This window comes from Salvelinus namaycush, chromosome 1, assembly GCF_016432855.1.
Source record: "Salvelinus namaycush isolate Seneca chromosome 1, SaNama_1.0, whole genome shotgun sequence".
NCBI lineage: Eukaryota > Metazoa > Chordata > Actinopteri > Salmoniformes > Salmonidae > Salvelinus > Salvelinus namaycush.
This window is the reverse complement of record NC_052307.1, coordinates 22,853,124-22,993,394: the sequence shown is the minus strand read 5'-3', so window position 1 is coordinate 22,993,394 and position 140,271 is coordinate 22,853,124. Positions and strand designations below refer to the sequence as shown.

The 140,271-nt window shown below is 43.2% G+C and overlaps 3 protein-coding genes across 3 annotated transcripts in view; all 3 read right to left on the bottom strand.

Moving 5' to 3' along the window:
- Positions 1-26,216: 26,216 nt before the first annotated feature.
- On the bottom strand, positions 26,217-92,605 carry LOC120051044 (hemicentin-1-like). Its single transcript, XM_038997655.1, has 80 exons — positions 92,344-92,605; positions 88,403-88,473; positions 87,900-88,058; positions 87,687-87,809; positions 83,453-83,624; positions 83,209-83,315; positions 82,969-83,089; positions 82,623-82,886; positions 82,379-82,523; positions 81,164-81,285; positions 80,682-80,954; positions 77,672-77,813; positions 77,210-77,337; positions 76,307-76,420; positions 76,038-76,196; positions 75,650-75,844; positions 74,453-74,529; positions 73,893-74,037; positions 73,144-73,256; positions 70,847-71,006; positions 70,563-70,722; positions 68,930-69,057; positions 68,541-68,792; positions 65,141-65,224; positions 63,059-63,250; positions 62,817-62,947; positions 62,474-62,586; positions 60,783-60,881; positions 60,050-60,207; positions 59,584-59,862; positions 59,317-59,459; positions 59,054-59,204; positions 58,698-58,829; positions 58,454-58,567; positions 58,117-58,304; positions 57,832-57,928; positions 57,524-57,685; positions 57,144-57,257; positions 56,838-57,034; positions 56,602-56,683; positions 56,350-56,481; positions 56,063-56,206; positions 54,930-55,089; positions 48,687-48,811; positions 48,390-48,573; positions 48,146-48,243; positions 47,748-48,026; positions 47,411-47,601; positions 47,227-47,308; positions 46,983-47,119; positions 46,738-46,879; positions 46,473-46,617; positions 46,190-46,317; positions 45,845-46,001; positions 44,553-44,674; positions 44,294-44,458; positions 44,077-44,184; positions 43,796-43,930; positions 43,547-43,681; positions 43,120-43,389; positions 42,798-42,988; positions 42,505-42,718; positions 42,230-42,364; positions 41,933-42,123; positions 40,542-40,623; positions 40,151-40,321; positions 39,842-39,994; positions 39,527-39,664; positions 31,336-31,457; positions 30,991-31,231; positions 30,710-30,769; positions 30,347-30,466; positions 29,890-30,024; positions 29,660-29,779; positions 29,400-29,525; positions 29,145-29,273; positions 28,741-29,034; positions 28,375-28,494; positions 28,148-28,274; positions 26,217-27,848 (listed from the first exon to the last, which is right to left on the bottom strand). The coding sequence occupies exons 1-80, from the start codon at positions 92,603-92,605 to the stop codon at positions 27,464-27,466; spliced, it is 12,321 nt and encodes a 4,106-aa protein (XP_038853583.1). The 3' UTR covers positions 26,217-27,463.
- Positions 92,606-101,015: 8,410 nt separating this feature from the next.
- LOC120065375 (neuronal calcium sensor 1-like) lies at positions 101,016-125,193 on the bottom strand. Its single transcript, XM_039016364.1, has 7 exons — positions 125,130-125,193; positions 116,285-116,309; positions 105,771-105,909; positions 102,696-102,774; positions 102,163-102,251; positions 101,794-101,871; positions 101,016-101,114 (listed from the first exon to the last, which is right to left on the bottom strand). Exons 1-7 carry the CDS (start codon positions 125,191-125,193, stop codon positions 101,016-101,018), a joined length of 573 nt encoding a protein of 190 aa, XP_038872292.1.
- A 14,920-nt stretch (positions 125,194-140,113) lies between these two features.
- Positions 140,114-140,271, bottom strand: part of LOC120065165 (carnitine O-acetyltransferase-like) — a 7,943-nt gene continuing 7,785 nt past the window's right edge. The window contains exon 14 of the mRNA XM_039015980.1: positions 140,114-140,271. This exon is cut by the window's right edge and continues 700 nt beyond it. The gene's annotated coding sequence lies outside the window, so the exon portion shown is untranslated.

Genomic DNA, 140,271 nt, shown 5'->3' with positions numbered 1-140,271 from the left:
GACCCTGTAGCCTCAGCTTCCTCATTATATGTAAGCAATAAGGCACGAGGGGGTGTAGTATATGGCCTATATACTATATACCACGGCTAAGGGCTGTACTTACGCACGGCGCAACGAGGAGTGCCTGGATACAGCCCTTAGCCGTGGTATATTGGCAAATACCACAAACCCGACGTACCTTATTGCTATTATAAACTGGTTACCAACGTAATTAGAGCAGTAAAAATACATGTTTTGTCATACCCGTGGTATACGGTCTGATATACCACGGCTGTCAGCCAATCAGCATTCAGGGCTCGAACCACTCAGTTTGTAATGCCATATTAAACATGAGGGAGTCCCTGACTGTCTGTGGGTTATCCACAGAGAGATTCCCACTCACACTTGTCCAGCAACCCTTCGCCGTCTATAAATAACTGGGCTTTTGGATTGACAAACATTTTATGTTTAAAAAACATATGGTTGAGCTAGTTAAGAAGCTGAGAATTAAAGTAGGTTTATTTTATAGATATCACGACACAAGGCAAGACCTAAGGGTGTCAGGTTTCACATTCTTGGATCCTGGGCAGTAGGAAATGGTGAAGTTGAATCTGGTGAATAACAGAGAACACCGGGCCATCCTGGAGTTAAGGTGATTGGCTGTGCGGAGATATTCCAAATTCTTATGGTCAGTCCAAACCAAAAATGGATGTTCTGTTCCTTCCAGCCAGTGCCACCACTCTTCTAGTGCCATCTTGACCGCGTCGTAGTTTCTTTCTGCAGAATTGAGACAATGGGACAGGAAGGCACAGGGATGGAGCTTTTGGTCCACCGCAGGGACAGGATAGCCCCCACTCCAACATCAGAAGCATCGACCTCAACCACAAGCTGACGGGACGGGTCCGGATGGACGAGGATGGGGGCTGTAGTGAACCGATGCTTCAGGTCCACAAATGCTCTGTCAACAGCTGGGGACCATGTGAACAGTACCTTGGGAGAGGTGAGTGCAGAGAGGGGGGCCGTCAGGGTGCTGTAGCCATAAATAAAACGGCGGTAGAAATTGGCAAACCCCAGGAAACATTGTAGCTGCACTTTGGACGTAGGTTGGGGCCAATCCACTACTGCTTTCACCTTTTCAGGGTCCATCTGGACATTTCCTTCAGCAATGACATATCCCAGAAAGGAGATTGTAGAACGGTGGAACTCGCACTTCTCCGCTTTCACAAATAGCTGGTTCTCCAGGAGGCGCTGAAGGACTTGTCGAACATGGAGGACGTGTTCTTGTTCTCTTTCACGTACCCGAACCAGGTGGTAGGCATTCTGAAGGTCCAGCTTGGAAAAGATGGTAGCCCCCTGGAGAGGTTCGAAAGCCGAGGAGAGGGGTGGTAGAGGGTAACGATTCTTGATCGTTATGTCATTAAGACCCCGGTAGTCAATGCACAGACTCAGGGTCTTGTCCTTTTCCACAAAGAAAAACCCTGCGCTGGCAGGGGATGCAGAAGGAAGGATGCTTCCAGCAGCCTTAGAGTCCTCAATATACTCCTCCATGGCCTTGGTCTCCAGGCCTGATAGGGAATATAGCCAAACACCAAATCTTTGAAATGCAAGAGAAAGGCCATAATGTATAGATTTTGGCCACTAGATGGCAGCCGTGTATGTGCAAAGTTTTAGACTGAACCAATGAACCATTGCATTTCTGTTCAAAATGTTGTATCAAGACTGCCCAAATGTGCCTAATTTGTTTATTAATAGAATAATACATTATGGCCTTTCTCTTGCATTTCAAAGATGATTGTACAAAAATATACAAAAGAACGGTTGTTTTTTTCTTTGTATTATCTTTTACCAGATCTATTGTGTTATATTCTCTTTCATTCCTTTCACATTTCCACAAACTTCAAAGTGTTTCCTTTCAAATGGTTCCAAGAATATGCATAACCTTGCTTCAGGGCCGGAGCTACAGGCAGTTAGATTTGGGTTTGTCATTTTGGGCATAAAGGGGCGAGTCCTTAAGAGGTTATTAACAGGCAAGTCAGTTAAGAACAAATTCTTATTTTTCAATGATGACCTACCCCAGCCAAACCCTAATCCGGATGACGCTGAGCCAATTGTGCACCGCCCTAGACTCCCAATCACGGCCAATTGTGATGCAGACTGGAGTCGAACCAAGGTCTGTAGTGACACCTCTAGCACTGAGATGCAGTGTCTTAGACCGCTGCGCCACTCAGGAGCCCAGTACAGTGTGCATGATGGACATTTTTTTTGTGAGACTGGGGGATTGTGTGGTTGCTGTGGTGGGTTGAAACTGCAGACTGCAGTGTGTCAAATCAAATGTATTTGTCACATGCTTCGTAGACAACAGGTGTAGACGAACAGTGAAATGCTTACTTACTGGTACGTTTCCAAAAATTCAAAGTTAAAGATAAGATAAAAAATTTAAATAGTGACACAAGGAATACATGTACAATGAATAACGAATAAAAATAACAAGTAAAATAACATGGCCATACTGTATATAGGGAGTAGAAAATAACATGGCTATATACAGAGAGTACCAGTACCAAGACGATGTGCAGGGGTACGAGGTAGTTGAGGTAGCTATGTACTGTATGTGGTGTTTGGCGTCAATATGTGTGTGTTGGGGTGTCAGTGTAAATATGTGTGAGTGTGTGGGTATAGTCCAGTGTATGTGCATAGAGTCAGTGCAAGAGAGTTAGTGAAAAAAAGGGTCAATGCATATATATTCCTGCTCACAGAGCACTCTGGATAGAAGAGGAACCCTACTGATGTTATTGTTTCCCATGTTCTGCAAACCCCTGCAATACTTTCCAGATTAAAAGACTTCTATCCCCAAAAAAGACTCCAGGACCAGACTCAGTTTGGTGGGTGAAACCAGAGGAACCACAAAGTGGTTTGCTATTTTCCACTGCATATGAGATGATGGACTACTGTACAATTGGTGTGCCTGGATTCAACAATGACAGACTACAACATTATTTCCATACACGTTTCACAAGGCAATTTGAAGAAGTCATTTCTACTTCAGGCTGAATTTCCTGTAATGTGAAGGGATGGTAATTAGATTTATATATTGTTAAGATGATATCACATACTGTATCATCATAGCATACTTGTGGAAAATGTATTGGATAAAGTACATTGAATAATGCAGAATAATTGTATCCATTGTCCATATCATATACTTGAATAAGAATTCAAAACCATTTAGAACTCCATTTAAGAAGTCTATCTCAGGCCACAGTACCCTAGTTGGCTTGAATTCAAGTAAAGAGAAGAGACAGTTACCTAAGAGCAGGAGTACGGTGAGTCTGAATGGTTATGGCTGTGGTTCTGGACTTGACCAACCACTCACTCAACTGCATAGAAGTGCTCAGTGGACCACATCAGAGGGACAGAATAGGATGGAAAATATCCCCACAGCCCTAACACACACACACCCCTATCCCCTCGGCTCCCTGGTCCAACAGGCTCTGCTTGAGCTCAAAGTTTGGCCCCACCTCTGCAGGCTCTTTGTGCTCATTGAGGAGCTCCTCCACAGCTACAGGACACAGGCCCACCATTCCTCCTTCTCCTCCACAGCTACAAGACACAGGCCCACCATTCCTCCTTCTCCTCCAGCTCCTCTTGCTCTTAAGATCAAATAGTGCTGTGTTTAGCTTGGCAGTACTGAAGAGTGAAGCACTTTCTTTTACTCATTCAAAGTTCTTCATTGAGAGTTATAAATGCAACTAAATGGTAATGATGACTCAGGTTGAATGGGTTCTTCTTCCGGTGAGGATATGAACAGATTATATCACCGACAGCACACCCACCCACCCATTCAATCCTTATCAAACACAACAACATTGTGTGAAACTGCCAATGAGATGCTCAACATGAAATGCTGTCAATCTCTAACTGACTCCCTGGAGTTGATGTGTACTGTACACCTTTAAGAGCAAAATAGGGCCTCCCGAGTGGCGCAGCGGTCTCTCGACCTTCGCCTCTCCCGAGTCTGTATGGGAGTTGCAGCGATGGGACAAAACTGTAAATACCAATTGTGGAGAAAAGGAGGTAAAAGTAAAAAAACAAATAAGAGCAACCTGGTCTTAGAGCATTTCGTATTATTCTGTACGTAAATCCAAGACACTCTATTTAGTGTGATATGTTAGGTTTCGTATGGTATGTATTAATTTGTGGATGACCTTCACCCATTTCGTATTATATGTTACGAATTACAATTCGTATTATATGTTATGAATTTGTAAAACGTACAATACATTACGAATTTTCACAATGTGTTATATGTTGCGAATTTGCTAAACGTATGATATGTTACAAATTTGCAAAATGTATGATATGTTAATGCTCTGAGACCACGCTGTTAAGATAGTAAAGTGTTTAATTTCCTCCTAGTGGCAGAATGAGAAATTATTATTTCCTTTCTAACTTCTTCTGACAGATGTTCCTGTAAAGATCACATGTCATTTCTGTAGACTTGACATAAAGACATAAAAATATAGCTGAGAGCTCAAAAGTTGCATTCATCCAGTACCAATGTCTAATGAAACATTTCATTGGTTTTACTCAGCCAACCTGGCAGCTTGTTTCCGTTTGGAACAATAGGGGGCCTGTTGATTTAATTCACAAATAGGTAGACTTCCTAGTATAGGCTGCTACTCTGAAGCCAACCAACAGAGTGGCTGCTTTTCCAGGCAGGATGTTACTGAACCCCTGGAGATGTTTAAAGCTGTAATTACCAAAGCTCCTACTGAAAAGCATTATTGTTCTGCACATGGGCAGTATGCTTCTCTAGTCACACACCTAATCAAAACAAAGCAATGGGATGTAATTGAATCGCTACATGTAGGCTTCTAATTCAACCATATTATAAGTAGCGCTTAAGGAATGTAAACATGTATTTATTGTGGATTAATATGCAAGTCCTGGTGAATATTATTTTGTGCCCATACAGTAACTTAACTCATGATTGCCAATGAATGCTCATCATCGTTCCAGAATTTGTCATCCCCAAAATATTTCCTTCATGAGAATGGTGTGTGCTGTACTTACAGTAGTATTCAGTATTCAGACCCTTTGACTTTTTCCACATTATGTTCATTTACAGCCTTATTCTAAAATGGTTTAAATATATTTTATTTTCTCAGCAATCTACACACAATTCCCCATAATGACAAAGCAAAAACAGTTTTTTTGCAAATGTATTAAAAATAAAAAACAGAAATACTTTATTTACATAAGTATTCAGACCCTTTGCTATGAGACTCGAAATTGAGCTCAGGTGCATCCTGTCTCCATTGATCATCCTTGACATGTCTACAACTTGATTGGAGTCCACCTGTGGTAAATTTAATTGACTGGGCATGATTTGGAAAGGCACACACCTGTCTATATAAGGTCCCACAGTTGACAGTGCATATCAGAGCAAAAACCAAGCCGCGAGGTCGAAGGAATTGTCCGTAGAGCTCCGAAACAGGATTGTGTCGAGGCACAGAGCTGGGGAAGGGTAGCAAAAAATTCTGCAGCATTGAAGGTCCCCAAGAACACAGTGGCCTCCGTCATTCTTAAATAGAAGAAGTTTAGAAATAACAAGACTCTTCCTAGAGCTGGCCGCCCAGCCAAACTGAGCAATCGGGGGATAAGGGCCTTGGTCAGGGAGGTGATCAAGAACCCGATGGTCACTCTGACAGAGCTCTAGAGTTCCTCTGTGGAGATGGGAGAACCTTCCAGAAGGACAACCATCTCTGCAGCACTCCACCAATCAGGCCTTTATGGTAGAGTGGCCAAACGGAAACCACTCTTTAGTAAAAGGCGCATGACAGCCTGCTTGGAGTTTTCCAAAAGGCACGTGAACACTCTCAGACCATGAGAAACAACATTTTCTGGTCTGATGATAACAAGATTGAACTCTTTTGCCTGAATACCAAGCGTCACGTCTGGAGGAAACCTGGCACCATCCCTACGGTGAAGCATGGGGGTGGCAGCCTCCTGCTGTGGGGATGTTTTTCAGAGGCAGGGACTTGGAGACTAGTCAGGATCGAGGCAAAGATGAACGAAGCAAAGTACATAGAGATCCTTGATGAAAACCTGCTCCAGAGTGCTCAGGACCTCAGACTGGGGCAAACAAGTCTCTGAATGTCTTTGAGTAGCCTAACCAGAGCCCGGACTTGAACCCGATCGAACATCTCTGGAGAGATCTGAAAATAGCTGTGCAGCAACTCTCCCCATCCAACCTGACAGAGCTTGAGAGGATCTGCAGAGAGGAATGAGAGACACTTCCCAAATACAGGTGCTCCAAGCTTGTAGCGTCATACCCAAGAAGACTCGAGGCTGTAATCACTGCCAAAGGTGCTTCAACAAAGTACTGAGTAATGGGTCTGAATACTTATATAAATGTGATATGTTTTTTATTGTTAATACATTACCTACATTTCTAAAGACTTGTTTTTGCATATTCATAATGGGGTATTGTGTGTAGTTTGATGAGAAGAAAAAAAACATTTTATACATTTTATAATAAGGCTGCAACGTAAATCAAAATGTGGAAAGAGTCAAGGGGTCTGAATACTTTCCGAATGCACTGCATGTCTCATACTACTATCTTCACCACTTGAAAGTAGAAGGAAAAGCACAGTTACCTAATATTTGTTACTCATACCTTCCATGCGGTGGCAGCCAATGTTTAGCTTCCACCGATGTGTCAGCTCTTTCCACTGGCTTTCTCTTGGGAGTGTCCTTAAAACCCCTCTATCTAAAGAGGAAGAACTCTGCAGACAGAAACACCCTGGGAATGTACTCTCACTTTCAATCAGTGGCATCAATCGTTTATTTATATGTCTGCTTGTGTGCCTATTATCCATCACTTATTACATAATCATTCATGTTCAATCAGGGCTTTGCTACTGTTTTATAAGAGAACCCAGTGTGAAGTGGTCCTCACAGTACATGTACTGTAACTTTGAACCACTTAAGCCAGAGTCTGCAGTGCAGAGTAAAGGACAGTGGAGCGCCTGCGGTTGCATCGCACAGACTCTCTCTCACACCCTCATAGACAGTCCTTGAGGGTGGAGACGAGAACACGGATGGAAAAGCCATCTCCACAGAGGCAGTCACTGTGGCGTTTACTACCCTCTGGTCCTGTTGCCTCATATGAGGTCATGACAGTGGAATGCTCCTGTGAGTGGTGTTAAAAGTCAAGGCAAAGTAATTGACCTGTTTGTTTGGAGTTTTGAACATATTACTATTGTTTCCTTTGCCGAGGTAGAGGCTTACCTTGAAAGAAACAGTCAGGTAAATGAAAGGTTTTGTCACGTTTACTCCCGCTCCCCCTCTCCGGCGCTCGACGTTGCCAGTTGTCTCATCATTACTCGCACCTGCCACCATCGTTACGCGCACCTGCGCCTCATGACACTCACCTGGACTCCATCACCTTCCTGATTACCTCCCCTATTTATGTCACCTCCTTAGTTCCATTCCCCAGTTAGTATTGACTCTCTATCTGTTTCATGTCTGTATGCGGTTCATGTTTCTTGTTTTGTACTATGTTCTATTTATTATTACATTTGCACACCCTGTACTTGCTTCCCGACTCCCAACGTACACATGGCAGGTTTTCACATTGCCTATAGCCAATAAGTTACTCACTCTATCTTTACTGGATTTGTCCCCTTCTCACTCTCTCCCACACACATTTAGAAATAGAAATATTCTTGGGACTGGCATCTTGTGACAAGCAGTTCTTGTAACTCCTGCCTAGAATAAAGTCCTAAAATACTTTCGTGTAAATATTATTGGAACATGTCTGCAATGACAGGACACCACTTTTCATGCTAACAAGTTGTAGTCATTGCAGGTGAACAGTTAATCTATTGTTCATTTAGAAGACTGCTGTGGATTTATGAGCCAATGACTTTCAAAACTGCAATTATTCCATTCCACTCAGTGAGCAAAAGATCAAGACCCTTTAAAGTGATTAACACCTGTCTGATCTCTGCTGTGGGGGAGGGAGCTCTAATTACCGACTATTGAGGGTTTCAACAAAGTGCCATTTACCCTGAAGAGCTCAACTGGTTGTTTGTGAAATCATCCGTCTATTCTTGACTCAACCTTGCAATGATCCCTTGAATGGTTTCAAGGATCAGGCTTGATCCATTGAGAATGTACACCACAAGTCCTCTCTCTCATTCCCAAGAGTTATTCTTGTGACTCTGTATCTGACTGACCTTGGTATATTTACATACATGGTTATGGCTCTGTCTTCTTAAAATGCCTGTGCTCCACACACCCTGCAAGAGAGAGTACTACTGCACAGTGCAAACATCCCAGTGCAATATGATCAAATTTCTCTAAACACCTTTATTAAACACTGTAGTCCACCACAGGTCATAACAACGTATTATACATTCCATATTGTTGTTAGACTATAGCCTGCCTACAGTATACTGTAAGTCCAAAATGGCTACAGCGAGGTTGCAGAGCATTTGTTTGCTACATTTTACAACCATCCACAGCAGTATTTCATGCAACAGTAAGGAGAGGTTTGCAGGACCAATTTGTGTTGTAAAAGTAAAAACGAGAGAGGCTAAATATAAGTGTGCATTACATTTCAAGCTGCATGAACCTTGGAGTCTGTAAATGTCCATGGCTGCAATGGTCAATGGTTTCAGGCAGGCCATGCCAGTGAGAGCACACTCCAGGCTTACTCCTCAGTCTGTTCCAGGGCACATGCAGTGATGGATGGTTGTCAGGCCCCCACCACCAGCCCTCTCCCTGGGGTCATGTTGCTGGAGGCACTGCCCCTCTGGAGCCCAGCCACCAGCACTCTCATTTCCAAGAAGCTCAGCTCTTATCCCATACATCCAAAACACTCTTAAAGTCTCAAGTCTCTCAAATGGAGCCAAGTACGGGAGAAAATGATAGAGGATTGCTAATTATTACTGAATGACTGCTCTGCCAAGACAAGCAGTCCTTTACTGTGTTATGCTGGCTTTTAGTTTTCTCTAAGTTGTTGGTACATATAAGACATTGGCCTACTTTTAGTTGTGGTAAAGACTTCAATTTATTGGATTCCTTTTTTATGTGCCATTCTACATTGAAACAATACTTAAGTAATAAAACCCAACTCTTTCTATTTTGAAACTAAGTATATTTTATTGAGCCTGACCACACCACTATAAGTATATACTGTATTTTTACAATCTCAATGATGATATTGATCAAAGATGCTTTTCACAAACTTTAGCTACATGTGTGTATCCACTTAAATCAAGCTAGAGATCTGCATCGAGGGAAATCTGGTCAAGTGTCCACTTTCTTATTTAAAACGTGTGAAACAGCAGCGAAACAGATTGTGTACGCTGTAGGTGTTAAACACTTGCTTGCTGTTGTTGACTCTCTACACATGGTGCAGGTAGGCTGTCATGAGTGAGCAGTAGGTCATTCAAGGTCACCAGGCTACCCACTGCATTATCCCTATGATGAATGTGAGGGTCAAGACCTCTAACCAAGGTTGCGAGTTTGAATCTCATCATGGACAACTTTAGAATTTTAGCTAATTAGCAACATTTCAACTACTTGCTACTTTTTTGCTACTTTGCAACTACTTAGCATGTTAGCTAACCCTAACCTTTACCCTTTTAGCTAACCCTAACCTTAATCGTTTTAGCTAACACGTCCCCTAACCCTAACCCTAAACTTAACCTAACTCCTAAACTTAACCCTAATCTTAAACCTAACCCCTAGCCTAGCTAACATTAGCCAGCTAGCTAATGTTAGTCACCTATTCGTAACATATCATACGTTTTACAAATTGGTAACATATAATATCAATTGTAATTCGTAACATATCATACGAAATGGGTTATGGACATCTACAAATTAATACATACCATACGAAGCGTTACATACTGTATCATACTAAATGGAATGTGACGGATTTACGCACAGAATAATACGAAATGCTCTGAGACCAAGTTGATACCACGTGTGGTACGTGTGCATAAGAACAGCAATATAGCTGTGTATATTGGCCATCCACACATCCTTGGGCCTTATTGCTTAAATATAACCTATCTAGATATGCACAATGTCATTGAGTCCTTGGCTATTTGGGTCCAGTAGTCTGGCAGAGCATAGAGGAACAGCTGTCCAAAACATGAACGTTTGGTGAAAAAGTTAATTTACAAGTGTCTGGTTACAGGCGTTGCCAGCATGGCATCTGGTTCAGCAGCAATAGGAAGGAAGAGTGGCTGGGCACTCCTGCTGTTTCTGAGCCTGAAACAACCAAATTCAGTGGGGTTTCTACCTTGATCATCACATTTCTGCTACATATTATGCATATGTTGTGGTGGAATCCACCTGCCAATTTTTTTGCATAAAAATGCCCACTGGTTAACTGTCTCTCACAACTGGCACCCTTAGGGTTATCATACGGAGGCCCAGAGTGATCAACGAGACACCACAACATGGTCCTATTTTCACATTATGTGACCTGTGTCATGTCTCCAGTGATATTTTAACGTAAACCAAGGTGTTCTCGTTGCTGGTAGACTTCGCCTTGGCGTGAGAAAGCAGACACTGTTCCAGCAGTGAACAGCATGGGGCTTGCCTGAGCATAATCACCGTTGCAGGATTGACAATTACCTGCCCAACAGTGCTGTAAATCTCAGCCTACTGATTACTGGACAACTGTGGGACTGGAGAATGGAAACTTAACTCATGCTAACGGGGCAGAAGGCTGCAGAATAACCCTAAGGGAGTGGTAAAGTTCCACTGATTATCATTACATGCAGGCTGTGTGGCAGTGTGTTGAGGATGTAAGTATGCCGCTTATGCAATATTTTTGCCACACATTACATAAAGAATTTATGAAACAATGTTAATGCTGCTGGGTTTGTAGATAGGTTTTGACAATCACTGGAAAAAATGACTAATTCTATCTTCTTTGTTCTGTTTCTTTCATATCTGTGTAATTGTTTTTCTACTTTTTCATATTTCTCGCTGAGAAGAAAACAGGAATTGCGCACTTCTTTTGAATGGTAATGTATGTTGAGTTAGATCTTTGTGTAAAACTCTCAGGTGCTTTGTCTATTTGTAAGAGGGCATATTATTTCTCCATCACTTGATTTATTTTTCTGAATTTTGTGAAAGCAAAGTCATGGATGGGAAATTGATGAGCAACAACATCTGACCTGGCATGGTTACTATCTTTATCAAATGTCTGTGCTATTCTGCCAGACATGAACTAGAATCAGATCCAAAACATTAGCGGAGCATGGTTTAAATGAAATAAAACTGGATAAATATGGTCTAATTCCTTGTGGTATTTTCACCTGCTTCTACCATGTATGAACATTTTGGGGATTTGTAGTGAGCCTGTTTTCCCCCAAACTGCAGTCCCTGAGTATAATGTTAGGAAGCATTGCTGGCTGGATGGGGGGGGGGGGGGGGGGGGGGCAGGTTGGATGGAGCTCATGTGGTTAGAAGTCAACATCTAGCTAATACCCCTGCTCTTAGACTAGTCTGAATCTGAAGAGGACACTTTCACCCAGGTCTTTTTTTACAAAAGAAAGAGAACAGATCCCTGAGTGTGATCCAACCTCACACATTTTTAAATTGACATTTCTGAAAATGTTGACTCAGACCCTACTCAATAGCCTTGTTTATACCTGCCGCTTACAAGAAGCCTTGTGATCTGATTGTGATCAGATCTTTCTGACCACCTCTGGAGGTAGTCAGTCAGGCACGCATTGTGTCTGGATGTCTTACAAGTGTAGAAGGATCTGGACAGTGAAACTATTTAAATCATTATACCACCCTCTAAAATCATTGACAGGTGGCAACATTGACATAGGCCATCAATATGTGTGTTAAAATAAATAAATATAATTTGGAAAGAATAGCAATGAAATAATGAGCATAAAGGGTGGGACCAGGACATCAGAGGGGTATCCTACAAAGCTGGTTCTATGGCAAAGAATCCTTCAGAACTAACCTACTCCGGGGCAGGCTAACTCACAGCTAACTCCACTTACCCTGAATGAAATGACTAAGGCACGAGTTAAGGACCAGTGAAATCAGATTCCTCTCTCTTGCAAAGATTGTATCAGGATAAGGTAAAACTCAGATGCAGACCGTGTCGAAGTAACAAAGTTTATTACAGCAACAGAGGCAAAGGTACAGGACAGCAGGCAGGCAGGCTCAGGGTCAGTGTAACGGCTTTCTTCTGTGGACGAAGGAGAGTACCAAAGCGCAGCGTGGTTAGTGTTCATCATGTTTAATAAAGACAATAAACGTGAACACTACAAAATACAAAACAACAAATGTGAAAAACCGAAACAGTTCTGTCTGGTGCAGACACACGAAGACAGAAGACAACCACCCACAAAACCCAACACAAAACAGGCTACCTAAATATGGTTCCCAATCAGAGACAATGACTAACACCTGCCTCCCCCCCCCCCCAAGGTGCGGACTCCGGCCGCAAAACCTGAACCTATAGGGGAGGGTCTGGGTGGGCATCCGTCCGCGGTGGCGGCTCTGGCGCAGGACGTGGACCCCACTCCACCATAGTCTTTGTCCGCTTTAGTGTCCTCCTAGGAACGGCGCCCCTCGCCGCCGACCTAGGATTGGCAACCCTACTAAATGGCCCCATTGGACTGAGGGGCAACTCCGGACTGAGGGGCAACTCCGGACCGAGGGGCAACTCCGGACCGAGGGGCAACTCCGGACCGAGGGGCAACTCCGGACCGAGGGGCAACTCCGGACTGAAGGGCAGCTCCGGACCGAAAGGCAGCTCCGGACTGAAGGGCAGCTCCGGACTGAGGGGCTGCTCCGGACTGAAGGGCAACTGGCGAGCGGCTCTGGCAGATCCTGACTGGCGGGCGGCTCTGGCGGCTCCTGACTGGCGGGCGGCTCTGGCGGCTCCTGACTGGCGGGCGGCTCTGGCGGCTCCTGACTGGCGGGCGGCTCTGGCGGCTACTGACTGGCGGGCGGCTCTGGCGGCTCCTGACTGGCGGGCGGCTCTGGCGGCTCCTGACTGGCGGGCGGCTCTGGCGGCTCCTGACTGGCGGGCGGCTCTGGCGGCTCCTGACTGGCGGGCGGCTCTGGCGGCTCCTGACTGGCGGGCGGCTCTGGCGGCTCCTGACTGGCGGACGGCTCTGGCGGCTCCTGACTGACGGACGGCTCTAGCGGCTCCTGACTGACGAGCGGCTCAGATGGCGCTGGACAGACGGGCGGCTCAGATGGCGCTGGGCAGACGGGCAGCTCAGATGGCGCTGGGCAGACGGGCAGCTCAGATGGCGCTGGGCAGACGGCCAGCTCAGATGGCGCTGGGCAGACGGGCAGCTCAGATGGCGCTGGGCAGACAGGCAGCTCAGACGGCGCTGGGCAGACGGCCAGTAAATAGTTATATTGTGCCAAAAAGTTGAATCATTAATTTCCAATACTTCTATCATCTGTCTGTACCAGCAGTGGGGCAAACTCACCAATTTCTTTTTCAGATGCATGCCAGCAAAGCCACTACACAACCCACACTAAACAATACATTAATTACACTATAACAGTGACAAACAGTGCCCACAAACTGTTAGGGGCTACATGAAGCTGTCCCAACAGCAGTCCCAACACCTTACCACTGCTACACCTGGCTTTCAGCGGAGCCTTGTCTGGCAGCGAAACAGTTCATTCAGCCTCATTTACTGCCTTTAAAAAAACATAGCTGATATGGCTGACTTGCTTAAACAAATGTTGTTTCTACTGACAATTGAGATGTACAAACTCTGGCATAAGGGAACGACGAGCGGATACGAGGTAATCTGTTTTTTTGATTAAGACATTAACGAGCGAGCTAGGACGGACGTAGTCAATAGAACTATTTGTTCAGCACTTTTAAAATGTACAGTGACAGAATTCAGAACATGGTCCGTTCTTACAGTATTCTCGTGGTACACCAAGTCAGAACTGTAGGATAAATAAAGCAGCACAAGCAGACAATGAAAGCTCTTCCAATATTTGATTATGCCATTTCTCTAAAACATGTTATAGGCTACATGTGCACCAACAGTAAGCTACATTATGAGGGGAAAATAGACCAAATGATTAGGGTGAGGCACATGGGCTACTAACAGCTTACTACACAACACACACTTACATGCTGACCACGCCACGAGCATTGCAAAATAAATTTAAACATACATGTTATTCAATTACTGCACCCACACTGCTCGCTCACACCAACAATCATCTGCGTTGCCAAGCGTTAAAATAGAAGTCAGTTCTATTTGTGACACTGAACGCGGTGCAAGTCCTGCCTCTCCCATCTCCTCATTGGTTTATAGAAGCAGATACCCACATGTCATCTCCTCATTGGTTATACCCACGTGGGTGATTGAAAGATGAACTGAGTTCAGTCGGTCGTTGTGGTTACTATGAAAGTTAGATGACAATCGTCATAGAAATTCCAAAGAAGAAATAGCCTGGAAGGAGGAGAGACGACTAGAAACGAATCGGTTGACCATTTTATGTGTGGATTAATTGTCGGAGTAGAGGACCTTGTGCATTTCAGGTAAAATAACAACTCAACGTTTATATCCCAGGACGAATTAGCTAACAACAGCAAGATAGCTAAATAGGACAAATTAGCTAGCAACTGCAAGCTAGCTAGCTAAATTGCCATAAATGTTTAATGTTTTTCGACCTGTCCCCAAATTAATATAATTGGTTCAGAGATTGTTTTGATATTTCAACCTGCGTGTCGTGATCGCTTTGGTGTATGGGGACAAAATCAATTTGCGCACGATGGCACGCGGCTGGTTTGGGTACGGTGTTAGTATTACTTTCTTAGCTACAGTATACATATCTCCCTGGCATATTACATAATTTATGCAGCAGCATAAAATACATTTTTGGGCTCACCTTGTTGTGCTGTGCTCACTTGAACAGGAAGGTGGAGCGGCAGTCTTGCGTGGGCAAATTTTGTCATCAAACTTTGTCATCAATGTCTGGCATTCTCTGGATTATTTTTTTTTTCAAGACAACTGAGAACTCAGATAAAAACTAAAACAATTGCAAGTCAAATCATGATGACATCAGTGATATTCAGGTCGGAGCTCTAGAAAGAGGCCAGAGTTCCCGACTTGCAATTCTGAGTTGGATGACCATTTTCCCAGTCAGAGCTAGTTTTTTTCAGAGTTCCAAGTTGTCTTGAACTCACTGAAGTCTGAGATTTCCCAGTTCCAAGTTCCCAGTTGTTTTGAGCACAGCATAAATCATGCTGGATTGACAGCATAAATCATGCTGGATTGACAGCATGGCCAATGTTGAATGTTTATCCTTTTAAGCTTGGAAAAGAGACCTTTAAACACAGACTTGGACCACACATCCACTCCACTGAATAGTATTGCTTTGCAATGTTTACAGTTAGCCACTGATTCCTTCCAAACCACTCATTGTTGAATTTGCAATTTCCAACTTGTTGTGTATTGTTTAGAGACAGAGACAGCAGGAGCGGTAGAGATACTCTTAATGATCGGCTATGAAAAGCCAACTGACATTTACTCCTGGGGTGCTGACTTGCTGCACCCTCGACAACTACTGTGATTATTATTATTTGACCATGCTGGTCATTTATGAACATTTGAACATCTTGGCCATTTTCTGTTATAATCTCCACCCGGCACAGCCAGAAGAGGACTAGCCACCCCTCATAGCCTGGTTCCTCTCTAGGTTTCTTCCTAGGTTTTGGCCTTTCTAGGGAATTTTTCCTAGCCACCGTGCTTCTACACCTGCATTGCTTGCTGTTTGGGGGTTTAGGCTGGGTTTCTGTACAGCACTTTGAGATATCAGCTGATGTAAGAAGGGCTATATAAATACATTTGATTTGATTTGATTTGTTTATGTCCAATGGCTGATGAGCACCGACTGGTTTAATCTATAATTTCTCTTCATTATTTATCTTCCTACGACAAGGGTTGAAAAGGATTTGCCAGTAGTTGGTCAACTTGATTCATGATGATGACTGCTATCAGTGCAATCAAAGCTACTGTAGATATGTGATTTGACATAATTTTATCTGTGGCCAATGACCTTGAGCCTTCTTGGATGGGCACTTGTAATGTAACTCTATGGCAGCACCCAAGGGGCTTGAATTTTCGAGCTCTATACCCTTAGATTGCCAGAACACTGAGCCAATCACGGCGCAACTAGAGAACATTACCAAGCCCTGCGCTCCATATTTTCTGCAGGCTGCCCCATCACAGAAAGCACTGAGCTAGGCTGGAACACCAGCATTTTGGAGCTGCCTTATTCAAGGGGGAAAAAAGAGACCAAGTTTGTATGCGGCTTTATAACTCAATTATATATTTATTTTTACATTGTTTGCAAACTGATAGGTGATATATTACTGCCAAAATAACATGCAAAACAAGCCCAAAAAATGAAGGGTTTTCACTGACCAGCAGTTGTTGCTCAGCATCCCGGAAGTCTTGTCGCTGCAGACAGGTAAAGGGTGAGAGGGATGGTAGGGTGGAAAGTGATGCTCTCTTAAACAGATGGGGATGGAATGGGATGGGGGCAACTTGGATATGTGTGGGTACGAGTGGGTTTGGAGTTAATGGGAACATGGTGGGTGGTTTTTAAGTCAAGTTGTGGGCCCCCTCTCAACAGTGGAATATGATGTCATCGGCTACATATTCTATAAGCAGACATATGAAGTTTTAATACAGGCCAATGGAAATAGATCCTGACCTGAAACTAATTTATAATGTACATACTCCCATGTGTTGGAAGGGAACATTGTCTCGCGCTGTCAAGGAAACTGCAATGATTTACCAGTACCACACAGGGGGCATGTTTGAGACTTAATTGAGGGGGCATGACTGAGACTTCCAATGAAATATTGTCTGTTGCAGCTCAACTTTTTACCCAAAGTTTGTTTGATATAATATTATGAACAGTAATGAAGGAGAAGACTATATGCTTTGTTACATAGTAGTTTCAATTAAATGTATTACACAATTATTTGTATTTATTTTAGTCATTTAGCAGACGCTCTTATCCAGAGCAACTTAAAGAAACGATTAGGGTTATGTGCCTTGCTCAAGGGCACATCTACAGATGTTTCATCTAGTTGGCTTAGGCATTTGAACCAGCAACCTTTCAGTTACTGGTCCAATGCTCTTAACCGCTAGGCTACCATTGCAACCATTTGTACGTGCATCACTGGATTTAATGGCTGCACATTGAATGGTGTGATGGCGTTTAAGGTTCTCTCAACAACCCAGTTAGGAAGATTGTTTGTAGCTGCCATAGTGACCAGTATACAATACCATCTCATCCTTTATGCCTAATTGGTGGGCCAGTGGAAATGGAAGGACTAAGAATAAGAATATGTTAATCAACACATTCACTAATGTCTTAGTAACTGGGCTGTGGGAAATTATTGTAATTTAGAAACATTTGGCTTCATACATTTGGCTTCTCGGTTGAGCATAACATTGACTAAACACTTACTAACAAATCTTATTAATGGTTCTAAAAACATGTTTCCAACAGCTTTGTATTTATTCACCCTCTTATATAGTCTGAGAGCATGTTTAACTTTAAGCAGTAGGACAGGAGTCATGGAGCAGGAATGCACTTGGACTGATTAATTGAATACTGAAGAACATTGGAAATTACTCAAGATTTACACAGGCACGCCATTGACATTTCTGTCAAGACTCATGGCAGGCAAACAACATTGCATTACCTAGGTTTGTCAATCAGATGCAACACCACCAGAAAGTATGCTGTATTAGTGGTCATCTCAAAGTTTTGAGAAGTGCAGCGTCACATACAGTAAGTATTATCAATGTGTACAGTAACAGTATTGTTGTCTATTTAAAAGGATTGCTCATTCTGTGGCTAAAGTGCCTACCCTCGGCTGAAGTCCTCTACCACACCATGTCATGATGGTTGAGAGTATTACTTAAACTGCCCAGACTGATGAGTTATTATGATGGTCTGAACCAGATGACATTACTCATGCTGCTATTTTTGAGGATTCCAATGACAGAATGTACATGATTTTGTTATTTCATTTCTGATCTGTGATAAGATGTGTGTTGAGTCTATAATGGTTGTTAGACTTTTTGTGCCATGAGTTAACAGTGGCATAATTGGGGGGAGTATTGTTTTTGCTTTGTCTTTATGGGGTATTGTGTGTAGATTGATGAGGGAAAATAACTATTTAAGCAATTTTAGAATAAGGCTGTAATGTAACAAAATGTGGAAGAAGTCAAGGGATCTGAATACTTTCCGAATGCAATGTATTTTTAATATTAGGATATTATTTCCTACCGGTATATGGGATACAGTAGACTAGACCTAGTAGCCTCACTTTGCTCCCAAACCTCTATTTTGCTGGAAGGCTTAAAGTTGTAATGCCGATGGTTGCGGTCAGAGTTCCATAGCTTCCACACAGTAATTGGGTAAAATGTTGTGCTCATTAGAGTGGAGCCCATAGCGTGGCCATGTGTCCTGACATCCTGACTGTTAAAAGCAGTAAGGGAGACGAGGTTAGAAGCCATCCTCAGCAGGAACAAACCAATGCTGCTTCACTTCCACAAATACTCTACTTTTTATAGCACTGTGGAAAAAGACCCCAAGACTGCCGTGATTGCATGTGTTAGTAGACATTTGTAAACGTAAAAACTTTATAAGAGGCTCACATTTATTTTATTCAACCCAAATGAGGTGTAGTCATGCTGCTTTTCCCCAACAATAATGTTCATTTCCCTTTTGATGCAACTTTTACTTGATTTGTGTGATTGCTATTGTCCTAATTATCCTCATCCACCCATTTCCAATGGTTCAGACTGCATATTGACTTGGTACTAGGTACACATATTCTACTTGGTAACTAACTACACATGTTTTATAGGTTTTATAAATGTCTTTGCTTCTAGACAAAGTGGAAGAAGTAAGGCCCTAATGTGGTAGATATACTGTACAACAGTGCTTGGAGATGTTGGGCCAATCAGTTTGACACAGTGGCTGATATATTGTTTAATCACACCATAATTTATTGCATTGGATGAATAGCAATGCTTGAAAAAGGTTTGATTTACTGTACATTGTCTTCTAAAACACAAGAGGGCACTCTTTCTCCAAGTATCAACACGGTTCCCATAGAATAGCCTCACTTGCCATGTTAACAAGACTGCCCACTGTGCAAAAACTGGTTGAATCAACTAGTGTTGTCACGATACCGAAATGTTACTAATGATAAGATACAAGGCCAAGTATCAATACCGAGTTGTGTCATGATACCAAGGGGGAAAGATTCAGTTGTGGGTAGTATGGCACTAGGAAAGTTGATAGGCTATGTGACAAAACATATAATTCATCTGTAGGCTGGGTCTTCCAAATGCAAATGGGTCTTCCAAATGGACAATGACCCCAAGCATGCTTCCAAAGTTGTGGCAAAATGGCTTAAGGACAACAAAGTCAAGGTATTGGAGTGGCCATCACAAAGCCCTGACCTCAGTCCTATAAAAAATGTGGATGCATCCCTCTAGCGACAAATCTAGTGACTTTTTCTGGTGTTATTGGAGACTTTTGGAGACTCTGACATGAAAGCACGTATCGTTCTTACTCTTCTCAACGAGCAGCGGGCTGCTGTGGGCCCCACCCCTGTCCAAAAGCACTCACAGTCCTCGCACAGCAGTCCCTCTCAGCTGCAGTCAGAGCAGGAGATGTTCACCACTTCGAATCCAGACTGCAAATGAATCGCGCATGCGGGAAGCCGCCGCTGGCAGATCCCGCCCTGGCTTACATTCAGGGCGGGATGTAAATGTAAAATGTTCTTTGTCTAAAATAAATCACTGCACAAAAATAAATCATTGCATTTGACTCACACAGCCTCAGTCACTTACTCACCTTGTCCACTGTGTGTGTGCCTCTCTGTGACATAAGCTAAACATCTAGCTGGCTAGATCATCATGTCTCAGTCTAAAACTGTACACTAAAAAATACAGAAAGGAGTGGGAATCAAACCCTGAATTCAAAGGCTGGTTGAAGCCATTTATTGGAGATGATACACGGGCATACTGCCTGTATTGTAAGGCTGATTTCTACGCCAAACTTAGTGACACATGACAACTCAAAAACATACTCAAAAGGCAAAGCCTTATAACAGTTCCACCCAAAACAAGCTGCCATTTATGGTTAAAAAAATTGACTCTACAAAAAAGCCTGAGGCCACCATGGCATTAGCTATCGCTGAACACTGTTCCATGCTGGCATGTGATCACATTGGAGAAGCATGTAGAGCTAGCTGCTTTCTCAGACTCCACTGCTGCTACCCACTTCTAAATGCACAGCACAAAGTGCACAGAAATTATTAATGGTGTTCTAGCACCATACTTTCTGAAAAAGTTGGTCGCCAGCGATGTGGGTGACCAGCGTTTCAGCCTCCTCCTCGATGAGCCCACGGATGTAAGTGTTTCTAAGTACCTGGGATAGTGACACCAAGCAGACAATTGTATCAACATTTCTGGGGCTTTTTGAGTTGGAGGGAGGAGGTGCCAAATCTATAGCCCGTGCTGTTGTGGCTTTTCTCGAGAAGTGTTGTCTTAAAAAAGAGAAACTCCTGGGGATAGGGACTGACAATGTCTCTGTTATGACGGGGATTAACAATGGGGTCCATAAAGTGCTGAAGGAGGAGTATGGCCTCAAATATCTGGTTCTTATTCACTGTGTGTGCCACTCTCTTCAGCTTGCTGTAAGTCATGATTCCAATGACACCATCCCCCGTAGTGTGGAGTACTTGGTACGAGAGACTCATAACTGGTTTTCAGTGTTTCCAAAGTGCAGGGAGGCCTACAAGGCCATATATGAGACCATCAACTGTGGGGAGAAACCTTAGTGATAACCAAGGTGTGTGCCACACGTTGGCTCTCCATTGAACCCGCGGTTTCACGCATTTTGGACCAGTGGGAGGAGCTTAGGCTGCATTTCACAGTCACCAAGTCCAGTGAACACTGCTACATGGCTGAGGTTTTATACTCCATGTACAGTGATCCTCAAAACATATTATATCTGACTTTGCTGGGTGATCGCTGGGTGAGGTACAGTTGGCCATCAAGGCTTTTGAGGGAGATCAAGTAGATCCTCTTAAGCTACTTGACAGCTTGGTTAGCCTGATCAAGTCTGTGAGCAGCAGGGTGCTGAATCCACTGGCAAATATTGATGTATTCAAAGGGCCAATAGATGGATACATTAGTCTCAAACCGTACCTTGGTTACCTTTTTGAGTCAAAGGCAGCTGAGCTCCACCTTGCGCCTGAGGATGAAAACAATGTCCGAAAGCGGTGTGTAGCCTTCACCATCTCCCTCACTAATGAGTTGAGGGTGAGACTGCCGGACAACATCGAAGCATTGCAGTACATGTCAGTTTTCAATGCGGAGGAAACTCTAAAGCACAATAAGAGCCCTGGAGAAATATAAAAAATAGCCAAGCTCCTTGGCTACTCCCCTGCAGAGATAGACAAGATTGTCCAGCAATGGCGTGCCATCCATCTTAGTAAATGGAATGAGACAAAAAACACACTGGGCTTCTGGAGTGAGATTTGGAAGTTCAGGGATGCAGCTGATATCAACCTGTTTCAAGAACTTGCCATGGCTGCTGTGTCTGTGTTGTCCTTGCCACACTCGAATGCTGAAGTTGAGAGAGTATTCAGCCAGATGAGTGTGGTAAAAATCGAATTTGGAAATCGGATGTCCTTGCACACCCTTAACTCCATCCTGTACATTCGATATGGACTGAAGCTGTCTGGTGAGGCTTGCTATGAGCACCAGCTGCCTGATAATGTTTTGCAGCTTTTTTGGCACATCAGCTGCTTACTCATTTAAGTCAGCTCCCTCAGTTGCTGAACCTGCCATAGAGAGCTTTGACCAAAATGACAATGACCCACTCTTTCTGTGAGCCAGCACAGCCTGTGTCTGTGTGGAGGGGGGTCTGGGGGGGAAAAAAACAATTAACCTGAATTAGGGCCAGACTAGTTACCATAATTTTCTCACATTGCCATTGACAGTTTTTTCTATTGTCTCTTTTTGGTCAATTTAGATTGTTAATGTAGATTGTATACAAAAAAATGTAAAACATTTTATGGTTGAAAATGTTCATGTTTTACTGTGACTTGTTGTAGGCTCCTAAGTGGACCATAAGGTTAAAAACCAAACCAAATTAAGAAAACTAAACTAAAAAACAGCAAGCAAAGCATCGTAACGTGCAATTACCTCTGCAAGCTCCTTGTAGTTGCCCTTGTTGGTGGAACTTTCCCTCTCGTTGTGTCCTCTATTGATGCAGCTTTTTCCCAGAAGCTTGAATCTGATGTGGGCATTTACATGCTCCAAGCTTTTGGTTTGCCGTTTAGCTGAACGATCGATGTTCTTCAGGTCACTGTACCCACCTTCCGACCAAGGCTCAGACTTTCCAAAAAGCAGGCAAGGCCAGCAATACAGGCGGCTTGATGAAAGGCTCCCTGTTAACCAGCTATAATTTTGATACCAGTTGGTATTGAACGCCCTCACCTTTTCATCCTTCTTCATGAAACTGATCTCAGGCTGATGTAGACCCTCGCTTTTAATTCACACCTTTTCATCCTTCTTCATGAAACTGATCTCAGGCTGATGTCGACCCTCGCTTTTAATTCACACCTTTTCATCCTTCTTCACGAAACTGATCTCAGGCTGAGGTCAACCCTCGCTTTTAATTTCCAACCTTCTCATCCTTCTTCACGAAACTGATCTCAGGCTGAGGTCAACCCTCGCTTTTAATTCGCATCTTTTCATCCTTCTTCATGAAACTGATCTCAGGCAGAGGTCGACCCTCGCTTTTCCGTGTAGCAGATATAGGATATGGTAGAAAGAGCATGTGGCCTTTTCTGAAGCCTACAGGCTGGATATAAAATGGATGACAATGTAATGAGATGGGCATTTTTTACGTAATCCAGGTCTCCTCGATCAAATAGCCTAACCTAAATGTCTCTCAATCAAATAAAAAAATTACCTGTCATGTTAACAAACAACATATCCTAAAAACAGGACAGGTAAACAGGACAGGACAGTAAAATGGACAATATGGAATTACATCCCATTGTCATGATCAATGGTTTCACGTTTGTATCCGTGAATTTCTGACAAGCTGATCATTGCGAAAAAATAAAATACTTCTGCAATTCCCCCTGTGTAAACACACTGCAAATAGGCTCACAATAACTCTTGATAAAGTTGGGTAGCTGATATTTTATTTTATTTTATTTCTTTATTTAACATTTATTTAACGAGGCACGTCAGTTGAGAACAAATACTTATATTCAGGGTTGAGTAGTTTACTTTCTAAATGTAAACCGTTACAGTTACTAGTTACCTGTAAACGTAAACTTTGGATTACCCAAATTTAGTAACGTAATCTGATTACATTTCGGTACTTTTAGATTACTTTCCCCTTAAGAGGCATTAGAAGAAAACAAAAATGTGTTACCAATTGAATGACATCTATTGCAGGATAAATCAATGTTAAGGTTTACATAGCTGGCCATATATGGATGTTCAATGTTAGGCTTCTTCTAACCCATCGCTTTCTACTACATATAATAGTACGATTAAATTATATCTTTACATGAAAAACCAAAGTATCAGAACTCCAGTCATTTCAATAAATGTTATACCTCTTAATCTTCAAGAATACGATTTGGAAATATGGAAGTATAGATTAGCCAAACTGTTTTACCTGAGCATAACCTCAAAGCAAAGGACTTATTAGCCAGCCGTACTCTGTTGTTTATGATTTTGTTGTCATGGAGGGCTGATTGGGCTCATTGATTTGAGTTAAAAATAATTGCTGCGCTCATGGAATGGCATGTTTTGAGCACTACTGAAAAGTGCTATTTACATGTGAATTATGAATGCCATATGCTGCATTTGCTATAGGCCTACTGTTTAAATTTTTGTTTTAACCATGCTATGAGGCTATACAGTGTTTGTTTACATTTACAATGTTTACAAACATTGGGAGAAAAACAAGCTTATATTTTGGGTTCTCGTGGAATGTGACAACTGAACTAAACTCATGAAGCATTTATAAGTTATATTCTTCAAGAATCAAGTCCAAAAATGGATGTAGCAACTACAGATTGCCCCTTTAAGTCTATCAAAAGTGTGCAAGTTTGAGCATGTGTCCATTAGGCCTATGGATTTTTTTTTTTATCAGCATGAATTAGATTGAGCAATAAAATCCCCACTTTTATTCCATAGGCTTGGATCCGCACTATGCAGCTGTTGCAAGAGCGCATTTTTCACTGGCTGTCCACTGGTTTAAAAAACAATGATTGATAGGCTGTTTTCTTTATATTTTGGTTGGGTCAGGGTGTGACTAGGGTGGATACGCTAGTTTTTGTATTGTCTAGGGTTTTTGTATTGTCTAGGGGTTTTGTATGTCTAGGTATTTGTATGTCTAGGTATTTGTATGTTTATGGTGGCCTGATATGGTTCCCAATCAGAGGCAGCTGTTTATCGTTGTCTCTGATTGGGGATCATATTTAGGTAGCCATTTCCCTTTGGTGTTTGTGGGTTCTTGTCTATGTGTAGTTGCCTGTCAGCACTCATTTGTATAGCGTCACTTGTTATTTTGGTTAGTTTGTTCAGTGTTCATTCTTATTATAAAGAAGAATGTACGCATACCACGCTGCGCCTTGGTCCGATTCGTATGACGAACGTGACAATACAAAAACTAGCGTATCCCCCTAGTCACACCCTGACCTAACCAAAATATAAAGAAAACAGAGATATCTCAGATCAGGGCGTGACATAGGCAGCTTAAACTTCTTGAATTCAACCATTATTGGGTGCAAATACACATTTATATTTGTGAACAACAACCACAATCCGTAAGGCATAAATATCTAAATGACAGAGCAGCAGTCTGATTCACATCAATGCGCTATGTAGATATCAATACGTGATATCCGTATCTGCGTAAGTTTCACAGCTACTGCCATCCTTACCTCCAAGCGTTTATTCAAATTGGATAATCTTTGGATCCCGACAGCAGTCGCACCATTAGCTTGGACTGTAGCCTACAAAAGCATATTCCTGCTTTTTTCCCGCGATCCGTCAAACACATTCTGTGTGTCATCATAGTGGTCTCTGACTTGTGCTCAGACTCGCTCAGGTGGAACAAATTTAAAAGTGCGCCTTTTTCAATTCTGATTTGAATGTCATTGAGAAAACAGAGAAGTGTCAAAGATTTTTTTTTGCAAACATCCTTTCTGAATTTAAAAGTAATCCTCAAAGTAATCTAGTTTTTCAAAAGTATCAGTAATCTGATTACAATGTTTTCGCTGGTAACATAACGATTACAGTTACAGTTTTTTGTGACCCCTTACATGTAATGGATTACATGTAATCCGTTACTCCCCAACCCTGCTGATATTCAGAGTTTAAATGGCCAAGTTGATTAGTCACAGGAATTAGGACTAATAAAGCCAATGCAACGGCCTGTTTTACAAACGGTGGTACTACAACATGGATCGGCATTCAAAATTCCATTGCGGGCCGACATGTTAGCTCGTGCTTACTGGGGTGTAGCCTGCCATCTTTTGGACATCTTTTTTTGGTGTTTTACAAACGGTAGGCTTACCATAGATGGGCATTCAAAATATGTAATTTCAGGCAGCACTGTAGCCCTCAGTAAGCACGGACTAACTGCGATGCCGTTTGGAAGGCTTTTTTTGGGGTAGAATGGTCGGCCTTGATTTCCACATCCACTGACATTGGTTTTTGGTCCGGTCTGGACCAAATCTGAACCAATCATAGATGTCTATGTTTGGTTCAGATTTTGTCCGGTCATAACATAGCTGTTAATAAATCACTTATTTCCAACTTTCATTCAGAACCGAAAATTAACCTTATTTCGATGTATGGAAAAGACGTATTTTTCAACATCTGGAAAAGATTCCTTTTCAACGTCCTGGAAAATATATGTTTTAAACATATGGAAAATACCTTTTCACCTTTCATTCAGAACCTACATTTGAACCAAACTTCAACCTCTGGAATATACATGGAGGGGGTGGCATTTTTTGGTATCGTCACGGGCAGCAGAACAGCAAAGACCAGCCTTGGAGGTAGTGCTGCAGGTAACTGAAACAGTCCAAATATAATTGTGTCATAAATGGCAAAGTTTAATTTCATTTTCTCATTGGTTGACTTACAGTTAAAACACATTTAACGTGCATTACTACCAATGACCAAAGCGGACAGTAATACACATTTTCCAAAATAGACATTTTTGGATGAATTTGATGGTTTTACAGGTGTATACAGTGACACTGAAATGTTGGTTAATTCATCACACAGCTAATAGAAGGGAGGGTGCAGTCGAAATTCTAAAGAAATGTACACTGCACTATTGCAGCCATGATTTTGCTGAGTTTGTTCAGCATGTTTAATTCACAAGTATATTGTGCATATTTTCTATTAATATTCGTCTGCTTCCTCTTTCCCTGTTTCACAAACACCCACTGGATGTGGTTCTTCACATTTTGGGGTGTGTGTGTGCATACTACTCACTGAGTATGCTTTTGGTTTAACAATAAATAGTTGTTGCTCAGCACGATGTCTTTGTTGCTTCCCTCCCTCTATGGTTTTTAACCATGGAATTTTGAAACGCATTTAGAAAGATGAATGGCTAAATCAGAATACTACAGCCTACAGACTAAACGTGATTAAGCAGAAAGGGACATTTTCTCTGATGTCCATGTTGTGGCCCTGCTAGTGGAGGCCAACTCCATTCAGCACAGAGTCCAATGAGAGCAATCAAACTCAAATGGTCTTCTACTTCCTGCTTAAGATGGTTTAGTCCAGGCCGGGGGAGGAAATGCTTTCTCATCCGTTTGTTCTTGTAACACAAACGCCATATGACTCACTGCTTCGATGAAGCTAAGGCCATAAACGTAAACACACTCAAGTACAGTACATTCAGAATAGCACCTTATAGCTGATTCATGTGACAACAATGACTTAAAAGAATAGGAAAACACGAGATAAAATAATGTTGACAAACCTGTAGCATTTTCACAATATAAATAGCTGCACGCCATTCTAATGCTATAGGACCATCTTTGGCATGTTCATTGTGATAAATCCAACAAAACAGAACAGATTTTGACTAAACCATGTCCTCACAGTTTAAGATCCATTTCAATACAGTTTACATTGTACCACAGATAAGGGTCCAAATATCAGTGAAATCCTTAGTGATAATACTGTTTGCCTTGTCTCATGATTAGTGCGTCCTTGGCTTGGCTTGGTTGGCATGCTCGTTCTCCCAGGCCGGGGGCCTGATTCTACAGAGATTGAGGAAGGGGACAGGGGCATTTTAGGGGAAAACAGTCAGTTCCACCCTCCAGCTGAGGGGGGGCTCAGTAGGGGTATCTAGAGATGGAGATGTAGATGATGAAGATGCTCTGGTATGTGATGCGGCCCTGTGTGGAGAGGGTGGTGGCCTGCACCCTCAAACGCACCAGGCCTGGCATCTGCAGGGGCCGTAGGGTGAAGATGATGCCCCTTCCTGCCTCATCCCTGATGCCAAATATCTGGCCCCCTGCCCCCGGATCCCCCTCACTACCCTGCTCCAGGATGGTGAAGGATGTTCTCTCCTGCAACACCCCCACCTCAGAGAAGGCCGACAGGCGCACCACATTGTGATTGGCTAGGATGCCGAGGGGGAGGGTCAGCAGCTTGTACTGGAGTAGCAGAGGGGAACCTCCAGAAGCACAGTCCCAAGAGCAGGGTCTGTAGCACGTCCTGCCATGGAGAAAGAAGAGTCAACTGTTACACTTCCAGAGGTACTGATACTGTTGTCAGCTGGCTCTAAAGTTCAGTGACACATACAATACATACCTACTGTACACAACAACCAATTCATGGTTTTGTGGCATCAATGGTCAGTGACTTATTACATACATAGCTAACTACACAAAAAATGACTATGGTTGTGTGATAAGTAACTACGGTAACTACAATATTACAAAAATACCCAGGAAACAGTCTGTCTAACTAGCCACACATTGCAACACACAGTGGTGTTGATTGAGGCCCCTTACCCTGGGCTCCCTCCTTTCTGATAGGATGCAGGGCAGGGCGTGTCCAGACACTGATGTCCTCCACGAGTGTTGAAGCACATCTGGTTGTGTCCACACTGGATGCCTTGTACTGCACACTCATCAATGTCTGCAAGCATCAGAAAGGAAACTCAGTACCTGGGTATGTTCTTGACAATGCAAACCCAGTTGTGATGGGTGGTTATGTGAATTGTATGTTTTCTCCATACCTTTACAGCTCCTGCCGTTGGGTAAGAGCTGGTAGCCTGTAGGACAGAGGCACTGGAAACTGCCTATTGTGTTTCGGCACTCATGTTGGCACGGCTTCCTCAGCAAGCACTCATCCACATCTGTACAGAGATCAATGGCATGATGAGGTAAGCACCAGTGGTACCAGATTAAAGTCCCTTGCTTGTGGCCTTTGCTTACAGACGTTCAAGGAAAATGAGAAACTTCTTCTCCATCTTGTCCACAAACACAGATGCCAATTAGATGACAGAACCAAAGTGCCCTTGGTGGTTTGGGTTATTTAATAACATCTTTATATTGGGAAATACTTCCAAAGGGACTTCTACTTTAGGGGGAGCAACACTCACCGACACATGTGCCATCTCGGTTGGTGTAGCCTATGGGGCAGCTCTGTCTGGTGATGCGGGATACCCCATGATGCCGTGAGAGGATGGGCCTACCGAGCGATGACACCAGCTGTGGGCGCAGTCTTTCCCTGATGCGGGTACCGTTGGAGAAGGCCTGTCCTCTCTCTAGGCCAGCACAGGAGCGCCCATCCCCCAGTAACACAGTGCCTGGTGGGCAGAGGCACCGGAAGCTGCCTGGCACGTTACGGCACTGGTGGGCACATGGACTCGGCGTCTGTAGGCACTCATCAACGTCTGAAAGGCAAAACAAGACTCAGACACTACACTTAGAACAACATTTTATTAAACAGTAGCATATTGTTTTGTGTAGTAAAACATGACTATGCCAAAATGAAGCGTCTTACCCAGGCATGGACGGCCCACCCCCTGGGACTGATAACCTCTAGGGCAGACACAGCCGTACCCCCCAATGGTGTTCTGACAGATCTGGCTGTAGCGGCACATGTGGCTCCCATCCTGGCACTCGTCCACATCTGTGACACAAAACGTTGGTAAACACAGGGCTTAATGTGAGGGGCATCATTCTCATGGCACAAAGCTGTACCTGCATGCAACAACAGTCAGAGTAACAGACGCATTAATTATGAATGGCATCATACCCACACAGGCCCCATTCTCTCCCATTCTCATGCCAGCTGGGCAGCTGTCGAAACACTGGTAGCCTCCCTCTGTGTTGCGGCACTGCTGGTGAGCTGGGCACACATTCCTGCTGCACTCGTTGATGTCTGTTTATAAACAAGCATAAAGGGTTTGAGATTCCATAAGTTAACTGCTTCCATAACTTACAGTTTACTGCTTCCTGGTGTGAAACATTTGATTCTGTTGAAAATATCATCAGTGAGCCGCAGGTACCACTGACCTAGACAGCGGTGCCCAGAGAGCTGGTAGCCAGGGTTGCAGACACAGCGGAAGGAGCCCAGGGTGTTCAGACACTGCTGCTGACACGGAGAGAGAGACGACTCCTGGCACTCATCCACATCTGAAACACACACCACAGCTCTAACTCTGTTACTAATATGCCTTATACAGTTGATGAGCGGCTGAAAGAAAATCCAAAACAAACTTTTCATTTGTTGTGAATAGACTTGCCTTCACAGCTGGTTCCCATGGCGCTGGGCTTGAACCCTGGGCCACATTTAGCCTGGCAGCGGTACGTGCCGACCGTGTTCACACACTGCTGGTTGTAGTGGCACATGTGGGAACCCTGGGCACATTCATCAATATCTGCAGAGAGGTACCACAAATGTGAAGTGAAACATAAGAACACTGTCTACAATAACAGTGTTTATACATTCACAGCGATACCATCAGTTCAGATAATCTCAGAACCAGATAGTGTGCACTAGCTATCTGACTATTTAAATGAATGTAAATATTTATATTTTTCTATCTGTCACAATAGATTGCCTTCTAAAGCTTACAAATCAACATGATACCAGAGCCATATACAGACAGATCACCTAATGTAATGACATATCTAAATAGGAGACATAAAATGGTGTGATAAAGTGTGCAGCATTCATTGAGAATGTTTCCTGTGGCTGACCTTGGCATGTGTTGGTCTTTGGAGAGATGGTGAAGCCGGAGGGACAGGCACAGGAAAAGCCACCCATCACATTGTTGCAGGAATGAGAGCAGGGCGATTCTGCAGCACATTCATCCTCATCTAACGATTCAACAGTTACAGTTTATTAAGATTTTCTGCATGAGTTCATTGTATTGTAATACTTTGTAATTGTATTGTTGTAATACATTATTATTACACTGCAATACAAAATATGATTGGTCAATCCAAAAAGGGTATTTGGAATATTTTCATTTCAACAATTTTCTACGGTATACATTGTTTGTTTTTTTTAGCTTATTTTTTATTTTAAATCACAGAAGGCAAAAGTATACAAAAACATACCAGCACAGTAAGAGGCTGTATCCAGGACAAAACCTTTCGGGCATGTTTCTCCATCACCATCTAAAAATACAGAGCACCACCTTAAGTCTATGAACCGATTAAATTGAAACTTACATTTAAACAACTACAATGACAAAAATGCAACATGTTTGCTACAGTACATCAGTTTAAAGTCAAGTGTTAGTCTGTCTTGTGTTAGTCTGTCTTGTGTTAGTCTGTCTTGTGTTAGTCTGTCTTGTGTTAGTCTGTCTTGTGTTAGTCTGTCTTGTGTTTGCACTGACCTGGTAGGAGTAATGAGGCTGTCATCTGGAAGTCCAAACTGAGAGTGAATATGCTGTAGATGGCACTCATCTGGGACACCTTAAGCAGCTGCAACAGGGGCCCCTGGCGCTCCTCTCGGCCCTCGTAGATGATGGAGTGGTTACAGCGCAGCACCATGGGACCGCCTGCTCTCTGATGGGCCTGGGACGACCACGAGTACAGCTGCCCTGGTCCCATCTGCACGTATGACTCATCAAACTCCTCCAGGACACAAAGCAATCATCATATTAGAGATAGAGTGTCATGGTTAGTCACGGTCAGGGACTTGAGCTGGCTTTAGAATGAGAGTGTTAGTCATTACACACCTGCAGATTGAGATGGGAGGTTGATAATGTTGGAGGGACAAAGCCATTGATAACGATGTCCATGAGGAGAACCCCCTCTGAGTCCAGACCTCTGGCTACATGTGTTACCCGAAGGCTCTCTCCTGGTTACACACACACACAAACAGAACATTCAGATACAGCATGGATTAATACAAATACAAAAAAACTTGTTTTGAACACATAACTATGTCATGTGTCATAACAGCTGACATAACATGGCCATAACTGTCATGACCCATATATTTACATCTGTTGTGATATATATTGCATTATTTTATGGCTGGTTATGACACTTACATTAGTGTCAAAACCCAAATTTATTCAAATTAGAATTTTCCCTGCCAAGAAGTTAACTTTCGTTTGAAAATCTCTCTTAAATCCTTTGTTTTGATGTAATGAATGCTTTACAGTCATGTTGTTTTCATCATATTTTAAATAAGTTGCAGAAAATACACTTTATGACACAGTCATGAAGCATTATAACATCCTGTGTCACTTTACTTGGACTAAGAAAGTACACTTTGACACTGTCATGAAGCATTATGACCATCATAATCATATATGCCAGATGGGCATGTACGTGATAGGCCTTTATATCAGTCATCAGTCAAAAAGAGGGTGTCTGGTCCTGCTCCTGAAATCTGTTCCTGCATTCATCTCAGTCATCAGCAACAGAGCATTGGGGTAAGCTGCATGTCTGACATCGATGTGTACACAATTACAATAATTTAGCAGGTAAAAAAAAGATTTATATATACGTTTTGACACTTATGTAGGTGTCATAACCATCAAATAATGCAATTGTCAGGTTATGACAAGTTATGTCAGCTGTTATGACATGGTTATGACCGTGTCATAATGTATTATGACGCTGGGTGTCAAGTAAAGCGTTTCCTAGTATACCATATAGCTTATGTTTTATTCAATTCCTTTTTGCAATACAACCCAATGAGAAGGAAAGTAAAAAACAACATAAGGTTGCAAAGAATGATATTTGTGATGAACTGGACAGTATTAAAGTGATACTGAATATATGGTGTTTGGCTCCGTCCAACAGCACTTCATGCTTTTGGTTCAGCCTTTTCCACAGCGCTAAATGTTTCATTTACGTATGAAAGCATAGAAAACAAATGTCAGCACACAAACCATACACATCCCAATGACAAAAATACTTGACAACAATACAACCAAATTGAGCGTATGGGAAACGCGTGAGGGTGAATGACGAGACAACATTTTACCTTATAAACTTCTTTGGATCCAAACATGTCATACTCTGATCAAAAATAAAATAAATACTAAATACTTAAAATTCTTTCCCATACATGAAAGTCTGCCTTGGGAAATAAAGAGGATTCTTATAGGTTTCAAAGGATGGCGTAAACCATTGCTTTACTAAGGCTTGTTTAACTGGGGCTACATGGAAAATATTTTAGCTGTTGTGAAGACGGTGTACTCTTATGCACATCGAATTTCCTCAGATCATTTCTGTGGAATACCAGACAGAGGCATACAGCATCACTTTTCACATAGGAATGGGAATGACTAATGCTGGAACACAATGTGACTTCGTTGTAGTAAATTAAGCACAGACCAAATACATGCAAATATTGAAACATTGCTGTTTCCAGTCAATTTTATCTGTGGGAAACAGCTACTCTCTGTGTGCATTTCTCTTTGAAAAATCATCCTCCACATCTACTACATTTGACCTGTAACTAGTATACACTCAGGCTCTTATAAGACACCCACTGTGAATTTGTCATCCTGTCTGCTTTTCACCTTGCTCTGACTTCCCGCTCCTGATTATTAGTCTATACTTCTACCCACTTGATAAACTTTAAGTGTGCCTTGTCCTACAAAATGGTCCACCCACACAGACAGTGTGGTGAAGAAGGCGCAACAGCACCTCTTCAACCTCAGGAGGCTGAAGAAAATTTGGCTTGGCTCCTAAAACCTTCAAACTTTTACAGATGCACAATTGAGAGCATCCTGTCGGGCTGTATCGCCACCTGGTACGGCAACTGCACCGCCCACAACCGCAGGGCTCTTCAGAGGGTGGTGCGGTCTGCACAACGGATCACGGGGGGCTAACTACCTGCCCTCCATAACACCTACAGCACCTGATGTCACAGGAAGGCCAAAAAGATCAAGGACAACAACCACCCAAGCCACTGCCTGTTCACCCTGCTACCATCCAGAAGGCGAGGTCAGTACAGGTGCATCAAAGCTGGGACCGAGACTGAAAAACAGCTTCTATCTCAATGCCATCAGACCGTTAAACAGTCATCTGCCTACATACAGACTTGAAATCATTGGCCACTTTAAAACATGGAACACTAGTCACTTTAATAATATTTACATATCTTGCATTACTCATCTCATGTATATACTGTATTCTATATTATCTATTGCATCTTAGCCTATGCCGCTCTGTCATTGCCAATCCATATAAAATCTTATTCCATTCCTTTACTTAGATGTGTGTGTATTAGATATTTGTTGTGGAATTGTTAGATATTACTTGTTAGATATTGCTGCACTGTCGGAACTAGAAGCACAAACATTTTGCTACACTCGTAAAACCATCTGCTAAACATGTGTACGTGACCAATTACATTTGTTTTGGAAATTTTTTACAAGCTTATCACCTTTTTGTACCATGAAAACCATTTATTCTTACAACTAATTCATGACTTTCGGATTACTCAGTGAGATGTATCTTCTGTACTGTCTGCCAATTGACCTGCTAGCTCGGATATGTCTATTACTAGGACACGTCTGTCTAACTGAACAGGTAAGGACAGCCTTGTAATGGCATCAGGATAATTAAGGTACAATGAATGTAATACCTGTGAATTGCAATATGATGAGCTATTTGCAGCATTTACACAATGATTTAGCACTTTGTTTAGGCCACTATAGTCTGCTCTGCAAGCTCCACATTCTAGTCCAGTAAATAAATTATACAAATAATACTTTTCATGATATGGAAGGAGCTCCACCCAGATAATACATGACATATTTTACAGTAAGCAATTTGTTAAAAAAGTAAATTATACTGTACAGGTTCAGCTTGAATACTTTTTCCCGTTGCTGTGTAACTCCAGCGATCAATTCTATTGATCGGATTAACGAGATTAATAAAGCACTTGCTATATACAATTTCATTTGTCTAAACTCACACAATCTATTCCATTGTACCACCAGAATGTCAAATAAGCAGGAAGAAGCAAAATCCCAGATGCCAGTGAGTCTTGTAGTCACAAAAAAAGACAGTAACTGTCACTACAATTTCACAGATCACAGAGAGATATGTACTGTATAAACTGAAATGAGAGCAATTCACAACATTGTTCAGTGGAAGCTGCTGTAATGGAGTAAATGGAATGGCATCAAACACATGGAAACCATCCCCTTTGTGTCCAGAGCCTGGAGCCCTTCTCTCCTTCCTCCAGCCTCCTGTGCTGTATGACCCAGGCCTCCTCCAGCACATGTTCCTTCTCCTCCTCTGTGACACCGTAGAGGATGTTGAAGTGAGTCCTGTTCTGCATCTGGATGTCAGCGAAGCTCCCACCACAGTCGTCATCTGGGACAAGGTCATGTTGGCGCCGTTGTCCAGAACGCGTCCCACTCCGGTGTGGCCGACCACTCCTAGGTCCCCCTCCAGCAGGTCAGGCTTGATGAAGTAGTGAGTATCCAGAACGCCCACCATGAAGTGCAGGCCTGACAGGTAGACTGCGTGGTTTAGGACTGCTGCCACACGCAGGCTGTCCTCGCTAGCAACCCCAATGATTTCGGAGATGACGACATCATCTCTGATGGCAAACTTGACGCCCTTACTAAAGATGGAGGAGACGCCCCCAGCTGACCACTCACCTTACTCATAGGCAGCCGGTCCAGAGTGATTAAGTTCTTCAGGTGTTTCTGCAACTCACACTGAATACCCAACAGAATCTTACTAGGGTCCCAGTCTTGTGTCTTGGTTTGAGTTCTAATCATTGCATAGGTTTGCTCCATACTCTCCACCTCTGGCTTGGGATAACCAGGGACAACATTGTGGAGCTGAAACCCAAACAGTTGCAACCAACTGCTAATATCTGTAGTGAACTTGGAGACATCCTGTAACTCTCCAACAGCGTAGCGGTTGTTGAAGGAGTAGAGGTTGAAAGAATTGGGGCTGATGCTGAGCTCCATCCACAGGTTATGGTTGGGAGTGGTCCACCTCCCAGCCACCACATCATAGTCCCTCTTCCCCAGGTGCACCAGATTGGTTAGCGGGTCATAGAGACCGCCCTGGAACCCGATGATCAGCTAAAAGGAGAGTTTGAGTCTTGGTAAATGTCTCTGTAAGTGGTGTAGAGCATCTCCTTGACAATGTGTCCTTGGCTACTGAAGATGGCCAGTGGTGTGCCAGAGTTATCACAGGCTACGTAGTATTCCTCCCCGCTGCTTAGCTCTATGGCGATGAGGTGGTGTCCCTGCAGGTCATAGTAGAGGGAAGTGATCTCAGAGCTGGAGTGGTTGAACATGTCGGTCACCCTGGTAGGTTTGGTCAGGCCAGCATAGAAGAACTGCAGCTGTGAGCCGTCACGGGTCCTACCTAGGCCGTTATAGCGGTAGTGAACACTCCTCTCCGACACTGTCAGTTGGAGCTGTAATCAAACATGACATTGCCCCGCAGGCGAAGAAAGCCATCTTCATCCGTACTGAATTTCTCAGTCTTGTTATGCGGTCTTGTAAGTTGTAGTGCAACGGCATTAGTCTGGCACTGTTGCCATGAATCAGTCAATTAATGCTGAGGTCGTAACTATAAGCTGACTATCAGCATCATACTTGTATGAGTAGCGTGTGATGTTATCCACACCGGTCCTGATCAGCGGAGGCTGGTGGGATGAGCTATTGGAGGACGAGCTTATTGTAGTGGCTGAAATGGAATAAATGGAACAGAGTCAAACATGGTTTCCATATGTTTGATACCGTTCCATTTAAACCATTACAATGAGCCCATCCTCCTATAGCTCCTCCCCCAAGCCTCCACTGATCCTGATGTCACGGATAATGATGCGACCCATTTTATCATACTGCACTAGACTTCAGGATCTCATACTGGACCTCCATCACTTGTCCGTTGGCATTAGATATCTTACTGTGCTTCATGATGTGTGATCACTGAGGTAATAGTTCATGAAACTGAATTTCCCAAACTGTTCAATCCTTCCAGGCACGTCAACATAATGGTTAAGGTCAATGGGAAGAGAAGTTTCATTGATCATGGCCTGCATGCTAGTGACACGGTAGTTATTATTGCTGTAGTCAAATCTGCTAATCACCAGACCCTCCACACTAAACCTATAGATCTGTCTCCCAACCAGAGGACCTGGCCGTCTGTAGAGGATGGTGCACATGAAGCCCTGGTTCATGAGGTTGTGGTCTTCACCCCCCTCCCCCTGGAGATCCTTACGACTTTTTCCACATTTTGCTAGGTTACAGCCTGAATTTAAAATGGATTCAATAGAGATTTTTGGGGGTCACTGGCCTACACACAATACCCCATAAGTTCAAAGTGAAATAATGTTTTTTTTTTTTTTAGTTTACAAGCTGAATGTCTTGAGTCAATAACTATTCAACCCCTTTGTTATGGCAAAGCTTAATAAGTTCAGAAGTACAACTTTGCTTAACAAGTCACATAATAAGTTGCATGGAATCACTGTGTGTAATAATAGTGTTTAACATTATTTTTGAATGATTACCTCATCTCTGTACCCCACACATACAGATAATTTTAAGGTCCCTCAGTTGAGCAGTGCATTTCAAACACAGATTCAACCACAAAGACCAGGGTTTTCCAATGCCTCTCAAAGAAGGGCACCTATTGATAGATGGGTAAAAAAAAGAGACATTGAATATTTCTTTCCACATTAGGAAGTTATTCATTACACTTTGGATGGTGTATCAATACACCCAGTCACTGCTGTAAAGATAGTTTAATGGCTGTGATAGGAGAAAACTGAGGATGGATCACCAACACTGTAGTTACTCCATAATACTAACCTAATTGACAGAGTGAAAAGAAGGAAGCATGTACAGAATAAAAATATTCCAAAACATGCATCCTGTTTGCAACATGACAGTAAAGTAATACTGCAAAAAATGTGGCAAAGCAATTCACTTTTTATCCTTCACACAAAGTGTTATGTTTGAGGCAAATCCAATACGACACATTACTAATTACCACTCTCCATATGTTCAAGCATAGTGGTGGCTGCATCATGTTATGGATATGCTTGTAATAGTAAAGGACTGGGGAGTTTTTCAGGATAAAAAAATAAATGAAACGGAGCTAAGCACAGTTACAATCCTAGAGGATAACCTGGTTCTGTCTGCTTTCCACCAGACACTGGGAAATTAATTCACCTTTCAGCAGGACATTAGCCTAAAACACAAGGTCAAATCTTCACTGGAGTTGCTTACCATGAAGACAGTGAAAGTTCCTGAGTGGCCGAGTTACAGTTTTGACTTAAATCTACTTGAAAATCTATGGCAAGACTTGAAAATGGTTGTCCAGCAATGATCAACAACCAATTTGACTGAGCTTGAAGAATTTTTAAAAGAATAATGGGCAAATGTTGCACAATCCAGCTCTTAGAGACTTACCACTGTAATCGCAGCCAAAGATGCTTCTACAAAGTATTGACTCGGGGGTGTGAATACTTATGGAAATGAGATATTTCTGTATTTCATTTTCAATAACTTTGCAAGCATTTCTAAAAACATGTTGTCACTTTGTCATTATGGGGTATTGTGTGTAGATTGGTGAGAGAAAAAAGTAATTTAATCAATTATGAATTCAGGCTGTACTTAATTTGTGGACAATAAAGGACTAGGAATCTGATTTCTTAAGTGAGCAAAAATTAACTGCAGTCATGGAGCAATATGCCCTCTGCTGGTTCTCTTACAACGTACATACGTAGGATCTTAATTTGACCACTTTATAATGTCAGGAAAATAATCCTGCAGCAAGAGGAAATGTGAATTATTGTGATGATTATAGTTAAATGGACATTTGTGTAGGGGTTGATAAAAAAAATTGTTAGGGCAAATTAAGTCTGACAAGTTTCTAAGCCCTGTCTAAGATGTGGGGGGTTCTAATAAGCTATATGGAATTGTTTTAAGATGGTCTTACCAGGGATCATTTTATTATTTTATTTGGTATTTTAAGACACCTTGGAGTATCAAAAAAATATTTAAAATATAATTTGATGAAACATAATTTTTGGCCTTACTGCTATTTGGCCATAGAAATGCATTGAATAACAGATTCACTACATGAAACAGAGATATAAGAAAGATCAGGAAACATTTGATATTTCTTTCTTACATATATTTAACCCCTTATTTTTGGCACTAAACAGTCTCCATATATACTACCATACATTTTTTCAACTGCTACTGAGGTCTTGTGGGGCCTGTGGGCAACCTAGAGCAAAACAACAGATATGTACGTGTTTGTGAGAGTCTCACCTTTCCACAGAGGGGTTAGTGTGTAGCCCAAACTGTTCGGACGCTACAGACAGAAGTTGGTAGATCGGCTGTACCGACTTCAGACGAGTCCCAAGACGCTTGTGGGAGTCGTAGAGCAAAACTAGGAACCCCATCATGTTCGTGAGAGTCTCAACTTTCCATAGAGGGGCCAAACCGACGCTACAGGCAATTTTGTGAGAAGACCGATCTTCGGGATGTCTCATGGGCTGACAGACACCGCTCTAGCTCTGTCACCACAGATGCTGAAGTGCGACATAGGCAGACGCAGTGGATTGAGACGCATCCAATATCTCTAGCTTAAACTGACTGATTTTTATGGGGATTTTTTATTATTATGCTAATTCAATATCCAGGGGGGCACGGACATCGACCTTAGGGGGGATAAAGTGGAAATTATAAACTTGAGAAGCCTGTTTAAACCTTGCAATACACTACAAGTTTGTATTTCCTGCTGTTAAGAACATTTCTTGCAACAGGGTGATCCAATTAAGATCCTACACCTTTACAGATTTAAAGGGAAAATTCAGTTCAGTAGAGACAAACACTGTTGTAGGACTACATTTAAAGTAGAGTAAAACAATTCAGGTTATTTTGCAGGATGTAACTGTATCTGTTCTTAACTGACCTGTGTCAAACTCCAGTTGGGACTCCTGTCTGAACAGGCCCTGGGTCAGTGAGTAGCCGTTCCTGGCTGCTCCAGTCTGCAGCACTGTGGTCCAGTAGATGGGAGCAAACACAGACACGAGCGCCCGCAGCAATGGACCTGCAAAACATCAGCAGTAAGACCACAGCTTATATGGAAATATCTCTAAGAAGAGTATGATAGGTCAGGGTACAGACATGCTCAATGACAGTGACTGACTCAACGTCTTCACAACTTGATTAAGTTACTGACTTGATTGGTATTTCTAACAGAATCCTCTCCCACTCCCATACTCACCCACACTAGGGGGGATGTTGTCCAGGTGGGCCTGCAGGGTGCTGGTTCCATCGTCTAGGTTCTCTGTGATGTTAACCTCCAGGAACGACACCCCAAACTCCCTATCATTCACCATCCCTATCAGGCTGCCCCTGGCCTTACGAGGGGCCTCCCCTTCAGTCACCAAACATAGAGAAAGATGGAGGGGGGAGTGGCGAGAGAGAGAGAGGGGAATATAGTACTAAACTTTTTATTTACATAATATAATTCCATTGTTAAATTCAGCTGCATCTGTTTGGAGTGACAGGAGATCAGTTCAATCAGCCGTACCTGGACAGAGTCCAGTCTGACATCTTCTGGAGTCCATACTGGGACCGTCACATGATCGCCCCCCATTGACTGGCTCTGGATTGTTGCATAACCTGATTCGCTCCTGAACCCCTCGTCCACAGGTGGTGCTGCATGGGCCCCACTCCTCCCAATTAGAGTAACCTCCCTTAACTGTGGCGAGAGATAGAGAGAAAGAGAGAGAGAGAGAGCGAATACATTTAGAGAATGAAATAAACAATCCATTGCTTTTCTTGACCAGAGTTGAGCGCGACAGAAGGTTTAATTTTCTTGTGTGACCTTGTGTGTAATTTTAAGAATACTCCTATTTCATATTTTCACAACAGTATTTGGATGTTGGTGTGACTGTGTTCATGGTCCACACATCACTTACTCTGTACTTTGAGAGAGACGGTTCTCTCAGCGACTCCAGCCTCACTCTCAGCCACACACTGGTACTCTCCTGCATCTCCTCTCTGACACCGATGGCGACAGATAGACATGTTATGGCATAAACACATTTAACACAAGCACATTATTATTGTTCCTCTGAAATATGAGGATTGATATGCTGGTGGGGACCCTCATCATTTCACTCTTCCAAATAACATCATAGAATGTAGTGACATTACCCCAGTGGTTCAGCTAAATGTGAGTGTGTAGTGTGTGTGTGAAGATTGTGAGTGTGTAGGCTTCTACTAGAAGCTGTACTTGTCATATTCATATACTAACAATAACCTGCATTAATTGGGCAATTATTAACCATGACATTTATAAATCAAGCTGATGATGTCTTAAAACATCTTTGTTTAATCCTCTGTATCAACTTTGTGTATGTCTAAGATAATATAAAATAGGTGATCTTGACTTCCAAACTGATCATCATAACCTGTCAGCATTATATCCTTCCGCGAAGTATCAATCTGGTATTACGACCAAGGGATGAGTCTTTTAGGTCCTGCCCTGTTTCAAAGTTTCTAAAAGGGTGTGTTAGCTTACTGACTGGTCAGAAATACGTTTCCATATGCTGAAGTATGGTGTACTGTTGAATGCTGCTGAATAAGGTCTTGCCGTCCCAAGAAGTCCCGTTTGAGTTTCTTTGAGTGCGTCAGTCAACTTTACAATAAACATTGTGTTCCACAGAATGTTTTCATTTTTTTTCTGTTGAAAAAGGCTAATGCATATTTCAGATTTTTTATGGAACTTACATCCCTCATTGACGCATTTAAAAGCTGACATTTTCTAAAAAGGAAAGTTTAAGGTTTTTCCATTAGCTCGTTTGCAATAACTCAGTATGACAACAGAGTATCACAGAGCTCTCTGTGAGAAGAACTATTTGTCTTTGAGAAAGTGTCAGCTGCAGGGTGTACTATTCCAGCATCAACTATAGAGGTAACAAAGTTAATAACGTTACAGCCGGCAGAACAGGGAGAGAGTCTGGGAACATCCATATCTGAGCTCCCTCCTTCCCTCTCTAGCTAATACTGTTAGCCTCTGACTGAACTCACGCCAATCTGATTACGGCCAGACTCGGACACTGCAGTTACTGTAGGTCACACAATGTTCCATGACCCAGGATTGCAGATGGAGTGCAGATTGACTGCAGTCAGTGGTCCATCCTCTCACTCTTAAGCTGACTTCAAAATTGTCCATCATTTCTTGTGTAAGCCTACTCTCTTTTTGTTTGTACAGACATTTTTTAACTCAAGATATGAACTCTCAAATTCAAAGAACACTGGATAAAAATATTTCTGAGGGAGACAGATGGGACACGTGATGTGTTACCGTGATGCTGTAGATGGCCAGGGAGCCATTATGGAGGGGTTGCAGGCGAAGGGAGCGGAGAAGGGGTCTGCCGTCACGGAGCCAGCGGAGGACAGGACTGGGGTTTCCCTGGACAGGACAGTCCAGCATGGCTGTGCCACCCTGGGCCACAGTCTGAGAGATATGGGCCTCTCCCTTCAAAACTGGAGGTTCTAAGGAGACGTGACACATCCCTTACATACAGTGTACCCCTATCAACAAATAGAACAATACAAATACAAACAGTCTAAACTCTGGTCATGTCTTCAAAGTGCTCACCTCTAATGCGGACAAATGAGAGTGCTCTAATGGTGCCCACACTGTTCTCTGCTAGGCACACATAGGTTCCCGCATCACTCATGGTCACATTCTCTATGACCAAGGAGCTTCTGCCTGCCTCATCCACACTGGAACCTGAGATAGATAGAGTTAGAGAGAGAGAGATAGATATAGATCTAGAGAGAGAGACTATTGCAGCAATCAAGATCATTATTACTATATACCTATGACTACATAATATCAATCATAACAGAATATTGGAGCCCGTGGAGTACCTGGATAGGGGCTGTTGTTAGCGGTCCAGGAGATGACAGGGGTAGGGGTGCCCTGGCCATGGCAAGACAAGCTGAGACTTTGGCCTTTGTTCAGGGTCACGTCACCAGGTAACTCCTTGAAGGCGGGCCTCATGTTGACGGACAGGCGGGTGTCCTGTCTCACTGTGCCTGCTGTGTTGGTGGCCACACAGGTGAACACACCACCATCACCTGGCTACAAGGACCAAAAAGTTGATCAGAATCTTCACCTAAATCACCTTGATTATACACTGTAAAGTAGAAATGTCTCTGACCTCTGCCCTCTCAATGATCAGCTCTCCTGATCGCAGAACAGTAAATTTGCCAGGCAGGTTGGGCACGGTGTTATCGTCCTTCTCCCATGACACCCGGGGCTCTGGCGAACCCTGAGCTGCACACGGCAACAAGGCCTGGAAGCCCTGGACAACAGACAGCTCTGGCTGACCACCAGGAATCATAGGCGGGACTAGAAGAGAGAGAAAGACTCAGTTTATTACTGGCAAATCAGTTACGTCATTCTATGAGACACTGTTAATCCTAATGTCAGGTTAAATTACGGTTAAATCTGTCTCATGCCCTCAGTTCCTATCCACTTACTCATTATGACAAGCCTCATGTCATGGCTGGCCCTGCCAACGAGGTTTTTTGCAGAGCAGGTGTACAGGCCAGCATCACTACGTTGTGAGGCCGCGATCCTCAGGGTGCCGTTGGCAAAGAGCTGTATGTGTGCCCCCTTTGTGACGGGCCTGCGTTCCCTGTGCCAGGACACCTCTGGCTGGGGTTGTCCATCTGCCACACACTCCATGCTCACTGGCTGGCCCAGCACGGCCGTGTACTCCACACGAGGAACACTCAGTACTGGGGGAACTGGAGCAACACCATCACACATAGTTGAACCTTTGACTATTGAGATATGCATTATTTAAATTTCTCTGGGGCCCACAAGCATTCAACTAATTATCAACAAGTGCCTCCATACTTTTCTGACAAAATGTCTATGCTCTGTAGAGGTGTAGTGTGTTACCTTGCAGCACGAGCCGTGTCCTTCCCATTGCTGTGCCAGCTTCATTCTGTGCCAGGCACTGGTAAGTGCCCGCATCACCCAGTGTGACCCGAGAGAACTTCAGAGCTCCATTTGAGAGGAGAGCCAGTCTGTGACCTGTAGACCCATAGAAAGAAGACATCACTATTCAGAAGCAGCAGAGTATAACTGACAATTGTGTTATATAATGGCTTGATTTCTGATCAAGTGTTTAAAAGAGGACATTCTCACCAGTTAATATGGGAACACCCTCTCGTTGCCAGGTGATGGAGGGTCGAGGGAAACCTTTCACCTCGCAGGGCAGAACTGTCCCATGATGCAACACTACTTGTACTTCCTCTGTCATGGGCCTGATCTCAGGGGGCTCTGAGTGGGAGAGGGCAAATCCATTGACGTGGTTTATCACATACAGACTAACCATTGTTAAATGGTAAATTTAAGACAGAGTGTTACAAAGCAAAAACATGAACCATTACTGTATAACCGTAACAACAATCCACCCGAGGACCCACCTTGCACTGTGAGAGTGATGTGTTTGTGGGCCACCCCTGCAGGGTTCCGGGCAGAGCAGGTGTACCTCCCTGCATGACTGGGGGTAGCAGCTGTAATCTCCAGCACCCCTGGATCCAAACAGTACAGTACCACAACAATGAAGACCAAAGTACTAACATGACAGAATCACTGATGGCCATAGCACCATGTTACACTCTGAGCAGCAGTTGGACCTACCTGTGGGCAGGACCCGATAACTCCCCCCTCGGGAACCCAGCTTGGCTCCACTCTTGGTCCAGCTGACACTGGGCTCTGGGCGGCCCTGGGCATGGCATGGCAGCACCACAGGGGCCATTTTGATAGCAATGACTGTTGTGATGTCATCTTCAATGGTGGGGGGGGCTAAAGGGAAAGAGAGAAGAAATCTCAGTCTGTCTTTATCTTAGATGAAATGGCTCTCCACCAATGTTGGATTAGGACCTAAAAGCAACAATACCTTGTAGGATAACCTCAATGACACTGCGCTCCTCTCCAACCTCATTGGCTGCTGTGCATTCAAAGTATCCCTCATCCTGATTGGATGGAGAGGAAATGACCAGAGATCCAGAGGAGAGTAACCTTGAAACAAAACAAAGTCACACACAATAATTCAAAATGAATCTTTTGTATGTATGTCCATTGTTTTATAACTACTCTGGACGGCTCTGACTTAGAATACGTGGACAACTACAAATACCTAGGTGTCTGGTTAGACTGTAAACTCTCCTTCCAGACTCACATTAAGCATCTCCAATCCAAAATTAAATCTAGAATTGGCTTCCTATATCGCAACAAAGCATTTTTCACTCATGCTGCCAAACATACCCTCGTAAAACTGACCATCCTACCGATCCTCAACTTCGGTGATGTCATCTATAAAATAGCCTCCAACACTACTCAACAAACTGGATGCAGTCTATCACAGTGCCATCCGTTTATTCACCAAAGCCCCATACACTACCCACCATTGCGACCTGTACGCTCTCGTTGGTTGGCCCTCGCTTCATACTCGTCGCCAAACCCACTGGCTACAGGTTATCTACAAGTCTCTGCTAGGTAAAGCCCCGCCTTATCTCAGCTCACTGGTCACCATAGCAGTACCCACTCGTAGCACGCGCTCCAGCAGGTATATCTCACTGGTCACCCCCAAAGCCAATTCCTACGTTGGTCGTCTTTCCTTCCAGTTCTCTGCTGCCAATGACTGGAACGAACTGCAAAAATCTCTGAAGCTGGAGACTCATATCTCCCTCACTAGCTTTAAGCGCCAGCTGTCAGAGCAGCTCACAGATCCCTGCATCTGTACATAGCCCATCTGTAAACAGCCCATCTATCTACCTACCTCATCCCCATACTGTATTTATTTATTTATCTTGCTCCTTTGCACCCCAGTATCTCTACTTGTACATTCATCTTCTGCACATCTACCATTCCAGTGTTTAATTGCTATATTGTAATTACTTCGCCACCATGGCCTATTTATTGCCTTAACTCCCTTATCTTACCTCATTTGCACTCACTGTATATATACTTTTTGTTTTCTTTTGTTCTACTGTATTATTGACTATGTTTTGTTTAATACATGTGTAACTCTGTGTTGTTGTATGTGTCGAATTGCTATGCTTTATCTTGGCCAGGTCGCAGTTGCAAATGAGAACTTGTTCTCAACTAGCCTACCTGGTTAAATAAAGGTGAAATAAAAATAAAATAAAAAATAATTCACAGGAAGACAGGCCATTCTGCTTCACGTACCTGTATGTGCCAGGCTGATGGTTGAGGTCTATGGGAGTCCCATTCCTCTTCCAGGTGACTTTAGGTGCAGGTATACCTGTGGCCTCACAGCTCAGCACGGCTCTCACCCCTGTGGTCACCGTCACGTTGAAGGGACCAGGGTTGATCGAGGGACCAACTACAGGGACCCAAATCATAAAAAAATACATATGTATGGCATACAAACCAATCTGACTGTAAGGTGCTGACTGTAATGCAGTGGCTGAAAACCTGAATAAGAGTGTCTGATCCAAAATGTTAATGTAAAAAGGTAAATCTACTGTATTATGGTGTGATTCTGTTTTTCTTTGAGTTGTATTTATTTACCAAACACGCGTAAGTCCATCCCATGGTGATCTGATCCGGCCTGATTGGACACGGTGCAGTAGTAGCGTCCGGCATCACTCAGCTGAACAGCCTTCACACGCAGAGAGCCTTCAGACAGCGTGGTGTACCTGGGACACAGGACACACACAATCAGTCAGCTCCCCTGACAATCTACACATCTACAGTCATACAGAAGATGACACATTCTGCTTTATGTGTAAAGACAGTATCCCAATAACCTCTATCAGCTAAGTCAGTGGAACAAAAAGCAGGAAGCCCTTACTTGTTGTCGTCAGGACCTATAGGGATGCCATCTTTCCTCCACAGGATTGTAAGTGAGGCATCCCCCTCTACTTCACAGGGCAAGACTGCATCCTGACTGATATGTGCAGTGACCACAGAGCTGCTCTCTCTGATGACTGGTGGCACTGGGGGGAAAGAGGCATGAAAATACACATAATTGATTGAGGTTTATAATGCAGATCTATTCCATATCACTGAACGCATGATCTCAATCTTCTTCCTAACTCATCATGTTATCAACTCACTGAGGATCTCCACAGTGAATAAGAGGTTGGTGCTTCCAGCCATGTTGGTGACCACACAGCTGTACTGGCCACTGTCCTGAGGCCTGACGTCCTGGATCTCCAGGTACTGACCCCCGGCCAGCCTCTGGATACGACCCCCCAGCTGGGACCAGGGGAGAAAGAGGGAGACAGAAAAAGAGAGAGTCAATTATGTACTATATTGTGTGATTCCTGCCACCCTCTGTTTCCATGACGTCCAGTCTGACCTGTAATTTCACGTCGTCCTTGTACCACTCTATGTCAGGTGGAGGGTCACTGTCAGCCTGGCACTCCAGAGTCAGGTGTCCTTTGGCTGGGACTGACAACGTTCTGACATCATCAGAACCAAGAAGAGTTGGGGGAACTGGAGCAGGGAAACAAGCGTTGATGATTAGGATCAGGATTTGATTTATGAGTACCTTGCTATCTATTGGCAGGGTTGACAATATAAGGCTAGGAAACATGTATCACCTTGAACACGGACCCAGTGGTTACTTCCATCCTCGCCTGCTGGGCTGCTAGCCAGACAGGTGTATAGACCTGCATCCTCCACCTAACAACAGAGATATCACTGGTATGATCTGGTGTTTACCCATTATACAGCAGTGAGATCTGAATGTCAACTAAATGCTGTGTCATTACGTTTGTGACTTACTTGCACTTTGGTAATCCTGAGGAAGTGTCCGTCCTCCTCTACTATCTCACTATCTCCCTGTAGAGGGCGCCCATCCTTGAGCCAGCTGAGGGTAGGAGAGGGGACGCCCTCTGCAATACACTCCAGCTCCAGAGCAGTGTTCACGGCCACCATCAACTCCTCTGGAGAGCTGATGGAGATCTTTGGAGGCTCTGTACAATAATAGAAAATTACATCATTGTTAAACAACAAATATGAACATGACATCTCATTCCTATTGCTTCAGCGGAGCTTCAACTTTTCATCTGTGCATAGGTGCTGTTTGGGTGAATGGAGAATGTTTGTTCTGCCTGCTCACCCAACACAGTGAGGTTGAAGCTCTTGGTGCTGCTGCCAGCCTGGTTGCTGGCCACACAGCTGTAGAGGCCTCTGTCAGAGAGCCCCACGTCAGGCAGCTGCAGCCGCGTCTCCTGGCCGTCAAGCAGCAGGTTGCGATGCAGGGACAGAGGCTGGCCGTCCTTTAGCCATTTCAAGGAGGGAGGGGGGACACCCTGTGCCTCACAGGTCAGTGTCACCAGGGACCCCCGCACCACTGTGACCGGCTTTACAGGCTCCACACGGTCCACACCTGGAGGAACTGAGACAGAGACAGACAGACAGACAGGCAGGCAGACAGACAGATATCTGTTTACAGGTATAGCACTTACAGCTCAGTGGTGTATTCATCAAAAGGAGGTGGGGAGTATAAGTTAGTACCTTGGACCTGTACATCAAAGTTAAGCTCAGCGAGGCCAGCACGACTGCGTGCCACACACGTATAGACCCCAGAGTCTGACAGCTGCACTGGAGAGATCCTACACACACAGAGGGCATACACATTCACTTTCACCTCACCTGAAACTCAGGCATACTTACTAAAACAATATCCTGTTTATTCCTTCATTAAGGCAGTTTTGTGAGAGAGCCACCAAACTAGACATTGCCATGTATAGAATCTTACCTGAGTACAGTGTCTGCGGAGAGGAGGCTGATACGTGGAGAGAGGAGCAGGGGGCGTCCATTCCTGAGCCAGCTGATCTGAGGTGGAGGGTTACCCGCTGCCTGGCACTCCAGGGTCACCACACTGTCCTGGGTGGTCTGCACCTCTCTGGGGGCACTGGTCTCGCCCGAGATAGAGGGGGGCACTGTGCGGAATTACACAATCATTATTACCAAGAATCCAGATTGTTTCTAGGATGCTCAGTACTAATTTAGTTAGGAAATATTTTCTTTAACAGGTAGATAAAAGACAACTGACCCAGTACAAGGAGGGTGAAGATCTTGCTCTCCTGGCCAGCAGGGCTGACAGCCAGACAGGTGTAAGTCCCAGAGTCCTCAGGCCTCAGCCTTAGCAGGGTTAGAGTGCTCCCATTAGGGGATATGCTGTAACACAGGACACACACACATCAGTGATTACGAAGCAGTGCTGGACATTCAGGTAAATTTGCCAGTGTCACACAGGTCCAGCGCCAACTGAAGTCTACTGGCCCATCCAAGAAAGAAAAAATATATAAACCATTTTATTGTCACATAAACCACATAGGTGCAGTGAAATGTGTTGTTTTACAGGGTTAGCCATAGTAGTACAGAGCCCCTGAAACAAATTAGAATGATTAACCCTGCTCAAGGTCACATTGACAGATTTTTCACTTTGTCGCCTTGGGTATACGGTCTGCAACCTTTCGTTTACTGGCCCAATGTGCTAACCACTAGGATACCTACAGCCATATCAACATCTGACAGGAAAGCAAATGATGTAGCATAATTTCAATAGCAGGTGATTTTTCTCTTTCATTTGCGAGCTAAGCAAGTAGCCTATACAAGGTTTATACAGTCATTGGCAAGTCAAATTCAAGGTCTTTCAATTTGTTTTTTGAGCACTTAATTGTAATTTTCAAGAACCGACATTTTATATTTCACTGTTGTAATAGCCTACAGAAAAAAAGTATGCATTACCACTAAGCATAATGCATTTTTACATTCTAAAATATGTCAGAATAATGTGGGCATTGCCTGACTATATAGACATCATGCTCCCGACACAAACTCACTAATAGAGTTATTGAGGGGTTACTGTATCATGTTTAACTCTTAAGGATCCTTCCTTTTTTTCAATTTTTGTCCAAAATGACATACCCAAATCTAACTGCCTGGAGCTCAGACCCTGAAGCAAGGATATGCATATTCTTGGTACCATTTGAAAGGAAACACTTTGAAGTTTGTGGAAATGTGAAAGGAATGTAGGGGAATATAACATATTAGATCTGGTAAAAGATAATACAAAGAAAAGAAAACGTTTCTTTTTTACCATTTGTAGCATTTTGGCCACTAGATGGCAGCAGTGTATGTGCAACATGTCAGACTGATCCAATGAACCATTGTATTTCTGTCCAAAACTTTGAATCAAGACTGCCCAAATGTGCCTAATTTGTTTATTAATAATTTTTCATGTTCAAAACTGTGCACTCTCCTCAAACAATAGCATGGTATTCTTTCACTGTAATAGCTACTGTAAATTGGACAGTGCAGTTAGATGAACAAGAATTTAAGCTTTCTGCCAATATCAGATATGTCTGTCCTGGGAAATGTTCTTGTTACTTACAACCTCATGCTAATCGCATTAGCCTACGTTATCTCAACCATCCCGCAGGGGACCCACCAATCCTGAAGAAGTTTTAAAAACTAGAAGGCGACCAAAAATCGGTTTCCATTTGAAATGAAACGCTTTGTATGGAAAACAAAGTTCAAGCCAACATTCAATGTTGTCTTAATCATAATAACTTCACAACACCCTTCAATTTAAACAGCGGGAAACAAACGAACGTGGCTACATCTCTCATGAAAACTGATCAGAAATGAAATCACGGAATAATTCTATTGGAGCAGTAGAACCTCTAAAGCGGCTCCCATAACTTCCTTGACTTTTCAAGGACCAAATAGCCTAGAGGAAATATCTGAATTTCAAGGTAGGCTAGTCCATTATGACTGAATTGCACATCGCAAATATTCAACCAAGACTTTGAACTTTGTAAATACCTGGTTTGCATACCTATTCTTGCCTTATCATTTACTGGTAGATATCATAACATCTTACCTACCCCTACAGCTGTCGGTCTTCGGTGAGCTGCTCAATGCAACAACAAGCTGTTTTCCAAGCTGCTTTCTCTCTGCTCGACAGATTATCAATGCTATGTGTGCACCGCGAATGTGATAAGCAGTGGCGAGCGACCCCCTACCCCCAACTGTTTTGAGCCCCACCTGTTTAGCTTTCTTCTTTTGTGTGCCTGTTTTGCATGTGATTTTGGATTAATATGTGTCACATATCAGTTTGCAAACAATGTAAAAAAAATAATAATAATAATAATAATTATTGAGTTAATAAAGCTGCATTCAAACATGGTCTCTTTTTTGCTTCCTTGTGTAAGGCAGCTCCAAGATGCAGTTGTTTCAGCCTAGCTCAGTGCTTTCTGTGGAGGTGGGGCAGCCAGAGGAAGATACAGAGCGTAGAGGTTGGTAATGTTCTCTAGTTGCGCTGTGATTGGCTTAGTGTTCCGTCACTCATGCGGATACTACGTCACTGCAAAATCTACTGGGAGAGCTCGTAAATTCAAGCCCCTTGGGTGCTGACATAGAGTTACATTAGACATGCCCATACAAAAAGGCTCAAGGTCATTGGCCACAGATAAAATAATGTAAAATCACATTATATCTACCGTAGCGTTGATTGGACTGATCATGTCAACATCATACTTTCAAAATCTTAGCTAGCAAGCTGGCAGTCATCATGAATCAAGTCTACAATCTACTGGCAAATCCTTTTCAATCCTTGTCATATGAAGAGAAATTATGAAGAGAAATTACAGATAAAACGTATCGGTGCTCATTGGCCATTGGACATAAACATTACACGACATGTTGGAAATCGCAAATTCAACAATGAGTGGTTTGGAAGGAATCAGTGGCTAACTGCAAGCATTGCAAAGCAATCACTAGCCTGCTATTCAGTGGAGAGGGTGTATGGTCCAAGTCTGGGTTTAAGGGTTTCTTTTCCAAGCTTAAAAGGATAAACATTCAACTTTGGCCATGCTGTCAATCCAGCATGACTTCTGCCGCGTTCAAAACAACTGGAAACTCAGAACTGGGAAATCTCAGACTTCAGTGAGTTCAAGACAACTAGGAACTCAGGGAAAAAAACGAGCTCCGACTGGGAAAATACGTTTTGAACGGTCATCCAACTCGGAATTCCAAGTCAGGAACTCTGGCCTTTTTCTAGAGCTCTGACTTGAAGATCACTGACGTCATGATTCAACCTTGTTTTTTGCCGAGTTCCAAGTTGTCTTGAAAGCACCATAAATCCAGAGAATGCCAGACTTTGATAACAACGTTTGATGACAAAATTTGCCCACGAAGGACCGCTGCGCCACCTCCCTGTTCAAGGAAGCACAGCACAACAAGGTGAGTCCAAAAATATATTGTATGCTGCTGCGTAAATTATGTAATTTGCCAGGGAGATATGTATACTGTAGCTAAGAAAGTAATACTAAGTGTATGTTGTGTCGTAAGCTGTTAGTAGCCCATGTGCCTCACCCTAATAATTTGATCCCTTTCCCCCTCATAACGTAGCCTACTGTTCTGACTTGGTGGTGCACATGTAGCCTATAAACTGTTTTAGAGAAATGGCATCATCGAATATTGTTAGAGCTTTCATTGTCTGCTTATATGCCCCCTTTATTTATCCTATGGTTCTGACTTAGTGTTCAGGGAGAATACTGTAAGAAAGGCCCATTTTCTGAATTATGTCGCTGTACATTTCAAAAGTGCTGAACAAATAGTTACATTTGACTAAGTCCATCCTAGCTCGGTCATTAATATCTTAATCGAAATTACGGATTGCCTCTTATCCGCTCGTCGTCCTCTTATGCCATAGTTTGTACATCTCAATTGTCAGTAGAAACCACATTTGTTTAAGCAAGTCAGCCATATCTTCTACAGTACCAGTCAAACGTTTGAGCACACCTACTCATTCCAGGGTTTATACATCAAAAACGATGAAATTATATTTTTTCAACAGGACAATGACCCATCACACCTCCAGGCTGTGTAAGGGCTATTTGACCAAGAAGTAGAGTGATGGGAGTGCTGCATCAGATGACCTGGCCTCCACAATCACCCAACCTCAACCCAATTGAGATGGTTTGGGATGCGTTGGACCGCAGAGTGAAGAAAAAGCGGTCAACAAGTGCTTATTCTACAATGTAGAAAATAGTCAAAATAAAGAAAACCGTTGAATGAGTAGGTGTGTCCAAACTTTTGACTGGTACTGTATGTTTTTTTTAAAGGCAGTAAATTATACTGAATGAACTGTTTCGCTGATAGCTGATAGCCAAGTGTAGGTGTTGGGACTGCTGTTGGGACAGCTTTAAGTAGTCCCTAACAGTTTGTGGGCACCATTTGTCACTGTTATAGTGCAATTAATGTATTGTTTAGTGTTGTGTTATGTTATGTTGTGTAGGGGCTTGCAGGCATGCATCTAAAATACTTTGTTGGAGCTTGCCCCACCAAGATGTACATGATAAAATCACCACTGGTGATAAATAATTGACATAAGGAGCAGACAGCTAAGGGATTTCATCTGTTTGTTTGTCTTTAGTTATATAGCAGTTATAACAGTATAATCAGTTATATAGCCTAGTTTAAAAATAGCCTTATTACAATATTTCCTTCACTGGCCCAAGCGGGCCACTGATGGGGATGCTCGACTGAGCGTTTCCGAAACCTCCCCAGGCCAGCAGGCAGCCCTGTATGTCGAACCCTGTTAAGAGAATAACACTGATACACATACAGTTGAAGTCGGAAGTTTACATACACTTAGGTTGGAGTCATTAAAACTCGTTTTTCAACTACTCCACAAATCTCTTGCAAACAACTATAGTTTCGGCAAGTCGGTTAGGACATCTACTTTGTGCATGACACAACTCATTTTTCCAACAATTGTTTACAGACAGATTATTTCACTCTATCACAATTCCAGTGGGTCAGAAGTTTACATACTCTAAGTTGACTGTGCCTTTAAACAGCTTGGAAAATTCCAGAAAATGATGTCATGGCTTTAGAAGATTCTGATAGGCTAATTGACATCATTTGAGTCAATTGGAGGTGTACCTGTGGATGTGTTTCAAGGCCTACCTTCACTCAGTGCCTCTTTGCTTGACATCATGGGAAAATCAAAAGAAAAAAGCCAAGACCTCAGGAAAAAAATTGTAGACCTCCACAAGTCTGGTTCATCTTTGGGCGCAATTTCCAAATGCCTGAAGGTACCACGTTCATCTGTACAAAAAATAGTATGCACGTATAAACACCATGGGACCACGCTGCCGTCATACCGCTCAGGAAGGAGACGCATTCTGTCTCCTAGAGATGAACGTCCTTTGGTGTGAAAAGTGCAAATCAATTCCAGAACAACAGCAAAGGACCTTGTGAAGATGCTGGAGGAAACAGGTACAAAGGTATCTATATCCACAGTAACACGAGTCCTATATCGACATAACCTGAAAGGCCGCTCAGCAAGGAAGAAGTCACTGCTCCAAAACTACCATAGAAAAGCCAGACTACGGTTTGCAACTGCACATGGAGACAAAGATCGTATTTTTTGGAGAAATGTCCTCTGGTCTGATGAAACAAAAATAGAACGTTATAGCCACAATGACCATCGTTATGTTTGGAGGAAAAAGGAGGACGCTTGCAAGCCGAAGAACACCATCCCAACCGTGAAGCACTGGGGTGGCAGCATCATGTTGTGAGGGTGCTTTGCTGCAGGAGGTACTGGTGCACTTCACAAAATAGATGGCATCATGAGGAAGTAAAAATATGTGGATCATTTGAATCAACATCTCAAGACATCAGTCAGGAAGTTAAAGCTTGGTCGCAAATGGGTCTTCCAAATTGACAATGACCCCAAGCATACTTCCAAAGTTGTGGCAAATGGCTTAAGGACAACAAAGTCAAGGTATTGGAGTGACCATCACAAAGCCCTGACCTCAATCCCATAGATAATTTGTTGGCAGAACTGAAAAAGTGTGTGCGAGCAAGGAGGCCTACAAACCTGACTCAGTTACACCAGCTCTGTCAGGAGGAATGGGCAAAAATTCACCCAACTTATTGTGGGAAGCTTGTGGAAGGCTACCCGAAACGTTTGACCCAAGCTAAACAATTTAAAGGCAATGCTACCAAATACTAACTGCGTGTATGTAAACTTCTGACCCACTGGGAATGTGATGAAAGAAATAAAAGCTGAAATAAATCATTCTCTCTAGTATTATTCTGACATTTCACATTCTTAAAATAAAGTGGTCATCCTAACTGACCTAAGACAGGGAATTTTTACTAGGATTAAATGTCAGGAATTGTGAAAAACTGAGTTTAAATGTATTTGGCTAAGGTGTATGTAAACTTCCGACTTCAACTGTACTTAGGCTGGCAATTGTAAGTGAGAGGGACTCACTCTATCTCTTGGGTGTCTGAGCCCTCCAGAGTCACTCCATTCTTCAGCCAGCTGAGGTGGGGTGTGGGTGTGCATGTCACTTTGCACTCCAGAGTCAGCTCATCGCCCACTGGGGCACTCAGGTCAGATGGATGGCTAGAGTCCAGGATTGTGGGCGACACTGAAACAAAAGATCAGCACTATGACTCACAACCCTGACATTCCAAAGGTCTTTGATTCTCTTCACAAAATGTGATTCTCTTCGGTGTAATCTAATTTACAATATGTAGGGACAATGGAGGTAAAACATTAAAAAAAACTACACTAAATATATTCTCATGTCACCAAATAAATTATTAAACCACAATGTCTTGCAATATAGCTTTAACAGCACTCTGTAGGGTAGCACCATGGTGTAGCCAGAGGACAGCTAGCTTCCGTCCTCCTCTGGGTACATTGACTTCAATACAAAACATAAGAGGATCATGGTTCTCACCCGCTTCCATAGACTTACACAGTAATTATGACAAGGTTTAATTGGCTTGAAAAGGTTTAATCGCCTGGTCACAGACAGCTGATGTGTTGTGCATTGATGTCTACAAGCGAAGGGAAAAGGTGAGAGGAGGAGAGCGCATAGATGCGAGAAGGAATACAACGAGTTGTTTTGTATCTGGCTATAAAAATGAACTGTTTGCGTGTGATCAGGGGTCTATTCAAACGGAAGCAAACGAAACACGGATAAACATACCTGAATTTGTCCAACAGGAACTCTAGTTTGCAACTGTTGGACTAATGATTACACCCTAGATCAGCTAGATGCAGGCAAGAGTGTGCAAGGCGATATTGAATGTGTTACTGTCTGTCAATGTGTCACTGTTTCCTCAAATCTTTCTTTCAACCTGTGTGCACTTACGTTGTAAACTTTCATTCATTGGCTATGTTATAGCAAACTCATGATGGGTATAGGGAAACTTTGAGTATCATGTAGTAGTCTAAATCTATCGATATTACATTGTACTGGGTGAATGTAATATGAATGACAGTCATCCAATAGAAATAAAGAAATAAAGCCATGCTTATAAAAATGTTAAAATCCTCCTCCCTCATCTTAAACGTCACCGACTGCCACTGTTGTGGGAGAGTCTGTAGCCTACCTTGCACTGTGAGAGCAAAGTCCTTCTGAGTCTGTCCCTCCCTGTTCTTGGCCACACAGGTGTAGGTTCCAGCGTGAGAGAGGGTCAGCGGACCCAGCTCCAGCCTGTTGCCTCGTACCGACCACTGCCACTGCAGACTGCTCTCTGGGAAAGAAATAACCACACAGGTCAGGCTAAACCAGCAGCTGGAGGTCTCATTCATTCAAATGCATTAATACAAGTGTCAAAATGTGATCTTGTCAAAACTGAATTTGTCACAGTTAATTTATAAAACTTCAGCTTCTTACCAATAGGGGTGCCATCCTTCAGCCAGGTTATACTGGGTACTGGGACCCCTGTAGCCTCACACAGCAAGGTGACATGGGAGCCCAGGTTTTGGGTGAGGGACTCATGAAGAGGTCCATCCAGGACAGGGGGTACTAAGGAGGAGAACAGAATAGAAACAATGAGATTTGTATTATACTGTGACATCTGATATGCCAGTATTACCATATGTAAGAAACAGATCTAATGGAGGTTACATGGGAGGCAAGTCTCACCATGAACAGTCAAGCGGAAGGTCCTGTCCACTTGTCCAGCCACATTGGACACCTTGCAGATGTACATTCCACCATCAGCCACCTTTGGACCATGAACCATAGTCAGCATGAAACAGAACAACAGCGTTTCACTTTGATGCTTAAAACAGGGTTCATCTCATGCCCTCAGTTATCAGTGCTAACTCTTTTAAAGCAGTTAAGACAGCACCAACTGAAGGTGATGACAGTGTGTTTACCTGCACTCCCATGATCTCCAGCTGATGCTGCTCCACTTTCAGTCCAGTCCTAGCTGCCAGCTGCAGCCCGTTCCTGTACCATGTGACCTCAGGCGTCGGAATGCCCCGAGCTTCACAACGCAGAGTGACAGATGACCCCACCTGAGGGGTCAGGACCTCTGACTCAGAGTCAAGGCGGGGCTTCAGCGTGGGCAGGACTGTAAACCCATAGGAATAAAATAGACAATATTTAAGTGCTAATTCAGATATTGTAGCAAGTGAAGTATGACACTGATGAGGGCAGCACAGGACTATGACGTTTCTCACCATAGACACTGAGCAGTATGCTCTTCTGGTCCTGGCCTGCTGAGTTGGTGGCAGTGCACACGTACTGTCCTGCATCCTCTAGTCTGGCCCGGGGCAGCTGCAGCATCTGACCTCCTACAGTACAGACAACAATACGTCATTCAGAAGGCATAGTTTATGTTCAGTGAATTAATCAGAATGACAGTACAGTAAACTAGATGGCAGGTATCAAAGGAAGTCAGCAGAGAACAGCAGAAAGACAGTGGACAGTAGGCAAATCACAGATAAAATGCATTTTGAATTGCTATGCGTTTATTGTGTATGGTTGGCCGATTGAGTACACAATGAGTTATGGAGTGTGTTATGGGCTCTGGGCAGTGTGTTGAGGAGCCAGCTCTGACCTGGCAGGATATGGATGCCCGTGCTGAACTGGAGGACCTGTCCATCTCTGGTCCATGTGATCTCTGGAGGAGGGTACGCCTGGACGTCACACAGCATGGACACCATGTGACCCTTTATCACACTCACCTCCTCCTCCCTGCCAGCTACCATCCTTGGGGGAACTGGAGAGAAACAGGAATAGATCAGCTCACACTCAGCTAACACGTAAACACATTCACAGGATGTCTCTGTCCTTCCTGTGTGAATTGAAGAAATCTGCTTGATGTGGCATTTGAAGAGATGTTTGTACTTGTGGGCTCCATCTCACCTTGCACAGTCAGACTGAAGAGTTTTTCCACTGCTCCAACCTTGTTCTCAGCCACACAAAGGTAGCTGGCCATGTCTGACACCTGCACACTGAGGATCTGAAAGACAGAATAATTAATAACATAACATTATAGACCTGCCACCTGAGACAGATGAAACAAGAGAGAGCTGTATATTGAATTAAATCAAATTAGTGACATCAGCGCAGGACGGGGGCCATTCTATTCCAAGGGAAGTCCTTATACTGTACTAAGCAGTGCAGTGCTTTGGTATACAGGATTCTGACCTGTAGTTGTCTCCCGTCCTCACTGATGCTGTGGTTTTGTCCGGAGGGCAGCGGTGTGCCGTCCCTCAGCCAGGAGATGGCTGGTTCTGGGTGACCCGTCACGTCACAGTGGAGAGCCACGGTACTGTTCACCACTGCTCCTATCTCCTCCATGAACTCATCCAACTGGCCCGTTATCACTGGGGGGACTGGGAAAACAGGACGCCAAAAGAGAAAAACATTTGGAAATGGCGCATACGTTTTGCAGGTTTAGGCATTAAGGCTTTTGACTGTACGAGGACCATGATTGAATAATAAGTTGACAGAATGACAGGGAGTAGTAACAAAGCGTGCCTACCTAGAACCTCCAGGTCAAAGTGCATGCGGTCCTCCCCTGCCTCGTTCACCGCCTGACACGTATATTTCCCAGCATCCTCCTGCTGGACCCGTGGAATCTGGAGTACCTGCCCACCTAGAGGACAACAACATAACAGAGCATCTTATTGGATCACAGTGGAGCTGATGCTGCAGTAGTGCCATTCTGGTCGTTGTACCAGTTTGATATCGTAGAACTAGACCTAGAGGGCTGGTCCCCCTCTCACCTGGCAGCAGTACTACTCCGTCAGCGGTGGAGAGCTTGCGTCCCTCTCTGTACCAGCTGAGATGGGGCGGAGGGATGGCGTTACTCTCACAGGACAGGCTGATGGGATGCCCCAGGACCACCTCCCTTCTCTCTGTCATCTCATCATCTCTAACCCCTCCCTCCTCCTCCTCCTCCTCTCCTCCCAGACCCCAGGCTGCTGCACCGTTACTCCCCCGATGGAAGATGGGAGGAACTGGAGAGAGAGAACGAATGTTCAGTTAGTTTCACAAGAGTGCAGTGAGATTAGGTTGCATAGTGTGAATGAACTAATTTTGCCAACGGCAGACAGTTTAAATTCCATACGTGGACACTAACCCTGAATAGTGACGTGGAAGTCTCTCTTGTCCTCTCCTGCAGTGTTGGTGACCATGCAGGTGTATTGTCCCTCATGGGAGAGCATGGCATTGTCTATGTGAAGAAGGCGACCACTCTCACGGATACCAGTGTGGGAGTTCCTAGTCAACAACTAGAAACAGCAAAAATAAATACAAAAATGTTTCAAATAAGCAGAAATAGACATCTATGGCGCTAAATGAACTTATGTGAAATGCAGTAGCTAGACAGAAACACAAACCAACCTGTCCATCTTTGAACCACTGGGTCTTGGGTTCAGGGAAGCCTTTAGCCAGACAGGACAGGGTTAATGAGCCGTTGATCCGGACTTTCTCATCTCGGCTACCGAAACTCAGAGATGTAGAGTCCCCTTCAATCTGCGGTGGAACTGATCAAATCAAACAGGCAGTCAAATACCTCTCCGGTATTTATGTACATTGAATTGTAATGATGTTAGACTACTGTTCATCACATACACCAGAATCAACCCTCTCCTTGTCTGGTTCCCTTACCCAGCACACTGAGTGAGTAGTGTTTAAGAGTGGTGCCTGCTGGGTTTGAGGCTCGGCAGGTGTAGAGACCGGCACTGTCTCCCTGTGCTGCCCCCAACCGCAGCGCCTGCCCACCCCGGGTGTAGGTGAGCTGGGCACTGGACACGATGGGCTGGTTGTCCTTCAGCCAGGTGATACTGGGCATGGGAGAACCTTCTACGTCACAGGGCAGAACCGTGGGGAAACCCAACACCACAGACACCTCTGAGGTCTCACTGGGGCCCATGATGGTGGGGGGAGCTGGAAAAACAGGAGGAGAGAGGAGGAGCGTGAGAAGAGAGAAAGGTGACTTTCTCAAGTTATACTGTAGTATAGAAGGTGAATCTGCTTCAGTGATAAACATTGTGATTATTTCTGAGATGCAGAAGGAAGTTTGTGTTGTTAGTATGAGGTCATTGAGAAGGAAACATGAGAGAGGGAACAGTACCTTGCACAGTGAGTCTGAACTGGCGCATCTGTGTCCCAGCGCTGTTACTGGCCAGACACTGGTACAAGCCCTGGTCCCTCAGTCTGACTGCCTTCACCTTCATCGCCTGGCCCTGCTCATGGAACTCCACATGGGGGTCCCCGTCCTTGGACAGCACCCTGGAGAGGAGGGAGAGGGATCAATACTCCAAAGCCTGACAGTGTATTGACTAGGCTAATCCACACACAAAAAGTGATATCTGACACATGATGTCACAAAATGACCAACTGATGAATTGGTTTACAATTACCATCATAGTCATAAAAACCAAAACATTCCTGTTTTAGGGGTTATTGACTCCTGTTAGAAATGTAAAAACCAGCAACCCCGAAAATGTTTACAAAGCTTTTGCAATACAGTTTGAGTGACTTTGCTACAGCAGGAAAATAATCCTGCAGCAACAGGAAATGTGAATTATTATGTGGATTATAATTAATGGACATTTTTGTTGGGTCTGATACATTTTTCATTTGGACAAATCAAGTCTGAAACTTCAAAGTGGAAATTACAAACTTTAGAATCCTTTTTAAAACTAAAATACACTACAAGTTTGCATTTCCTGCCGTGCAAGAAAATTCTCAGCAACAAAAGAGTAATCAAATTAAGATCCTACATTTGTATATGAGTGTGAATAAACAATGTAATGTGATGGGTAGTAGCTATATGCACAAGAGTCAATGTCAAAAAGACTCACTCTCCATCCCGGCTCCATTCAACTTTGGGGGCTGGGCGCCCACTGACCCGACACTGGAACTCCACCTCCTGTCCTGACACCACTGACAGGTCCTGTACCCTGGACATCCCCGAGATCACTGGTGGGGCTAACTCACACACACACACACACACACACACACACACACACACACACACACACACACACACACACACACACACACACACACACACACACACACACACACACACACACACACACACACACACACACACACACACACACAGAGAGAAGTTAGGTCATGGTAGGATGCAATTCAAAATTAAACCTGGAATTGCTAAAATATACTTAAGAATAAAAAGTAAAAGTATAAATCATTTCAAATTCCTTATATTAAGCAAACCAGACAGCACCATTTTCTTGTATTTAAAATTTGCGGATAGCCAGAGGCACACTCCAACCCTCAGACATCATTTCCAAATGAAGCATGTGTATTTAATGAGTCCGCCAGGCAATGGCGGATTTAGATATAGGCGACACGGGCAGCCGCCCCGGGCAGCATCTTGCAGGGGGCGGCATGGTGACATTTGCACGATCGGTTTGCTATCGCTCATTTGCACGTCACGTCAATGATATCATGTCACCGTGTGGGACTAGGGGTCAATTAACCTTGTCGGAGTATGTGCCCTGATTATAGTTTGTGAGCTAGGCAGGCTACTGCCTGGGAAGGTCTCCCACTCAGAAGTACAAGATGGGGAGGAAGGTGGGGTTAGCTTGACCTCAGGTCTCCCCACTGGAAGCCCGAGGTAGGGGGAGTGGGGGAATCTATCAAATAGCGCACCTCTAACTTTGTACAGTACTAATGCAATTAGTAAAATCAGTCACTATGAAATGCTACCAAATAAACTACAATTCATTCATAATACTGTGAATATATAGTTTCACAGACATATTGTTGCATTTTTTTCTGGTTTGAGCGAAATCGTTAAGAATAATATATAACCCGTCTGCACACCACCAAGGTGAATTGGTTTAGTCTTGACTCTTGGTTGACAGTGTTGGGGGATGGGTAATGTATTGATGCTCGAGTGCCAAATCAACACAAATTTGTTTCCATTTGTCTTTGTTACTTCTTTTTGATATTTAGGAGTCTTAATTTTGTATATATTTTAATTATTATATAGTTTTAAATGTTATGATTATTTATTTGTGTTGTTCCAAATGTCTGAATAAAAATTACAGTTAGTGCAGGATAGTTTCTTTCTTTGTTGGTGGGGGGGGGGCTGAAGGAAGGTTCGCCTAGGGAGCCAAGCTCCAAGCTAGAACCGCCACGTCAGAGGCAGTAGGGATGACCAGCGATGTTCTCTTGATAAGTGCGTTAATTTTGACATTTTACAATGTTCCTGTCCTGCTAAGCATTCAAGATGTAACAAGTACTTTTGGGTATCAGGGAAAATGTATGGAGTAAAAAGTACATTCTTTTCTTTAGGAATGAGTGAAGTAAAAGTTGTCAAAAATATACATTACAGTAAAGTCGAGTACAGATATCCCAAAAAAAACGACTTAAGTAGTACTTAAAAATATTTTTTTACACAACTGACTTTGCTTAAACTTTAAATGTAAAATCAATGGGAGAGGTAGGACACCGACTTGATTTTAAGCACTATGGACGCTCACCTTGTACAACAATGTTGTAGTCCTTTCGGGCTTGCCCAGCTGTGTTACTAGCTATGCAGCTGAACTGGCCACCGTGCTCTGTCTGGACCCGGTAGATTCTCAGAAGTCTCTTCCCATTCTGTAGATACACTCCAGGGGAGTCCACCACCTATACACAGCCAGACATACATTGTACGTGATTGTTACTGTAAGATCAATATTGGACTGTGATAAACTAAATGACCACTTGGTGTCACTGTGTTGCTAGATACAAATAACATGGTTGTCATCGAAGTCATTAGAAGTATGGTCACCTATACAACCTATACCTATACGTTTCAACAACAACAAAAAATGTGTTTTTAAGAAGTGTATTTGAATGCCTGGTAGGTGACTCACATTCTGCCCGTCTTTAGTCCAGGTGATTGTGGGGGAGGGGATACCAATGACATCACAGCCCAGAGTGAGTGGCTGCTTCAGGGTGACTGTCAGGTTCAGGGGCTGTCCATCATCCTGGATCTCAGGGGGAACTGGAGAAGTACGGGAGACAGACATCATCTAGAAGTCCCTTTGTTAAGACATTTTATTGTTATCTGAACTCACATCAGTTTTGAATAAAGATGGAATTGATAAGATCTCACCATGCACTTTCAGGCGGGTCTTCCGCTCAACAGAGCCTGCATCATTGCTGGCTACACATGTGAAGTCCCCACTGTGACTGGCAGATGCTGAACCAATCACAAGAGAGCCGTCCTGTGCCACAGATAGCTCTGATTGGTCAGGGTGTATCTCCAGACCGTTCTTGAACCAGCGTACCTTGGGAGGGGGTGAGCCTGCGGGTGTAAAGATAGCAGAGAGGGTAGTGAGAGGATTCTTTATCGATCATAGCTGACAGAAACAAAAGTTACTTCTGTCTGCGCCCCCACCTACAGGAAGGGCTGAATGGGAAAGTGTCCCAGACTGGAAAAAGCAGGCCCTACATGTATCTGTTGGACAGCAGGACAGATAGAGACTGAGAGCCCTATCGGTGGGCTGGGATACTTCAAGGTTAGAAAGTAGCACATGAACGCCAAACACAATATGTTGGTAGATGCCTGATTTAAAGTGTTAGTGTTGTGATTTACTACCAGAATCATAGCTTGAGGACCCTGGACAGTAAGAATAGTGATTGGGCCAGACGTTCTAAGCCTTGATGTGATGTATAGGCACCTGAAACAGATGTGTTTGGAGCTTTACAATGGGGAAAAGGGCCGGGAGCATTGGCAGAAGTCTGGGATGGAGTTAGAGGTGGAGCACGGGACGGAATGGGGTTAGGAGGGCGCACCTGTACCCGATATAACCCAGTCTGGGGTCTCTCTTACATAAATAGGACAGGACATACATAGCTGTGCGGACATCCAGTCCAGCTTTTTGCATTAAGAGCAAAGGAGGAAGTAAATCCCTGTCCCATCTCTATTTACAGAACATATCCAAACACCAGAGAGAGAAGGCTGTACGGGAAACTAAACACATATTTCATCCCCCGTCCAAAAATACTGAGGGGACAGAGAGAAACCACAGAGAGGAACCAAAGGTAATGTTATCACCCGGTCCCATGCGGAGCACATGTTTACACTTTACAGCACTGACTCAAATGTATAATCTCATTGCTGGGAGGAAATACAGATGTTCTGTTTAGATAAAAATGTTTCTTGTATTTATCTGCTTGAGTTCACTAGCTTCCTTCCATTATCTCTTTCATGTGTTTTTTAAACAAGTACTTCCATTATTATGGGGCATTAAGTGTTCCTATTGGTAAAACATAATAATTTCCTGATGGCAGAATCTCTTTTCATCTTGCCATCCAACATTCACACAGACACATTTCTATGATACAATGGGGAATGAAAAAGCTATTGTCTCCTAGTTTGCTTTGCCAGACACCTAGTGCTGCCTGCCTGGAGCTGTGGCTGCCTGCGAGCGTCGCTGTGAGGGCCCTGTAACAGTACCAGTAACAGTGTGGGCTCTACAGGGAGGGCCAGTGGAGCCAGCCTCCTCAGCGGAGGAGCACCACAGACATCTCTGTCCATTATCTGGCAGCAGCAGCCTGTAATTAGGATTCCTCTCCCAGCAGGCCCCCTCGCAGAGCGGAGAGGAAAGCAGATGTGGCCCGCTGAGGGAACAGGGAGAATGATGTTCCAGCTGTTGGTGTGTCCGCATTAGCTTACTCCTCACCTTCTCAAACATGCCCCGTTACCATGGCACGGCTCCATACAAACAACACCTATTTAAGTGCCCTGTCAAGAAGAAGCTCAATGGGCCCACGCATAAGAAATAATGCACACACACACACCCTTTCTCAGCCATGCTGAGTGCTACCTCCCCCTTTGCCAAGATGCTAAAATAGAGAAAGAGAATGCAAATGAATGAAAGCACAACATTAGGATAGCAGGGTTATTGAAACACACAATTGTTTCCACAGACTAATGAAAGCCTCTGGAAATAGCAGAGCAATGCTTTGAAGGTAGCTAGATAAGTCCACACCTTTGTCCTACATTTCATATGGAGCCAAAACGGTTTCATCCAAACATACCTGGAAAAAGAGTCACTGGATCTTTTCACTTTGGTCAGGCTGTGTAAATTGTGTGTTTTGTCTGACACCAGACTTGCACTGTATGTTTCCCTCTAGCGTGTATCTGTTTCCCGTAAAACGGACATACTCTACATCATAAATCTTATCCTACCTTCAGCAGGGCAGGGAATGGTGACCTTGCTGTTAGACACTTTCTCCATGATGGCATCTCCAGCCTCTGCGAAGGACGGGGCCTCTGTGGAACCGATAAAGGACAGAGCATTATGACAACACAGGGAATGAGATACACTGTATGACCAAAAGTATGTGGACACCTGCTCGTCAAACATCTCATTCCAAAATCATGGGCATTAATATGGAGTTGGTCCCCCCTTTGCTGCTTTAACAGCCTCCACTCTTCTGGGGAGGCTTTCCACTAGATGTTGGAACATTGCTGCAGGGACTTCCATTCAGTCACAAGAGCATCAGTGAGGTTGGGCACTGATGTTGGGCGATTAGCACTGGCTCGCAGTCAGCGTTCCAATTCATCCCAAAGGTGTTCGATGGGCTGAGGTCAGGGCTCTGTGCAGGCCAGTCAAGTTCTTCCACACCAATCTCAACAAACCATTTCTATTTGGACCTCGCTTTGTGCACAGGCGCATTGTCATGCTGGAAAAGGAAAGGGGCTTCCCCAAACTGTTGCCACGAAGTTGGAAGCACAGAATTGTCTAGAATGTCATTGTATGCTGTAGCGTTACGATTTCCCTTCACTGGAACTAAGGGGCCTAGGCTGAACCATGAGAAACAGCTCTAGTGTCACGAATCCCGCCGAAGATGGTGCCTCTTCCTGTTCGGGCGGCGCTCGGCGGTCGTCGTCGCCGGCCTACTAGCTGCCACCGATCCTTTTCTGTTTCATTTAGTGTTGTCTGATTAGTGCACCTGTTTCTTGTTTGGGTTTTGGTTTTGGGCTATTTAAACCCGGTAGGCCCGCCGGCTTTTGTGCGGGCTTGTTTTTCTGTTATTGGTGTGTGTTTATTTTTGTGGATTTTATTTCCCGAACCATTTCGTCCTGTTTGTTTTGGACTGGGTCTTTTAGCGCCCATGTGTGTGGCGTTGACCGACACTCTGTTGTTTGGGAATAAATATATATCCACGTATCAAACTACCCTGCTCTCTGCGCCTGACTCCTCCACCCACTACTTCTAGAAGTCCTGACATCTAGACTATTATTCCTCCTCCAGCAGATTTTACAGTTGCCACTATGCATTGGGGCAGGTAGCGTTCTCCTGGTATCCTCCAAACACAGATTCGTTGTCGGACTGCCAGATGCTGAAGTATGATTCATCACTCCAGAAAACACATTTCCACTGCTCCAGAATCCAATAGCGGCGAGCTTTACACCACTCCAGCCAACGTTTAGCATTGCACATGGTGATCTTAGGCTTGTGTGCGGCTGCTCGTCCATGAAAACCCAAAAGAACAGTTATTGTGCTGACGTTGCTTCCAGAGGCAGTTTGGAGCTCGCGCTTCAGCACTCGGCGGTCCCGTTCTGTGGCCTACCACTTTGCAGATGAGCCCTTGTTGCTCCTAGCCATTTCCACTTCACAATAACAGCACTTACAGTTGACCTGGGCAGCTCTAGCGGGGCAGAAATGTGACGAACTGACTTATTGGAAAGGAAAGTCACTGAGTTCTTCAGTAAGGCCATTCTACTGCCAATGTTTGTCTATGGAGATTGCATGGCTGTGTGCTAGATTTTATACACCTGTCAGCAACGGGTGTGGCTGAAATAGCTGAATCCACTAATTTGAAGGGGTGTCCACATACTTTTGTATGTATAAAAGGGTTTATTTAGCATCATGAGTTATATAAATCCACAAGGGCTACTCTAATCATAAGTGTAAAAGTTAGGTTGAGATTTTTATAAGATATGGTCTTAATTTTTGTTTGAAGGTTCTGGTAGAGCAGCATTAGGGTAAGACAGTGTGAGGGTTAATCCTAGGGGTAGGGTGAAGATGTGCTTTTGGCCTGTGACAATGTGAGTCATGTCTCCTATAACCCATACTCACTCGTTAACCTCCAGCTCTGGCTTCCTCTAATCCTTCCCTCAGCTAAAGCTGATCTCTAAGGTCAAAGAGCACCTCAATCAACCCCCTAACATTAACAGACTGATCCATGCACTGGTCAAATAGAATGGGGTTTATAGGGCTGCTTGCACTCTGACTATGGTGCTGCTTCCAGAGAAAGCACCTCTAAAGACTACTGTCCTTGTCTATTCTGTCTTTCAACTGGGACAGATTTTTCTCTCATGTAGTGCTGAGCGATTAGTGCTTTTTGAGGTGGATTCTGTTTTGGTCCCATTATTTTTTTTAAATATCACGGTTTCACATTTAGATATTTTTTTTTTTTTACATAAAGCAGTATGCATTACGTGGGTTGAATGCTGTAACAACACAGAACAAAACAATGAATAAAAGTCCCATGATGATAGTGACTGCTTACCACTTAGGCCTATTAACCATCATTTGTTCACATTACATGACTTTACTATATTTAAATTATGTATATTACATTTGTTTTATTTGATGACTTTATTATTTAATTCAAAGTAATCATCTCTCTATAGAGCTGCTGCCTATACTATCTGACAAAATCACAATTTGAGTAGTTCTTCAAAGAAAATAAGTCATACCAATTATCAATCACTTAGATCATGTATTTCCAGGTAGAAATACCTTGCGAAGCAACTGCTCTCTATCTCTCTCGATCGTGCATTCTACTGTCTCTTTTATGTAGCAGGCGTAAAAGAGACAGAGGTGACAAGTAGGTGCACAATGGATTATGGTCATTTTAATAATGTTTACATCATGTTTCATGTTTACATACTGCTTTACTCATCTCATATGTATATACTGTATTCTATTCTGCTGTATTTTAGTCAATGTCACTCCGACATTGCTCGTCCTAATATTTATATATTTCTTAATTCCAATATTTTACTTTTAAATGTATGAATTGTTGTGAATTGTTAGATACTACTGCTCTGTTGGAGTTAGGAACACAAGCATTTCGCTACACTCGCAATAACTTCTGCTAAATATGTTTAGGTGACCAATAACATTTGATTTGATTGTAGTTAATTACCACATTTTCTGCGCTAAATTATCTAGAATATTGGCCTGTTGGAAACTACAACTCCCTACTACATCGCACAGTTCGGGCTTTATTTGATTTATCTCTAGAGAAACTGCAATGTGTGCATTGAGCTCACAGAAGGGAAAAAAACGAACAAATGGAATTCAAATAGTTGAACCGGAGTCAGTCAATTAGTTGTTTAAATGTTGGTTAATCGCTCAGCACCACTCATGTAAACCTGGAGGTATCTACTCTACCTAGAATATTACAGTTCTTGCTGTGTGAACTTCTTTTAACATGTAATGGTTTGGCTCAGTTAGTTTTCAGTGCTGATGGTAAGGGGTGTTATCAGCTGACAAAAGGATACATGGGTGTACAGTATTTGGAAAGAGAAAAGCTGCATCACATTGATCAATCAGATCCCTCAAGTTACCCACCTAGCACCTCCAGTTTGACCTCCATGGTGTCCTGTCCAGCAGTGTTCTTGGCCACACAGCTGTAGATGCCCTGGTCAGTGAGGCTGGCCCTGTGGATCTTGAGGGCTGCAGTATCCCTGGCCCAGACAGGACGTCCGTCGTGGAACCAGCTGATTTCAGGGCTGGGTTCCCCCTGAACCACACATGGCAGAACCACTGTCTGGCCTATCAGAGCCTTCAGCAGGGACGGAGCTGCCTGGATCTTGGGCTTAGCTTGGAAACAAACAAACAAGGTTTGTTTCTCATGATATCTATCTGCCTGTTTAGCATTTTGGGTCTTAGATGCACGACAGCATCTTGAACAGTGAAGTGAAACAGGCTGTACAACGTGACTATCCATAAGGAGGTACCTTGTATGTGTAAATTGTAGTTGATAGACACGTTGCCTGCTGGGTTTTTTGCTGAGCAAGTGTAAAGTTTACTATCAACCAGTCGGACATCAGTGATCTTCAGAGAGCCAGAAGGCAGCACGGTGAACCTGGACATGGAAAGAGGTCAGAGGTCAAGCTGGGATAACACTGTCAGGAGTTACACTGCATATGTGCAACCCTGTAGGTGTTTCTGTGTATATATGTGAGTGTGTGTATACATGTGAACGTGCATGCCTGTGTAGTTCTGGCTGTTGTAATACCATTCATATTGCACAATAGTAACTAAACTTCTCAACTGAACTGAAATCCCCAGCAGAATGTCATAACTATTTGCTTTAGTACCTACCCAGCTGCAGAAATTGATTATATGCACAAATATAAACAGTGCTCTGAGATGTATTTGGGATAAGTGTGTCTGCTAAGCAACTCAAATGTAGTTTGCTTAAGTGAAAACGATCTGGAACCACAGACTCCTCTTCAACACTGCACATGTTGCCGTACCACTCTGCTCCCCTACTGCTTCAAACCCAACCAGTAGCATGCATCATTGAAACAGAATGACTGGCTCAGCAGTCAGTGTCTAAGTCACCTTAGCAGAGAGCAGGGAGCCGAGCACACACTGGAGACATGGACCCAAATCACAGTCCCATCCATCTCCCCACATCACTACCCACTGTGGTGTACACTCATCTGTGTACACAGGCTGACTGGGACAAATTGAGCTAGAGGGGTCTGAGTGCAGCTCCCTAGCCACCCTAACTGACACAGTGCGGGCTAGTGCTCCTCTCCTCTCCAGCTGTGCTAGCTCTCTCTGTATACAGCACTGGGACTTGTGGTGGAGGAGGTGGAAGAGAACAGGGTTACGGCAGCAGACACTCAGAACACCCACTGACTGAGTTATTCCAACAATCAGCTCCCCCTGCTCACACCGGCTGGGCCAGGGGATGGGGGGTAAATAGACTGCCGGATGGAGAGAATGCATCTGTCCGCTCCTGTGGCTTGGCTGAGGGCTAAGAGGGTTGTTGGTGGATGTGTGTTATTCTCATCAGACAGCCAGGGCTGGTAGAGAGTCAACATGCTCTTTTATGGCAAGAGATCCACAGGGGAGCCAAATGTCAAACAGGCTTTACTTCTGTCTCTTCTTCCGTCAGTGTTCCTCCCTTCTTCCTGTCAGCACACCCCTCCTCTCCTCCCTCTCTCCTTCCTGGCTCCACATGAATCATCCTCATTCTACCACAACCATAGCTTTCAACACTGTTGCTCAGTTCCTCCAGGGACAGGTCATGGCCAGTAAGTCTCTAATCTGTGCCCTACAGACAGACACCACCAGACAGTGAAGTCTGTACCGAGCGACCACAGACCCAGGCATGAGAGAGTCATGTGTGGAACCAGATGTTATTCCTCAGAGAAGTTGTTATTACTCAACCGTTAATGGCTGCTTTGTATAGCAGCCGGCTTCAATCAACATCCCTTGTAAAAGGAGTTGGTTAGTTAAGTCAGGGGTAAGGTAATCGCCTTGGTATGGTGAGAAACTTGCCCTTTATTGCCTATTTAACATTTTCACTGCTATACTCTTATGTGACCAGTACTGGGAGATGGGACTTCCTCTTACCAGGCAGTGACTGGAGGGATGGGCTGGCCGTTCCTGCTCCATGTGACCAGGGGAGAGGGACTGCCCTGGACCTCACAGGGGAGGATGACCTCAGAGCCCACTTCGGCAGCCATCTTAACTGTGTTCTCCTGACTGCTCACACCTACGATCTTAGGCTTGGCTGGGGGAAAAGTAAACATTATATATTTTACACAGTACCTCTATCAATGAAACACTTTGAAGAGAGGCCATTGACATTGCAGGCACTGGACAGCCTTTGCAGTAAGTACATTTGCAGCGCTTACTGTTGACACTAAGCTGGATCTCACGGCTGGCGTAGCCCACTGCACTGGTGGCTGTGCAGATGTATATGCCTGCATCCTCTGCAGTGGGGTTGAGGATGTGGAGGTAACCATCATTGTCTGACTGGGCAGAGGACATGTCCCTGGGCAGGGGCTCCCTTCCCTGGGGGCAGAGCAGGCAGAATGAGGCCCGGGCCCAGATACACACTCAACTGCACTGGGACACATACAGTGGGGAGGACAAGTATTTGATACACTGCCGATTTTGCAGGTTTTCCTACTTACAAAGCATGTAGAGGTCTGTAATTTTTTATCATAGGTACATTTCAACTGTGAGAGATGAATCTAAAACAAAAATCCAGAAAATCACATTGTATGATTTTTAAGTTATTAATTTGCATTTTATTGCATGACATAAGTATTTGATACATCAGAAAAGCAGAACTTAATATTTGGTACAGAAACCTTTGTTTGCAATTACAGAGATCATACGTTTCCTGTAGTTCTTTACCAGGTTTGCACACACTGCAGCAGGGATTTTGGCCCACTCCTCCATACAGACCTTCTCCAGATCCTTCAGGTTTCGGGGCTGTCGCTGGGCAATACGGACTTTCAGCTCCCTCCAAAGATTTTCTATTGGGTTCAGGTATGGAGACTGGCTAGGCCACTCCAGGACCTTGAGATGCTTCTTACGGAGCCACTCCTTAGTTGCCCTGGCTGTGTGTTTCGGGTCGTTGTCATGCTGTCATACATGGCCCCATCCATCCTCCCCTCAATACGGTGCAGTCGTCCTGTCCCCTTTGCAGAAAAGCATCCCCAAAGAATGATGTTTCCACCTCCATGCTTCACGGTTGGGATGGTGTTCTTGGGGTTGTACTCATCCTTCTTCTTCCTCCAAACACGGCGAGTGGAGTTTAGACCAAAAAGCTATTTTTGTCTCATCAGACCACATGACCTTCTCCCATTCCTCCTCTGGATCATCCAGATGGTCATTGGCAAACTTCAGACGGGCCTGGACATGCGCTGGCTTGAGCAGGGGGACCTTGCGTGCGCTGCAGGATTTGAATCCATGACGGCGTAGTGTGTTACTAATGGTTTTCTTTGAGACTGTGGTCCCAGCTCTCTTCAGGTCATTGACCAGGTCCTGCCGTGTAGTTCTGGGCTGATCTCTCACCTTCCTCATGATCATTGATGCCCCACGAGGTGAGATCTTGTATGGAGCCCCAGACCGAGGGTGATTGACCGTCATCTTGAACTTCTTCCATTTTCTAATAATTGCGCCAACAGTTGTTGCCTTCTCACCAAGCTGCTTGCCTATTGTCCTGTAGCCCATCCCAGCCTTGTGCAGGTCTACAATTTTATCCCTGATGTCCTTACACAGCTCTCTGGTCTTGGCCATTGTGGAGAGGTTGGAGTCTGTTTGATTGAGTGTGTGGACATGTGTCTTTTATACAGGTAACGAGTTCAAACAGGTGCAGTTAATACAGGTAATGAGTGGAGAACAGGAGGGCTTCTTAAAGAAAAACGAACAGGTCTGTGAGAGCCGGAATTCTTACTGGTTGGTAGGTGATCAAATACTTATGTCATGCAATAAAATGCAAATGAATTACTTAAAAATCATACAATGTGATTTTCTGGATTTTTGTTTTAGATTCCGTCTCTCACAGTTGAAGTGTACCTATGATAAAAATTACAGACCTCTACATGCTTTGTAAGCAGGAAAACCTGCAAAATCGGCAGTGTATCATAATACTTGTTCTCCCCACTGTATCTAGGCCAAAGGTTCAAAACCCAACTTCACTTCTGATGCCTGCTATAATTACAGAGCCGAGCCCCCTTCCCAAATTAAACTAAATAGATGCTCTCTCTCTCTCTCTCTCTCTCTCTCTCTCTCTCTCTCTCTCTCTCTCTCTCTCTCTCTCTCTCACTCACACACACACTTCCCTTTTGAACACAATATGGCTTTTGCAGACTACCTTTCATCTGACAAGAATATACATTTAGTTCACTCTAGTGCACTAATCTGAGAATGTATGGAACAAGGCTATGAAAAAACGTTCCTTAACACAGGCAGCCGTATAATATATAAACAAGTGTTACGTTAGTTTAAAGGTTATTAACATGATGTTAGTTGCCATTCATTTTAAAACAGATGGGCTGTGATTATAATCCCCTCTAGATTCCCTTGTGCTAAATTACATGATTTGTCACGGGCCATTTGTCATATGTGTTTCGAGAGATGGAGCCAAAACCATCATTAGAGAAAAAATTGCTTCCAAGCAGAAAGCATAACATCCTACCTTGGACCAGACAATAGTTGGCTTGGGAACTCCACTGGACTCACATGACAGGGTGATGGCCACACCCTCATTGGCTATGTAGTGGTATGGACCAGCGCTGATCTCTGGGGGCACTGGAAAAGTAGGTCACAAGTACAGCTGTCGACTGAGCATGGACAACCATGGAGGCAGAATTATCCCTGGATTTAGCTCACAGCATCAGCCTTCAAGGCATTTCTTCATTACAACTTGTTGATGAACCCTAATCTGTGTGTGTGTTTGTCATTATTGTCTATGGACAAAGTGACTGTTCATCAATGTATGCAGTCTTAACTATAACACTGCAGGGTACTCAAGTTACTCAGAGGTTGTTCTCCCATACTAATAGTCAGCATGTTCTTAAGATCATTAAATGACCCCATGACTATAACAGGTTGGCATTTATTGGGATGACTCATGTACTGGAGGCAGCTCTGCAGAGTGGTCACTAGCTGGCACAGCCACAAAGTCATGAATTCTGATTTTAAACCTAACCCTAACCCTAACCCTAACCTTAACCACACTGCTAACCCTAATGCCTAACCCTAACCTTAAATTAAGACCAAAAATCAACTTATTGTTTTCATGCATTTCTACGATGCAGCCAATTTTGACTTTGCAGCTAGCTCATCTAGTTCCTCCGTTCCCCTCAATAAACGTCAACCTGCATGACACTAGAGGATCTGCTATAGCCCTGTATTGACCATACTGTAAATCGTTTCTCCTCTCACCATGGACTTCCAGGCTGACAGATATGTTGACCGACCCCGCTATGTTCACCGCAGTGCAAACATACGTCCCAGCATCCTCTGGGAGTGCCCTCTCTATGTACAGGCTGCCATCACTCCTCAGGAATGTCCTGCCACTCAGCCGCAGCTAGGGAACAGCAATGGATTCAATTAGACAAAGGTAAACACACATTGCAAGAGGTAGTAAGATTGTAAGATTATTTGGGACAGGTCATCCTCACTTCATTTCCATTGTGGGTCCAGTGTCTCTCTGGCAGGGGTATTCCATCCAATAGCATGCAGGGAATGCTCAGAGACTGACCAATCCCAGTGGTGATGACTGGTGCACCATGTGCCAAAAAAGGGGGCTCTGTTGGACAAAGCGGGGGGATATCGTTACATGAGCAGACAGAGAGATACAAAGCAGCAGTAGAAAAAATAATGAACGATCAAACTGAAACTATTATGGGGAGAGGAAGCAATGGATACTAGTGTTATCTATCAGCAGAGAAAGGTAAGACTGAACACAAACACTAGTTCATACCCAGTCCACTGACACTGACTCTGGCCTCAGTCCTGATGGTTCCAAACTGGTTCTTGGCCTCACAGACATACACGCCTTCATCATCCAACCAGACACCTGTGGACCAATGTATAGCGGGGGGAGAATACTGTTATCATAACCAAAGATATATACAGATTGCACTCTATAGGATGGAAATATATCTACATGCAAACCTCAGTATGAGAAAGGTAACATGTGGAAGTACTGTATTTAGAGTTGACAAGGCAATACGAACAAGATTTCATTTTCATCAACTTTGTTTCAACCGTTTACTGGCATTATCTTGGTTTAATTATAATGTCATTAGGGTTAATTGAAAACTGATGAATACAATTAGGTGCAAAGTAGTACAGCTGCCTATACAACATGTCTTACACAGTATATTCTACTTAGAACACATGACGACAGATGGAAACATGATTAAATTGCCAGTGTCTACATGGCTGATGTCAACCCATGTGAAGAGTAAACAGTGAGAGTGATGTGGTTCATGCATGTACAATATTTAGCCTACATGCAGAATCTGACACATTAATTCATAGGACACTGGACTCTCTTACTATAAACAACGGCAGGTAAAGACAGAAGCATCTGCTGCCGTTTAAGCAAATCAGGTCAGTATGCAAACACAGACGGGGCGAGTGATGGAAGTCCACTTCTCCATGCAAATACTACTGTTTCTCCCTCGCCAATAAAAAATAACCCAGCCTATAAATATTGAGGATCTATGCTGTGGATATATCAATCTCTCTCTCTCTCTCTCTCTCCCCCTCCCTCCCTCCCTCCCTCACTGGCCAAGGCTAAAGTCATGGTCCAAAAGATATTATATCCACATCATACAGTTAAACTCGACTCAACCCTGATTTAACATGGAAATCTCTGTCAGATCTCTAAGGCCCTCAAAGTGCCTCAGTTTGCTTCACTGCAGGAGAAAGGGGAGACGCTCTATTTATTCAGCAGTGCCAGCTGTATCCTGTTACGCTCACTCTCTTAAGAAAACGTTTACTGAATCTGATCTGAGGGGCTCCACCTCTTCAATATTTATGAACCCAAAGAATGTCAGCCGTGCCAGTCACACACTTGGCGCCAATGGAGGTTCTGGTCTCTTTGGTGCCTGCTGCTTTGGTATGGAATGCAATAGTGGGATAGTGAAATATTGTAAAGAACAATAGTGGGAAAGGGACATAAGACTCACTCTGGATCAGGAGATGCCCTTTATCTAGTTGCACCTGGCTACCGCTGCTGTCTACGTTAGTGAGAATCGGTCTCCCATCATCTCGACGCCAGGTAACCTTGGGCAATGGGAAACCATGGGCGACACAGGGTAGGGTGACATTCTCCCCCACATCTGCCATCATGTCAACGGGGGTTTCTGAGAACAGAGGGGCCGCTGTGGGAGAAAGAGTGGGGAGATCAGCGTGAAGTTCTCTATACACAAATAGTGTATAAAAAGGACATATAACTACTCTACTTAAAATACATAAACAGTCTGTATTACACCTACTTGGTTTATATAAAGGGTGAAATGCCTTGCCATTATTACTGGTTATCTGAAAGTAGCATTAATTCAGTAAGGCCCTCACCTCCAACCTCCAGAATAACGGTAGCAGAGGAGGTTCCAGCCGGGTTTCTGGCCACACAGCTGTACTCCCCGGCATCCTTCTCCTGCACCCCTCGGATCTGCAGCGTCCCACGATGCACGTCCTGCTCAGCAAAAGGAACTGAGCCTACTTGTAGATCACCTGAGAAAAAACAAGAAAATTACACTCAGACACAGTGACTTATTAATGAATGCAAATATCAACCTAACAGGTATCACATCACAACGAATCACTCAGTGATCAGTATTTACCTTTGGACCATTTTACCAGAGGAGGGGGGACACCTGTTGCTTGGCATGCCAGAGTGGCATCACCTCCAACGGCTACCATCACAACCTGTTTCACCACCCAGATACTGGGTTCCTCTGTAGGGAGGGGAACCAAGATAGAGCTTAAATAATAAACATGACCAAAACATGTTTATTATCTGCCAATTCGGCAAGACAAGTTCACAATGCTATACATGATCAGAATAGCAAAGTAATGTGAAATTAATTTTGTAAATTGACTGGGCAGCGGCCCAGGCAGGAGGTAAAAATAGAAGTATCGCTGTCTGACATTTCACACGCCTTGTACGTCAGTGGAGACGTGACAGAGACAGATGCTTCAGTCGTCAAGAGAGAGAGACAGCTGAAAGGATAAGACGATGCATCCAGCCAGAGACCGGCATGATGGTGTCTTGACAGACCAGTGTTGTTCAAAATGACACTCCCAGACAAAAGTGAGTATAATACAAGCACACTCCAGGGAGAAGCTGCCATGGTCCATCAGTGGTGTGCCCTCTGTCAAGCACTCACTGACAGCAAGGCTAAAAATACATCCTGATGACTGTCAACCCTGCCCACACAGGGAAGTTTCAACCCACTGAGCAAGACAGGAGGAAATATGCCACTGTCAATCTGAGCTCGACTCACAGCTAGACAACATAGCCCAAACACTATGGATCAGAGAGAAATTCATTCAAACAGCACTCAACAAAGTTTTCTAACACATAAACCATACAATAGTGACCCTACTCTGAAAATGTATGCCTGAGGAAACAGTGGAAGATAATCTTGAGTTGAACTAGTCTAGAGAGAACCTGTCATAGCCTTTATAGAGCTGTCTCACTTAACCTATGGTAGGACTAGGGCTGTAACGACATCTCTACCTACCTGCATAATTGAGAGACACAGTCTGTTTAGCAGTTCCAGCCTTATTGGTTGCAAGGCATGTGTAGTTCCCAGCATCCTCAGGGAGGGCATCTCTGATTGTTAGGCTACCATGTTTGGATATAGCCATCCTGTATCATGTAAGACAGACATCAGTCATGGGAATTAATGTTTGTTGATTTAGATGATTACAAATGCAGATGTCTCAGTGAAATTCATCACTAGCTGTCCAAGGAAATGTTTGTATTGCTTAAGGCATTTCTCTTTTGAAAATGTATTTATTGGCAGCCATATGTAAATGTACAAAAAATCTGGAATAATATAGTTTTGTGGTTAGATGTAACTATAAAATTAAGCAAACAAGATGTGACATTTGTATATTCATAGTAGGCATTTAAAATAGAATCAAACAAGTCTCTGCAGCTGCTGTCGTGTAGGTGTTGAGTGGGCTGAGAGTTCCTTTACCTTGGCTGATTAGTGAGGAAGATGTTTCCATGACTCCAGAAGAGCTGTGGAGTGGGGGAGCCGGACGCTGTGCAGATGAAGTGGACCTCAGACCCCCTGGAGAAGGCTTGGCTCTGGGGGCTGACTACCACAGAAGGGGCCTCTACAGAGACAGAGAGAGAGGATCCATTGTAAAGGGCTGATGACTCAAGTCCCAGTCATGGCTTAATGATAAGTCATTTATTACAGGCAGCGGTGATCATGGCTAAACTGTGGTGAACCTCTGCTAGTCTGGGGGCAGATCAGGATTAACAGGGAGGGCCTGACGTCATGATCACAGCGGATCACAGTCAGAGACGTTTCAAATTTGTTTCATCGTTTTCAAATGCATTTTCAAGCGTCTGATGCCATGCCCATGATAGAACCTGCAATTTTCAACTTGCATCAATTGGGCTGATTTGAAACATGTTCTGACTGGGAGCATTTCTGGAGAAGTGGATAAGTCCTTCTACTAAGGCAGTAATGGAAAGCAGATGCCAGAGGCCTGGAGGAGGTATGGAGGAGGCCCTGGTGTGTTTAGTGTTTACAGTTTTTTCCAACTGCTTACAAACAAAATCTTTTCATGTCACACAATTTTTGAAACCTCTCACTCAAAGTGCAAAACTACACACCAAATATCCAAAACCATAAGCTATTTCTCAGCCTTTGACTCAGTTGTCAATTGCATAAAAACTTTTTTCAAGACACTACACACAATTCTCTACCTAAAACACAAAAATCTAACAGGAAGTGACTTGCTTTCCTTTTCCAAACACAACCAATCAAAATGCTACACTTATTCACCAGGTCACACACACACTCCTCACATGTGCAAACACTAATAGCTTAACTGATCACTAACCGATCACTGCTTTACTGTAGTATAGGCCTATAAATAGGTCAAATTATCTGTTTTGAACAATGGATGCCAACAATGGACAGAGAGCAAGAGGAGTAGGAGGGAGAGGAAGAGGAAGAAGAGGACGAGGGCAAAGAAGAGAAGGAAGGAGAGCCATCTCTGATGAGATTAGGGCAACACTTGTTGATCATGTGATCAACCACGGTTTGACCATGAGAGAGGCTGGACTGAGAGTCCAGCCCAACTTCCGTCGATTTACAGTGGCGTCCATAATTCGAACCTTCAGAAATGAGAACAGGTATGCAACTATCTAATGACTATTTTAGCATTACAGTAATGTACTGTAAAATACGTATGATTGCATAAACATTTGTAAACATTTGTAACTCTAAGCCATCCATTTACTGCACTGCATTGAATGAATGAGGTTGGTTATCATGCTGTACTACATTTTTTTGTACATTGTTTACAGTTCCTATGCTGAACACATACTGTGTTTGAATTCTGTACAGAGTGGAAAGGCAAAGACATCATGGAGGACGAGGACGCTTGTTTACAGATGTACAAGAGACTGCAATTGTAAATATGGTTTTGGCCAACAATGCAATTAGGAATCGAGAGATAAGAGAGCATATCTTGAATAATGACACCATATTTAACAACATCAATGCTGTAAGCCTGTCGACCATACAACGCATCCTCCAACGGCACCGAGTGACGATGAAACAACTTTACAAGGTGCCATTTGAGAGAAACTCTGACAGTCAAGAATATGCGACATGACTTTGTAGAGGTACTGTGGGGCAAAAAAGTATTTAGTCAGCCACCAATTGTGCAAGTTCTCCCACTTAAAAAGATGAGAGAGGCCTGTAATTTTCATCATAGGTACACTTCAACTATGACAGACAAAATGAGAAAAAAAATCCAGAAAATCACATTGTCGGATTCACCATGAATTTATTTATGTGGATGAGGTTGGCTTCAACCTCACCAAAACCAGGCGCCGTGGAAGAAATGTAATAGGACAGAGGGCAATTACCAATGTCGCTGGACAGCGTGGGGGTAATATAACTATGTGTGCTGCCATCACTCAAAACGGGGTCCTCCATCACAATGCCACCCTGGGTCCGTACAACACCGGCCATATGCTCACTTTTCTGGATGCAATTTACACAGTGCTTGTCCCTGATCCAGATCAGGAGCCTGCTAGATGGGACAATGTTAGTTTTCACCGGGCTGTTCTGGTCCAAAACTGGTTTGCCACCCATCCACAATTTGTAGTTTTGTACCTACCCCCATATTCACCTTTTCTAAATCCCATAGAGGAATTCTTCTCAGCCTGGCGCTGGAAAGTGTATGATCGCCAACCCTATGCCCGCATGCTGCTTCTCCAGGCAATGGAGGACGCATGTGGGGACATAGAGGTTGCCTCTGTCCAAGGTTGGATACGCCATGCTAGGAGATACTTCCCTCGATGTTTGGCAAGAGAAAACGTATCTTGTGATGTGGACGAAGTATTGTGGCCAGACCCAGGCCGGAGAAGAGATGAAGCGTAGCTTAGCACTGGTGACTGCCCCCCCCCTACCAATTCCTGGACTGCCCCCCCGGGACCCCCCACACACACAATTGTGTTATTTACTGTATTCTAAAGAATATACTTTTGGTTTGCATATGTTTATGGTTTTGTTGTATGCTACTGTATACAACAGTAATTTTTGGCCTAATAAATATTTTCTGTTTCTACATTGCATTGGTGTTTACAGTGTACTTGTTACCCCTCTCAGCAGATTACTTTCACTGTAGAACATTGTATTGAAATGTAGATATAAGCCTATGAAAGACCAAAGAGCTTTAGATTTAGAACAACAGTGTTTACATGGTATATCCAAAAATGTACTATTATGAAAGCAGTGTTTGCCATTTGATGCAAATGCTTCAGTCTGACATGTGTTTATGGCATTTTGAATGCAGTGTTACATTTTGAAGGAGATGTGAGGCATTTTGCATTTTGTGTGTGCAGTTTTGGGAATTGTGTGTAGAGTTTTGAAAAAAGGAGACAGTTTTGAAAATGTGTGTAAGCAGTTGGAAAACACTGTAAGCAGATAACAGTTGGGGTGCGGTGAGCTACAGTACCTGGGACAAGCAGCCACACTGTGACTCGGCTGTCTCCATGGGCGTTGGTGGCCACACACTGGTACTGGCCGGCGTCCTGGGGCCGCAACCCACTGATCTCCAGGAAGGAGTTGGGCAAGACCCTTACCCTCCCGGAGCGGGTCAGGATAGTGAGGCCAGCCCGCTGCCAGGTCAGGTTGTGGCGCATGGAGCCCTCCACCTGGCAGGCCAGCACAGCCACGGCCCCCACAGTAGAGCTCACATTCACTGGGGCCTTCAGCACCGGAGGAGGCTCTGTCTCATGGGAAACACAGTCAACACAGTGAGACAAACAACACACTATCAGCAGGGACTAAACAGTACAGACATAGTTTACTGTCAATGTTAACATTTGGAATTACATGTTTTATATCAGTGGACTTTATATCAGCAATATATAAGAAGTATTTTGGAATGCTATTCATATATTTGAAGTGGTGTATGTGTGTGTTCTTCTGACATACCTCTCACAGTCAGCTGTGTGAGGGCTCGTCCCAGTCCCGCGCTGCTCTGAGCGATGCACTCGTACAGACCCTCATCCTCACCTGAGGCATGCGGAATTTCCCATGATGCTTTGCCAGAGAACCTGAGACATATGAACAGTTAGCTGGCAGGTGAATGATGATGGGAACAGGATACTGTCTTACAGCACTGACAAATTAGCCTCTCTGGCACAGAGACACAGTGAATTCCTCTCGCCAGAGGTCGGCATTATTTAATGTACACTACCGTTCAAAAGTTTGGGGTCACTTATAAATGTCCTTGTTTTTAAAAGAAAAGCACATTTTTTGTCCATTAAAATAACATAAAATTGATCAGAAATACATTGTAGACATTGTTAATGCTGTAAATGACTATTGTAGATGGAAATGGCTTATTTGTTATGGAATATCTACATAGGTGTACAGAGGCCCATTATCAGCAACCATCACTCCTGTGTTCCAATGGCACGTTGTGTTAGCTAATCCAAGTTAATAATTTTAACTTTTATCATTAGAAAACCCTTTTCCAATTATGTTAGCACAGCTGGAAACTGTTGTTCCGATTAAAGAAGCAATAAAACTGGCCTTCTTTAGACTAGTTGAGTATCTGGAGCATCAGTATTTGAAGGTTTCGATTACAGGCTCAAAATGGCCAGAAAAAAAGACCTTTCTTCTGAAACTCGTCAGTATATTCTTGTTCTGAGAAGTGAAGGCTATTCCATGCGAGAAATTGCAGATCTCGTACAACGCTGTGTACTACTCCCTTCACAGAACAGCTCAAACTGGCTCTAACCAGAATATAAAGAGTGGGAGGCCCGGGTGCACAACTGAGCAAGAGACAAGTACATTGGAGTGTCTAGTTTGAGAAACAGACGCCTCACAAGTCCTCAACTGGCAGCTTCATTAAATATTACCCGCAAAACACCAGTCTCAACGTCAACAGTGAAGAGGCGACTCCGGGGTGCCATACTTCTAGGCAGAGTTCCTCTGTCCAGTGTCTGTGTTCTTTTGGCCATCTTAATCTTTTCTTTTTATTGGCCAGTCTGAGATAAGGCTTTTTCTTTGCAACTCTGCCTAGAAGGCAAGCATCCCGGAGTCGCCTCTTCACTGTTGACGTTCAGACTGGTGTTTTGCGGGTAATATTTAATGAAGCTGCCAAGTCTAGTGTCTTAGTGTGTTCAACGAACAGATACTCACTGGAACAACTTATCCTCTCCAAGAGACACTCCACTCCGGGTGAACCTCAGCCTATAGGGAACATCGCTCTCTACCGAACAGCCAATCATAGCGGGCTGCATATAAAAGCTGTTCACCACAAGGGGCATGCTCACAGCTGGGGGATCTGTTTCAAGACAAAAAGGAGAGGAGGGAAGAGGTCACACACCGGACTAGGGCTGTCTGTGAGACAGTAGGGTGGAGACTGAGGAGAAGGGTCTCTTACCTGGGATGATGTTTGTGTATGAGACACTGGACAACCTCTGGAAGCGGTAACCTTCCTCATCCTTCCCTGTCACCTTGAGGAAGAAACTTTGGGAAGGAGTGCGAAATTCTGGGACACTCCAGAGTCCTCGGCTGCCCCTGTCAGAGGGCAGAGGCACAGGGAGGGTGCGTAGGGAGCGTCCTGAACCTGACACTAACTCCATGAGACTCAGCTGACCTGGTGGCTTCAGTCCTGTACACTTCAGTAACACATGGGCTGGAACTCCTATGAAAGGGGAGGAAAGCCAAATGTTATTCAATGCAATCACATATACATACAAAGATGTAAAATGACATGTACACATTACCTTTGATGGGTCTCTCCCTGGTATAGTTGAACTCAGACACTGGTATACTGGAGAACCCAGCCCGGAAGTCCAGATTGCTGACCCCTGTAACTCTCAGAGTGTGGCGGCCACCACAGCCCACCTGGACATAGAAAGGGGACATTCAGTTGTTGTTTTGTACATCAGAGGTGACTAAATCAGTTATCTCATTCTCAATACAGGATGATCACAACCATGTCAGGAGGCTCTACGGTACAGTACCTTCAGAGTCCAGGCTCCAGGTCGGGGGAACTTCAGGTTGACAACACGGGCTGAGTTTGGGATATTCAGTAGCTCTGTGAGGCCCTGCTCCACTCCAACAATGCGACCTAAGCAATTGAAACACATAACAATGTAATTTCAAAATGTGAAATAGCATTTGATGTTCAGCTAAATGGATATATAGTATTATTCTCAAGTAGTGGCAATCTTTTCAGTGAGAATACATAATGAAAGCATAATGTACCAAGGGGATCCCTGAGCTCGATCTGAGGGGCTGGCCCACTAAGTGACACAGTGAACTCCTTCAGGCTGGGGTCAAAGGGCACCTCCCACTGGTTCTCCTGAGCACTGTCATGGTTGGAGGAGAGCAGGTGGACCTTCAGGCCCTGTACTGTCTCTTCCACCCACTTCAAGACCTGGCAGGAAAGAAGACATCATCTCAGCAAGACAGCAGCACACCTCACACCCCACACAGCTAGAGGACAAACTAGACAGTGGTGGTCTGGAACCTGTCACACTAGACTAGGCTATATAACATTCTGGCAAAGACCTCTACTGGAAACCAAATCAGAGCGAAAGGACAGGAAGGATGTGCATGTGACCTCATGACCCATCTCTGATTCTGAAACTGTCTGCTTCAACACTGCAAGCTGGTCTATGTCTTTGGACCATTCTTCCATCGCCAAAGTATGTCTCAAAGGGATCTTCCATAAACAAAAGGAAAGTGAAACAGCTCAACTGTCAAAAAGATAACATACAGTTTTCTGCACTCTTAAGCATGAATTCCCCAGAGGAGTTGGAAGGCAACACAGTGGAAGGCAACACACTGTCCTTCTGCAAACTACCTTTAATGAATCATGGGATTGGTTCTCCTGTCCTGGCTTTACAAGAGTCTAGGAGAGATCTATTCCAGATTATAAACAGGTCCAACTGTGCAGGATAAATGAAGACTATCAATGAATCAACTGTTTTACTCTTTGTTATCTGAAAAAATGGGTGGGCTTTAAATAGCAGATGTGGCCTGAGAGGACTGATCTGGTCTGGAGTTGATGGGATTGTGGCGGCTTCACTGAAATGAGGCTCATTATCTTGTTATCAGAGAAAATATGACCCAATGCCTGGCTTCTGCTGAGACTGAAAAAAACCCTGGGTGGCTTGATTGCATTCAATTCCAGTAGTAAACATCACTGAGTATACTTTTCCCCCATGACTATTACTGTAGAATATTTGACCGGTAGAATTTTTATCTTTGAGTTTTCAACCCTGTAGGTGAAATCATGCTGGTGGTTATGAATCAGAAGAAAAACAACCTGTGTCCTTTCTCCTTTACAGGAAAAGAAGAGCATAACCTGTTGTGTAACTGTGTCTTATTCATTTCACTGGCTGGACCATCCTTTTTCCATCTTTCAAGTGCTTTACAAGCAACTGTGGTCTTGTATTTGTTTTGACCCCATAATCGTGAGGGCAGACATTATGGTTGCATTGTGTCTATAATAAAACAAACTGAAAACAATGCTTTAGTGGCCCCTCTGAAAAAAGGCGCTTATTCAACACATCTTCATATATTTAGGAATAATGGAGATTGGAGTGAGCAAAGCCTTTGATAATTTAATTAGCAGGCCTCCCCTCTCTGTGTACCGGCCCACTGGCTCCTCTCAGCAGCTGATTCCTCTCAGAGTTTACAACTGGAAACAGCTGTAAGGTCTGCCACATGTGCAGCCGTCCCCAAGGGAGCAGGAAACTGCTGTAGAGTGAGCTACATCTTCCACAAACCGGTGTCTATTTCATCTCCAGCACCCAGGGAGGACACAGAGTAGACATTCATCTCCCCACAGCCTTAGACAAAGGGACATGGAGACTCCGAGACATTCATCTCCCCACAGCCTTAGACAAAGGGACATAGACTGTCTGGTCTGACCAAGGTGTGTCTCAAGGAACATGGTGTGTTCTGATGGTGCTGCTACAGCCGCTCCCTGCCTGAGCCATGGGGAATCCAGAGAATCTACGGGTCTTTGAAACCTCATCCGCTGGGTCTCAGCTGAACAGGCACATGCCGGTGTGTCAGGAAGAAGCATGAACTGTTCTTTTCTTCCTCCAGCTTGGTGGTTGTCTACAGGGATTCCTCTTCCTCATGCCCCTTTGAACCCCTCCAGTAGACCGCCTGACTGATGGTTTCTCTCATTGTGGTTGGGGAACCTACAGACTACAGCCCTCCTTGCAGACAGGGGTCACCAAGCTCAAGCTCTGAGGTTAAGACGCTACCACCATTGCGGTGAGAGAAGAGACAGGGTGCCAGGAACCAGGCTATTAGGCCAGATCAGTCCCAGATGATCCCCGTTCTCCTATTGGACGGGAATGTCAAAACACCTGCCTTGCCTTTCCCCCAGACAACAGACAAGAGTCTACCACATCTGTCTTCCTGTCTCTGGTCTAGACCACAGAGAATGGCTTTGCTCACTAACCTCAGGAACACGACAGAGGATACAGGTTAACTGGATTTCATTTATATTTTCACAAACACTCCTGTCGCTTTAACTCACTACTGGGCCCACCTGAAATCATTAGGCCAATGTTTCCAGTGGTTATTTTATGGAAGGAAGTCCAGCTATTTCAGAGAGGAGTGCATGTGGATCACAGGAGGTTGGTGGCACCTTAATTGGGGAGGATGGGCTCGTGGTAATGGCGGGAGTGGAATAGGTGGAATGGTATGAAATACATCAAACACATCGGAACCATGTGTTTGATGCCATTCCATTAGCTCCGTTCCAGCCATTATTATGAGCCGTCCTCCCCTCAGCAGTCTCCACAGGTGTGGATTTGAAACACAGAGACACGAACATGCATTGGCCAGGATACTGCCAAGGTGATCATAAACAGTCTACAGTAGATTATAGATGGGAGGGCAATAACTCATGAGCTCATGGCCTGTCCTGTCTCTTTATCACCCTTATTGAGTCTAAGCTGAGGCAACAGAACAGACATCCACAATATGCATGGATTCGTGCATGGATGAAACCTCCCAGAGCCCAGAACGATTTCTCTTGGCCAGGTTCTCAGTCCTCTTACATCCTTCACACACTGAGAACTGAGGATAGCCTCTGTGATCATTAGGACCAGAATCAACGCATTAGTGTTCTTTTTCTACCCGAGCTCGGGATTGTTTGGCTATTTGCTCCAGTGATAACAACAAGTTAAGTCTTAAGAGTTGAAGGAGTGTCACACACAAGGTTTCACAATGAGCTGTTGTGTGTGGACTTGGAGCCAGCTCCAGTGGGCAGCTGTGTTGGAAAGGGAAGCCATGACAGATCATATCCTGGGATTAGACAGTAAAATAAGCAGTCTGCTTTCTCTCCACCTCTCCCCCTGAGACCACAAAACACTATGTATATTTGATTTGGCAACAGTTTATTAAACTCATATTAAGCGGGAAGATGTTAGTTAGATGTGAGGTATTCATGCGGTTTCTAAGGATTAAAGGATTTACATTCATTTAGTAATAACATGCCACCTAGAAGTTACAATCCCACTGGTTGTAAATGCAACTGAAATACGGTAGTAGTTCTCCATGTGGCTCCATACTAAATGAGCAGAGAGAATAGCATGACATTTTAAAGGTATAATGGGTCACATTAAAACATAAAGGCACTCCTGCCCCTATCCACACTCGGGCCCAGGTTGAGAGGACTGGTTTCTGTTGGGGGGGTGAATGTGGTGCCTCAGCTCCTCACTATTAACCACTATAACGTAGCACAGCACTGTCCTGCAATGTGGACATGACATTCAGACACTCTTCAATGAACTGTGGAGGCTACGAAGTGTTCATAGAACCATATCCCACACACATACACACATGCACCATACATACTTGCATACATAAAGACCGGCATGAGTTGAAAGAAAGCAGACACACATAAAAACACACATTGAGAACTGGGTTCAGGGGTTCAGTGGGCCACCTCCCCCAGTGAACAGTCATACTTGGCTCCAGTGTAGAGCTGCCCTCTCCTCAGCCCAGCCATCTCATGTGATGATATTCAGGATACCAGTGTCTCTCCCAAAGGAAACCGGCTTCTTTTATGTTTGGTTGGGAGTTATTGAGCCCCGTTGAATTTGGCTTCCAAGATTTGGGGTTCAGTTACATGATAAGATAAAGGAATCACTCACCCCTACTATGTAGTTCCTGGTGAGTTTAATATTAACTTTGAAAATATTTGATGTGTGTCTATGAAATATACAATGATTACATGTTGGGGTGATATGGGATTCATATCGCTAGTCTTTCAACTGCTTTTACATATCAAATATTCTCCATAAACCATTTGTTCACTTGAACCCACGTGCATTTTTTTTAACCCATGTCCTGAAGAGACAATAAACCTTTGCTTCTTACAGAAAAATCACACTATGGTTGACCATTTACTCAGCACACCCTCGTCAGTATGCTTGAAAATAATATCCATTTGTTTGATGACTCTCACCTCATTGACTTGCTGCTTGTTCAGGTGAAAGATCTGTCCAGAGCTGGTGGCAGCGATCTCCTCATAGGCTCTGTACCCAGGCTGAGAGCGGTCTCCACAGTCCCCAGTCAAGACAAACACAACCTGGGTGCACACAGAGGACAGCAATGGAAGGTTATTATTACTGAACTTATACTGAGATTATTGTAATCATACATTGCAATCAATCATTACCTGTGACTGTCGGAGCTGCACCAGTTGCAGCACGTCCCTTTTCAGGTGGTAGTCCTTGGCCCTGGCATCAGTGAACACGTAGATAAAGGAGCTTGGTAGAGACACCTCCAGGGCCTTCTTTATGGCTCCTATACTCATCTCTGGACAGTCTCCACCTCCCTGAGAGAAGACAACACACAGACCATTGATCCAACGCCATCACTGAGGGCCTCAATAGGAACAAGCAATACATCACTATGCATAGACCTGTGCTATGCTGTGTAGCCTAACCATAATCTTATTGAGGTTAGAAAACTATACTATACTGTATTGACTATAGAGACTACAGGCTTTATATTCTAAGTAGTCTGCATTTCTATTGTACAGATCCTGCATAGCCTACCTCTTTCCTGGTCTACAGATTGATATCAAGCATGTACAGCCTATCCTATGGAGTCTGGCAGATGTTCTGGCAGAGGTGGTATAGCTCTAATGTTGTAACATGCTTTGGTTCTGGTACACACCTGGACAAACAGCTCCTGCAGATCCTGCTGGAACTTCTTTGGGTCAGTGGTGATGGACACAGGGCCAATGTCTAGGAGAACACATCATGTGGACGCTATTAACATTATACATGACGAATGGCTGGATAATCAAAGGACAATCAATAAAAGACAAAAATTAAAGATAATAAGATAGGTCAGTTGCACTGGATAATTATAGGCTTCTGGATGATAGTCCATGGTTAAATGATAGTCCATGGTTAAATGATAGTCCATGGTTAAATGGTAGTCCATGCTGCTCCCTCAAATTGTTTTTATTGTAATACCCTAATTCATTAGTGGTGGACAATTAAGTATCACATTCATGCTAGATTATATAATAATATAGCATGTCTGTGGGGTTATTGTGCCATCTCTGGGTCAAAAAGCCCATGATGATTGAGTAATCATTAGTTGTATTTAGTGCTGAAGTTAAAGCACCAGTGTAGTCAAATGGCAAACCACCCTGCATCCCACTGCTGGCTTGCCACTGAAGCTAAGCAGGGTTGGTCCTGGATGGGAGACCAGATGCTGCTAAAAGTAGTTTTGGAGGGACAGTTGGAGAGCCAGAAGGAGGCACTATTTCCTCTTGTCAAAATGTTTTAAAGATTCCAATGCCCCAGGGAAGTGATTGGAGACATTGCCCTGTGTAGGGTGTTAATCCCGGTGTCCTGGCTAAATGATTGTGGACTACAGCAAAAGGAGGACTGAGCACGCCCCCATTCTCATGGGGCTGTAGAGAGAAGGTTGAGAGCTTCAAGTTCCTTGGTGTCCACATCAACAACAAACTATCATGGTCCAAACACACCAAGACAGTCGTGAAGAGGGCATGACAAAGCCTATTCCACCTAAGATGATTGAAAAGATTTGGCATGGGTCCTCAGATCCTCAAAAAGTTATACAGCTGCACCATCGAGAGCATCCTGACTGGTTGCATCACTGCCTGGTATGGCAACTGCCCGGCCTCTGACCGCAAGGCACTACAGAGGGTAGTGCGTACGGCCCTATACATCACTGGGGCCAAGCTTCCTGCCATCCAGGACCTCTACACCAGGCGGTGTCAGAGGAAGGCCCTAAACATTGTCAAAGACTCCAGCCACGCTAGTCATAGACTGTTCTCTCTGCTACCGGACGGCAAGCAGTACCGGAGTGCCAAGTCTAGGTCCAAAATACTTCTTAACAGCTTCTACCCCCAAGCCATAAGACTCCTGAACAGCTAATCAAATGGCTACCCAGACTATTTGCATTGCCCCCCCCCCCCCCCCCTCTCTCTCTCTTTTACGCTGCTGCTACTCTCTGTTTATTATCTATGCATAGTCACTTTAACTCTACCTACATGTACATATTACCTTGACTAACCAGTGCCCCCGCACATTGACTCTGTACCGGTACCCCCTGTATATAGCCTCGCTATTGTTATTTTACTGCTGCTCTTTAATTATTTGTTACTTTTATTTTAAATGTTTTACTATTTTTTACTTAACACTTATTTTTCTTGAAACTGCATTGTTGGTTAAGGGCTTGTAATTAAGCATTTCACTGTAAGGTGTTGGTTTTGAAATTCCCAATCTGGCCCTCAAACCATCATGGCCACCTAATCATCCCAAGCTTTCAATTGGCCCATTCCTCTCCCCTGTAACTATTCCCCAGGTGGTTGCTGTAGATGAGCATGTGTTCTCAGTCAACTTACCTGGAAAAATAAGGGATAAATGAAAGTCAAAAACGTGAGGTTGAAATAATACTTTTTTTACCATTTTAATTGAAAACAATCACAGTAATGATTTGATATTGGGATAAAAACGCCTGCATTGGACCTTTAACAGAGGGTGACCTGGTCAGTGTACCCCAGCATGACAAATAACAGCCTGCTAAGATCTGACACTTATTTGGACTCCTTGAAGGGATGATTGATGTAGCAGTAAACATTAACCGACAAACAGAGAATATATTGTTTGTGATAGAGAATAGGTTAGCATATAGAACAGTATTTCACTCTAGTGTGAGGGATGGGCCTGGTTGGTTGGGGTGGGGCCAACGTGTGTGTGTGTTTTTGTGTGTGTGTTTGTGTGTGTACGTGTGGCGTGTGTGCTTCAAGCTTTGCCATCAAATTGCAAGCCTTGCTTACTAAATATAACTATTACAATAGACATTGATAATTTGTGGACATGTCAGACTGTCAGTCTGCCTGGTGATTATTTCTTGATCGCTCTCTCTCGCTCTCCCACTGTATTTTTCTTGTCAGACTTTTAAAATCTTTGTCCCCACTTCACTCATAAAAGCCCATAAAACATGGATACTGTCACGCCTCTTTGTCAATCACCCAGTTTCTTTGCAATCTCAGGAGGTTAACAAGGTCCCCAAAGACAGAATGTGTGGCGTTAGTGTAGCTAGCCGAGCACAACATCCCCCTCCCAACTTCCAGCTCTTAGACCCAGGCTTGGTTACTGGGGCTGGTAGGCTTTCCGGAGGGGTGGATGGGGGGTGATTGGGGTAATTACACACAAGCAGGCAGCATATGCTTCTCATCAGGGCTCAAACACCCTCCCCCAAAAGGGCACTCTCTATTTTCAAACTCCAGCTTTCCCATAGAGGGAGAGTGGAAGAGGGACGCTTGGGGAAGAAGCTTACCTGTTGCCATCCCCTTTAGCCCAGTTATCCTGTTCCTCTGTGTGAGTCATGTTAAGCACACTAACTGTAGCCTAACTCAAATGTAGCTGGGTTGTTCCACCAAGTCGTGCCTTTTGAGATGTGTAACTTTGAGATTTTTGTTGTTGTTGATTTCACCCCATTTTAACATTCTGTCATAAGGAGCACATGATCAACTTAATACAACACCTGCTTTACCATTTCAAGAGGTTAAATAAAGTGCCAAATAAAGTGACAGGGTTGACGATTTTATCTTTAATCAGCCATAAATCCCCTTGTGACAGGGGAAATGGAAGCTTGTTGTGTGCAACAGGGAGGGGCAATTGAATGCATGCTTCACAACAAAAAACACATTGTTAAAATACTTCTAGGTTGTCTATCTATGGGTAACAGGGTTGAAGTGTTACAGTATGCTCGACTCACTCGGTTTTCCACCACAAAACACCAGAAAATGGGCAAAAAGAGTAGAGCCAGCTCGCTTGCTTTTATATTATGATTTGACTATTAGATAGATGTTCAATGTTTCTTTTGAAAAATAGATTTTAAAAGGAATAGTTTCAACATATTAAAACAAGAGTTCAGTTCACATAACAGGGTTGACCTTAAAATTAGGGACAGGTTGTTTTTTGTTAAATTTAATCACTACTCACATTTAATAAATAATAATCTCCAGAAATGACTTCGTCAAAGCAACAAAATAACTAGGACTTTACAATGATGGCGAAAACTTGGTTAATTTCGTTAAAATCTTCCTGGAATTTTGGCACATTGGCAAGTCTTTATTCATATACAAATCTGATTTATTGAATTATCCATGTGGTCTATATTAAAGGGCACTTAATTGAATACAACAGGCTTTTAAAACGTTATTCACCATTGGTGCAATTAAAATATCAAAGGGATGCAAAAGGTACTCATTTCGTGGAAAGACCCAATTAGTGTCTTATTTTTCGAATTTGTTTATCTTGAAACAGAGCCATAAACATCTGTAATTTGTAGTTTGCTTCCAGTTAAAAACCTCAGATTAGCCAATGGATAATAATTTGCATAATATAAATCAGACAAAGCTATACTGTATAGGCTACAGTTGATTTGGCTAGTAAATATTAAGATAAATCATGTAGTGAGTGAAATGCAGGAGACTGAAATCAATTGTTCATGTCAATTGTTTAATGTAAATAATGTAGGCCTATTGTCATTTTTTTTTAAATGCTAAATCTCTTACTCTTTTAATAAATAATTAGAGTTCTGCAACTTTTCATCTTTTATTTTTTTACCTGGGTCATGAAACGGGACGAGGACAAAGTTTTTGATGGGTCTGGTCCTCCGGTTGAGGGTCTTTTCCAGGATCCGAGAAGCGCCCTCTATCACCTGTTTGAGGTCGTCGTACATTGAGCCGGTAACGTCGAACACAAAGGCCAGGGTTGAAGCGCTGTCACTGTCCAAGGAATCAAAGTCCTCCTGGACCCCCTCAACTCGCAGGTCAGCCAGTACTTTGGACCCGCAAATAAAGAGCGCCAAGACAAGGCACTTCAACATAATACCGGTCATTATCAATTCACTGCATCTGTATTTGTTTTCAGAAATGTAACAAACCAGTTAAAACACAAAACTTTTGGCGAATAAAAAAAATCACCTAGGCCTATAGAAATACAATTATTGCCAAAAACAACTCAAATCCAAAAATCATTGGAAATGTTGCCTCAATTGAAATGCACGCCGATCTAGAGTAGATGATGTAGCACGTTATTTCCTCCGAGTTACATCCATGTACAAACGTTTGGAGGGACTGGAACGAGCTGCTCCCCTGGAGAAATGGAACGCTGAGCGCTCAGAACGGGGGCGGAGATGGGTGTTAAACGGGTCCTGAGTAGGAACAAGCAGATTTTTTTGTGTGTGTAACTTGACCCGGCTATGACTTCCAGCCCCAACCCTATATCCCACATTCTCCTGGCTGGGTACACTTTATCTAACAGCATTGGATCTGGCCAACCTAGTCTGGTGCAAAGCAATTGTGCACAACTTTTACAGTGGAGAATATTTGTGGTCATGACTCAAGAGCATTGTCCAAATGGCTTGGGTTTTATTAATAGCAGCGTTTATATTCAGCTGGCATCTAATTTTGTACATGCTACTCTCTGGTAGTAGCCTGTCATAACAGTATACTATCCCTCTGGTGCATGAATGGAATCAGTGGCCTGACAAGATACAGAGAAATACTGTACCAGATGTGTTTTCAGAGGAAAGGTTTAGGAAGCCACACGTCCCTTTCTCTTCAGATTACACATACTGACAAGAGCGGATACTTTGATTGCATCACATCTTGAAGCATTCGCTCTCAGTGATCTATTTTCTGTATTTTTTTTCCTTCGATTTATTTGAGCCCAAATAAATATGTAACTGTCACGCCATGCAAGCCGTGAGACCGAGGTAGCATATCCGTACATTTGGCGAGGAGATAAGGCAACCTACACGAGGAAGGAAAGGGGATGTCTAGATTGTGGACAATTCAGAGACCCAAAAAATAACCATTGGTGTCTGACAGGAAATAACAGGAAATCGACAGAGATTTAGAGTCACACTTCTGTGACTAAAGGAATTATAATTTCAGTCTCCTATTCCACATTTATTCGTACCCTAGAAAAGCATATAAAAGAGAAACAAGACCTTTTATATGATGCTGCTGCAACGCCAGAAAACAAGAAATTAAAGCTGTTTGCTACAATGATAGACATTTTCTCTTTCTGAACCAACCAGGTCATAATTCAGACAAACAGCACATTCGTAAAGTATTCAGACCCCTTTACTTTTTCCACATTGTGTTATGTTACAGCCTTATTCTAAAATGCTTTTTCCCTCCTCATCAATCTACACACAATAACCCATAATGTCAAAGCAAAAAAACTTTTTTTGAAATTTTAGCAAATTAATTACAAATATATAATGGAAATATCACATATACAAAAGTATTCAGACCCTTTACTCAGGACTTTGTTGAAGCACCTTTGGCAGCGATTACAACCTTGAGTCTTCTTGGGTACACCTGTATTTGGGGAGTTTCTCCCATTCTTCTTTGCAGATCCTCTCAAGTTCTGACAGGTTGGATGGGGAGCGCCGCTGCTCAGCTATTTTCAGGTCTCTCCAGATATGTTTGATCGGGTTCAAGTCTGGGCTCTGGCTGGGCCACTCAAGGACAATCAGAGACTTTTCCCGAGGCCACTTCTGCGGTGTCTTGGCTGTGTGCTTAGGGTCAATGTCCTGTTGAAAGGTGAACCTTCGACCCAGTCTGCGATTCTGAGCGCTCTGTGGCAGGTTTTCATCAAGGATCTCTCTGTACTTTGCTCCATTCATATTTCCCTCGACCCAGTCCCTGCCGCTGAAAAATATCTCCCAGCATGATGCTACCACCCCCATGCTCCATTCATATTTCTTTCGATCCTGACTAATCACCCAGTCCCTGCCGCTGAAAAACATCCTCCAGCATGATGCTACCACCACCATGCTTCATCGTAGGGATGGTGCCAGGTTTCCTCCAGACGTGAAACTTGGAATTCAGGCCAGAGTTCAATCTTCGTTTCAGCAGACCAGATTATCTTGTTTCTCATGGTCTGAGAGTTCTTTAGGTGCCTTTTGACAATCTCCAAGCTGGCTGTCATGTGCCTTTTACTGTGGAGTGGCATCCACTCTACCATAAAGGCCTGATTGGTGGGGAGTGCTGTAGAGATGGTTGTCCTTCTGGAAGGTTCTTCCATCTCCACAGAGGAACTCTGGAGCTCTGTCAGAGTGGCCATCGGGTTCTTGCTCACCTCCCTGACCAAGGCCCTTCTTCCCCGATTGCTTAGTTTGGCCGGGCGGCCAGCTCTAGGAAGAATCTTGGTGGTTCCAAACTTGTTCCATTTAAGAATGATAGAGGCCACTGTGTTCTTGGGGACCTTCAATGATACAGACCTTTTTTGGTACCGTTCCCCAGATCTGTGTGTAACAGTTTAACTTTAGTCCGTCCCCTCGCCCCGATCCGGGCGCGAACCAGGGACCCTCTGCACACATCAACAACTGACACCCACGAAGCATCGTTACCCATCGCTCCACAAAAGCCGCGGCCCTTGCAGAGCAAGGGGAACCACTACTTCAAGGTCTCAAAGCGAGTGACGTAACCGATTGAAACGCTATTAGCGCGCACCACCGCTAACTAGCTAGCCATTTCACATCCGTTACACTCACCCCCCTTTCGACCTCCTCCTTTTCCGCAGCAACCAGTGATCCGGGTCAACAGCATCAATGTAACAGTTTAACTTTACGGCGTCCCCTCGCCCCGACCCGGGCGCGAATCAGGGACGCTCTGCACACATCAACAACGGTCGCCCACGAAGCATCGTTACCCATCGCTCCACAAAGGCCGCGGCCCTTGCAGAGCAAGGGGAACCACTACTTCAAGGTCTCAACGCGAGTGACGTAACCGATTGAAACGCTATTAGCTTGCACCACCGCTAACTAGCTAGCCATTTCACATCCGTTACATGTGCCTTGACACAATCCTGTCTTGGAGCTCTACAGACAATTCCTTCCAACTCATGGCTTGGTTTTTGCTGACATGCACTGTCATCTGTGGGACCTTATATAGGCAGGTGTGTGCCTTTCCAAATCATGTCCAATCAATTGAATTTACCACAGGTGGACTCCAATCAAGTTGTAGAAACATCTTAAGGATGATCAACGGAAACAGGATGCACCTCAGCTCAATTTCGAGTCTCATAGCAAAAGGCCTGAATACTTATGTCAATAAGGTATCTATCTGTTGTTGTTTTTTAATACATTTGCAAAAGTTTCTGAAAACCTGTTTTCGCTTTGTCATTATGGGGTGTTGTGTGTAGGTTGATGAGGGAAAAAAATGATTGAATACATTTTAGAATAAGGCTGTAATGTAACAACATTTGGAAAACATGAAGAGGTCTGAATACTTTCCGAATGCACTGTATGAACATGGCACACTTTCGTCCTCCTTTTGCACCACGTAGTAACTCCAATTCTAATGGCTCTTAGATCTCCTGCACTCAACCAGATGGATAAGAATGAACAGACAGTGTTGAACTTGCTGAGGACCTGCCTAGCCTGTACCCAGCCACTATAAACCCAATCACTATGACTTTCACCCACACAGTGATGGCACATCAAGAACATCACTACTCTTTATGGACTATTTGAAGTGAGGCAGTCTGCTGTAGGAATACTTAAAGTTAGGGCTAAAGCTTACACTGTGAGCCTATGGTGTTAGACTAGAGTATGGGTTTGAAATGGAAAGCACTCTTTACTCATATCTATGAACTGTCATACAGCACTGTTTAATGAACAAGTTAGTCTTTGTTTCACCAAGTGAGACCACCAGGCTTTGATGGATAAATCCCTGATTAAGGATAACAGGGTATTTTATGTTTAAATTGTACAAAAGCCAGAATCTCCATTGAACAATTACTTCAACCACTTTCTGCCTGAGTTCTGTTCCTGTATCCCATTTTGAATAAAGGGTATTTGAGGGAACCGAGCCACGATTTAGGAAACAAATTCAATCACACAAATGTAAAGGCAGCCACTTTTAAAATGCTTTTTATTCTGTGCTCTGTGTTCTTAAATGTAAATGACAGCACAGGGGGAAATTATCTTTCTCACTTGAGTAAGGCTAAATCAATGAAGCTGACAAATACCTAATGTTCAGACTGAAATAACCAAGACTGGAGGGGAAAAAGCATCATCACATGCTGGGATCTGTGATTTCTGTTGAACACACAGGACAGACACAAAGACGACAGACTCAAACACACAGCCCGCAAACAGCTTTACAACGAGAATGTATGCCTGTTTGTTCTCAATAGCCGAAGCCTTGTGTATACACAGGGTGGAGTAAGATGCGCTCAAAGGAAATAATGAGCCTCAATTGGGATATGTCAACTGTGAAGAATTACACTGTGTTGCTTGGTCTTGCCATTCAAGAAGTGGCTTTAAACATTACAGTGCCTTGATGGTAGCGCTGATGGGAAAGGGAACACACATCTAACACAATAGGAGGCACATACCACAAACATAATAAATGAATCCTTACAAAAGCCCCTCCCTGCCCACTTTCCCCTCAAATAAAAATATAAAAGAAATCTCCTCAGAAGGAAGCAGTTTGTTTTTGAAGGAGGATAAAAAAAAGGTATTCCATTTTTTTTTTAAACTCTTAAGCTTCATTTCATGTGAATAAACAGCACTCCAACAAATGCAGCAAGGCAACAAATATTAAATGTTACACACCTATTAACACTGAGTGTACAAAACAACAGGAACAGCCGCTCTTTCCATGACATAGACTGACCAGGTGAATTCAGGTGAAAGCTATGACCCCTTATTGATGTCACTTGTTAAATCCACTTCAATCAGTGTAGATGAAGGGGGGGAGACAGGTTAAAGAAGGATTTTAAAGCCTTGAGACAATTGAGACATCAATTTTAAGTGCCTTTGAACAGGGTATGGTAGTAGGTGCCAGACACACCGGTTTGAGTGTGTCAAGAACTGCAACACTGCTGGATTTCTCACACTCAACAGAACTGAGGCTGTTCTGAGGGCAAAAGGGGGTGCAACTCAATATTAGGAAAGTGTTCCTAATGTTTTGTACACTCAGTGTATACTATATCATATTCACATGGGTTTATAAACAAGTTGATCTCTCTCCACACTCTCAAATCAGTGCCTGTTGATGTCTCCCGCTGTAGTCTTTCAGGTAGCCATGTGACAGCTCTCCACATGTCAGTAACACCACTATGGCTCTGTTGAGCGCCGTTCACAGTTCACACACACCTCAAGGGGTATCCTCCAGTGTAGACCACAGGGAATAACAACCTTTACACTCTCTCTAAAGCTGGTCTTCAGTGCTGTCCATCCCTTGTTTGAGTTCTTGAATGAAGTCCACAGACATATACCATCAACAAATTCCTTCCTCGCATGTTACGTTCAGTGTCTCTTACCCTCTTGCCCTTGTTTTATTTTACATGTTGTAATATCAGAGGGCTCAGAGTTGTTTTCAATGCTTAGTGGAGATGAATATGTGCAATTGAGGACAGTATTACACAAGTCCGTGCCCGCCTCCTCACCCTCCCACGTCTCCTTCTGGATGGTGCATGGAGGGATGTTGATGTTTGTAGATGCTTCTTCTCATAGCAGGTGTGATGGCACTGTGTTAGATTCACTTGGGAATCTGTAATAATAATCACCATTGAGTTCAATGTGGCAATGAAATCAGACATGGAAACAAACAGTGCAAGATCCTATTGACAATAAGGGACCCTGAACTCTATAAGAAGTAAATGCAAGGCTACTTTAAACCCAAGCGGCCCCATGTATCTGTCTATATTGAGCTCAAAAACTCTGTCACATGTTGAGCAGAACATCAGCTACAATTGGCAATAATGGTCAGTTGAATACATTAGACAGAGGGAGGAGACCAGCTAACTGCCCTCTCTCCTCTCTGAGCACTGCATGGATGTTTGATCAGCAGCAATCAGCAGAGGTTCGTTTATTTAAAAAAAAAAGATAAAAATTCTTATTTACAATGACGGTCTATCCCGGACCAAACCCTAACCCGGATGACGCTGGGCGAATTGTGCGCCGCCCTATGGGACTCCCAATCACAGCTAGTTGTGATACAGCCTGGAATCAAACCAGGGTCTGTAGTGACGCCTCTAGCACTGAGATGCAGTGCCTTAGACCGCTGCGCCACTCAGGAGGCCCAAACGTTGGATAATGCACAAGAACAAATGGTGGTCTGACAATGGCTGCTCTGCATTGTTTTTAGACCATGCGAGTCTCTGACCACTGTACTATAATGTCATCCTCAACAGATCAATTGACAATAAAATTCATAGTTTCTCTAATTATAGCAACAACAAAAAAAATGTGATTGTATGATATGTAGAACCATGTGACATTTCCATCACTGGGATGCTGCATGATTAAGATAAAGAGATGAAGATCACTTTATTGGTCAATTACACACAAGGTCCAACCAAACTGTTACTTCAGCTTTTAACCCAACCCCTCCGAAAGACACATACATGCATATACTGGTTTTTACACATACATACATATACAGGTTTTTACACATACATACATACATATACAGGTTTTTACATATACATACATATACAGGTTTTTACATATACATATACAGCTTTTTACACATACATACATATACAGGTTTTTACAAATACATACATACACAGGTTTTTACACATACATACATACACAGGTTTTTACACATACATACATATACAGGTTTTTACACATACATACAGTTGAAGTCGGAAGTTTACATACACTTAGGTTGGAGTCATAAAACTCATTTTTCAACCACTCCACAAATTTCTTGTTAACAAACTATAGTTCTGGCAAGTCGGTTAGGACATCTACCCTGTGCATGACACAAGTAATTTTTCCAACAATTGTTTACAGACAGATTATTTCACTTCTAATTCACTGTATCACAATTCCAGTGTGTCAGAAGTTAACATACACTAATTTGACTGTGCCTTTAAACAGCTTGGAAAATTCCAGAAAATTATGTCATAGCTTTAGAAGCTTCTGATAGGCTAATTGACATCATTTGAGTCAATTGGAGGTGTACCTGTGGATGTGTTTCAAGGCCTACCTTCAAACTCAGTGCCTCTTTGCTTGACATCATGGGAAAATCTAAAGAAATCAGCCAAGACCTCATCCTTGGGAGCAATTTCAAAACGCCTGAAGTTACCACGTTCATCTGTACAAACAATAGTACGCAAGTATAAACACCATGAGACCACGCAGCCGTCATACCGCTCAGGGAGGAGACGCGTTCTGTCTCCTAGAGATGAACGTACTTTGGTGAGAAAAGTGCAAATCAATCCCAGAACAACAGCAACGGACCTCGTGAAGATGCTGGAGGAAACAAGTACAAAAGTATCTATATCCACAGTAAAACGAGTCCTATATCGACATAACCTGAAAGGCTGCTCAGCAAGGAAGAATCCACTGCTCAAAAACCGCCATAAAAAAAGCCAGACTACGGTTTGCAACTGCCCAAGGGGACAAAGATCATACTTTGGAGAAATGTCTTCTGGTCTGATGAAACAAAAATAGAACTGTTTGGCCATAATGACCATAGTTATGTTTGGAGGAAAAAGGGGGTGGCTTGCAGCCGAAGAACACCATCCCAACCGTGATGCACGGGGGTGGCAGCATCATGTTGTGGGGGTGCTTTGATGCAGGAGGGACTGGTGCACTTCACAAAATAGATGGCAACATATATTGAAGCAACATCTCAAGATATCATTCAGGAAGTTAAAGCTTGGTCGCAAATGGGTCTTCCAAATGGACAATGACCCCAAGCATACTTCCAAATTTGTGGCAAAATGGCTTAAGGAAAACAAAGTCAAGGTATTGGAGTGGCCATAACAAAGCCCTGATCTCAATCCTATATAAAATTTGATGGCAGAACTGAAAAAGCGTGTGCAAGCAAGGAGGCCTTCATCCAACTTATTGTGGGAAGCTTGTGGAAGGCTACCCGAAACGTTTGACCCACGTTAAACAATTTAAAGGCAGTGCTACCAAATACTAACTGAGTGTATGTAAACTTCTGACCCACTGGGAATGTGATGAAAGAAATAAAAGCTGAAATAAATCCTTCTCTCTACTATTATTCGGACATTTCCCAATCTTAAAATAAAGTGGTGATTCTAACTGACCTAAGACAGGGAATTTTTACTAGGATTAAATGTCAGGAATTGTGAAAAAACTGAGTTTAAATGTATTTGGCTAAGGTGTATGTAAACTTCCGACTTCAACTGTACATATGCAGGTTTTTACACATACATACATATACAGGTTTTAATATATACATACATATACAAGTTTTCACTGCTCTACTCACCAAACACTTTTTGCCTTATACCAGCCCATCGTACAGTGACAGTGCCTGCACAATGGAGGGGTCTGCCTTGGAACCCTCCTGAAACTCCTGCAGGGTCAACTTGCCATCAGCATTCTGGAACAGGAATACAGGAGAAAAGAATGCAATGGAACTGCAGCTGTATCGCAGATCAGGCTACTTTTACTCTATCTTACCAGCAGGGGGCAAAAGTGTTTCTCAAACAAATCCCGAGTAAAGTACCAGAGCCTGTTCTACACGGCTTGGCTGATCTAGTTCAGTGCACTTGGATGGTCAGCTCTCTTCCCTCTGCCCATATAAATGACTGAGTGCTGCTGCTGTGCTCTGAAGTCAATCCTATTGGCTGATTCTGGCACCGGGTATTGAACTGACAAACACCCAAGCTGGCTCTATCTCATCTCTCACTAAGCCAAGGACGAGGAGGGCCTGAGTGAGCTGACTGGGTATTAGCACTGGGCTGTGGTGGTGAGGATAAATCTGTGGTGTTTATACACCGCAGGCAGTGTTAGTGACGCTGGGATGGCTATGGCTAAGAGTTAAACTACACTCCCCGCCTCACTGCACTACAGCACAGGGACAACAGTAAGAACAAATCCACATTCAGTCTTTTCTGTTGATTTTGCTCGTCGGTTCATTACAATAGTACTGCCACTTACTTGTACAACAAAGTAAAAATAGCTACCAACATACCAAAGATCAACACGTAGTTACATAATGATATCATAACCCAAGGTGGTGGTTTTGGGTTACTACAGTGTTTTATATAGCGATATACCTTGTCCATCATGGCAAAAATACGGTCCACTCTCTTCTCAGGTGTATTCTCTTCTTCTGGTAACTCTACAGTGTTCCCCTGGAATACAGAGGCAAATATACTGTCAATATACATGTCAATGTATTTTGTGGGGGCGGCAGGTAGCCTAGTGGTTAAAGTGTTGGGCCAGTAACCGAAAGGTTGCTAGATCGAATCCCTGAGCTGACAAGGTTTAAAAAAAGCTGTTGTTCTGCACAAGGCAGTTAACCCACTGTTCCTAGGCTGTCATTGTAAATAAGAATTTGTTCTTAACTAACTTGCCTAGTTAAATGTTAAACACTATGTGCATGCTACCATTTCTCTTTGACATTTTAGCATTGTATAACTTACCACCATCAGATATATGGCATCTACGATGTTTAACATCTCGTCTCGTGTGATATAGCCATCGTTATCAAGATCATACAATTTGAAAGCCCCTGTAAAGACAGCAAAAAAATGGTGAATGCCCAGTACTGACTGTAAATAAAGTTGTTTTGAGATTGTGCAGATGGGGATCGATGAGTGTATGTAGCCTTTATTTTGTACTAATGTATTGTATGCTTGCCAATCAGATTGAAAACGAGTGGCTGTGTGTGGGGGAGGGGAGTAGGATGAGGGTTTTGAAATGGAATGAACCCCTGCATAGTCAGAACCATTTTCCCCAAATATCCAAACCCAGGGCTCACACAGTAGGCAACATAATTTAGCTTAATGCGCTACCATGTCTAACTATCTCTTATTTGTTGTCTTCTGTGAGCCTGTTAAGCTCTTTGTTTTGTTCATGCATAACAATAGGATCACAAAGAACCAGGTCCTGTCACTGAAGTGTCAAAGTGCATCTGGGGGTCACTGCCTAATGTGAAGGGGTCATCTCTCCTTACATCTGAGCTTCTCATCCAGTGTCCCCCGAGAGGTCACCGACAGGGCCTGGATGAACTCAGAGAACTCTATGCGTCCATCCTATTCAATGACAGAGAGAACAAGAGAGAGAGAGAGAGAACGAGGGGTAGGGAAGTCAGACAGGCAGAGAGAGAGAGCGAGAGAAAGAGAGAGGGGGGACAGACATGAAGCAAGAGAAAGAGAGAGTGAGAGGGGGGATAATAGAGAGAGAGGCAGAGAGAGAGAGAGACAATGAATATCTTCTTTCACACTAACACCCCAATACACTTTGTTTGGTCTATTGCTGAAAAATGGGGCAGACTTGTGCTCCGTGTCCGCTGCTATTTCTGCACTGCACCTGGCTCTCCGCCAAGGCTAAAGCATGTTATCGCTGGTCATTAGCGAGATGGATGCATAATGTACGATATTTTGAAAGTTATTACACACTCATAGAACCATTGTATATTAGAGCCAAATAAGTTTCACAGCTTTCACATCGATTATACATCTGAAATGGACATCACAGGTTTCTCCCTCTGTCCTACAGGGTAAAGCATTCTCCAGGCAGTTTTATTTCGCTCCAGCTTTCTTGGATTCCCTCACAGCATCCTGCTACAGCACTCAGAAGAATTTCCAATTACCTTCCAAAAATTGGGGGCAAATCGGTGGCCTGCAGCTTACTGCTGCAAGGGTTCAATTTGTGCAGTACATGGAAATGTCTGCCAATAAGAGATAGTGGTCAAGTATAAAATGGAATCATAAAGCAGCACTAACAAAGACAGACGGGCTGGAAATTCAGCTCTCTTGATGAAGTTCTGAAATCAAAGCTAATTCAGCTGTACCAGACTTGCACTAATCTATTCTTTAATAGTGCATAGTATTTTGCTATTCATGCTCTAAAGCAGCATATCTGTGACAGGAGCTGCTCCTAGTAAAGCCTGAGAATTGACACCTTGGATAGGATAGTAACCCTGAGAAGAAGTTCCCCACTGCTCCTATTCAGAGAGTCTGACCCCACTATTAAGACCAATGTGTTCTCTAACTACAGGGTGCTTAGCACAAATGAAGCCCATAAATAAAGAGCAGAACCAGTGTGTGTGTGATCTCCATGGCACAAAGCCAATTACCCACAGGCTATGGCCGCCAGGGGTCATCGGCCAGCCTGGAAGGGCTGTTCTTAACAAGACATAGTCCATTTCCCTTTCATTTTCAGGCACCTCTAACCTGTGCTTTGTCAACCCGTCTCACCTCTGATTGGCCCCACAGAAGGGACTCCTTTCTGTGCTCGGATTCCACCTCTGATTAGAGACCATTACACTGCACTACCAGTACCATGACTAGACACGACCAGTAACATGACTAGACACTACCAGTAACATGACTAGACACTACCAGTAACATGACTAGACACTACCAGTAACATGACTAGACACTACCAGTACCATGACTAGACACTACCAGTACCATGACCGGGCACTACCAGTACCATGACCAGACACTACCAGTACCATGACTAGACACTACCAGTAACATGACTAGACACTACCAGTACCATGACCAGACAATACCAGTACCATGACCAGACACTACCAGTACCATGACTAGACACTACCAGTACCATGACTAGACACTACCAGTACCATGACTAGACACTACCAGTAACATGACTAGACAATACCAGTACCATGACTAGACAATACCAGTACCATGACCAGACACTACCAGTACCATGACCAGACACTACCAGTAACATGACTAGACACTACCAGTAACATGACTAGACAATACCAGTACCATGACCAGACAATACCAGTACCATGACCAGACACTACCAGTACCATGACCAGACACTACCAGTACCATGACTAGACACTACCAGTAACATGACCAGACACTACCAGTAACATGACTAGACACTACCAGTAACATGACTAGACAATACCAGTACCATGACTAGACACTACCAGTACCATGACCGGGCACTACCAGTACCGTGACTAGACACTACCAGTAACATGACTAGACAATACCAGTACCATGACCAGACAATACCAGTACCATGACCAGACACTACCAGTACCATGACTAGACACTACCAGTACCATGACTAGACACTACCAGTACCATGACTAGACACTACCAGTAACATGACTAGACACTACCAGTAACATGACGAGACACTACCAGTACCATTATCAGACACTAACAGTAACATGACTAGACACTACCAGTACCATGACCAGACACTACCAGTACCATGACTAGACACTACCAGTATCATGACTAGACACTACCAATAACATGATTAGACACTACTAGTACCAGACACTACCAGTATCATGACCAGACACTACCAGTAACATGACTAGACACTACCAGTACCATGACTAGACACTACCAGTAACATGACTAGACACTACCAGTAACATGACTAGACACTACCAGTAACATGACTAGACACTACCAGTACCATGACCAGACACTACCAGTAACATGACTAGACACTACCAGTACCATGACTAGACACTACACGTAACATGACTAGACACGACCAGTAACATGACTAGACACGACCAGTAACATGACTAGACACTACCAGTAACATGACTAGACACTACCAGTAACATGACTAGACACTACCAGTACCATGACTAGACACTACCAGTACCATGACTAGACACTACCAGTACCATGACCAGGCACTACCAGTACCATGACCAGACACTACCAGTACCATGACTAGACACTACCAGTAACATAACCAGACAATACCAGTAACATGACCAGACACTACCAGTACCATGACTAGACACTACCAGTACCATGACTAGACACTACCAGTACCATGACTAGACACTACCAGTACCATGACCAGACACTACCAGTACCATGACCAGACACTACCAGTAACATGACTCGACACTACCAGTACCAACCAGAGACAGCACCCTCAACCTTTTTACTATATGTTACCGTTTGTTTACTAACATTGCAGTGACTTTGAAATTGTAATTAAAATCACAGAAAAAGCACATGTACTTGTGGAGGAACAAATGAAGGAATCAACAATCAAGAACCTTGTTTTCATCAAAGACGTTGAAGACAAAAGAAGCAAACTTGGTGGGGTCACCAAAAGGGAAGAACTGCTTGTAGATGTTCTGAAAGCCCACAGCATCCAGCTGACCACTTGGACAGTCCTTTATAAAGCCTTTGTACCTGTAGGACATGATGATGATGAGAGGGGAAGGTAAAGAGAACACAAGAGAAGGTTAACAGGATAAGGATACAATTAGCCTATTGAATATAATATGAAAATGTGTTCAATGCTTCAGATACAGCTATTCACATGCAATCAACATTTATCTAGTATAAAACAGCATGCTGTATCAAAAGGTTCGACCCAAAGCTATTTGTCTTGGTAGCAGATAAGACAATGTCTCTAAACTGATGAAGAGGCAGAGGGAGTTTAATTCAAATTACTTTCTTGTCTCCTTCTGCTAATGTGCATAAATGATAGATCAATCTGTGAGCTTCTAGCCTCTGCAGATGATACATCCAGAATGACATAACATCACAGTTAAATACAGAACCATGTTTCATATGCAATTTCCCAGTCAATCAAACGTAGACAGTCTCGTTGTACAACTCAATAAAGAAACAGTGTTATCAGTCGAATAACAAGCCTTTAATGGGTCTGTACAGAGGCAGGGAGGGAAAAGGAGAGGGAGAGAATGAATCAGAGATGAGTATGCTAGATGATAAGTGTAGATTTCTCTCTTCATAACTTTCTCTGGTTAAGGCATGGGGGTACTTATCAGTCTGGAGGACAAACATGTGCATCCATATGACGTCTGAACCAATGTTAGACAGTGATGTTCAGAGGTGGACAACTCTTCTGTGAGTTCCCATAACCTCCTATGTCTCTGTGTGATTGACCACAGACACAGACTGGTCCTGATGAGGATCTGCTGTAATGAAGGCCAGACTGAGAGTCATGGACGATGAAGCCCAGGACAGATCCTAGAATTCATTCAGTCCTTCCTTTGGCTCCTTACTCTGAAACGCATACTTTTAATCTGCCCAACAGACAAAACACACTCCTCCATGGCATGGAATAGGACAGAAAGACACAGGGAATATCTGAAGATATGCTGAGAAAAGTTTGAAGAGGAGACCATAAACCTTCCATTTGCATATCCAGATGTGGAGATATGCAGAGAAATGAAAACCCAGCGAAGAACAATGAGGAATCAAGTCTAATTGCCGTTCAGTGTGCAGGCAATACAAAGCACATCATAATCCCAAAATGACCCATTTCAAGTGAGATAGATTTCGTCTGACTCATTTGTGAATTTCCCATTGTCTCCGTAAAAAGGAAATATTTTCAGTAGATTCATTGGGGAACTTACGCAAAAAAACTGTTCATGCAAAAACTCACAGCCCTCTAGATTTAATCAGTTGGTTAGCAGCCATTGACTACTAATTGGACATTAAGCAGGATGATCCCTATCTAACTAAACTAAATGTGATGCAGCTCTTTCTAGTTTGAAGTGGCTCTGGCTAACTCAGTAGTATATGTGGAGTTGTGCATGGACACATATAGTCTAGCCTGGTGTAACGGATGCCCTGCTGCCTGCTTAGCGAGTACCGCTTCCTCCTGATTCGGCATATACCGAGGCTTGAACCCAGTACCTTTGGTTTGCTTCTTACCAGTCAGCACAGCCGAAAAGCTAGCTATTCAGTGACGCAAGTGGGGACACTTCAGGCTCAGGAGTGAGTTTCGCACATCCCCATGTGATAGATTCACCCCCTCAACTTAATCCACAACGACCCCAGCGTTGTTCTGAGTGCAACTGCAGATCCAAATCACAGCACCATGTGTAACAGATGTCACATTGCCAGTTTAGCGAGTACCGCTTCCTCCAGATTCGGTTCATACCGAGGTTCCAACCCATGGGACCTCTGCCTTGCTAGCATACGTGACCGCCGTCCCGGAGTCTTACCAGTCAACGCCACCAAAAAGTTTGTTATTCGGCGGCGCAAGTGGGGACATTTCAGGCTAAGGAGTGAGCTTCACACATCCCCATGTGGTACACTAGGTCCCAGGCCATTCAGGATAATTGTATTTATTCACATAGAGATAGCCAGTGGAATTATGTCCCAATTAGCGAGCCAACATGACTGGCAGCTTTCTACCATCATGGTGGATGGCTATAAACAGTGTTGTGGACTGCTCATAGCCATCCACCATGATATTTAGCTATTTTCCCTTGTTGTTGTCCAGTTGACAGGGATACTTGGCTCTGTCCCTCTGTTATTGATTGTAGGTGAGCACTAAGCATACTAATGACATCTCCCCCTGAATATATTAGCATATAATCAATACAGAGGAGACATTTAATGTACAGCACCGGCATTTATCTAACCCAGCTAATTCTTCCATGTCTGTCGGTGGCTCCTCCACTAATTACACACCATCTGGCATTTCCCCTGTTTAAACTGTCTCTCATCCTTCACACTCAACCATGGTGATTGCGGCTGATCTTCAAGTGGAGAGTCATGCAAAGTTTCCGTAAAATAATGTATGGGAGGGTCACTGAGCTGGCTGCAGTGCCCAGCCAAGGGGTTATTCTGCCCCAGTGCATCCAGGCACCCCCTGAGACTGGTCAGCTCTGTAGCCCCGTGCTGGAGAAGCCCACCAAGAATTGTCTTTATGCTGTTGCTGCGTGTGGATGTGCCCTTGCTCACTGGCCCTATCAGAGAGGGCCAAGTGCATCAGTACACTGACTGGCTGGCACACGAGGCACTGACTCCTCTCCCTAAAGTACAGTCAGGATCAGGTTTTGACACAAAGCCAAGGCCGAAAAAAGAGCGTTAAAGACCTGGCATGTGAGATGGACAGGGAAAGGCAGCATTGGCACGTGATATAGGTTACTGTAAATCATAATTCATTGTTTAGGCTAGATCTAGCCTGGGGTGAGATGTATTCAACTCTTTTCCACCACTCATATACTACAAGAGTAAAAACAGAAGCATTTGCATTGTGTAATAAGGATCCAGTAGGCTCAGCCAGCTACATCATCATTTTGCTTTAAGATTAGTTGGCTGTGTTTTATAGCTTTACATGGCAGAGGACATGACCCAATTCCCTGTGTGCTTGAAATTGTAAAAAAAAAACTGTGAGGGGGAAAGCCATGCATGCAAAGACAAAGAGTACCTATAAATACTCACATCATCAACAATAGCACCAATCCTTGACTCTGTAGGAAAAAGTTGTTCTATTTTCAGAACTCTCCAAGGGGATGTGTGAAAAAATAACTTTAGCCTCAAATGCAGTAGCACTACGCAATCTATTAGTGATGGGGGGGGGGGGGGACGATGCAGTTACATATATCGCAATACTATAGTTGGATGATTTTATATCGATATTTGACCCCAAGTACTGATTGAAAAAATACATCAAATATATATTTTTTGCTACTATAGTAGCGCTAGCTGGCGCTAGTCAGCTGTACCTGCGCCAAAACCCAGGTATTTTTAATCCTATAGCTTGTTCTTCATTTTCTTTTAAATAGTAAGCCAACATGTTTCCCTGACTGATCAAAACTTGTTTTCTCATACTCTCTCTTGTCTCCCTGCAGCAGACATATGGTGAGCAATATGTTTGGAACATCGACTCGCAATACATATAGAATCGTGAGAATCGCAATACATATTGTATCGGCACCCAAGTATCGTGATTAGGGTTGCAAAGTTACCGGTAATTTACCAAAGTTACCTGAATACTTTGCAATTTTTGTAATTAACAGGTCATCTATGGCAATATATATGGTATATATGGTAACTTTGGTCATTTATACTTGAATAACTTGTACATAAATGTATTACTTTTTTTATATCTGTGTACATATTGTCCATGATTTTCTTGTGGATAGACCATATGGTTCAAGAGAAAATACCCAAATGAATGAAAAAATAATCTAATCAACAATGGCATTATTTTTAATTAACTATTGACTTTTTTCACAACTGCCAGCAGTTTGGCGCAAAAACATTTAAAACAAAGACATATTCACATAGTAAAATAAATAAACGTGTGTAAAAAACATAAAATATTGAAACCCTCATATTAAACAATGGCATGAAATAGCATTAAAGACCTGGCATGTGAGATCGATAGGGAAAGGCATCATTGGCACGTGATATAAACTCCGCAAAAAAAGAAACATCCTCTCACTGTCAACTGCGTTTATTTTAAGCAAACTTAACATGTGTAAATATTTGTATGAACATAACAAGATTCAACAAGCTGCATGTAAGCTGCATCTCCTCCTCATGGACTGCACCAGATTTGCCAGTTCTTGCTGTGAGATGTTACCCCACTCTTCACCCTAGCCCTCACCCTCCAATCCAACAGGTCCCAGACGTGCTCAATGGGATTGAGATCCGGGCTCTTCGCTGGCCATGGCAGAACACCGACATTCCTGTCTTGCAGGAAATCATGCACAGAACGAGCAGTATGGCTGGTGGCATTGTCATGCTGAAGGGTCATGTCAGGATGAGCCTGCAGGAAGGGTACCACATGAGGGAGGAGGATGTCTTCCCTGTAACGCACAGCGTTGAGATTGCCTGCAATGACAACAAGCTCAGTCCGATGATGCTGTGATACACCGCCCCAGACCATGACGGACCCTCCACCTCCAGATCGATCCCGCTCCAGAGTACAGGCCTCTGGAACACTTATTCCTTCGACGATAAACTCGAATCCGACCATCACCCCTGGTGTGACAAAACCGCGACTCGTCAGTGAAGAGCACTTTTTGCCAGTCCTGTCTGGTCCAGCAACGGTGGGTTTGTGCCCATAGGCAACGCTGTTGCCGGTGATGTCTGGTGAGGACCTGCCTTACAACAAGCCTACAAGCCCTCAGCCAGCCTCTCTCAGCCTATTGCGGACAGTCTGAACACTGATGGAGGGATTGTGCATTCCTGGTGTAACTCGGGCAGTTGTTGTTGCCGTCCTGGACCTGTCCCGCAGGTGTGATGTTCGGATGTACCGATCCTGTGCAGGTGTTGTTACACATGGTCTGCCACTGCAAGGACGATCAGATGTCAATCCTGTCTCCCTGTAGCGCTGTCTTAGGCGTCTCACAGTATGGACATTGCAATTTATTGCCCTGGCCACATCTGCAGTCCTCATGCCTCCTTGCAGCATGCCTAAGGCACGTTCACACAGATGAGTAGGGACCCTGGGCATCTTTCTTTTGGTGTTTTTCAGAGTCAGTAGAAAGGCCTCTTTAGTGTCCTAAGTTTTCATAACTGTGACCTTAATTGACTACCGTCTGTAAGCTGTAAGTGTCTTAACGACCGTTCCACAGGTGCATGTTCATTAATTGTTTATGGTTCATTGACCAAGCATGGGAAACAGTGTTTAAACCCTTTACAATGAAGATATGTGAAGTTATTTGGATTTTTATTAATTATCTTTAAAAAACAGGGTCCTGAAAATCACAATTTATTGTTTAGGCTAGATCTAGCCTGGGGTAAGATGTATTCAACTCTTTTCCACCACTCATTTACTACAATAATAAAAACAGAAGCATTTGCAGTGTTGAAAAAGGACCCAGTAGGGTGCGTAAATTACCGGTAACTTTGCAACCCTAATCACGATATTTAGGTGCCGATACGATATGTATTGCAATTCTCACGATTCTATATGAATTGCGATTTGATGTTCCAAACATATTGTTCACCATATGTCTGCTGCAGAGAGACAAGAGAGAGCATGAGAAAACAAGTTCTGATCAGTCATGGAAATATGCCACATGCTTCAAGATGGCCACCATTTTTCCTGTACCCAAGAAGGCAAAGATAACTGAATTAAATGACTACCGCCCAATAGCACTCACTTCTGTCATCATGAAGTGCTTTGAGAGACTCTGCAAGGATCATAACATCTCCACCATACCGGCCACCCTAGACCCAATTCAGTTTGCATACCGCCCCAACAGGTCCACAGACGATGCAATCACCATCACACTGCACACTGCCCTATCCCAACTGGACAAGAGGAATACCTATGTAAGAATGCTGTTCATTGACTACAGCTCAGCATTCAACACCATAGTACCCTCCCAGCTCATCATCAAGCTGGAGGCCCTGGGTCTCAACCCCGCCCTGTGCAATTGGGTCCTGGACTTTGACGGGCCGCCCCCAGGTGGTGAAGGTAGGAAACAACATCTCCACTTCGCTGACCCTCAACACTGGGGCCCCACAAGGGTGCGTGCTCAGCCCCCTCCTGTACTCCCTGTTCACCCATGACTGCGTGGCCATGCACGCCTCCAACACAATCATCAAGAGTGCAAACGACACAACAGTAGTGGGCTTGATTACCAACAACGACGAGACAGCCTACATGGAGGAGGTGAGGGCACTCGGAGTGTGGTGTCAGGAAAACAACCTCTCACTGAACGTCAACACAACAAAGGAGATGATCGTGGACTTCAGGAAACAGCAGAGGGAGCACCCCCCTATCCACATCGACAGGACAGCAGTGGAGAAGGTAGAAAGTTTAAAGTTCCTCGGCGTACACATCACAGACAAACTGAAATGGTCCACCCACACAGAGAGTGTGGTGAAGAAGGCGCAACAGCGCCTCTTCAACCTCAGGAGGCTGAAGAAATTTGGCTTGTCACTAGGGCTGGGCGATATGGCCAAAATATTAAATCACGGTATTTAGACTGTATTTTTTGTTTTTGAATAATAAAAGTTCTACATTAGCTTTATGAGTAGTGAGTGATCCTAGGGTGGCAACACATACATTCTAAGTGATTTAAATGAGTCTTTCTCCATTCTGATTGTTTTATACTGTTCAATTCAACTTCAACCAAAACAAATTTCAGCACTTATCATTTCTGCATTTCCTGCACTTAATTGCAGAGGTGGAAAAAGTACCCAATTATCATACTTGAGTAAAAGTAAAGATACATTAATAGAACATTTCTCAAGTAAAAGTGAAAGTTACCCAGTAAAATACTACTTGAGTAAAAGTCTAAAGGTATTTGGTTTTAAATACACTTAAGTATCAAAAGTAAATGTAATTGATCAAATGTACTTAAGTATCAAAAGAAAAAGTATAAATAATTTCAAATTCCTTATAGTAAGCAAACCAGATGGCAACATTTCCTTTTTTATTGACGGATAGCCAGGGGCACACTCCAACACTCAGACATAATTTACAAACAAAGCATTTGTGTTTAGTGAGTCCTCCAGATCAGAGGCAGTAGATGACCAGGGATGTTCTCTTGACAAATGGTGAATTGGACCATTTTCCTGTCCTGCTAAGCATTGAAAATGTACCGAGTACTTTTAGGTGTCAGGGAAAATGTATGGAGTAAAAAGTACAGTCTTTTCTTTAGGAATGTAGTGAAGTAAAAGTTGTCAAAAATAAAACATAGTAACGTATAGACACCAAAAAAACAACTTAAGTAGTACTTGAAAGTATTTTTACACCACTGCTCAATTGAGATAATTTCCACACTGCCACATAGGGCTGCACAACATGGGACAATAATCTAGGATTTATGTAACTATGTGTACTGAGAGTCAGGAAGCAAGTCCAGGGAGTGAGTGTTTTAATAACAGAACATAATACAAAACAAGAAACACTAACAGCACACAGACATGAAACAAAAACAATGACACCTGAGGAAGGAACCAAAGGGAGTGACATATATAGGGCAGGTAATCAAGGAGGTGATGGAGTCCAGGTGAGTGTAATAATGCGCTGATGCGCATAACGATGGTGACAGGTGTGCGCCATAACGAGCAGCCTGGTAACCTAGAGGCCGGAGAGGGAGCACACGTGACAACTTATTTTTAACCAAATGTTGCAATTGCGATTTGACTTGAAAATTAGAGAAAAACTGTTGGAATCATGGAAATAGAATGACTATTCTAATGTTATAGTTAGAATATAAAGTTGGCACTTTGAATACAGTGTTGTTTGAGATGAAAACAAATTAAAATGCCAGGGAGTTGTTATTGTGCCATAGTAGGAACTAAAGTGTTGATATGTGTTTCCTAGGGGACCCTATTAGCTTTGACTACATTGCTTGTTTTCTCTTAGCTACTTCATGTAGCTAACATATTCCTCTTTGATTTAGAAGATACTGTTGCAAAAACAACATGCTGATTTAGGTCTACGCCATCACTACTATTATCAGGCTGTATTAGCTAGCTACGTTTGCTCTTACTCAGTACATTTATTAGCGGCTAACAATTAGCATCTCAAGATTTAGGACCACTTGCTAAGAAAATACAAACAGCTGTTTGCTATTGTAAGAAACACAAACTAATAGTGTCATTATAGAACGCTAGTGGATTTATATTAAGAAGCAAAGTGAAAACAGCATTGTTGCATGTGCTGCATTGACCATGCAGACTGAATGCAAATGTCTCGTGGTTGAGGAACATCAAATGTGCTCCTTGAGTGACGGGGCGTGGCTAGGTCTGTGTGGAAAGTGGCACGGTGAGAAAGAGCAGAGAGATGACTCGAGTAGTGAAGTAAACTATAAAAATTGACATTACACGTGCCGTATTACATTTAACAAACAAAACATTCAAATACCGGTATAGAAGGTAAAGTAAAAACCCAAACCGGTCCCTATATCAATACCGATATATAATAAAATACGGTATACTGCCCAGCCCTACTTGTCACCTAAAACCCTGACAAACTTTTACAGATGCACAATCGAGAGCATCCTGTCGGGCTGTATCACAGCCTGGTACGGCAACTGTACCACTCTCAACCGCAAGGCTCTCCAGAGGGTGGTGCGATCTGTACAACGCATCACCGGGGGCAAACTACCTGCCCTCCATGACACCTACAGCACCCGATGTCACAGGAAGGCCAAAAAGACAATCACGGACAACAACCACCCGAGCCACTGCCTGTTCACACTGCTATCATCCAGAAAGCGAGGTCAGTACAGGTGCATCAAAGCTGGGACCGAGAGACTGAAAAACAGCTTCTATCTCAAGGCCATCAGACTGCTAAACAGCAATCACTAACTCAGAGAGGCTGCTGCCTACATTGAGACCCAATCACTGCCCACTTTAATAAATGGATCACTAGTCACTTTAAACAATGCGACTTTCGGCCATTGCTCATCCATATATTTATATGTACATATTCTCATTCACACCTTTAGATTTCTGTGTATTAGGTAGTAGTTAGAAAATTGTTAGATTACTTTTTAGATATTACTGTCGGAACTAGAAACACAAGCATTTCACTACACTTCGCATTAACATCTGCAAACGATGTGTATGTGACCAATAAAATTTGATTTGATTATTCACTAAATTGATGGTTTATATTTAGGACAATGTTTTACAGCTTCGTCATTATATATATATATGATATGTATATATACAGTACCAGTCAAAAGTTTGGACACACCTACTCACTCATTTTTTACCATTTAGTGAGTAATAGTGAAGACATCAAAACTATGAAATAACACATATGGTATCATACAGTAACCACAAAAGTGTTAAACAAATCAAAATATATTTTATATTTGAGATTCTTCAAAGTAGCCACCCTTTGCCTTGATGACAGCTTTTGTCCGGGTATCTTTGGTAAATTGAAATGCATTCCAGGTGACAACCCCATGAAGCTGGTTGAGAGAATGCCAAAAGTGGGCAAAGCTGTCATCAAGGCAAAGTGTGGCTACTTATTTTATTATTTTATATACTGTATTTTGCATGAGGGCCAGAGATAATTACAGACACCTGTGATAATCCAAAGTACCCAAAAGGGCCACTAGATGTTTTGCGATAAATTACATAAAATCCTTGAAAGTTACTACAATTGTGGTAGTTTACTGGTAAACTTCTAAAGTTTCCAGTAATATACCCTCCCTTTGCAACCCAAATCGTGATAATATTGTAGCGTGAGGTCCCTGGCAATTCCCAGCCCTACAATCTAGCCTACTGAAATACTTTATCCATGGATTTCACTTTGGAAACAATATCCGTGCACCACGGAACTATCAAATTGAGGATTTAATCAAAGGGCTATATAAAGTTAGGCATGCTCTCTGCACTCTGTAGAAAGGCCTTAATAACCAGAGCAGAGTTGGAGCATCAGTCAGACATGAGTAAACAACTCTTGACACAGTCTAGCTGCTGCTCAGGAAGCTCCAGCCCAGCCAGCTCCCAGCCAGCTCACCTCCCAGTCACTGGGCTCAGCCCACAGAGCAGCAGACCTCCATTCCAGAGTCAGACCAGTCAGACTGAGCCTGCAGGCTTCAGCCAGCCTTTAGATGGGACCCATTCAGCAAGGCATATGGCCCCTGGAGTACCTGACATTAACACCAGAACACCTGCCAAATTTAGTAAACAGCACATGGTGCAGGTGAATCTGTCACTCACCCACATTGGCAGGTACAGTTCTGAGAGTCTAATTGAGGACTAGGCCCAATGCAGACTAGAAGAATTTGAGTTTTTGGAAGAAGAGAGGGGTAGAAAAGGGTACAGCAGGAAAGGGAGATTTGGAGGGTCATTGAAAATCATATGTACTTACCACTGTTGCACCTCTTTCTCTGTAACTGTAAGAAAAAAGGAGAGTTTTTAGCAAGAGAGAATAAAGTTATGTACCATGTCTCAGACCATTTAGATGACTTGGGAAAATCCACTGTCAGTTGAAAATCACAGATTCCCATGACTGCATAGGACTGGACTGTAACAAAAATAATCTAATTATGATTGCACTGAGCATTTTGGGGTTTCTTATCAATTTGCACCCACCCTGAGGAATAATGTGTAATTATTTTTGTTGTTTAATGTATAATTGAATTCAGTAATTTGGTGTTTAATGTCTAATTTAATTCAGTACTTCTGTTGTTTAATGTGTAATGGAATTCAGTATTTTTGTTGTTTACAAACTGAATGATTCATCACACCTGAAGCTATGGAATTCACTAATCTGCTACATTGCTCCCAAAGACTTCCACGTTATTATAATTCAAAGGTCAATTTAGCAGATTCATGGACAGAGGGAGAGAGAGAGACAGAGAGAGGTTAGCAGGAGGAAAGTGAGTAGCTTGGGGAGCAAGATGTATTTTCATGCCCACAAACAGCGTTAGTATCAACCACTCCCTCGTGGTTCTCCCTCCAGCCTCCAAAGTAACCAAAGCCATTTTCACCATCTGAACAATGAGGCATACTTTCTAAAATAAGGGCGGAAAAATCTATGGCTGTAGGTAACCTGGTAGACCTGTGAGGGCGTTTTGAACGTACACTGCTCATAGCCTCAGGACAGACATGGGGATTCTCTAAACCGACAGGATGCTTCTTAATAAGGCACCACAAACAACATAATGAACTAGATGTTCATGGGCTAGATTTTGATGTTCCTACTGCCACAGGTCATACTGACACATGGATATGGTGGTGCGGTACTGTTGCCTCGGTAATGACTGTTCTAATGTTGTAGTCCCCATAATCTTAGTTAGATAAAAAAGCTAATATATAGAATCATTCAAGACCTTATCCAGTCTTTGGAGGGAATAATTCATGGATTTGAATAGTCACAACTATCATATTACCTGAACCTTACACAGTGAGGGCTCTATTTTAACAAAACAAACGCAATGGTAAATCTAAGCACTGGCGATAGTGCTATAGGTCGGGGGGTGGGCGAGAAATATTTTTCTATTTTCACAGCCTTCATTATCAGCGCAATAGCTGGCAGTAGAGCGAAATGGTTGGGTTTTGAGGAGAAAAAACTAGGCTTGTATGTGTGAGGCAGGTTCTCAATAAGCAAAATATACACTACATAACCAAAAGTATGCAGACACCTGCTAGTTAAACATCTCATTCCAAAATCATTGGCATTAATATGGAGTTCGTCCCCCCTTTGCTGCTATAACAGCCTCCACTCTTCTGGGAAGGCTTCCCAAAAGATGTTGGAACATTGCTGTGGGGACTTACTTTCATTCAGCCACAACAGCATTAGTGAGGTCGGGCACTGATGTTGGGCGATTAGGCGTTCCAATTCATCTCAAAGCCCGAACCATGAAAAACAGCCCTAGACCATTACTCCTCCTCCACCAAACTTTACAGATGGCAATATGCATTGGGGCAGGTAGAGTTTGGCATCCGCCAAACCCAGATTCTTCCGTTGAACTGCCAGATGGTGAAGAGTGATTCATCACTCCAGAGAACGTGTTTCCACTGCTCCAGAGTCCAATGGCGGTGAGCTTTACACCACTCCAGCCGACGCTTGGCATTGCGCATGGTGATCTTAGGCTTGTGTGAGGCTGCTTGGCAATGGAAACCCATTTCATGAAGCTCCTGATGAACAGTTCTTGTGATGATGTTGCTCCCAGAGGCAGTTTGGAACTTCATTGTGAGTGTTACAATCGAGGACAGACGATTTCTACATGCTACGCGCTTCAGCACTCGGGGGTCCTGTTCTGTTCTGTGAGCTTGTGTGGCCTACCACTTCGCGGCTGAGCCCTTGTTGCTCTTAGACGTTTCCACTTCACAATAACAGCACTTACAGTTGACCGGGGCAGCTCTAGCAGGGCAGACATTTGATGAACTGACTTGATGGACAGGTGGCATCCTATCACGGTGCCACGTTGAAAGTCACTGAGCTCTTCAGTAAGGCCATTCTACTGCCAATGTTTGTCTATGGCGATTGCATGGCTGTGTGCTCGATTTTATACACCTGTCAGCAATGGGAGTGGCTGAAATAGCCAAATCCAATCATTTTAAGGGGTGTCCACTTACTTTTGTCCATGTAGTGTATATAATGTATAAAGACGAAGCTGTAAAACATTGTCCTAAATATAAACCATAAATTTAGTGAATACCATTGTTTAATATGAGGGTTTCAACATTATATTTATTTTACACACGTTTATTTATTTTACTATGTGAATATGTCTTTGTTGTAAAGCGCCAAACTGCTGGCAGTTGTGAAAAAAGTCAATAGAACAGTTGCAGAGTTAACTGAAAATAATGCCATTGTTGGTTAGATGCTGTTTAAATTAATTATGCTATTTTCTCTTGAACCATATGGTCTATCTGCTAGAAACACATGGACAATATGGACACAGATATAAACAATGAAAACTATATATGAATAAAACATTTCTAAGTTATTCATGTATAAATTATACATTTTGTATATATAGTGTAGCCTAGGCCTGACGTTGATACTGAATTATAGGACTGAATAATTGAAATACGTTTGGAGGAGAGCGTCTTTGGTAACCAAATGAGTGGCGCTCTTTGTGAATGGGGATGGATACAAGCCGCATGGAGTATGCACTGCAGGTAAGCCTATGTGAATTGTGAGTACTGCAAAAGCCTCATGAGTAGACGACCATTTAGAAAGCTTTTATGGATCTAAGCTACTTGGTGAATGCAATGCCAGGATAAGAGAGACCCCAGATGCATTGCTGTTGAACCAGCTTTCCTTAAAGTAAGGTAAGGGTAGCTTACTAAGGACTTGTATTTTAATGAAACGAAACGGAAAACAAGCAATTGTTACTGGAAAATAACTGAAATGTTTCCAAATACAAGTGTCACCCGATTTATCTCATTTCGTTCCATGATGTCTCGTTCCATGATGGGCATATAGCCTACAGTACATGTTTTTTTTTTACGCTAATCCAAGATAATAACAGGCGCTGGATAAAATAATGTAAAGCATCCATAGATAAAAAGGGGATGTCCCCTCACTGTTTTGCTCTTGATCTTTTAATAAAGTTCTGTTGATTTTTTCCCAAAGCGGTCTAGAGACAAATCCTTTATCAATAGTTTTGACCACTTGGCGAATGCATTGGACAGGACAAAAAAACAGTCTTCATTGAGAGGAGGTCATATGCTTGGTTTTTAATCAAATTAAATGAAATATGTGGTTTACGGGCACAAAAAGCACATCTCTCTATTTCCATGTGCATATGGGCACTGTGTGACACGGCTGGATAGGCTGCGCTTCTTTTGTCAAAATCCATGTCATAACCAACCACCCACCTTAACGCTAAGACCAACTTTCGGTCTTAAATTTTGGCACTTTGGCGCATGTTTTTAAGGACACAGCCCCTCCAACCTCAGCGCAAGCAAGCTCATATAAGACAGGTAAATTAACAGTCCTGGTGCTAGGGTTTGAAAATAGAATAGTACCGGCTTTAACAGGTCACAATTGCTAAAGAGCCCCGAATGTGCAAAGGTCATGTCCAGGAATACCTGTAACTTTCAAGTATTTAGCCCATGTCAGTGACTGCCTGAATGTGAGTTCCCAGTGGAAAGGGAGAGGGATGATGAATAAACGAGAGTAGGTGTCAGCCTTTCCTCCTTCACGCTCAATCAAATATCCTTTGGGAAAAGAATGCCTCATTTTAAAGGCCAAAATATAAACTCTTTATTTTCCTCTTTCATTAACAGCAACCTAGACAGCGCCATTTCAATGCTAAGCAGTTCAAATAAAAACATTTTATTAGCATCTCACTGAATGTGCAGCAAATGGTAGGCTATTTATACAGTGCCTGGTGCAGTGTTGTTTTCAATGGCTCTTTCCTTGATAACAAGGTACTTTATTTAGGTAGATAAGTGACTTTGACAATGTTACAGACATTCCTGACTGTAATACTATGTTAAAGCCTACATCAGTGAAGCTGGGCTATATCCTAGGCCTGTGTGTGCCAGGCTTTCAGAAATAAGTGTGTATCCAGTGTAAAAGAACAGGAAATGAGTCTCAGCAGAGTCCAGAGATTAAGAAAGCATTTCTTTTGGGAGGAATTTGGAGAGCCTTCAACCAGCATGAGAGAAAATCATCATTAATTCTAACATCCAGACACTGTCTATGAGTCAGAGCTGCGTCATTGTGTCCATTACAGAAAGAATGGCCACATCCTGATAATAGTGAGATACAAGATATACCATAGATTGAAGACTATATATTTAGTACAAGACAAAACCTAGGTCTAGACCTTGTTCAGTGCTCTATATTTTGTAGTAGCTGGTCCGCTCTCAAAAAAGAGATTAAGGGTTAGTATTTAGTATTTATTTAATTAATGTGTATTATATAGTATATTTATATTATAGTATATATCCATTATTGACGTGTGAGTATATTCCAGGAGCGCACACACGAACGCACCTGTCGCTCGTTACCCTAAACAAGTTCACAATATAGAAGCACACCTTCAGAGGAGACGCTGATGACACTGACGAAGGCTTAGGCCGAAATGTTTGTCTATCTACCATGAAATAAATACTAAAAAGAAACCTTGAATCTTTTTTTTGAGTGTGGACCAGCTATGTAATAGAATTTTGTAATTCTATTACATTTTGGTCAACGCACCTGTTCTGAGAGCAGCGGTCACTAGATCTTCCATATTATGTAGTGACAGCTTACAGGAATATTGCAAGCAAGGGAAAAATGTAACTGTTATTATGGTCGCAGCCATAAGCCAGGCTATTAATTCTCTCCAACAGACTGGTTACAATATTGGTGTTATTTAATCACATATGGTGACTGACTGGTGCAGTTAGAATAAGTGCAGTATAGAGACATGTTCATCCCTGCTTCACTTTGCTTCGCTCAGCGATTCACAGGGAATCATCATGTGGCACATTCAGAAATGACAGAGTCGATCTTATGACTGTCAGGCCAGCCAAGCTACCATTAAAATGGCCTCAAAAGTCAATGGCATCAAATAATTGAGGCAATTCACAATGCCTGCGATTCAATCAAGTTTTATTACGTAACTCAGTCAAAGGCAATGGGCAGTAATATAATCAGCCTATAAGGAGGGAGGAAAGCAGTGAGGCCAGGGCTAGCAGCTCAGCTCCCTTTGCCCTGCAGGGCCTGCTCACACACATCCAGCTTGCACTCTGTCAGTATCAACCTCTGAGCTGAGTCTGACGGCTAACAAAAACACCTATTACATCCTCAAGTCATTTGACAGGGCTTGCTCTTTCCACATGATATCAGACCAGTCATTTGGAAAACCATTTAGGCGCGTTCAGTTTTAGGTACAGTAGGCTAAACTGTGGCCCCCTACATTAAAAGATGGGTATACTATGCCTTTAGGCATAACATGTTATATAAAATGCTTGTTACAGTGGCAAATTGCAATAGCTAATAGTGACAGAAGCCAAGCACAGGAAGCCTCTCTGCTTTCTGTCTTGCACAACCAAACCTGTAAGACTGGTATCATTATAGATAGGCCTCCAAACGAGCTTACAACACTCCTTCCGTGGCCTCCAACTGCTTTTAAATGCTAGTAACTAAGTGCATGCGCTTCAACCGATTGCTGCCCGCACCCTCCCGCCCGACTAGCATCACACCTCTGGACGGTTCTGACTTAGAATATGTGGACAACTACAAATACCTAGGTGTCTGGTTAGACTGTAAACTGTCCTTCCAGGCTCACATTAAGCATCGCCAATCCAAAATTAAATCTAGAATCCGCTTCCTATTTCGCAACAAAGCCTCCTTCACTCATGCTGCCAAACATACCCTCGTAAAACTGACTATCCTACCGATCCTTGACTTCAACGATGTCATTTACAAAATAGCCTCCAACACTCTACTCAGCAAACTGGTTGTAGTCTATCACAGTTATCACAGTGCCATCCGTTTTGTCACCAAAGCCCCATATACTACCCACCACTGCGACCTGTATGCTCTCGTTGGCTGGCCCTCACTACATATTCGTCGCCAAACCGACTGGCTCAAGGTCATCTATAAGTCTTTGCTAGGTAAAGCCCCACCTTATCTCAGCTCACTGGTCACCATAGCAACACCCACCCGTAGCACACGCTCCAGCAGGTATATTTCACTGGTCATCCCCAAAGCCAACACTTCCTTTGGCTGCCTTTCCTCCAGTTCTCTGCTGCCAATGACTGGAACAAATTGCAAAAATCTCGGAAGCTGGAGTCTTATATCTCCCTCTCTAACGTTAAGCATCAGCTGTCAGAGCAGCTTACCGATCACTGTACCTTTACACAGCCAATCTGTAAATAGCACACCCAACTACCTCGTCCCCATATTATTACTTACCCTCTTGCTCTTTTGCACCCCAGTATCTCTACTTGCACATCATCATCTGCACATCTATCACTCCAGTGTTAATGCTAAATTGTAATTATTTTCGCCTCTGTGGCCTATTTATTGCCTTACCTCCCTACTCTTCCACATTTGCACACACTGTACATAGATTTTTCTATTGTTTTATTGACTGTATGTTTGTTTATGTGTAACTCTGTGTTGTTGTTTTTGTCCTACTGCTTTGCTTTATCTTGGCCAAGTCGCAGTTGTAAATGAGAACTTGTTCTCAACTGGCCTACCTGGTTAAATAAAGCTGAAATAAAATCAAATAAAAATTACTTTGAAGTATCAAAAGAGAATGTCTCAAATTTGGCATTGGATCAAACTGAGGTTGGCAATAAGAGTAAAAAAGTTGCTTATGAGATTTACTTGACTGGCTGTCAAAGTACCTTGGATGCAAAATAAAAAAAATCTGCAGAACGGCATCCCTAAATTTAGCTAATGCACAGACGGTGCTCCTCCTGGAAGTTGGGTGTGTGCCTTGGACATGATAGGAGTGTAAGCCAGCTTCTTTTAATATTTTAGTATGGCACTGAAAGCAGGCCTACAACATCCTGAGCTCAAAATTGATCACTGAAAACATCTTCCTATGGGAAAGGAAGAAAGTCCCTGCCCATTTTCTGAAAACATCTGAAACCCTACCTCTTCAAAGAGTATCTTAAATAATCCCACAACACCTCCCTCCGCATCAACCCCCCCCCCCCCCAAAAAAAATAAGAATTTTGTGAACCAACATTCGCACTTGATTTCCCCCCCCCCTTCCTAGCTCTGACTTTGCTGATAGCTACTTTATTGAAGAAAAATGTACTTACTATGACTGTGATATGTGGTTGTCCCACCTAGCTATCTTAAGATGACTGCACTAACTGTAAGTCGCTCTGGATAAGAGTGTCTGCGAAATGACTCAAATGTATGTAAATGCTATAAGTCAGAGGAAGGATATTTAAGCTTCTCAACAGGATAGGGAGAAGAGGGACCAGAAAGAGGAGGGAAGGAGACATAATGAGGAGAGAAATGATAAGGGGTCTAAGTTAGACAAGAGCGGGGTAAGGGAGTGGGCATGCTGGGAGAAAAGGCTGGGTGCCCCTCTGAGCAAAGCTAAGCAGATAAGATCCTAATTATACTAGTTAATTCCTTGCTCAAAGAGGGCAATCAGGGGATGTAGAGAGTAAGCGAGGGAGATAGAGAGAGAGAATCAGAAGAGGGAGAAAACAGGAAAGAGAGCTGGCTAAAGGACAGCAGCAAATAGCCCATCCCAGCACGAAGCACAATCTTCCTCACCCCTGCAATTTCCTGTCACAGCAGCCTTCCCTGGTTGTGGTGGGGTGAAGCCCACCGCGTGAAAAACACTGTCATTAGGCAGCCATAGGCTGTCAACTCCCACCCAACACCTGGCATGCTATGCTACAGGCTAGCCATCCATTAGACTAGATACAGTGAGGGCAACACATTTGAACAATCAGTTCAACTCTAGTCTGTTAAGTACTAAAACAACAAAATATGATTGTTTTTATCCACAATGGATGGCTTGGCTTATATGGATTCTGTGATTAGAGAGTTTAGGCCTAAATAACATCATTTTGATTATCTTGTTATTTCTACAAATGCCTCCAGTCTACTTTGCTTACATAGGTTAAGTGATGTATTGCCAACAATGAAAATATTGTTATTTCGCCTGCTACTTAAAGACCTTTTAAAACACTTTGCCTAAATGTGCATACTTATGGAAATGTATGAAGGCTCCAGCAAGCCCATATTTGCTATCTTTGGCAAAACACCAGTGTGATTGCAGATCCAAAGTCTTAACACCCATCAGCATTTTCAAAGATCTCTCCTTCCCAGTGGAGTGTTTCAAAAGACGCTGATTAGAACCACTTCCAGACCTAAACTAATCACAATTTGTGACACCATATGAGTATTTATGCAAAAATATGAAGGCTATATCCACCGTGGAGCTGACATTTAATTTGTGCTGTTGATTCTGAGGATTAAGAGAAACAGAGGCGAAGATGTCTTACACAGGCTACACGCAAACCAGTTCATATGAGGCACACATTTAGTACTATTTCTATTCACTGTTGCTCATCATAAAACGCTTAAAACGATAATGATTATAGATCGTCTTGGGTCACTGCTATTATAGTGCTGTTATGGGTATTAACCTAAATAGGATTAGTTACTGCATGTTACAATGATTTTGTGATCGCCACAAATAAAAACATATTAGCATTTTTTACAATCCATGTCTGATCAGTCCCGTTGAAAAGAGAGAACAGAAAAAGGCTAGAAGGCTACTCACAGTAGGTCTTCCTGGTCAGTTCCTCCACCACCTCCTGCTTGAGCTTGCTGTTTGATTTGCCCATGGTCTGTACCTTTCTCCTTACTGCCTTGGGTTACTCCTCCACGCCTCCTCCTGCTCCACCTTGACACAAACTAACTGAACAACCCTCTCAGTCCAGACCTCGCTGGTCAAACAGATGCAAATATCGGCCAGTAGAGGAAAGCAATACAATTATACCACTGAAACAGTCAACTCTGAAAGAGGATCGAACTCAATCCACCCACATCAGTCTTGTGTTCAGTGCAGTCCACTCTGGATGTGTCAAGACTTCAGCCCTCCAGGGCAGCCACTCCAACCCCAGGGGCTCAGGACTGAATAATGGGAGACTGCTGAGTATCTGAGTCTGAGTGTTCGCCTCTCCTTTCTTTAGAATGTCCAGTGGGCGAGAGTGGCGTTGTGATGCGTTGCTACCTTCGTCCTTGGTTACAGGAGTCACCCAGTGTCTGGGTTTTGTGTACGCTCACTCCCTCACACTCTGCTCACTGTTCCTCTCACCCCTCCTTTTCCTCCTTTCACTCTATCCCACCCTCTTTTCCCACCACTGTCTCTGTGGTTTCGGGTAACTTATAAGAGAATCCTCCCTCTTCACAGCTGAGATAAGGGGGTGGGTAAACTAAAATACTTGGCCTCAAAAGCATTCCCTTTTCAATTACACCCCTGGCTTGAACTCAGATCCCAGTAGGGCATCCTTCGGACACAGCAGCAGAAAAGTCAAAAGGGCTCTGTGACTTAAACTGTCATTTAAAATGCAAAATGCCGAAATGAGAGAGAAAATAGAAATGTCCCAATTCTTTGAATGAACGGCTAAGGCGGTTTTCCCAGTATGTTTCCAGGCTGAGGGATTTACAGAATGACAGTTCACTTTTCTCCTCCATTCTGACTCATAATTTTCCCTACTGCCTGGCCTCACGGCGGCACAGTGTAACCTAATGATTTCAGCCTCTCACAGACGACAGGAGATGGATCATGGAATTTCTCTGTATCAAAGGCCTGAGGTGGCATTCATTGATGCTTAACCCCAGCAGCTGACTGAGCCTCAGGACAGGACACTACGGCACCTTATCTCAGTAAGCATTAGGATCTATGCCTATGTGTTTGTTCCGTTCCTGGCCAGGACTGTCTTCTCCATGCATGTAACTGTGGTGGTGGTAATCATCCTTGTGTTTGCTCAGCACTGTTTTCCCGGGTAACCCAGACACTGTGAAAACAAACAGCAGTTGCAAGGTCAAGGCAGTGCCAGGAGGGCCAGACTACTGTGAACATCAGCTATCCTTAATCCCTGAGATCTCACCCACTCCACACCAATGACAGGAGCACTCATCTGTGTCAGATGTTGAGCACTTGTTCTCCTCAAACACTCACTGTTGCCGAGTTTCCACTGAGGATTTACCCTGTTGTTTTACCCAAAAGACTCAAGACTTTTCTGTTTCCATCTACGTGGACCGGCACCCGCGTCTCACTGTGCCATGGCTCCGGCGGACCTGCCCTGGGGCCAAGCCCAGGTCATGGGGCGGCAGGGTAGCCTAGTGGTTAGAGTGTTGGACTAGTAACTGAAAGGTTGCAGGATCAAATCCCCGAGCTGACAAGGTAAAAATATGTAATTCTGCCCTTGAACAACGCAGTTAATTCACTGTTCCTAGGCCGTCGTTGAAAATAAGAATTTGTTGTTAAACTGACTTGCCTAGTAAAATAAAAATGTGTACTTTTAAGCCAGCATTTACATAATAGAAAACTGTGAACTTTAACACCTTCTCACAAAGCAACTGTTTTGAATGATGCAGAGGTTGTTGATTCTGCTCACCCCATGTCTTAAAGTACTACTCCAGTCTGCTTTTCACCTAATGTATCACCTGATTTACTTAACAAAAAGCACATCTCAAAAGCTGGTCCAGGTATCTTTTGTCCTCTAATGCTCCTCTATTGTTCCTGCAAGCCAGGCGGGATGACATCACATCAGACCAACTCCTTGAATGGCCTAATCCTTGTAATTGGGAGTTGTGTCTAAAAAACCACTATTTTGTGTAATACTATATTTTTTACCCTTAAGTACATTAATGTATTTATACTTGGAATATTGTATTTCAACGGGAAAAGTAAAAAAAATAGCTGATGTGTGTCTTCAACAAATTACACTAGAGCCTACATTAACATAAAATACAGGTGACCCACTGGTGTGTGGGTAAGTTTCAACAGGAAAAGCAGATACAGCCAAAGAGCAACTTGCTTGACTTTCACTGGGGTGAGAGACATGCCCTGCTCCAGTATGCAGCCCTCACAATACAGGGCTGCTCTTGCCAATACTACATAAATTGGATCAATAATACCCTACTGTGGGTCATTCAATGTAGCATATATGTTATCCAAAAACAATCAATTCTGCAAGGTGCACTGAAAATAAAATCTAAATTAGATATAATTTTGATCCTCATTGAACAAACCTCATGCATTTTGGTTTGAGTTCACTACAATATTTCCACTATACCCAGGCTGGGTGATGTTTCTTACAACAAAATAACTTAATAACAAATCAATAAGGAAAGACTAGGCTAAAATCTGTGAAACTTTTATTGGGCTCTGTGCATTAACCTACCTTTCCAGGTGGTGCAAAAGTACCAGAAGCAGAGACGGTTCCAGCACTATTGCTTAGCAACACTAACAGTTTACAGATTTTACCACCGTGAAGGAAATCTAATATAAGCCACTGTGAGCTCTTCGCTTTGTACCTGTCATTCGGTTACTTCTCAAACGACTTTCACTGTCCAATCTATGACAAATATTACCCTTGTAACAGACACAACAGCTTTCTTTTGAAACACTCACCTTAATTAATTTTCAGGTTGGCATCCGGAATTGACTACTGTAAATGGACGAATTATGTTCTTTCCCGCGAGGCATCTGTACAAGAGCGCGGATTTCCTGCCGCTCTCTTCCACTGTCATCGACTCGATTCAGAACATCGCAGTCCGAACCACTGGACACAATTGGCTATTAACCCTTTATTTCCTGTGCTATTTTCGAAAGCCTTGAACTGTAAATCAGAGGTATTGTGAAATTATTTAAAATGAACAACAATTGAGAAACAATAGGAAAGCAAACCTAATTTGTTTTCCTGCATGTGTAATAGAATAGTATACTTTATTTTCCATTTGGTTAGAAACGGAAATTCGTCCTCTGCCTTTACTAACCCCGCAGACGCACACCAACGTGGCACCGGGTAAACAGTGGTGCAGTGCCTTTGGAGCAATTTTGGGGTTAAGTGCCTTGTTCAAGGGCACAACGGCAGTGGAGCTGGGATCACTTTTAAATCGCATCACCTTGAGAGAACCGTCTCGAGTGATGCTGTGGTGTTCTGGATGAGGGTTTACTTTGTCATTACAATGGAATTTGAAGAACATAAGGACAGTTAGAGGAGAGATTACTTTCTAGCTGTTGGGTTTATTGTTGTTTTTCCAGCATTTTACAGAAAAGCGATGTAAAACGGTTCATCCTAGGCCAGAGAACTGCACCCCTGGTAAGATAAAATCCCCAAACACATGCACAGCGCAGACCTCCCCATCAGTTTCAATTTCTGTATCTGTCAACGGGCTACAGGCTAAATGTTTATTTCAAATGAATTGTTTGGGTTTAAGTGAACTGGGACTGGTTTGAGTAAAGGTTAGAAGCTGGAGGCACAGTTTGTGATCATACGCACATCCTTAAAAACATAGTTGCTGGGCTAATAATGAATACTGTTAAAGCTCCCAATTCACTGCTGTATTGACAACGGTTCGATCCAAAATGGATCTTCGTTACGTCTAACAAACTGAGTGCTCACATATACACATTTCACCTCACGTGACCATTGCGGACATGACTCATGGTGGGTGCAAAAACAATTTGTGTAGCTCTAATAATTTAATAACAATGAGATGGGTTTAAATATATATAACATTTATTTAACTAGACAAGTCAGTTAAGAACAAATTCTTTTTTACACTGACGGCCTACCCCGGGTAAACCCGTACGATGCTGGGCCAATTGTGCACCGCCCTATGGGACTCCCAATCACGGACGGATGTGATGCAGCCTTGATTCGAACCACAGACTAGTGCCGCCTCTTGCACTGAGGTGTAGTGCCTTAGACCGCTGCGCCACGCAGGAGCCCTAAGTAGTTTCAGAAAATAATATATATTTACTAAATGACCAAGTGGGTGACCTGGAAGGCAAGACAAATCAAAGTGACTTATTCATGTAACAAATGGTCTGATATCAAACTCTTGGTTCAGACCTCTAGGAGACATGGTACACAAACGGTGAATCCAATCCATCAGTTTCAATTTTTACATCTGTCAACCAGCTACAGGCTAAATTGTTTGGGATTAAGTGAACTGGGACTGGGTTGACTAAAGGTTAGAAGCTGGAGGCAGTCAGCACATCCTCTTCACATTCACAACAGAGAAGAACACACTGTATCTGACAGGGGCTCGCGCCAGACTTTTAGTATTCACAACAGAGTCCTGCAGTCCCTTATATTGCACCAATATCAGGTATACTCTGAGGAATAGATTAAGATAAACTGCCACACAACATCATCTATGTGTCTCTCAGTATTTATTTATTTTATTGAACCTTTAACTAGGCAAGTCAGTTAAGAACAAATTCTAATTTACAATGACAGTCTACCAAAAGGAAAAAGGCCTCCTGTGGGGACAGGGGCTGGGATTAAAAATACAAGTAAATTAAATATAAATATAGGACAAAACACACATCACAACAAGAGACACAACACACCACTACATAAAGAGAGGCCTAAGACAACATAGCATGGCAGCCACACATGACAACACAGCATGCAACACAACATGACAACAACATGGTAGCAACAACAACAACATGCTAGCAACACAACATGGAAAAATTCTTCCAATTGCCACATTAGCTCATTATTTAAAATGATTAATGACCATATTAGTAATAATACAAATATGCTGTGTGTTTTATTGCAATGAGAAAGAACAAAAAGTGGCAAATGCTTGCCTACAACAATGTAAAGCTTATACTACTACTACATTTTGCTTGTATCTTCAAGGTTTACCAACACACATTGCCTAAAGGTGCATTGATGCATTAGGAAAGTAAGGGAGAAAGTAGCTTCAAATGATTTGTGGGGATGATGCAGGGTTGGGGAGGGGGACCTTGGCCAGTGCTGAGAGACACAGACTGCACTATCCTGGTTAAAAAACACCCAGCGCACCGACTGGAAAAGCTATATGTTTGCCAAGTGTTGGGCACAGTCAGGAACCAGGAACACACATTTGCCCATCTGTCACCAAAAACCTTATACCATACTGCCCCGTGCACAAGCACACATGATCTGAACTGTGAACCAATAAAAAAAAAAAAAACATATCCACCTCAATCAACATTCATGTCCACACCTTATGTTATAGTGAATAACTTAAAACAATCCAACAAGAATATAATAGTCAGCCCAGTCAGTTGGATGTGTTATGGAAGCAGTACACAGCTAAACCTGTCTAATAGTTACTGACTGACTTGAATTTCCATGCCTGGCACAGCATGGGGATGCAATAAAATTAGTAGAGGGAAAGAGAGCCATGTATTCATTTCTAAATACATGACCCTGGAGGGAAATATTGCACAGATTTCCTGTGTGTAGCCAGATCTTACAGATCATATATTACATTACATTACAACTGTGAAAATACAGCCACCCTCCTGCATAAACAACACCCCAAACAATTAAAGAAAATATCCATATATTTGAATAAAGGTTATGAGGCTATTGGTGATATTTTTTATGTGCTGCTGTACTATTTGCTCAGCATCAGATCAATCATTATTGCACTTTCATAAATAGTGAAGGACATAACTTTTCAAATTAATGCACATTTGATGAATCACAGTGACAGATATACTCTATAAACACAGCACGAAAGATGAGCAAATACTGAAATATATACTGGACAAACCCAAATAATTACAATCTTGTATGTTAGACTGAACTTCACAAGTAAACACTCTGCTGACTTACTGTAGCAGGACACAATTTATTAACTTGGTGAGTTGACAATCACAATTTTTTTGTAATTTCAAAGAGCAATACATAAAGAGTTCCCTACAACAGCACAATGTTCCAAACCATCAGGACAATGTCTCAGCAGGTGTCACTGAGGACAAAATGCATAAAAGCACAAAAGAAGGAACTCCCAGTCTGGGCCACCGAGGCTAGTGCTGCTCTCCTTTCTTGTGACAGCTTCAGAATGTGGTGGTCAGTGCTAGTCATGACAAAATATAAGAGGCAGTGGACTAGTTTATCTGATGGCCCTGCCGTACAGAACACACAGAGCACTCCGAATGACATCCGTTCACTGAGGTATGTTTCAACCCCCTTCCGTCTGTCCTCCCATGCTATATAAAAAACTGCTTAGAAGCATACGCAGAGCGGAAATTTCTGTTGTACCAACCTGGGGAAATATATCTATGTTAAATTTAGTGCTTCATAAAAACTGAATCCCCTCTCTCGTCTTTGAGACTAGACTCCCCACTAGTACATTTATCTGAGTTGTGCTGCTATTTCAGGGGGGCAGCAGGGTTTAATAAAGCAGCTCTGTTGGTATAATGCCTAATACCCAGCTGTTAATTCAGACTGACAACAGGAAGACATCTAGCCGACTAATGGCAGATGGGACTGGAATCCCAGCTTTATAGAGATAAACTATGCTCACTGTGAGAGAGAGAGATTCCTGCCTTGACAACAGAGTTCCAATTTGTCAAACACCATATTAGTGCAAAATATCTAAACACCAGATTCTTACAGTTTGATAACATTTGGTATGTGCTACTCCATAGCATCAAAAGCATGTGTTGATTCAGAGAGAAAAAGAATCATGTCTTTATTAACAGTAAGTGAATTACACAGACTCAATTCTCTTCCTGTCAGTTAACATTTCTGGTTAATTAGAACATTGTCTGGGAACTATGATCTCAACAGGGGCAATTCTTTTCCCTCCATAATCATGCTGCAGAGTAGGCTGGCTTGAGCAGTGTCAGGGTAAAATAAGTCTATTTAGAATTTAAATAATCACTGCTAATATACCAATACCAGGAAAAACATAGAAATAAACCCTAGAGAGTGACATGAGAGGGTGTTTTTACCCATTTCATTTAATCAAAGGCCTTTAATACAACACAATACCCACTGGGCACAAACATCAGATCAATGTCTATAGTTTTGATTTACATTTGGTTGAGTTGTCAACTGACGTGAATTCAAAGTTAACACGTTGGTTAACACATTGGGTGAAAAAAGAGACGAAATGCCCTCATATTTATTACTTTTTTTAGAAACTAATCAGATTCCACATAGATTCAACATCACATCAATTTGGGGGGTTTGAAAGGATGTGGAAACGTTGATTCAACCAGTTTGTGCCCAGTGGGTAAATCAAAAATGAATTCATAAAACATCACTTTGAACTAAACAATTCTGTCTCCATGACTAAGTATTTTGTTGGACGGTGTATACCATGTGTATCCTGTACATACTAATACAACTTGAACTTAAGTGAAATACACATCATACTAGATGAAGTGAAAGAAGAAAGTTCACAAAAGTAGACAATCTGACACAATTTAAGAGCAAACTGACATGATTGAGTATGGCAGCAAAAAAAGCATGTCAAATTTGTTCCTGGATTTAATGGCATTTGCTGGCCTAAAATACTTATTAAAATAACTTCTACACTCATCTGTGTTTCATGGCAGTATGGCATGGAGTAAGATACAGTAGTCTAATGGGTTAACAATCACCCTATATACAGTGGGGCAAAAAAGTATTTAGTCAGCCACCAATTGTGCAAGTTCTCCCACTTAAAAAGATGAGAGAGGCCTGTAATTAACAAACAAAAAAATCCAGAAAATCACATTGTAGGATTTTTAATGAATTTATTTGCAAATTATGGTGGAAAATAAGTATTTGGTCAATAACAAAAGTTTATCTCAATACTTTGTTATATACCATTTGTTGGCAATGACAGAGGTCAAACGTTTTCTGTAAGTCTTCACAAGGTTTTCACACACTGTTGCTGGTATTTTGGCCCATTCCGCCATGCAGATCTCCTCTAGAGCAGTGATGTTTTGGGGCTGTTGCTGGGCAACACGGACTTTCAACTCCCTCCAAAGATTTTCTATGGGGTTGAGATCTGGAGACTGGCTAGGCCACTCCAGGACCTTGAAATGCTTCTTACGAAGCCCGGGCGGTGTGTTTGGGCTTCTTCGTTGCCCGGGCGGTGTGTTTGGGATCATTGTCATGCTGAAAGACCCAGCCACATTTCATCTTCAATGCCCTTGCTGATGGAAGGAGGTTTTCACTCAAAATCTCACGATACATGGCCCCATTCATTCTTTCCTTTACACGGATCAGTCGTCCTGGTCCCTTTGCAGAAAAACAGCCCCAAAGCATGATGTTTCCACCCCCATGTTTCACAGTAGGTATGGTGTTCTTTGGATGCAACTCAGCATTCTTTGTCCTCCAAACACGACGAGTTGAGTTTTTACCAAAAAGTTCTATTTTGGTTTCATCTGACCATATGACATTCTCCCAATCTTCTTCTGGATCATCCAAATGCTCTCTAGCAAACTTCAGACGGGCCTGGACATGTACTGGCTTAAGCAGGGGGACACGTCTGGCACTGCAGGATTTGAGTCCCTGGCGGCGTAGTGTGTTACTGATGGTAGGCTTTGTTACTTTGGTCCCAGCTCTCTGCAGGTCATTCACTAGGTCCCCCCGTGTGGTTCTGGGATTTTTGCTCACCGTTCTTGTGAACATTTTGACCCCACGGGGTGAGATCTTACGTGGAGCCCCAGATCGAGGGAGATTATCAGTGGTCTTGTATGTCTTCCATTTCCTAATAATTGCTCCCACAGTTGATTTCTTCAAACCAAGCTGCTTACCTATTGCAGATTCAGTCTTCCCAGCCTGGTGCAGGTCTACAATTTTGTTTCTGGTGTCCTTTGACAGCTCTTTGGTCTTGGCCATAGTGGAGTTTGGAGTGTGACTGTTTGAGGTTGTGGACAGGTGTCTTTTATACTGATAACAAGTTCAAACAGGTGCCATTAATACAGGTAACGAGTGGAGGACAGAGGAGCCTCTTAAAGAAGAAGTTACAGGTCTGTGAGAGCCAGAAATCTTGCTTGTTTGTAGGTGACCAAATACTTATTTTCCACCATAATTTGCAAATAAATTCATTAAAAATCCTACAATGTGGTTTTCTGGATTTTTTTTTCTCATTTTGTCTGTCATAGTTGAAGTGTACCTATGATGAAAATTACAGGCCTCTCTCATCTTTTTAAGTGGGAGAACTTGCACAATTGGTGGCTGACTAAATACTTTTTTTGCCCCACTGTATACAGTGCATACTCGGTCAGATGTGAGATGTAGCAGGTTTCACCTTGAAAGTTAACCAGCCTGGCAACCAGTTTGTCCTCCTCCTCAGGGCCAACTGGAGTTGCTGGCTGCCCAGTCTGATCTCCCTTCATCCAACTGGAGGACAGCAGCAGAAATATCATATTAGATTTGGCTCAAGTACTTTCTAAACCGCCAAAACCTTCAGCGAGTTTTAAAGGTTTGTCACTTCTAGAAGGGTTTGGCACCAATCAACACCTACAAACAGAGATTAGGGTATATTTTTGCCAATCAACATCATTGGTAATCTAAGATTGGATTGTATGCCTAGACTGCAATATTCTCGTAGAGAAAGTACAGACAACTACGGAATATATAAGTAGAAATAAAATCTATAAAAAAAATACAAAAAAAGAACTGTCTTATTCAGAGGCCTTCGCATATATTTTTCATGATTTCATTTTATTAAGTGACAGTCCAATAACATCAAAGGAATATTGGAAAGGGAATTTAATAGCGTGACCTAGATTAATGGAAACTAGTTCTATTTCTAATTGAAGTGCATCAAATGATTGTCTTTCAAGTACATTACTGAGGTGCAAGAATTTCATTTTCCACCAATTACACACACAGCTAAATTATATGGTCCAAGGGCTACTTGTTAATAATGCATCAAAAGCACACAAAAGAGTTTGTAAAAAACTGTCCAAATTGATAGAAGAGTGAGAAGCTCAGTATGCGTCAGAGCGAACTGCCTCCTAAAGCAGTGACGCTTCCAGAAGTAAAGCAAAAGGCCAGAGTTGAATAGATTTCTATTGGAAACAATCATGGAAAAGTAATCGATCCACCACCAACAGAATCCCAACTGAACCCTATAGACCAATGGAGGCTGCTGCGGGGAGGACGGCTCATAACAATGGGCAGAATGGAGTAAATGGAATGGTATCAAACACATTTATGAGTTTGATAATTCATGTGTTTGATACCATTCCATTCCAGCCCTTAGTAGCCTCCACTGCTGTAGAAATCCAACCTAACACGGAACCCAGACCGGCTGCCCGCGTGCGCCATCGTGCATAAATGTATTTTGTCCCCCCCACACCAAACGCGATCACGACACGCAGGTTAAAATATCAAAACAAACTCTGAACCAATGACATTAATTTGGGGACAGGTCGAAAAGCATTAAACATGTAGATGACAATCACCATATAAGTTCAAAGATGAAAAAGCCAGGAAGGAGGAGAGATGACTAGAAACGATTCGGTTGGCCGTTTTATGTGTGGATTAATTGGCGGAGTAGAGGAGCTTGTGCATTTCAGGTAAAATAACAACTCAATGTTTATATCCCAGGACAAATTAGCTAGCAACAGCAAGCTAGCTAAATCGGATAAATTAGCTAGCAAGTGCAAGCTAACTAGCTAAATTGCCATGTTTAGTGCTTTTCGATCTGTCCCCAAATTAATGTCATTGGTTCAGAGTTTGTTTTGCTATTTTAACCTGCGTGTCGTGATCGCTTTTGGTGTAGGGGGACTAAATACATTTATGCACGATGGTGCACGCGCGCAGCCGGTTTGGGTTCCGTGTAAAGATCATTCAGTCCTGCAGTACACCTGCAATGTGACAATAGGCCTTGTCTGCCCTCTAGTGGTACTATATTAAACTTATAAAGAATGCACTCTAACCCCACAGAATTTATGATACTGCTTGTGTGAACTTATAAGGTCAGTTTAGAGTTTCTGTGAAAATGATCAGGCCAAATTAACATCTTGTTATTTTCTGTTGATTTACACACCTATTACGCTCCCTTTGAAAGGCATTGGTCTGTCAACAAGTCTTATTCAAGAGCTTCATTACAAATATTGCATACACTGAGAATACAAAACATTAAGAACACCTGCTCTTTCCATGACAGACTGACCAGGTGAAAGCTATAATCCCTTATTGATGTCACTTGTTAAATCCACTTCAATCAGTGTAAATGAAGGGGAGGAGACAGTTTAAATAAGGATTTTTAAGTCTTGAGACAATTGAGACATGGATTTTGTATGTGTGCCATTCAGAGGGTGAATGGGCATGACAAAATATTGAAGTGCCTTTGAACGGGTTATGGTAGTAGGTGCCAGGCGCAATGGCTTGTGTCAAGAACTGCAACGCTGCTGGGTTTTTCACTCAACAGTTTCCCATGTGTATCAATAGTCGGTGGTGGACCAAAAGGCATCCAGCCAACTTGATAACTGTGGGAAGCATTAGAGTCAACATGGGCCAGCATCCCAGTGGAACGCTTTCAACACCTTGTAGAGTCCATCCCCCGACAAATTGAGGGGTGCAACTCAATATTAGGAAGGTGTTCCTAATGTTTGGTACTAAGTGTATAATGGAATTTCCATGTGCCAACTCTCATGGGATTTAATGGAATTTTCCATCCTACACTACTACCATGTCACAACAGAATACTGTACATGAAACAAGCATGGAGTGGGTTTGTGGACAAATGTACTGTTCTGCACTGTAAATTACATCCTTCAGTGACCAATATAATAAACATCAGTGTTCACCAACCAGCTGGGATTGCTCTTTTTACCTCGGCCCACATGAAAATTAGTTAATGAGGTCTGTCACTTAACTACTGTCCCTGATTTCTTTGTAAACGAGTGTGCCACTTCTCCACTTGGCTGGGTCCCATCAGACTCAGTCCAATTGATTGTTAAACAGATGTCATCTGAAATTAAGGGTATAAACTTAACAAGCAATGTTCCACATTCCTCCCTCACACTATGCTGTCTGAGTAGCAGTTTGAGAGGACCCAGCTGGCTTTCATGGCAGAGCAGTGCTCCAGCCCCTGTGCCTGTCCCCCAACACTGTAGGATGTCACAGTTGGGCCAAGACACCTCGTCAATCGGAATGGTGGGGTGGAGGGACAATAAAACTACTATAGTTTGAAATTCTCCCTCCACCCACTATATCCCTCTGATTGTTCCTCATGACCAGGGGATGAACAGTGCAGGTATTTGTGGAGAGAGGGAGAAAACTTCATTGTAAGCCTTTGGGTCTCAGTTTGTGGATGGGACTCGGTGTGAAACAGACAGTCCAGCTCCCTTGGGTGCCACCACAGCTTGTCAAAGAAGGGATGTGCCAGGTAAAGGCCTGCTTGGGTTTCTCCACCTTAGAACTTTCTAAGAGACAATTTGAAATATTATTAGACCTGACATGTCCTCATAAGCTAATGGGCCATAATTTCTACCGGTCTTCCACCAGCTGTTTGGCTGTGATGGAGTGTTGTAGTCTGGGAAGGTGGAAGAGATGGCTCCTCCTGCAGTCTCACCTCTCAGTCTTACAGTGGTGGTCAGGCCAGAGGTAATGACATCACACCTTAGTCTGGAGAATGACCATATCTACCTCCATCCAGTTCCAGTTAATAAACTCTCCTTCCCAGTTTATTTGATTCTCAGAGTACCTCACATTCCTGACCTTGCCAGTGAATGCCACTCAGGTTCACATTGCCAACAGGGCACCTGTCTTCACTCACCTGGGTGAGTATCTAGGGTGACCGTGGGTGGTTTTAAAAGCCTCCCCCCAAAGAAACAAAGGACAGTAAGCAAGGTGTCAGGTGTTTTTATCCATAGCAGTGTTGGTTGGGGATCAGTATGTTGTGCCTGGGAGTTGCAGCATGGCATTAAACATCACTCACCCCTCTCCTCTGGAGGACGGTCATCTGGTTCACCATCTGTACCTGACCTCCTGCCTCTCATCGAGGAACTGCTGCTGCCTGGACCTGTTTCCAAAGGAGACACATGCAGGGAGAGGCATTCACAGACATGACAACAGACACTCAAAACACACAATTGACATTTAAGTATTTTAGCAGACGCTCTTATCCAGAGCGACGTACAGGAACAATTAGGGTTAAGTGACTTGCTCAAGGGCACATCGACATATTTTTCACCTAGTTGGCTCGGGGATTCGAACCAGCAACCTTTCGGTTACTTCCCCAATGCTCTTAACCGCTAGGCTCCCTGTTGCCCATCACATACAGTGCAAGCTGCACAATTATGAGAGACACCCAAATAGAGATGTTTACTGAATCCTCAAAATAGAAATGAAAATAAAGATCACTCTGTCTGCAGTTCTATCTGAAATATGGAGAAGCATATGGAGAGCAAACCAGTCCAAACATCACGTACCAATTCTATACACCCATTAGTAATAATGCATTTATGAAAAGAGATACCCAGGGGAAGGTGGACCGTTGTTACAACATCCTTCTCTGTCACCTGTGGCTAGGGTAAGTTGGACTAGTAACTGAAAGGTTGCAAGATCAAATCCCCGAGCTGACAAGGTAAACATCTGTCGTTCTGCCCCTGAACAAGGCAGTTAACCCACTGTTCCTAGGCCGTCGTTGAAAATAAGAATTTGTTCTTAACTGACTTGCCTAGTTAAATAAAAAAGGTAAAATAAAATATAAGTGTCACTTTGGATGAAGTTTCATAGTGCTGTGCTGCCTTTCTTTGATCTACAAATTATTTTTGACATACAAGTTGTAATGTCAAATGTGAGACGTACGATTAAACAATAATTTTTTGTTTGTTGTGGTAATAGCTACTTTTCCCAAAATAATAGGAGGACACTGAACTGACCTCCAGGACCAACATCCTGCTGGAATCTCCTGTCTCCTGGAAACCGAGTGCTGCTCATTTACAGCAGTCAGAAGACCTCCAAGAAGAGTAATCACTCATCACCAGGGTGTGACGGTACGGAGCGGCTATGGGCTGAAACAGAAGGTATATTTCAATTATGCTGTTACACAGTGATAGAAGAAAAGATTTGGTAGAATGACATGCGACATTTCAAATAACATGATTTGGTTCATTTAAGACATACCCATATGCCTCTCAGTGTTGCTCCCACAGACTGATGTCCAGCTGTTTGCTCCCAGCGGAGTCATTGAGAATCCAACGATGACCTCAGCTTTGGGCAGTCTCACCTTTCAAGTGCTCATCAATGCCCCTCCCTCAGTAAAGATCAGGATCCAGGCTCTGCGCATGGGCCCCGTGGACAACAGCACAGCAGCCCAGTCCACCTTCATTATGGTGAGGGAAGAGGGAGACAGTTCTGTTTTGATTCTTCAGTATTTCAATGCAAACTGTCTAGTTGAGTGTACATTAAACAATTAACCTTCATCTTGACATGTATGCCATTGTAAAAAACATGTCTCCAATACCATCTCCATTACATACGAGATGTAGATGTCTTGAAGACCAACGTGTTCAAGGGCCAACAGCTCTTTCACTAGCGCTCAGCTGGAAACATGGCGGAGATAGAATTCCATGGCAAGTACCTGCATAGCAAGGGTAGCTTCCGAGCGAAATACTCATTTGTGGAGCCTTGATCTGTGGCTCGCCTTTCTATTATACAGTATTTAATGAAATTTAGGCAGTTACTGGAGGACAGTTTTTCCTTAGTTTAATCAATATTGTCAGGTTTTGTAACATTAAAATAAATACTCAAAGTGTAAATGATTATCATTACAGCAGTCTTTGGTTTAGTTTTTTTAGTTGTATAGAAAACATTTACCAATGTGAATCAAAGCAGAACCACTCAGCAAGTCATTATTATGGCACATCTGGTATAGTATGGCACACAATTTCATTACTTAAATAACTTAACTGTTTGAACTGATTCTTTTTTAAATAT

Bases quoted from the DNA above. Each gene is read 5' to 3' on its own strand.
- LOC120065375 (XM_039016364.1), bottom strand. From the start codon at position 125,193: ATGGGCAAATCAAACAGCAAGCTCAAGCAGGAGGTGGTGGAGGAACTG. The intron at 105,910-116,284 runs GTAAGTACATAT...CATGTCCTACAG, and splicing joins GAGAAAGAGGTGCAACAGTG to GTACAAAGGCTTTATAAAGG. The intron at 102,252-102,695 runs GTAAGGAGAGAT...CTGTCTTTACAG, and splicing joins ACTGGATGAGAAGCTCAGAT to GGGCTTTCAAATTGTATGAT.
- LOC120051044 (XM_038997655.1), bottom strand. From the start codon at position 92,605: ATGTTGAAGTGCCTTGTCTTGGCGCTCTTTATTTGCGGGTCCAAAGTA. The intron at 63,251-65,140 runs GTAGGATAAGAT...TTACACCCGCAG, and splicing joins CATTCCCTGCCCTGCTGAAG to GCTCACCCCCTCCCAAGGTA. The intron at 44,675-45,844 runs GTACGTGAAGCA...TTTTGTTTCAAG, and splicing joins CATCAGCCTGGCACATACAG to GTTACTCTCCTCTGGATCTC.